The following is a 128,855-nucleotide window of genomic DNA, read 5'->3' as shown; positions in this document are numbered from 1 at the left end:
AGCTTTCAGTTTGTGTGATAAAGATCTGTAGGGGTGGAATGCAATTTGTGCTCATGGGCCCTATAACCTGATTTTGGGCATAAACATTCCTCTAGCAAAGGTAAACCAATAAGGTAAACACAAGACAATGGAAGTAGGTTTTCAATCTCAAATAAAAGCTCATGTTACAGCCTATCATGGTAATATGTTGTTCAAGTCAAGAACTTACCTTGCCGAAGCATGTGGTGTCGGGTCTTGCCTTCGAGCCGCAAATGCAACTTCCCAATGTGGGTGCAGTTGCATGCGTCTTCATTCTGTTGTCACACCAGAGCTCTCAATGCCTAGATGGGGTCAAGAAGAGACGATCCCTCGTGATGGTTCTTTCACAAAAGGTGAGGAAAGAAGCAGCTAATGAAAAAGAGAAACCTATAATCACACCTATTCAAATAAGCATTCATCAAGCATGTAATAATTCGCTCGATAACATGCAAACAATCAAGAAGAGGGAAGAAGGAGAGCTCACAAGCAAACTATTGCAAAGGAATGATTGTATCTTGCTTATTGTAAAAACTGATGCATATACAAATGACTAGTTTTCACACTCAAACAAAGAAATGGTCTAGTCTCTAAGGTCTTGGGCAGTTGGCAGTACAACTAGGTTGGTTGATTGTGTATTGCTCCCATGTCCTCTAGACTTCATGCTCCAATTTTCTCTAGCACATGCTAAGGTTCTTTGCTAGCTTGTAGTTTATGTGATGAAGCTTTGTAGGGGTGGAATGCAATTCGTGCTCATGGGCTCTATAACTTGATTTTGGGCTTAAACATTCATCTAGCACAGGTAGACCAATAAGGTAAACACAAGACAATGGAAGTAGGTTTTCAATCTCAAATAAAAACTCGTTTATAGCTTATCATGGTAATCTATTATTCAAGTAAAGAACTTACCTTAGCCTTGCCGAAGCATGTCATTGGGTCTTGCATTTGAGCCACAAATGCAACTTCCCAATGTGGGTGCACTAACTCGTCCATGCGTCTTGACTCTGTTGTTACACCGGAAGATGGTCCTTTTTTTTTTCGAGAAAAGATCCTTTCATTAGTTTAAAAAAAACCCGCCCACTGGGCTACAAAAAAACCTCTCTTGCTCGTAAGAAGGCAGAGCAGAGATCCAATCAAGGCAGCTGGGGAGACTCTCCCTAGGTGCAAAGAGGGTACAAAGATCAGTACAAAAAACTGAAAGCTATATCATACAATAGGAGGGGGGAAAAGCCAAACAGGTGGCCTGTAATGCCAGCGGGGGACTCCCGCATGTAGCTTTTAGAAGGGGCCGCTGCGCCAAGTGGTGTGGAAGGCCTGGCGCCGCAAGATCACCGCATCCGATGCGGTCATACTGTCCGCGCAGGGTCTGGATCAGCTCCTGCCAAATCCCCCGAACAGTCTCTACTGGTGGCTCCAGTCTCCCCTCAAAGGCCCTGAAACACCGGGCTCTCTAGGTGAACCAGATGGTGAGGCTACTGAGGAGCTCCCATCGTAGATCCCTCTCCTGTGTCCAGACGGCGGACGAGAAGTCCGGTGAAGGAACAAGGCGAGGCTGGCCCCTAATGAATCTGATAGCCTAGCTGTCCTGCTCCGTCTCGTATCCCAGAGCAGGCCCTGATGATGTCGACCAAGCAGCGACACCCCACGTATACATGCCCTCTGGAGAGAGGGAGACCAAAATGAGCAGCATCCTCAGCCAAATCTACGGCGCCTGTGTACAGTCCCATAGGCAGTGTCTCTGTGTCTCCAAAGGGTGGCCGCATCGGCCACAGGTCGCCGAAAGACCACTGTAGATAAGCCAGGTGCCACCGCAGAGCCCCTGCGGGCAACCAGCCACCACTAAAAAGTCGAGATCCTGCGTGCCTGTCGAGACTAGCCCAGAGCCTGGTCCAAAAATCCTCCAGGAACTCCTGTGAGAGTCCCTGCAGCCGCCAATGCTCCACTACTGCGGCTGGAGAGACCATCCTCCTCGCAATCAGAATATGCCTCCCCAACCGAACAGTGTACTGGAAAAAGGTAATCTCTGTGGCCTCAGGGGACGCATAAGGATTATGCCACTCGTACTCGCCAGGGTCCCACTGGAGTCGGGCCAAAGGGCACGCATCATATGCCCAAATGTGCCAATCAGAGTCCACATCTGCGAGGTCTGGAGGATCAATATGCCACTTCCGGGAAGCGGCGGCCACTACCCGTATCCTTTGAAAGATGCACTCTGCAACCAAAGGCGACTCCGCCTCCACTCTCTGAAGTCTGCCCTCATCCTGGATCTCATAGTAGAGGCATCTACCTTTCTCAGTGCAAGCTCTGACAGCAATCAGGATCTCCAACTGTGTAAAGGCTCCCATCCATCGTGGGGCCACTGGCTCGAAAGGCGTGAACCACTCCTCAGTGAGTGCCTCCTGAATGTCATCCCGCATAATCAGCCCCCCTCTGAAGTGACTCGCGGCCTCTCCACGTGGACCTCCTCTGGGAGACTGCAAAAGGCCTACCAATCTCCAAAACTGCATGCTGGGCCTGCCGCCAATGGTCCCCAGGCTAGACGAGGCCGAGAGCCGAGCATATGACCCTGCTCAGTGCGTATCGTGGGGCTCCATATGAGCGGCTGTCTGGCCCACTCCTCATCACAAGTAGGAGGCCTCTGAGAAAGCCCTGGTCTCAGCAGCTCCCAAGCTCGCAGGATGCTCAAGGCAAATCTGTCCTCCCATCCTCTACTGAGGCCTGTCCTGCTCATCTCTATGAAGATCCATCGTATCTCTGGTGCCCAAGTGCCCCCTGCTGGAGGAGCCCTAGTCTGCAGTCGTCTCGCCGCTGAAAAAGAAACTCCTTCCAAGGCTCAGTGCCTGGAAGCAGCCCCCGAACAATAAGCTTCCCCAATAAGGCTCTACTCTGATCAACTGGATCTATAATGCCCAAGCCTCCCTGGGCCAGTGGAAGAGCAATAACTGCCCAAGCAACCTTAGCCGAGCTGGCTGATTGTCCTGCCGCCCAGACCAAAGAAAGTTCCTGATGATCAGCCTCTGTACCTGGCTGATGCAAGAGCTTGAGAAGACCCAGCAAGACGTGATGTACCACATGGTCGCTAGGAGCACCTGATTTGTCACCACCACCCTCCCAGCCAAGGATAGCCGAGCTGTACTCCAATACAAAAGCTTCTTCCGAATACTCAGAAGAAGCGGGGCGATCTGCTGCTCAGGTCACAAATCAAGTCCAATCTGGCATCCCAAATACCGCAGTGGTGTGCCAGGAGGAATCCATCTAAAACCTGGGTCTGGGCTCCATGCCGGAGTGGGAGCGCTACTGATCCAAAAGGCCACTATCTTGCGCCAATTGATCAATGCTCCCGAAGCTATCCCAAAAACCTGCAGCGACTGCTCTGCCCTCTGAAGATTGGACTCCTGGCCATGCAAAAATAATCCCATGTCATTTCCCCGGACTGGGAGCTGGAGTCCTCTCAAACCAACCTCCTCTAGTGTCAGTAAATACTCATGGCCTCAGCAAAGAAGAGAAAAAGAAATGGGACGAGAGGGCATCCCTGGACGGACTGATCTAGTCAACTCAAAACTCGGCCCCTGTCCTCCTGCCATCAGCACTTGGCCTACGGGCTGTGGAATATAGAGCTGCCACCCCTCGAATCCAGACTCGCTCAAAACCCAGGCGAAGCATAGTGCCCTCTAGGAAACCCCAATCGACTCTATCGTATGCCTTCTCAAAGTCGAGAAGCATAACAACCAGGTCCTCGCCGAGAAATCTAGCTCGGGCCGTCGCCTCGATCCTCAAACTCAAGGCCTTGGCCAGGACCTTGTAGACAGTATTGAGGATCGTAATAGGTCTCCACTGCCGAATATCATCAGACACTCCCTCCCTCTTGGGGATAAGAAAGATCAAGCCCTCTGAAAAGCTCTGTGGCATCACCCCAGTGTCCAAAACATACTGAAAGCCCCTACGGAGGCTTGGCCCCAAAATGTCCCAATAACGCATAAAAAAGGCTGGCGTCAAACCGTCCTCCCCAAGGCAACTATGGCGCAGAAGGACCCTCAGAGCCTCAACTAGCTCATCCTCTGAAAGAGGCTCACCCAGAACTGTGCGCATACGATCTGTGACCCTCCTCTGTACATGGGCCCACACAGTCTGTCTGCAGGCATCACGTGCCTCCGTGGCTGGCTCCGCTGAGAGCCGGAAGATGGTCCTTTGCGATGGTTCTTTCACAAAAGACGAGGAAATGTCAATTTTTGGGTCAAGCATGGTATTATATTGGGGCACATTGTGTCTGAAAATGGCATCTCTACGAATGAAAGAAAAGTCAAGTTGATTCTCAAACTCCCACTATCCACAAATTTTAAGGGATACGTATGGGACATGTTGGGTACTATAGAAGGTCCATAGTATTCTATGCAAAGATTGCACATCCATTGTATAGACTACTTGTAGTCTTTGAATGGACCGAGCAATATCAACAAGCGTATAATGACCTTAAGAAGGCCTTGGCAAGTGCACCAACCTTAAGACCTAATCTTCTATATACATATTGATGCACCAAACTTTGCCATTGGGGGTGTGTGCTAGCACAATGAATTGGACTATCATGTTTGTTTTTCTAGTAGACAACTCAATGAGGCAAAAATAAATTACACCATCACAGAGAGGGAAGGGTTGGCCATAGTTTATGCCATGAAAAAGTACATCCACTATCTTTTGGCCAACAAATTTGTATTCTTCATGGATCATTAGGCCTTGTTATATCTTGTTAATAAGCCCTGCAATCTATGGGAAGGATTACAAGATGGTTGCTCCTACTCTTGGAGAGTTTAACTTCATGCGAGCATGCCATAGGAATCGACGGAATATGATCTCCTAAATGCATGCTTATTTAAGATCGACATGGTATACCGTAGTGGAGGGATGAAATGTCTCCATACCTTGCTTATGGTTTTTCGCAAGATCGACCTTTGAATAAAGATAAGATGCAGACGCTGATGGGATTTTTTGTGGCCAAGGGAATAAGCTCAATGGAGATGTTCACCTTGACACCAAGAAGAAAAAACAACAAATTGGATATGGTTAGGGACCTTAGGAAGTATATGATTGTTCCATGGATATTTGCATATTAGTAGACTAGCTATTATTTGTTGCTGTTAGGTGAAGCTAGAACTGTTGCATGGAGAATAGCTGACAAGATTGGGTAGAGTAGTTGAGAGTATGCATGGAGTAGAGCGTAATTGCAGAGGAGAAGGAGAGAAAGCTTGTATGTTTTTTTGGAGCATTGAGAGATTATTGTGTGTTGAAGAAGAGAGTGACAAGAGAGTTGTTTTTTTGTTGGAAGTTTATTGTGAAGTCTGTTGGATACAAGTTGGCTTGTTCTGAGAAGAAGGCAATGCAGGTGTAGTTAAAGGAGACTTACATCTATCCAGAGTAGGGATTGCAGAGGACACAAAGGGTTCTGTGTGGAAAGTGGTGTCCTAGAACCTCTCAGGTGGCAATACTGTTGGAACTTGGATAAGATTAAGGATTGCTCAAAGCACTCCAGTTGTGTTGGATTGTTGAAGCATACAAGAAGATCTTGGTTATTGATGATATTGTTAGAGTTGAGAATATAAATTTGGGTTCTGTTGATGTTATTTGTGTGAGAGTTCTCTTGATTTGTTGATGTGTACTATCATCTGCTCAATTCCCAAACTCTCAAGTTTTGTTGTGAGTTTGCCCAGTTTTCTTAAATTCACAGAAGGTCAAGTTGTGTGGAATTAGAGAGTTCTTCTATTTGACTTGGTTCAATTGGATGGGGTTTTATTGAACCTAAGGCTATGAGTGAAGAACTGACTCTAGTTGAGTCCGTGCTGGGTCAGTAAACTTGTGTTGGGGTTAACCACAATCAGCTATACATCAAATTTGTCAGCATGAGTAGGAACCTTAATCTAACTTGTATTAGTTGAGAGGAAGTGATTCTGTGTTTCTACTGACTATTGGAGGCCTGTCAGAGGATAGCTTTCAGTTGTTAGAAGGCTTTGTAGTTTGACAAGGTTTCTATGGCAACAGGGAGACTCTTGTTGTCAGCTGAGTGGTTCTAAGGTTGGATTCTGGTTTGGTTAAGGGGTTTTGAGGCTCTAGAGGTGTTAGCTGACAGAGAGGAGAGGATTCCTGCATCAGTTGTGTGAAATTAGTTGGTTGGTTGGGTACAATCATTTTGGAGGTAGTTGTGGGTCTCAACTCTACAGAGCAGAGATCTTGTAATGTGATATCTTGATCAATTTGGTGCATCATCTTGATGGTTTAGAGTTGTCAACGAATGTAGTGAAGAAGTTATTTGACACAGAGGTTGGTTTACTCTATTTCGAACAGTCACGTAGAGCAGTCAGAAAAGGGAGTTGGGGAAGTGCCAACAAAGGGTAATTGACTGGTTCAGAGAGCTTCTGAGACAAGGATTTGAGGCTAGCTGCCATAGGAGGATATTTTGGGAGGTTGGAGAACATGATTTTGTCTGGGAATAAGTAGAGGACTTCGAAGGCAAAATCTGATCAATTTTAAGTCAGTTGGAGTGGAATTTGGTCAACAAAGAGTCAGCTGAAGTTAAGAGGGGTTCTTAGCTGGAGTGGAATTTGGTCAATTGGGAGTCAGCTGAAGTCAGGAGGGGTTCTTAGTTGGAAAATTAAAGGTGTTGGAGGTGAGAGCTGACCTAAGAGTACAATTTAAGTAGGCAGTTGAACTGAATAGGGATGCTGGGAGGATGTCGAGGTTTTCTATTATCCTAATTGAGGATCAGGAGTTGTTAGTTGGGGGTTGGTGCCCTCTATTGTTGTTTCTATTGGGTTGTGGTGCTGTTGATTGTTTTCTCCCCATGGTGGTGTACTTCGGCGGATGGGGCTATAAAGGTAGTTCTCTTGGACACATCATTGTTTTGGTGCCTCTATAGAGGAGGGCTTCCAAGGCACCCTTTAGACTATTGGCAGAAGTCGAGAAGCGTCAGCTGTTGAGATGGCAGCAAATTGATAGTGATGTCCATGCTGTTGAAGGGGGATGCCAAAAGATGGTGCAACATTACAAAAAGGGTGAATCCCTAGATGCTATAGGGCAGGACATTCAAAAATTGAAGCATAGTTTATCTGATGTGTTTGATAAACTTATAGATCATTTTAAGGATCTGTGGGGAAGATGGGATGCTTCATTGGGAGCAGAGCACTCGCTTGTCCTCCTTAAAAAGGATATGTTCATTTAGTCCCTTCATGTTGATCTCTGAAAAAAGAGAAGGTAGAGTTAAAAAGACCAGGAACCTTTGATGAAGCCTTAAGGATTATAAGAGAGAAGGAAGGGAAGCTTCAGAGGTTGGCTCAGAAACAAAGGGAGGTTCTAGTTGAGAATAGACTTGCTATGACTGGAGAGAGAAGGATAGAGGAAGGGAGGACTACTCCAGTTCCAGTAGTTATTGATCAATTGATGCAAGGTATTAAAATCAGCTGACTCAACAAATGGAGAATTGGAATCTAAGCTTGATGCAAGGAGGCAGAAATGAGAGGCAGAGGTAGAGGAGGACCCAACATGAATGTCTAATGTTTCAATTGTATGGAAAGGGGTCATATCTCTTCTCAGTGTCCTTATCCCCCAGGAGAATGGGAGGAGATGTGTATCCTCTAGCACCTACAAAGGAGAATAGGCAATATGTCAGAAGGGAAGAGGAGATTCCAAATCCACCGAGACCTCAGGTTCAGCCCCACGGTCACACAATGGGCCTAGACAAAGTGAAGTTAATCTAATTGGTATGGATGAAGAAGCTAACATGTTAGCCAACAAAAGAAGTAGGGGTGCAGAGGGTGAAGATGAAGCACGACCATCCAGGAGGAGGAAGGGAAAGCAAGTGGAGGACCAATTTAAAGATGGTAAGAAGAAGAGTAGACCTAGAAGGTGTATTGGAATGTAAGATTTTCCCTTAGGAGCTGAGGAGGAAGAGTATGATCTAAAGAGGGATCTCCAGCACAAGGGACCCACTTTGACTTGGCCCCATCTGTTGTAGTTATGCCCTAAACTCAAGAGAACATGGAGCAAACTGGTCATCATAAGGATTTCCAAGAAGGAGAAGAAAGGAGGTCAGGTGAACATAGTATGTGTTAAAGGAGATAAGGATTATCTGCCTGTCTCATGGATGCCTAGGAGAACAAATTTAAAGTTCCCAAAGTATACATTGATGGTGGTGCCCAGGTTTGTGTAATGACCCAACAAACTATGGAGGCCTTAAGACCAAAGGTGAGTGCACCTTCCGAGTTTAGAGTTAGAATGGCCAATAATACAAAAGTCAGATATTTGGGAGTGGTAAAGAGGTTGCAGGAGACACTTTTTGGACAGGAAGTTGAGCTGGATGTTCGTGTCATGTCAGGCAAGGATAGAAGCTTATCCATTAATTTTGGGGAGACCATGGCTGATAGCAATGAGAGCAGGACAAGATTGGTGGAGAGGACACCTTATTTTGGGGCTGGATCAGCCTACCAAAAAACAAGTCAGATATGACATGGCCAAGGGGAGGGAATTTATTCCAGAAAGTTCCATAGAGGATGATAGCTCAGAGGATAATGAGGGGGAAGTTCAACTGATAGAGCTAGATTCTGATCTCATGTGCATGTCCTTACAAGTGTGTGTAGAGGAAGGGGAGAAGTAAAAAGATGAGGATGAAGTGTAGTCAGATAAGGAAGAAGTCTTACAGAAAATGCTTACCAAGGATCTGGCTATTGTGTTGAGAAGAAAGAGTATCTTACTATGTTATAATAGTTTCCATATCTCTTCATCTCCTCTTATACACAAGTTAGGGGGGTGTCAGCTGTGCAACATGAGATACAATTGAAGCTAGAAGCTAGAAGCTAAACCAGTTGGAGTTTAACTTTAAACCGAGCATGCATGAACCGAGCAGAGATAGAAACCGAGTATGCAAAGACCGAGCGGAGCAGTAAAAAAGAGCAACACGAAGAGAAGTGATAGAATTCAACCACTATTGAACCAAAATCACACCTCTTATCTACTCTACTTGTTTATTGAAAACTCTCAAACCTTACAACACCACGACTTGAAGCGATAAAAAAACACTCCATGCATGCTCAAATTTGATAATTAAACCATATGATAGAGATTAAAAGACCCGAGGTGATCAAATTTGAGAAACCAACCCATACAATACTCATAGTCTTAGCACAATAGTCATTGTCTTAACACAACACCAAAAGCTCAATACACTTCACACCCTCTCTTCTCCACACTCATCATCTACAAAACAACATCCCACTCTTCTCCCTTTATTGGTTTTTGTCTTGATTGTATCATAGGAGGCATCCTTGCTCATCTCCCTTGCAACTTCCTCCGCATAACATGGTAGTACACTACAATAAGAATTTTATAAACTGCATTTCATTAACATTTCAAAGCACATGGCAAAAACTCACACACAAAAGCATATCATCCTCCTAGAGTGCATATAATGTCCTAAATAAGTCAATAGTAGTAACCTTAACAAACCATGACAAAACATGTCAATAGTAGTAACCATACTAATCAAAAGGGCAGCCATATGCATCATCCCCACTGGGTCACTCTTTGAAATCTCCTCGTCTGAGCTGGATTGATCTCTAGTGCCTGCAGAAGGTCCCTCTACCAAAGGTTGTAGAATGCGACCAACAATGTCAGGGTCACTATCAAAAGAATAACAGGGGTGGCCAGATGCGATGCATGCACGCATCAAAGGGGCCGTACCACTACCCATCTCCAAAGCCAATCCTCCGGGAGGACAAAGAGCCTCTAGAAAGCATCGCACAAATCCGACACTCTGCTGCACATCTGATCTCAAATGTGCCTCCTCGCTAGCCTCCAATACCCTCGCAGTATCTAGCAAATAGTGATGAATGACATGCCGCGAGAATTGCACACCATGATCATGTCGTAATGTGGCACTCTCCTGAAGACGTAAAGAGGCCATGTAGCCTCGACGTCGTAGCATGTACAAGTAGAAGGCATCCATCTGTCGCACAATAATGACAAAAAATAGAGACATGTCACAAACTAATCAAGAACAACAAAGCACCAAGAAAACTAAGTGTACAATAACCATGTCAAATACCTCTACGGCAATACCCTCAATCGTAACCTCATCCATGAAGGCTAAGTCCTCAACTATGAATCTACGCACAATCTCCAGCTCACACCGCGGGGCATATTTCTCCACCCACGAGGGAGAGTCCCCTGATAGAAAGAAATACATTTTAAACATTGACAATTACCTAACAATCTTATTCACAAGTACCTAACAATCCTATTTACATATTTTTGATTGAAAGAATCACCTGAAATGGAGGCAAGATAAACAACCCATCCTGAGTCCGCCAAACAAGCTGTTGCCACTCCAAGCCCATGCTGAATATGATCCTCCGACACCTTGTTCCACAATGGAACACCGTCTCGTCCATGCGTAGAGTCCACAATGGAACACCGTCTCGTCCATGCGTAGAGTCCATGGGAAGATCCAAGAGCACAAAGTCAGCAGGCCATGCCACCATCTTTTTCTTTTTCTTATACTCCACCCCCAATTTATTGTTTTCAGAAAAAAATGTATGGATCTTTGCATAATCCTCATTCCTAATAGAGGATGCAAAATCCTTACCCATAGAAATATAATCTCCACATCCAAATGAAAAGATAGAGCGATCCAAAGAAGCCCCCCCTTGTATGGACAAGAGTGGCACATATTCTTTTTGGGATGGTGGTCTAGGACGTGAGGATGGACCTAAATAATCACAGCAAGTATAATGAATGAACAACAAGCATAACATACAAAACAATCGACTTGCGTATATCCATAAAAAGAAGTATACAACTATGAAAGCTACCTTGCATACCAACATCGAGTGGTGGTGAATTGTCATCAACAAAAATTTCACGATCTAAAACAAAACAAACAAAGAAACATAAATCTTTATTTTACAAGGAAGGTATATAAAGTATCCAACATAGATAGCTAGACATGAATCTGCAAAGTGAAATAAGCAAAAGTCACATGTACTCTGTGTCTCACTAATGTGAGCTTGCTTGCCCTTTTGAGCTTGCTTGCCTCTTTGAGCATGCTCACCCCTTTGCGCTTCCTTGCCCCTTATTTGATCACCTTCAAAACCACTTCTTTGTTAGAAAAGTAAAGCTTAAGGAAAGAGAGGAGACAGTTGTGGAAGCCACTTTACCTTGACTTAGACAGCCACCACTTGCACCCTTTCCCTTTGATTTTTGCCATTCCTCAAACTTAGCTTTCTCACTTGGCAATACATGGGGCGAGGGCATGTCAATCCACCAAGGGCATGTCTCAATCTCAAAAGGTGAGAGAGCAATCATATTCTCCCCATACATAGTGGACTCTTTGTTAGTGATATCCACCCATGTTTTACAAGCCTTGGGCAAATTAACAAGCAGCTTGAGGTCTCTCAAGTGCAAAAAATACCTAGAATATTCAAAGATAATTTATCCAAGCCAACACAAACTACACACTGCAATGTCAAACAAAAGGCATTAAAATAGAAAACCAACCGATAGAGCAACCGACAAGCGGCTGCATCAAGATGGGACTGAATAGGTTGACCCTCTTTTTTTTGGACTTTTCTTTAGCACCAGTTTTCTTAATGTTGCCAAAAATATATTTTCTACCCTCATATCGTATGGATGAAAAGTAAACATGAAGAGATGGCTCATCGGGCAAATTAATTGGATTCTCTGTGGTAGCTACTATTCTTATCTCTTGCTCCAAAGAACGAAGTGCATTCTTTTCTATCATGTCCAGCAACAGTTTCCTTGACAACCACCTACAATGATAGAAATAATGAAAGGCACGAAAACATGCAAAGCGAAGATAATTTTTTTCTATGAAGCATAGAGATAAAGCAAGAAAAGTGAAAAACTCTTACGCTCTGAACTCTGTGTTTGTTGATGGCATACCATGGGTATTGTGAACAGATCTTGAACTCTCAAGCAATCTCAACCAAGTTATCTTTTTCTCCGCACTGATAGAAGAGATTGCTATCAAATTCAACTTTTCAATACCCACAATGGTGTCCGTTCTATCAAATTGAAGAGAAAACAAAGTTTCTCTCCATTCCTTGCCAAGGGATGGATTAATAATATTCAAAACCTAATAAATACACCAAAACCATTTCATATTAGTAGGAGACAAACACAACAATAATAATTTTAAACAAATCAAACATTGCAATACTTTTTGCATACGATCAGTGTACTTTCGTCGCAACTCAGTGGAGATCTCCTTTTCTTTTAAAGCCCTCTCCTCCGCACTTAGACCTTTTGTCACTTCAACTACTTTGGTCCTTACTTCCTTTTGAAACTCAACCTACAAAATTTTGGGGAAATCATTGCATACCATACTTTCTAATCCTCTCATAACAAGAAAGAGCCCAAATATATATCTACCTGGTAAACAAGCTGGGCCAAATCCTCTCTAGCCAGCGGATACCATGGGAGTGAAGTCTTTGATTCAAGCTTCTTTTTGGCTTCCAAGTTTTTAGCCACATTAGCAGGTTGCTCTCGCAAATAGGATTTAATGTCACACTCACAAATATTTGCAGCATTGACCAATGTATCCTTTAAATTTGTGACTATGACTGCATGCTCATTCAAGCTTCCAAAAAAATAAAAATTTAATAGAAATGCATTTAATGATAAGGATCACATGCGCATTGTGTTTTGAGAGGAACTTACTCATTCATGCGAAGAAAGCCAGCAAGCAAGGAGACTTCACTGAGTCTAGTTGGATCAACAACAGTGCTAAAGACCCTCAAATGCCATTCTTTATCATCTTTATATTTCTCTGTAATGAGCTCCATCCAAGCCACTGTGCGATGGTTCCCCTCCCACACATAGAACATTTTATTGGAAAGAAAAGACAACCCCTTCTTGGTTCTCAACTCATTCTCAAACTCTTTATCTATAGCCTGCCAGTGGGCATCCCATGAAGCCCTCATCTCACTTGTCACCGGAATTGCAACACCACAAGGGGAGACAACAGAGACAATGAAAAGACCCTTCTCTAGACACTAAGTTTCACCTTCTAAGGCTATTTTGAGTAGCGAAGTGTCGCTTCTCAAACCTCGAACCCTAGGGTATGGAAACATCCTACAAAGGGGAATGGGTGGGCACCTTGAAACATCTAAAACCCTGCATTTAGCCAATACATCTCCACCTTTCATAATTTCCACCACCTCATTTTCCCCTTGCTCTTCTTTCTCACTACACATGGACTGCATAGTGCTGCTAGCGGGTACTTGTTCTTTATGTCTTCTTTTAGAAACCTAGGAAGACATTAATCAAACACAAAACAAACAACATTTGAAACACAGAACTTAGAAACTGGCAAACTCAATATAAGCAACATAAAATATTCCCTAGAAAAAGCATACAAACAAGAACCCGGATAGGAGAGAAATCATTGCCGCCACTCTTATCTGCTGTAGGACTAGATGCACACACTCCTTTCTCCTTGCTCGTTGGCTGAATTCCAAATCATTAGTTCACACGAACATATCAAGAAATCAAAGCTGCAACAATTGAATTTGAAATCTTACTGTAAGAGACCCGAACTCCCTATGTTTTTTTGCTTGTTGTCTTTCGTGGAGGCATGATTATTCCCTAACATTTCAGAAAATTAAGATCATGGCCACAAAATGGCCATGAGGTAATCAAGATCATGGTCATTGTGGCAAGCATCCTAAACTCCTCTACTCACTCCTAATAAATTTACCTATCATAAGATTAGGGGCTAAGGTCTCATTGTCTGTGGCCTTAGCAACTTGCCACCAAGGGCATGAAAGCCCATATGCCAGCCACCAAGGGCAAGAAAGCCCATACGCTGGCATATGGGCTTTCATGCCCTTGGTGGCAATAAGGAAACCATGCCCTTAGCATCCACCTTCTACTCTAATGTGGTGGAGGAGGGACCCGAGGGAGTGGATGGAGGCTAGGCTGCACATGCCTCAACATCTCTGAGTTGCTCTTGCAATGTGGGGATGGTAGCCTCGGTGAGTGATGCTTTTTGAAAGTCTAACTATGTGCGGAGAAGAGCATCCTCTGCAGCCTTCGGTGCATCTTGATGCAGGCCTTTGATGATAATGAACTCATGATGTGCTCATAATGAACTCATGATGGGCTTGGGTGACTTTATGGAGCACAGGGAAGGCAAGAAAGCCCATATGCTGGCGTATGGGCTTTCTTGCCCTTGTTTGGTGGGAAGGAGCTAAGATCCACGGACAAAACTGGACAGCCTTGTACTTCTCTAGCTTCACTAATCCCTCAATCAATATGATTAGCCGTGCAGATCGCTACGGGGCAGATCCAGGTCTTATCTCACCACCCAAGAGTGGAATCAGGGAGAGTAGAGTGCATTGTGAGGGGCAGACAGGAACTGTAGACTTTGTTCTACGGAGGCTGAGATGGAAGAGCATTACTGCCTTTGAGATCTAGGATGTATGGGTCTTAGCTCCTTCCCACCAAGGGCAAGAAAGCCCATACGCTAGCGTATGGGCTTTCTTGCCCTTGGTGGGAAGGAGCTAAGACCCACACATGCTATGCAAGCCCCGATTGCAACTAAAATACACGCAAACCCACATGTAACAGCCTTGTACTTCTCTAGCTTCACTAATCCCTCAGTCAATATGATTAGCCGTGCAGATTGCTACGGGGCAGATCCAGGTCTTATCTCACCACCCAAGAGTGGAGACGGGGAGAGTAGAGTGCATTGTGAGGGGCGGACAGGAACTGTAGACTTTGTTCTATGGAGGCCGAGATGGAAGAGCATTACTGCCTTTGAGATCTAGGATGTATGGGTCTTAGCTCCTTCCCACCAAGGGCAAGAAAGCCCATACGCTGGAACAAAATCTTATCTAAGACATCTTTGAAGCATTTGGCATCCAAGGCCAGATGTAGCCTATTTGGGACTATGCCAAATCTAATTGAAGGAGAATTGAAGCCATCTCTACAATATCTAGTCATCATCTCATGTGAATATAGGGATGTCGAGCACCATACCGTGGTTACTAATCCACCCCCACATGCTTGCAAAGTTTGGTCACAATTAGAGCATATTTGGGTTAGTAATTAGCGCCCAGTGCGGATTTTTCAAGTCTCTTGGTGCTTAAGAGGCCATGGAAAATCTAGGTCTTACCCATACCATTATACCCAAACATGCTCCAATGGGGACCAAACTTTGCGAGCATGTGGGGGTGACCCACCCCCACATGCTTGCAAAGTTTAGTCCCCATTGGAGCATATTTGGGTTAGTAATTAGCACCCAGTGTGAATTTTTCAAGTCTCTTGGTGCTTAAGAGGCCATGGAAAATCTTATCTAAGACATATTTAAGGCATTTGGCATCCAAGGCCAGATGTAGTCTATTTGGGAGTATGCCAAATCTAATTGAAGGAGAATCGAAGCCATCTCTAAAACATCTAGTCATCGTGAATATAACCATACCGTGGTTACTACTCCTATGTACAAACATGAGCTAGATATTGTCAATGCTTAGACAATATAATATAAGGGTGGAGCATTGCTATTCAACATTGTCCATCAATCCACCCAAAGATAAACTGCCTCTCTTGCCCGATGCAGAGTGGATGAAGATGTCACTCTATTTAGTCTCTACTAAGAGCTATGTTAGGATGTTTATACAATTCTATGTCATTGTTGGTAGACCATCTCGACCTCATTGAATGTGATGAGCTCTCATATAAAGTGTGAGGATGTCTATAAAATTCTCTATTTGGTCTCTATTAAGAGCATTTTTAGATCTCTATAAAATTCTCTATCATTGCAATAGACCATCTCGACCTCCTTAAACATGATGATCTCATGTACAAAGTGATACTAAATCTCTTTGAAACACATGAGTTTGAGAAATGGCCATATAACTCTAGTTATCACATTGTAGCATTATCTGTGCACCACCACATCCATATCTTATCCTCGTCAACCTCACATGATGTAAGTAGCTTGTAACCTAGTCTCTTTTAATGAGAGTGTAATAGTGGATTGTCTCTTATTGATCCAAGAAATGCATCCCAAACCAAGAGAAAAATAATATCCTACTATTGTGAGTGTATTTACTAAGTGCGTGTGATGTCTAAATCACCTACCCAATCTAAGTCATAGAAGCCACTAAGGTTCTTGCCCATAACATAGGTGATGTCTTACTCTTGAATACCTTCTAATTGTTCTTTGAAGGCTTGTTAAAAGCTAGCTAAAAACACTAATAGTAACATTGATGTTTCATCTAGCATTACATAATATAAAACAAGCTAAGACTACCGACCAACTTCCTATATAGGGTCTCATACACAAGGTCTCAAGTGTCTTCATCGAGATAGCTTCAGGTCAACATCCATCAACTGCCTTGCATTCGATCATGCTAAGTACCAAGTATCTCACTTGCATATTTCTATTGAGAGATGAAAATGTTATTTGGCTTCTACTAGTTCTCAATTTTAAGGGTTTCTTAAGAGACCAAAACTCATGAAATAAGCATCAATCTTTTGGGACCATGTAGATGGGGCATGTTTTAGCCCATAGGGTGCTTTTTGTAACTTACAAACTTTGATTTCAAAATTGGGAAACCACAAACCTGTAGCACATATACCTCCTCCTTGAGGTTCATAAAGTTGATTTTACATCCATTTGGAGAAGAATAAGCCACCCCCTTTGCGCTCCTAATGTAATGAATGTGGTTAACTTGGATATGGGAACAAAATCCTCCTAAGAGTCAAAACCTTCAACGTATGCAAAACCTTTGTCACTATTAGTTGAGCCTTGTGGGAGAAAAAGTCTCCAAAAAGTCAAAACCTTCAACAAAAACATTTGTCACTATGATCAACCGAGCCTCATGGGAGAAAAAGTCTCTTGAAAGTCAAAACTTTCAACCTAGCTACAGGAGTAAAAGTCTCCTAAAAGGCAAAACCTTGAACTTATGCAAAAACTTTATCACTATAAGCCAAGCCTTGTACTTTTCCAAAGTACCATCAAACCTGTATTTTGCTTTGTAAACCCACTTAGTGCCAATTACCTTGCATCTTGGAGGGTGATCCTAAGTGTGGATTTTGAGGATGGAGTCAGATTATACTTGCATAGCTTCCGTCCACCCCTTGTGCTTTAGTAAGGGTGGTAGGCTCCTGAATCTTATGTATGTTTAACATGAGAGCATAGTTCACAAGGTTCTCCTGAGCCTTATTTTTTCTCCTGTAACCTTCTAGATTTGTGTACATCTTGGGGAGCATCCTTGATGGGATGGAGGTTCTTCTCCATCCAAAAGTTTCCTATATCACTTTTACGGAACACCTTACCCATTATGGCATAGCATGCTGCTTTGGTTCTTCATCTTCAAAATTCAATTCCATAATAGGAAATGGAGCCAATGATCTAACCTTTGATCTCTACAAACATCTTATGAGGAGTCAAATGCTCTAAACTTTAAGATTTGTGAACATCTTAAGGAGCATCCTTAATGGTCAAAGGGTTTTCTCTATCCAAAAGTTACCTATACCACTTAGCAAACGACTTGTTCTTCATCTTCAATCTATAGGAAATGGCACAGGTTGCCGTCCATCGAAATGCAAGGAATTTCATACTGCATGTGGAGATTATTATTATGTTTCTATAGTGATTTCCTTGTTGTACAATGAAGAAGGAGGAAGCTCCTCCTCACTATGATCTCCTTTGCCTTAGGGTCATAGATACAATATTCTTTCAACTCCATGTTGTAACCTAACAAGATGCATTTCTAGATTTTTGTATCTGATTGGTTCTTTGAGCATCTAGAACATGTACATAAAGTTCACACCCAAAAACTTTTAATTTGGTTCTTTAAGCATTTGGAACATGTACATAACATTCACACCCAAAAGGTCTCAAGTGTGCAAGTGAAGGAACTTACCAGAGCAGGCCTGTAATGGAGTCATCCCTTTGATTGCCTTTGTTGCACTCCCATTGAGAATATACACAATTATGTTAACTGCCAGCCTTCAAGGATTTAAGAAGATTCTTGCCATTAAAAGCATGCCACTTGCCATCTCCATAATAACACAATTTGCAATGCCATTTTGTTATATGGAGGTGAGTTGTTGTTAGTAGTTGTGGAGGTCAGTTGTTGTTGAGAAATTGTGGAGGTGAGCAGTTTTGAGCTTGTGCTTTATGCCTCTTTTCTTGTAAAAACCTCAGACATCCTCAACCTATTCTGAACTACTTCAATTCTTATCTCAGTTTCAACCGATGCAAGCCATTTTAACAAGTGCTCTGAATCATTAAGAGATTTGTGGTCTCATACTAACTTTGCAATAAAGCCCACACTTCTATAGCCATAGAGATATGTTGAACCATGGTGAGCATGCTAGAGATGATGGTGCAGAGAGCACATATGCATCCCTTTGTTTGTAAGCTTGAACAAGGTCAGGCATTAGGTGGTACAAGGTTGCCATATGCATCCTTTCATTGGTGGGGATGTAGATCAATACCAATAACAATGTCACAAAGCTTTTAGGAGGATAGAATAGACTGGAGCTTGAACTTCAAGAGAGAATAGTTCGTGTAATTAAGCTTTCCACTAGTACTGAATGGTGGTGAGGTCTTGCGAAAGATGCCATTTCTTACACATCAAAGAGGTTTTATATTGAGCTAAAGCTCGAGCTGAAGCTCTAAGGATACATGTGTTGTGTATACAAGAGAACATGCACAACATTGGGTGTATACACGAGAACACTCACAAGAAGGATCTTTTACATCACAGAACTTAAAAGTCAAATTGCATAAAAATAGAGACATAGAAGAATACTGTATTATTGAAGTGATATAATAGTTGGCAAAGCCCCACAACCACGTATGCTCCTATGAAGGGAGCTTTTATGGTGGCTGATCCGGAATTGTTGAGACAAAGGTTGTATGCTAGTAGAAGTTAGTGGGTGAACTCACAGTGATGATTGATAAATTATGTAAAGAAGGGGTTGGAAATGTATCTATATAGGCCTATAGAGAAGGGGTTGCTATATAGGCCTATAGAGAAGGGGTTACTATATAAGCCTACATAGAGAAGGGGATACTATATAGGCCTATATAGAGAGAAGGGGATACTAGATAGGCCTATATAGAGAGGGAAACCGTGGCATGACCATGTAGGTATACATGCCTATAGAGAAGGGGTTACTATATAGGCCTATATAGAGAAGTACTATATAGGCCTATATAGAGGAGGGGCTACTATATAGGCATACATACCTACAGAAAAGGGGTTACTATATAGGCCTATATAGAGGAGGGGCTACTATATAGGCCTATATACATAGGGAAGCCATGGCATGACCGTGTAGGTCCATGGCCATAGTTGGTGTCACTATCCCAAATGTAGACTTGTTGACCCATAACGATGTATTAAAAGTTGCTATGTGGATACCCCACCTCACATAGCTATGTGGGCTCATCTTGGGTCCTATCTCGTAATGTGAGGATAGGGTGTCCAAGAGTAAAGTCTACCTACTTTATAAGTGGACCGATATGGGATGTATTATTAAGATCATGATCTTTTCACTTGATACTCCCCCTTTTTAACTTATTTTTAAATCGCTATAGGCAAGGCTCTTGACTTTCACTATGTCAAGTCTCTTTACACTAGGATCTTAACCCCTTATTTGTGAGACACTTTATACTAAAGTCTCTTTCTAAGGATGTAATACCATAGGGATTTTCAAAAGGAGAATCTTATCCCTCTTGTTTCATGTTGCCACACAAGGATTGAGACTCACCACATGCCATTTTTGTTGTGTTGATGAGTTATTTTTACTATGAAGGAGAAACTCGATGCCACCACACCCACAATTTACATAGAGGAGAGTGCTCATAGTATGCAATTGCGAAAGGCAATGGGAAATCAAACTCTCCTAAACCCTAAAGATTCTTGATCCTAATTAGTACTAATCTTACCCTAAGCAAATTTGATATCATATATGCAAAATCAAAGCTAGATTGGATTAAAGCAAATCACTTTCTTCATGGTTGAATGATAAAGATAATTAATATACTATTTGAAATAAAAGTACAATGATAATTAAATACTATTTAAAATAAAATCACAATGATAATTAAATACTATTTGAAATAAAATCACAATGGTAATTAATACTATTTGAAATAAAAGCACAATGATAACCATAAACCAAACCTCTGATCCATAGCAAATCTATGTGTGTGTGTGTGTGTGTTGTCTGTGTGTGTCTCAATGAGCACCCAAACACATTATTTTACAAAAGAGCACTCTCTTTCCATTTCCATTCCATTGGTTATTTCTTATATATATATATATATATATTGATGTGTCTCAAAACTTGAGCAATGACATGCAAAAGAGGCGTTGAAAGCGTGTAGATGAGGTGGATTTAGTGAAAAGAGACCTTATGAATTTAACAGAGAAGAGACCCTACGATGTCGTAGAGTTCTAAGTTTAATTGTTTCAGATAGTAGAATACTAAGAAAACACAAAGAAACTGCGTGGTAATGCATGGCATCTTGTTGTTTTAATTATATTAATCAATACCTTATAGTATATTGATGTGTCATGGAGTGATATCGAGTGTGTTCATGGTGATATGGATTTAACAGAAACAAGACGTTAGAATATAGTAAGGCTGTGTTCTAATGGCCTTTTAATTACAAATAGTAAAGGCTTTATAGTAGTATAGATCACTTGATATTAGATACCTTTGAAGGAAGTAAAGTTAAAGGAGGCATGAGGAGTAGGATAAAACTTGTGACTAATTTCTTACTGTAGTTGTGTATCACTTCCACCTATGGAAACATCATTTGTGTTTTTTCAAAAAGAAAGAGTGGAAAAGTATGATTAAGGATGAAATTTTTGATATTTGTACCAACAATGTCATTAGAGTGTTATGAGAGTTTTTTTTAGCAATATTGAATATTAGTATGTTTAAGGGAAATAAACTCCAATGGATATATCCAAAGGGAGTTCTCTTGGATTGATTAAGATCCAAAGATCTTAGTACCATTTAATCATGTGTTGAAATTGTGGTGATGGAGATTATGTGTTTGAGGGGGGTTATAGTTCGTGTATTTGGTGCATATACTCAAAGGCCTAAGGTGGTTTAGGGATTTGGTGAATGTAAGTTTGTAAGAAGATGTGAAAAGGGGTAAAGATTCCTAATAATGTCATGGATGATATATTTTGAATGATCCCATGGAGCCACGTGTGGTACAAGGGACATGGTAGGTGTCACTTGGAGATTGTGAATGGAGTGCTCTTGATCTATAAAATAATGTATTTGGGTGCTCTCATTGAGAGAGAGAGAGAGAGAGAGAGAGAGAGAGAGATTGTGCATGGGCCACATAGTGCCACGTGGTTCTTTCCATTTTCTTAGAATTAAAATTACAAGTTATCTATAATTAGATTTATATTTTAACAATAAAATATAGTTCGATTTATATTTTAACAATAAAGTAAGAAAGATATTAAAATGGAAAAGGTTGTGAGTGGAGGTGGGGAAATGGAAGGGTACGTATGCTCTTTCTTAAAAAAAATGAAAGGTAAAGGTATTTTTTTAAAATTTTAATGCGAAATTTTTACGTGTGTATGCTTGGGTAAGGTCTGGTGATCGAATCTTACTTCCAGCTCTCCTCATCCGTAAAGGTAAAGGTACTTCGCTTCCACCTCCCAAAGAGAGAGATCGCGATACTTCTGGGAAAAAAGGGAGGAGGAAAATGGTGATTTGCAAGGTAGCGCGTGGTGTTTTATGTCCAAAAAAAAATGCAAATCGACTGGCAGATTGATGGAATTGGAAGCTTGTATATGCTTAGCATAACATGATTCTTGGAAGGCCCCCCCTGCATGATGCAGACCGGGCTTGGAAGGGAACCGAAGCCCCATTTTTTGTACTAAACTCATGCAGCAGAGAAATAGCTCAGAGGGGCATCCTAGCTCCAAAGCTCACATCCTGCTCTAGAAAAATGACCAGTTTCTACTCACCCCCGTTGTGTAGCAGAGATCACAGGAAAGCTTTTATCACAATAGTGATCAGGGCTGCACAATCCAGAGGTGATTTCTCAAGGAAAAGAATCCTTTCAGCTGAACTTGTGCAAAGCAAGTTTGACAGAAGACCGCCCATTATGATGGATGGGTATGGTAGTGATGGCCCCAAGCCATATGGATATGGTAGCGATGACCCCAAGCCAGATGGTTATGGTAATGATGACTACCGTAAGGCAGTTGGGTATGGTGGTGATGACCCCAATCTAGATATCGATAACTGCAAGGCAGTTGGGTATGGTGGCGACGACCCCAATCTAGATAGCAAGCCGGATGGGTATGGTGGTGATGAGCCCAAGCCACATGTGTATGGTAGTGATGACTCCAAGCCACATGGGTATGGTAGTGATTATGGCAAGCTAGAGGACTATAGTAGTGATGGCCCCGAGCTGGGTGGTGGTAGAAAAGAAAATTATCAGACACATGAAAGCCCAGCCTCTTACACTAGATTGAAGTTGGGCATGAATGCACCCAACATGCATCAGACATCACAATCACGCAAAGCAGGCTTGGAGACTACACAGGTAGGTGAGTTTGAGAGGCTCATGGATGTGGGTGCAGCATTGTTGAAAGAAGGGGAGCAGGGTTTGGATGGTAGGTTGGAGGTGGGTGTCGCGGAGCGCATGCTTAAGGAGGCCGCAGCCCTGTTTGCCTCGGCCATGGCCATTGACCCATCAAGGTTGGCAGCCATTGACGCATGGGGAAACACCCTTCTTGTGCATGGGAAGTTGAAACTCTTACTGAGTGAGGAGCTGAGAGACATGCTTCTAGAGGCAAGAACACAACCACCTCGCAAGAACTCGAAACTTCGAGCCAAAGTGGCCACCATAGAGCGTGCCATTCCAAAAATATGCGAAGAATGTGAGGAGCTGCTGGTGGAGGCTGGCCGAAAGTATCATATGGTGCTTTCCATGGACAAAATGGATGACTGTGCTCTGTACAATTGGGGCCTGGCACTCTTTTACCGTGCCCAATTGATAGCAGCAGAAGGTCAAGAGGTACTCTTTTCACTTTTCCTCTTCACAAAAGAGAAGACACATTGTTTATGAAATTCCAGATTCTTTCAAATTCCAAATGGTCATTTTTCAACTCAAATACCTTGCCTCCATGTGTGAGACATAAGTGCATGTCTGCAACACATGTATGCACACATGTGTGTGTGTGAGAGAGAGAAAAAAAGAAAGAAAGGAAGAAATATGAAGGTCTTCAAAAGACCTAGAGGGTCTATGAGACCAAAAAAGTAGTGCAATGTATTCATGATGAATACTGAACCGTGAAAAGAAAAAACTGTACGAAACTAGCTACATAAGCTAAAGTATCCTTGTGATGCTACATAACGATGATCCGAGAGAGGTCTGCTGATGGCCAAAGTGGCCTATGGCAAAGTGATTGTGTGACATAGCTGCAATGTTTCCTTCTGTTTATGGCTAAATGTGTGTTTTTCTGGGGTATTGAAGAAGACTTCTTGCTGGACTGCACAGTCAGCGGAGAGGCAGGTGGATGGATGAGGTTTGAGGGGGAGCCCATTTTATATTACTGGTTGTTGTCCAGCCAGCATGGTCAGTCTGCAGTTGTTGAGGGGCAGTTTTGGGCTGACTAGGTTGTTAGGCTGCTGTTGCTGGTCTGGTACCCAGAGGCACCCTAACAGCCGTTTTGTTTGGCATATTGTGTTAACAGTCCTAGCGTGTCCAGTTTCCTACCCATGTACTAGTTTTCTACAACAATATGCCTCTGCCAATAGCCTTTCATCAGGCCCATTGCTCCATGTGGTTTGGTTGGTGTGGTGGATCCAGGCTGAACTGCTCAATTGGCTTCTGCCATAACAAGGGCCTTACAAAGGCTTCTCGTAGAGTGGGGCATTCCCATTCAATCTTTGCCCTGAGGAGGTGTGGTGCGCTTGAGTGGACGAACACGTGCTCCTAATGATCTATATGTAGAATTTTCATGAAGTTGTTTGCACAATTTGTCGTTAGAAAGTGTATACCTCAACTGCTATCCGATGTTTAATTGCTTGCATAGCCTTAATCCAATCATTTTCTCAAATGACCAATCCAGTCTTCAAATGTATTAGGAACCTTTTCTTTACGGAAGGCAAGGCAGATCATCAGGCACTTAAATGGCTGCAAACCATGCCTAGTGCCTTATGGAGTGACAGACAAGCCAGATGGAGTTAGATCTTCCAACAATTTGGAGGTATGATTGAATACATCCCTGGCAAGAATAACCCCATTGCCGCACAGAGAGAAAGAAAACAAATCTGCATAATGATAAAGAAGCAATGATACAAACAGCCTGTGCAAGGGGTGGTCCTCGTAAGTGAGGGCATGATGAGCAACTCCCCTGAGGGAGGACCCGGGCTTGGAAGCCCCTGTCAAGGTGTCTACAAGTGAGTAAGAGCTTGGCCTTATATAGCTCCTACTGGAGCTGGCCGACTTGCTCTAGAAAAAAGACCCACGACTCGACAAAATAAACATGTGAAAATGCCTACAACCAAGGGCCCTGAGTAGAGGGAAAAATATGGTGCTGCTCGGGATAAATCTGGGCACCCCTGATACACAACTTGGGCACACTACCAGGAGATGAATAATGCTAACAGCCCCTCTCAGATCCTGGGAGAGAAACCTGTCCAAGGAGCTGGAAAAGGAAACCTCCAAAGCAAGTCGAGAAGTCGATTTGCTCCCGCCTCTGCCACTTACTCCAAGAAACTGCTCCCGATCCAAAAGTCCAACAAAATCCAAAAAATGAACCACCAGATGTCCAATCTCCAATCCAATCTGTATCACACCAGTCCACACAATGTGCTCCCTCTTCAGCCCAAGAAAGGATGTCGTCTGACTCTCTACCTCCAAGAAAAAATATGCTCCTTAGAGAACACCGCCAAACTGTCTCCCTGTTGGCACCCCCCCTAGACACCCTAGATGTAACACGCAGAAGCTTTGGGAGTCTTCTTTCAGCCCTAAACACCACTTAGAACACGCTGATGCAAAAACGCAGATAGAAGAGAGAGTAGAGAGAGAGAGAGCTGGAAATTTAGTATATTCATATGGTACAAAAAGGTAGCCTACATCTACAGCCATAGGCAGCCTTCTTGAAAAGGTGTAGTACACCAAAACAGCCATAAGGGAGAGAATGATCTACTCAATGAGCACATGTGCCTTTTATAGGCCTCTTGGACACTTGGAATGCAACCTGGCCGACTAGTCTATAAAGCATAAGCATTTGATGCGCCTGCAGCCGACAGCATCCGTGGTACAGCCGACTCTCCTGTGTGCAGCCGACAGCTCCCATCTTGCAGCCGACAACTCCTTTGCTACAGCCGACAGGACATCCTTATCCCCTTCATGCACGACAACATCCTCTTCATGTCCTTCTCCTAATCCACTATTGCCACATCTACACTTTGTGCTCAAAATCCTAGCTCTAATTTATTTTTCTGGTTGCCCCTTCAGGATTAGTTCTAGGGTATGTCCATGGGCTAGCATGCACATGACATCCCCCTCTGCTAAACTTGATGACGGGATTCCAACCTGTCCTTGGACGATTGTCATCATCCCATTCTTTTCCCGAAGTCCCTCTGTCATCCATCCATATCCGGTCTCCAAAACCACTCTGACTCTGAATAAGATCTATGCATCTGTTCCATCCAGTCCCCAATCCGTTCTTGCCCCGACTCTGAACACTGTCTTGGTCTTCATTCCTGAGAAATGAGTCTGGCACTCTCTCTCCACCCCTTGGAAGGATAATCCTCCCTTGGGACCGTTGCCCGAGAACCTATTTGGCTCACAGGATTGCCATCCCCTCTGGCTTTGTGGAGCACCACCAACAAACCTCCTGGGAGCTCTTCCCGATCTTGTGTTCCTTGCCTTGGGCTTCGTACCCGTGCACTCTCATGTACCTTGGACCTATACACCATTATATGGGACTGAATCAGTGTTTAGCCTTGCTGAGCCTGATGCTTTGATACCAATGTAACACGCGGAAGCTCTGGGAGTCTTCTTTCAGCCCTAAACACCACTTAGAACATGCTGATGCAAAACAGATAGAAGGGAGAGTAGAGAGAGAGAGAAAACTGGAAATTCAGTATATTCATATGGTACAAAAAGGTACCCTACATCTACAGCCATAGGCTACCTTCTTGAAAAGGTGTAGTACACCAAAACAGTCCTAGTTCTTGACCCACTCCGTAAGGGAGAGAATGATCTACTCAATGAGCACATGTGCCTTTTATAGGCCTCTTGGACACTTGGAATGCAACAGTCGGCCAACCGATTGGTCTATAAAGCATAAGCATTTTATGCGCCTGCAGAGCCGATAGCATCCCTACAACTGACTCTCCTGCGTGCAGCCGATAGCTCTTGTCTTGCAGCCGATAGCTCTTGTCTTGCAGCCGACAGCCCCTTTGGTACAGCCGATAGGACATCCTTATCCCCTTCATGCACGACATCATCCTCTTCATGTGCTTCTCCTAATCCACTACTGCCACATCTGCACTTTGTGCTCAAAATCCTAGCTCTAATCTGTTTTTGTGGTTGCCCCTTCAGGATTAGTTCCAGGGTATGTCCATGGGCCTATCCATGGGCCAGCATGCACATGACACTAGAGGTCCACAATGTCTACATCAGCCTTGGTACTCAAGCCTTCAGCTCTGAGCTTGTTGAGCACCAATCTCTAGATACAAGGTTTTTGGATCTCCATGTATCCCTCGGTCCAAGAATGCCTCTCTGTCCTGCTAACACTCCAAGTGGAAGAAACATACCTCCAGCACTGTAGCTGGCACATGACCTTTAAAACGTGAATCCATAACTCGCCGTCGCGTGATGGGACTACTACTCACAGACCCTTATGAGTCACCCAATCACATGGCAACACCCTGTGAGCTCTTTGGTGTTAAGTATGGCACTGAGCTCAAGAAAGCTCTCTTGCCAAAACTTGACACCCCCAGCTGGCAAGCTCCCAACCAACTAGTCACGTGTCCATGTGGAACCAACCATCCACAACTCATCATCCCAAAGCACAATCTGATGTCAATCATCTGCTCCAAATTGCTGCTCCATTGGTACCTACCTGTACCCAATGAACTTGTACACCTGCCATGCATCCTGTTCCCATCCTGCACAACTGAGCAAGTACCTGTGAACCTCGACAACAGCTCTCATCACCAAATGACCTAGCTTGCCTCTGCATGAATGAAGATATCAACCTGTACACCAAGCTCCCAAATCAATGCTTGTCCTAGGGATGAAGACTCCCGTGCTTGTATCCTGTAATCTAGAAGGCCATCTGCCTGGGGAATAGGAGTGGCTCACCTTACCAAGTAACCACATCCCCCTCTCAAGGTGAACACCCTGAGAACCTAAAGGAAACACCTGTACACCACCAAAACTATGCTGAACTGGCACAAACTCATAGACCCCCTCTACTATCGAGAAAGGACTAACTATCTTCCACACACACCTCGAGGATGTGAATCCAAGTGTGCACCCATGAGTCTGAAAACTCTGACAAAGCAAAGATTGGCCGAGCAAGGGCTCAAGGTCATGTGGGAAGGCACCATTCCTGGAAAAGAACACCTGCCTCCACTGCCTCCAAAAACGCAGATGAGATAATGCAAAAAATGCTGCTGTAACCAGTCGGCAGCATGTGTACCAAGAAGAAGAGAGGGAAGAGAAAAACACAGCACCTTCAGCACTTCCTCTGGAGAAAAAATGCTGCTGTGCTGCCCAACACCCCTCTGGAGAAAAACGCTGCTGTGCTGCCCAGCACCTCCTCTGGAAAAAAACGCAGCCAGGCTGCCCACCTTCAGAAAAAAAACGCAGCCATACTGGCTACCCTCCACCTGCTCACAAGGGCAGAAAACGCAGCCAATAGGGTACCTACTCTGGCCGCCCCTGACCTGCAGAAAACGCAGCCAGTAGGGGCTGCCCTGTACCTCCTCCAGCAGCCCTAGACAAGACCAAAATGCTCCCTCCTCCTCTGCAACCAGCAGTGTCAAAAATGCAGAAATCCTTCTCTCTCAAAAAAAAAACCAGAACACCTTCTGTAGAAGAGCCTCAACCCGGTGCTCTGATACCATGTCAAAAATGCGCAACGGAAAGCGTGAGACATAGGCACAGAGAGACAGAAAACAAATCTGCATAATGATGAAGAAGCAATGATAAAAACAGCCCTGTGCAAGGGGTGGTCTCCGTAAGTGAGGGCATGATGAGCAACTCCCCTGAGGGAGGACCCGGGCCTGGAAGCCCTTGTCAAGGTGTCTACAAGTGAGTAAGAGCCTGGCCTTATATAGCCCCTACTGGAGCTGGCCTTATATAGCCCCTACTGGAGCTGGCCAACTTGCTCTAGAAAAAAGACCCAGGATTGGACAAAATAAACATGTGAAAATGGGGGACCAACCCTACAACCGAGGGCCCTGAGTAGAGGGGTGTTGCCTGGGATAAATGTGGGCACCCCTGATACACAACTTGGGCACACTACCAGGAGATGAATAATGCTAACATCCAGTCGCAAACAAAGACAGTTCTACATGAAGTTCAAGGACCGAGGCACTCATGAAGCCGTATGGCATAGTCACAAGGGACGGGGGACGGGGACGGGGGACGGGGACGGGACGGGGGACGGCCATAAGTAGGGAACGGGGACGAGGGAGGGAACGGCACTCAAAAAATACTTTTTTTTAATAATTTTTCTACTCTACACTTATTCTACTTTAGAAGTACATCAAAATGAGCACAAATTTACACTAAAATGGTAAGCTTTTGAGTCATATTAATAATTAAGTAGATACAAAATGAGTCATGACTCAAGAGTCAGGAGTCAGGACTAAGCCTTAAGGAGGCAGAATACATGGACGGACTCAAATGAGTCAATGACAAAAAAGTGCTGAAGACTAGAGGCTAGAGGCTAGAGCTAAGTAGTAAGGCCCATGAATCATGATCCATGGACCATGAATGATCATCCACGTGAAGTGCTCGCCTCGCTCGCCTCATGGTTATGGGTAGCTTGTGCCAAAGAAGCATCAAGCTCATCCTCAGTCTCATCCTCACTGGCATGCTGCTCCTGCACCTCATCCTCTTGTTGCTCTTCTTGTTGACTCATCTCCCACTCGGTGAAGGAATCTGCCTTCTTGGTCACGCTCTTGCAAAGCATTCGCAAGTTCACGCTGACGAAGACAAGGTCATTGGCACGCTCTACCCCGAGTCGGTTCCTCTTCCGAGAGGCAATGTGGCTGTAGGTACTCCAAAGTTGCTCCAAGCAAGAGGAGCTGACGGCCTGGCTAAGTATGCGGATGGCAAGCTGCTGCAGCTCCGGTCCATCTGAACCAAAGTCCTCCCACCATAGAGGAGCACCAACTTTGGAGCGGTCAACCTGTGCATCATGACAGCCATAGGAGCCACGAAATGACGTGTACATCGAAAGCTGGTTCCTGATCTTGCGCCTAACCGATGCATCAGGCACAAGACGATACAAGATGATCCTCCATCCAGCGCTCACCTCCCGGTCGCTCTCCTGCTTGTTGCCTTGGAATTCTGGGTCCACCACATAAGCGGCTGCATGCAATGGAGAGTAGTAGGAATTCCACCTTCCTAGACACAAGGCATGGATCTCCTCGTATCTGTCTTCGTCAGGCACGAAGTCTTTCAACTTCTCTATCATGCGATCCATGGCCTCGTAGACCTTGCCTATGCATGGTTGCATAGCGTCTACAATCCTCAATAGGTGGACTATGGGCCTCACCATAGCATCTGTGGTCTTCACACGCTCCCACCAAGAAGCGTCATCCACCTGTAGCCTACACTCTTGGCCAGTAATTGTATGGGACTCTTGCATGGCGACAAACTCGTCGCTAAGCAAAAGCCCCCTCAAAGCACCGCTACAATCCTTCAACCGGCCCAACATGAGAAAGATGTAGGCAAACCGGGTGTCGGAATATTTGAGGAGAGAGAGACAGGACCTCTTGTTGAAGTCATGCCGAAGTCTTTGGTGGTTGAGAACAAAGGAGACCATGGTGTTGGCCTCCTCAATGAGCGGGCTGATCCATGGTAATGCCCCGATGTCCTTGAGGAGGTTGTTTAGGCAATGAGCCATACAAAAGGACACCGTGACATGTCCATACATACCTTGGAGAATAGCTCCCGCCGCCCTATTGGAAGGCTCCCCATCCGCAACAAAGCCCACTACATGCTCGGGGCCAACGATCTCCATGGTGGTAGCCCACTCCGCCGCAAGCACATCCGCGCTCTTCCCAGTGCCGGATGCATCATGAGATGAGATGAAGTACATCTCTCCGCGGGAATATGCAACCATGCCGTGAATACTCCTCTTGCGGGTGTCACTCCATCCATCCACAATGAGGGAGACTCCGTTCCTCTCCCATTGGCGCTTTATGTTGTTGGCCGCTTGCTCTACAATGCGCTTCTCCTTCTCTACAATGTTGGCCGATCCACCACATGACTCCATTGTAGAGGCTTGAGTTCCTCTCTCCATCGTCGCGGGATCCACGGCCACTCGTGGTGTCCTTCTTGTCGCTTCGACCGCTTCGTAGATGCTAAGCTTGTCAAGAAGTTCCTGTCTCTTCTCGGGCGTGACATTCGTGCAAAACCTCACCTCATGCCCACTCTCATGCAAGAGGTGGGCTCGCACTTTGTCGGCACCACCCGTTCGCCGGTACGGGCAAAGCTTGCATACCCATGGCCGAGAACCGCCTCCATGAACGGATGTGGTGTAGTTAACCTCCTCGCACCATGTCCATCCCGTTGTCCTTCTACGAGAAGCCCCGGCACGTGAGGAGGATGCCATGGTTGAAGATGGCTTGTCTCTTGAGCCTTGAGGAATGAGAGAGAGAGAGAGAGAGAGAGAGAGAGAGAGAGAGAGAGCTTAGAGGCTAGAGCCTAGACTCTAGAGGCTTGGAAGTTGAAAGACTCAAGAGGCTTGAAAGTTGAGGGAGAGGTGAACCGTGAGAGAGAGAGAGAGAAAGAGGCCTAGAGCCTAGAGGCTTGGAAGTTGGAAGACTCAAGAGGCTTGAGAGAGAGAGAGAGAGAGAGAGAGAGAGAGAGAGTCTAGATTCTAGAATCTAGATAGTAGGGCGGCGGCCCGCGGGCCTTGTGTGAGAGGCTAGAGCCTAGAGGCTTGGAACTTGGAAGTTGGAAGCTAGAAGAAGCTTGAGCCTTGAAAGCTTGAGCCTTGAGAGTTGTGTGTGCGTGTAGCCTTGTAGAGGCTTGTTCTTATATAGATAGGCAAGAGAGAGAGAGAGGAAAGCCTCAAGGGCAAGAGAGAGAGAGAGGGCCAAGCCTCAAAGGCTCAAGGCTCAAGGGCCAAGGCCCAAGGCCAAGTTAACAGCCATAAATGGCTAGAAACGGCAAGCGCAACGGCCAAAAATGGCAAGCGCAACGGCCAAAAAACAGCCAGCAACAACGGCTCTCTGCCGTCCCCTCATAGTGCCGTCCCCGTCCCTGCGGCGTCCCCGTCGTTGTTCCGCCCGTCCCCGTCCCCGTCGCCGTCCCCGTCGCCGTCCCCGTCGCCGTCCCCTGTGAGAAACGCGCCGTGGGGGACGTCCGTCCGTCCCCGTCGTTGTTCCGTCCCGATTCGCCGTCCTTGCGTTCCAAGCAGCCGTCCCCTCCGTCCCCTGTGACTATGCCGTACAGATAGATGAAAAATTCTTCTAGGAGTAGATGAAAAATTCTTCTAGGACAGCCAGCAACAACGGCTCTCTGCCGTCCCCTCATAGTGCCGTCCCCGTCCCCGTCGCCGTCCCCTGTGAGAAACGCGCCGTGGGGGACGTCCGTCCGTCCCCGTCGTTGTTTCGTCCCGATTCGCCGTCCTTGCGTTCCAAGCAGCCGTCCCCTCCGTCCCCTGTGACTATGCCGTACAGATAGATGAAAAATTCTTCTAGGAGTAGCTGCAGTTATTGTCGGGTTACATGGAAGCACCGAGCTAAGCAGGAGGGAATGTCACATGCACCCTACACTGTGGTGCTATGTGACACACTAGGTCAGCATTTTATGTAACATCATACAACATTAATACCCTTTTAAAGATTATTTGTCGTATGCTATGCCCCATGGTGAGCACAGTCTGCTAGACATGTCAGGCACGAGCTGCATAGGTCATTTTCCTAGCCTTAGCCTTAGGACCTTAGGTGCCAGAGTCAGTCCCTTAACCCACTTGGAGAATAGAAGCATTTAAGTCATCTGAGGTTAGGGCATGTCAAAGTCAGTCTAGTAGTTGCATAACACAAGTATAAAAAAAACATATTAGAGCATGTGAAATGGGCCAGCCCATGGGACTTGCAAGGCATGATTTATGCCTTGTGTAGGGTGCCAAATAGCATTGGCAAGCCCTAAACTCCGAGTTGGCCACTAGGGGAACCATCTAGTACCAATCGGCCAGCATAGTTGTCACCAAACAGCATCGGCCACCAGCACATGTGTGAGGCGCAACATTAAATGCTGTGTAAATCAGGTCGTGGGCATAAAAAGCAGGCCGACAGCCCTTTATCATCATTGACCAGCAGGAGATTGTCATGTGCACAGTGTGTATCTATTGTGTGCTATACGCACACAAGACTAGCTTCGAGGTTTGGGGAAGCTTCGAGCTAGGCAGGCTGATTGGCGAGCTGAGTTAGGGATAGACTAACGGGCGGGCACTCAAGTATGGACGGGCGGGCACCCAAGTGTGGACGCCTGATGACCGGCCAAGAGCCTATAAAAGGGTGGCCAAGGTTAGTCATTAGTCATATAGAGTCTCGCGTGATTTGTGAGAGCTCTATGGTCTGGAGCCTGGATCTAGTGCAGACGTGCACCTGCTTTATGCAGCCGAGGCCGGCAGCAATCTCGAGACTCGCGAGGGTAGCGTTGTGGCGGTATGGGACGTCGCGAGGTGGAGATTGGTCGGTACGTCAACCTAGTTAGCTCAGCTCGTGGCTCGGTGGGGACAGCCAAGACTGTGGGCTTGCCCACGGTTGTCGTGGTTGGGAGGTGAGTCAGGCCTGCGCCCCCCTTGTTGTTTGTTTGTTTGCAGGTTTCGAGTCTCGTACTAGGAGCGTGCCATGAGGAGATTTGGTGGGGATTTGACAGTGGTATCAGAGCGTGCCTCATGAACGAGCAAGTCGGTAGGTAGAGAAGATGAGGTCGAAGAAGAGGTACGAGTTCGAGAAGCTTGCTGTTTTTTCTATGCATGCTGTTATTTTTTCAGTTAGTATGTGCTTTTTCATCAAAGAAACCCGTGATGAGGGTGTAGGTAGATGGTAGAGTTGTTTTGCTTTGCAAGAAGAAGGCTGAAGATTCGTGTTTGTGCAATTGCATGAACTGTTGAGAGAAAACAGAAAAAAAAAGCATGTTCGTTTTTTTTTGTTGAACGTGAGAGAGAGAGCGTGCGAGAGGTGTGAAAGTTGGCGGGCGTTGGCGTACTGGACGTGGGCCACCGGAAGTCACAGGCGGTTAGAAAGGCGGGTGCCTAGGCCTACGTAGCCAGGCGGCCAGGTGCCTAGGCCTATGCAGCCAGGTGGCCAGGCTGGCGGGCGCCTGGGCCTATGCAGCCAGACGGCCAAGCCTAGGCACAGGCCGCCTTGGACGCCTGAGCATAGGCATTGGCTGGAACGCGTGGATGGCAGCGAGGTGGCCGACGACAGCAAAGCAGGCGCCTGTAGCTCGGTCGGTGACGGCAGTAGCGCAGGTGGCGAAAGCAGCAGGCCAACGGCGCTAATTCCAAGGGGGGAAAAAAAACCAGAGAAAGCATTTGACGATTTGGGTGCTTTTGTTTTTTTAAAGAGTTTAAAGGCCCCTCTAAGGTTTAAAGGTGTTTTTTTTTAAAGACAGCAGAATATATATATATAAACACAAAAGCAAAAGCTCAAGTTGCTTTTGGGGAAGGTTATATAAACCCCTTAAGTGGGCTTCTTGCCATACATCTCTCAAGTTTTCAAGCTCTCAAGCTCTCAAGTTCCCTCGCACTTTTATTGTGCAAAGATCGAATTTTCTCTCCACTTGCCCTCTTCACGATGTCGACCCAAGAATCGGAGTTGGAGCCCCTTGTTGAACGTGAAGGCTTGCTGGCTACGGAAGATACCGATGCTGATCTTTTTGACGATTGTGTCAAAATCAGATTTCCAAGAGTTTAAAGTTGCTCTTGAAGCTTCTTCTTCGGAACGTCAGGCACAAATCGCCACCCAGATGCAAGCTTTGCAGAACTCCATCTCTCTCTTGACCACTACCCTATCTACTCTTTCGGGTATGGATACCTTGGCCTCTGCTTTAGCCCCCAACATTACTCCGGAACAGTTCGGGGGCGAGCAAAAGCAGCGTACCAAGGAGATCGTGGACACATGGCTACATAAGTGGCAGGTCCATTTTTAGTTTCATCCATATGATGATGGAAAAAAGATCCAGTTAGTAGCAGGTTTCCTCTCAAGCAAAGCTTTGCTTTGGTGGAAGGAACTCAACCCTAAGCCAACAACTTGGGCACAATTCGAAGACGTCCTCAAGAAGGAATTTCTCAAGAAAGAGGATGATAATGATGTTGTTGCTCGGTTTACAGCTTTGACCATGACCTCGCAGCACCTCACTTATGAGGTCTATCTCCAGAAGTTTAGGGACTTGCAAATGAAAGCTACAAAGATGGATCCCACTACTCTTTTGGGGTTCTTCGTAGCTGGTTTACCAGGCTCATACCGTTTATAAGTAAAAAATAACAAATGCAAAACATTGGACGAGGCCATCTATTCAGCTCGTATCTATGATGATACAATGGTCTCTTCCAAGTCTAAACCCGTTACCGAGCAGGGGAATAAGCATAAAAGAAAGTTCTCCGCACCTATGGCTAACACGACTGAAGGAAAGTCTTCGGACCAACCTTCGAAGAATTCAAGTTCGACACCAGCGAAGAAGAAACGACTCCTTAAGGCTTTAAAGCTCAAGAAGGAGGGACGTTGTTTTATCTGCGAAGAAAAAGGACACATGCGTAACGAGTGCGCGAAGCAAAAGGGTGCAAAGACCAACGCAGGACCCAAGCCAAAGGCAGCTAATCAGTTGTCTTTGATAGGTACGTCAGTTACTGTACTTTCTCGTCCTAGTACATGTTCTGATTGTCTGTTCAGCTCTAAAGTATTTGGCTTGCATGATCTTCTCTGAGTTTATGGAGAAGTGAATGGCCATAGAATTCACATTCTTCTAGACCCTGGCAGCTCACACAATTTTGTTAACTACAAACTTGTGCAGAAATTGAGTCTTGATACGACACCCAAGCGATCATACCTATGAGGTACGTCTACGTACGGGAAGGCAAGTATGGGATCGAAAGGTGAAGATGCTTCCTATCCAGATTCAGGACTACAAAGATACTCTGGAATGCTATGTTATGCACTTAGAAAATGTAGACTTCTTATTAGGGATTGCGTGGTTTAAGACTCTTCAAGTCCAGATAGATTGGTCTAGTCATATTTTTTCTTTTCAGTATTTTAAGTGATTGTATACATCCCTCTCAGGGACCTCTTGTAAATACAGTTGATTTTGGAAATATAATGGATTCTTCTTTGTATACCGCTTTCCATTGTGTATTGATTCCACTTTCTTCATTTCTCATCCCTTCCATGGAAGTTAATGAATTAGGTGTGTTTGAAAGCAAAGAATTACAGAAGATACTTGATTCGTTTCACGATATATTTCCTAAGGAATTGCCATCGGGTTTACCACCTGAACGGGCAGTAGATCATCGTATTGATTTGATCCCTAGTGCCCATCCTGTCAGTATTCCACCTTACAGGATGAGCCAAGCTGAGGAAGATGAGTTGGCTAAACAACTCGAAGATTATTTGAGGATGGGCCAGATCCGTCCAAGTAAATCACCTTGGGGTGCACCTGTGTTGCTTAGGAGAAAGAAGGACAACACCTGGAGAATGTGTGTAGATTACAAGAGATTGAATAAGCTGACAATTAAGAACCGTTATCCTCTCCTTAGATTAGATGACCTGATTGACCGGTTAGCAAGAGCGAAATATTTCACGAAGATAGATTTACGTACTGGCTATCACCAGATACGTATTCACGAAAGGCATGTCGAAAGAACCGCCTTTCGGACTAGGTATGGCCATTACGAGTTTCTCGTATTACCTTTTGGGTTAACCAATGCTCCAGCCACTTTCCAGCAAATGATGAACGATCTTTTTCGTGAACATTTGGGAAAATTTGTGGTGGTGTTCCTAGATGATATTTTGATATATAGTCGTACTCTTGAGGATCATGTTAGACACCTCACGATTGTCTTATCTATTTTAAGACAGAATCAATTATATGCTAAGTTAAGTAAATGTGAGTTTTTATGATAGACATCATTTACTTGGGACACAAGATCACTAGAGATGGATTGAGCATTGACTATGACCGAGTTCAGAAGGTTCTGGACTGGCCTATACCGCGAACAGTGAAGCAACTTCGTTCTTTTCTCGGTTTTGTTGTTTTTCTTCGGAAATCTGTGCAGGAGTACTCTGAGCTCACACTACCGATGACCGACTTATTGAAAGGTCGTGGACGTAAGTCAAATCAGCCTATCACTTGGAGTAATGATTTGGATATGGCCTTCAGACTTTTGAAAGATAAAGTCAAGGAAGCACCTATCTTAGCATTACCCGATCCTAGTCGGCCTTATGTTCTTGAAACTGATGCCAGTGACTATGCAATCGGGGCTCTATTTCAAGATGATAGACCGGTTGCTTTTGAAAGTAAAAAGCTAGACGACACTCAATCTCGTTGGCCAACCCTTGAGAAGGAGCTTTATGCTGTGATTCATGCTCTCAAGGTTTGGAGACATTATTTATATGGCTCTAAGTTTGTGGTATTGACTGATCATCAGTCAATCAAGTATGTGTGTGATGCGGATGATTTGAGAGGAAGGAAAAAGCTCGTTGGACTGAGTTAATGTAAGATTTTGATTTTGAGATCCGTTATCGGAAAGGGTCCATGAATAGTGTTGCAGATGCGCTTAGTCGAATTAGAGAGGTGAATACTTTGTCGTTCATCGAGATTTCTATTGACTTATTTCAGTCATTGAGAGGGCTTTGCAGGACTGATAGTTATTTTGGTCCATTTTGGTAGAAGATCCAGGACGGGAGCTCATTGATTGACCAAGACTCAATGATTGAGCAGTCTACCATTCAGGCTGCAGGAGGCTAGTGGATGATTCGGAATGGTTTACTATTCCGTAATGACAAAATTTTTGTACCACAGATCCCGAACATTAGGTCCAAGATTCTTAAGGAGTGTCACGACGCCCCTTCTGCTGGACGCCCTGGGGTACATAGGACACTAGCGTTAGTGAAACACACTTTTTATTGGCCAAAGATGAAAGGGTATGTAGAAGATTATGTTCTCAAGTGTCAAATTTGTCAGGCAAATAAAGCTGAACGCTTTAGACAGGCTGGGTTGTTGCATCCTTTGCAAATCCTAGGTAATAAATGGGTCCATGGATTTTATTACCGGATTGCCAAGAACACATCAAGGCCATGATTTTGTTTGGGTTGTGGTAGATCGCTTGCCAAAAATGGCTAGATTTTTACTGACCCGGAAGACTATTACAGCTACGTAATTAGCAAGGCAGTTTATCGAGCAATTGTTTAGACTGTACGGGTTACCGGCAGGACATAGTCAGTGATAGGGACTCTAAGTTTACGAGTGATTTTTGGAAACTTGTGTTTGAGAAGTTGGAAACAACTTTGAATTTGAGTTCCTCAGAGCATTCTCAGTCTGATGGCCAGATTGAAAGAGTGAATCAGATTTTGGAGGATATGCTTCGAGCATATGTATCCAAAAGACAGAGTTTATGGGAGGATTATCTTCCTATGTTAAAATTTGCATATAACAGTACTAAGCATACGAGTACAGGTTTTAATCCTTTCATGCTTATGTATGGTTTTCAACCTAGATCACCTGTTACAGTAGGATTCTCAGGACTTCAGCATGATGCAGCACGTAATTTTTTGCAAGATATGCAAGAAATGTTACAAGTTGCGAAAGAATCTATTAGAAGTGCTAAAGACCGATACAGATTTTATTCTAATAGACATCGTTCACCCAGAGAGTTCTCTGAAGGAACAATGGTGTATTTGCGAGTTCCGAAAGATTCCGAGACTTTACGGACAGGTCGATCTCTGAAATTATCCCCTAGATACTGTGGACCATTTCGTATTACACGAAGGATTGGTTCAGTTGCATATAAATTGGATTTGCCTTCTCATGTGAAAGTTCATCCTGTATTTCATGTCAGTAGACTTAAGGAAGTATTGGGTGGAACAGACCAGTTAGTTACTCCTCAAGAAATTATAGATGTCGAGGACATGACATTTGTTCCGCACGAAGCTGAAAAGATTCTTGGATTTCGTGAAAGAAGATTGCGTCATACGCTTATCACGGAATACAAGATCAAGTGGAAGGATCGTGTTGAGGAGGACACTACATAGGAGACATTGACTTCTCTTCAGAGAGATTACCCTGGCTTTTTAGTGAGCTCAGGAGTGAGCTCTTAGAGGAAGGGGAGTATGTCATGTGCATAGTGTGTATCTATCGTGTGCTATACGCACACAAGACTAGCTTCGAGGTTTGGGGAAGCTTGGAGCTAGGCAGGCTAATTGGCGAGCTGAGTTAGGGATAGACTAACGGGCGGCACCCAAGTATGGACGGGCGGGCACCCAAGTGTGGACGCCTGATGACCGGCCAAGAGCCTATAAAAGGGTGCCCGAGGTTAGTCATTAGTCATATAGAGTCTCGTGTGATTTGTGAGAGCTCTATGCTCTGGAGCCTGGATCTAGTGCAGACGTGCACCTGCTTTATGCAGCCGAGGTCGGCAGCAATCTCGAGACCCGCGAGGGTAGCTTCGTGGCGGTATGGGACGTCGTGAGGTGGAGATTGGTCGGTACGTCAACCTAGTTAGCTCAGCTCGTGGCTCGGTGGAGACAGCCAAGACTGTGGGCTTGCCCACGGCTGTTGTGGTTGGGAGGTGAGTCAGTCCTGCACCCCCCTTGTTGTTTGTTTGTTTGCAGGTTTCGAGTCTCGTACCAGGAGCGTTCCACGAGGAGATCCGGTGGGGATTTGACAGAAATAGTCCCTATTTAAGTAGCTCCTACATAAATCACATCATTCACGAGAGTTCAACAAAGCAGATAAAGAGAACATGTGTGCTTGAGATCCCCGAGGGATCTTGGAGCACTACAATCAGCCTCAAGCACTCCGTGCTTCAGTCCAAGGTAGCATAGAAGATCCTCACATCTTCTGTCATGACCCTGTGTTTTTCTCTGGACAAGATGCAGGTGTGCACGGGGACATGGTGGACAGTGTGAATGGCATCAGGTTGGAGTCAAAAAGGGAGCCCATGTGTGGACAACCCCATGTGTGAAAGGGGGCAAAGAGATTTTAGCTTGGAAGGTTTAAAAACCTTTAAAATCATTTTTAATGCTTTTTATAAAGAGAAACGTGGCCCTTATGCTATTTTGGGGCCACGTGTGAGCTTTTTGGTAAAAAGGGGGACTGGCAGACAAAAGAGGCGCCTATCCTTTGATGAGGCGCATGTGTTTTTTGGGAGAAGAGAGGAGATGCTGGCTGGATTGCGCTGGCTTTTCTATCTCTCCCTCTCCTTCTCTTGCATACCAGCAAGCTAGACTGTGTGGCTACGCAGGTCTGCAGGGATAGGCCGGCGGCTGCAGGATTGGAGGCAGCGCATGTGCAGGTACAGTCCACGTGGCAGGTCAGGCTGCTGGCGAGGAGAGCTAATCTGAAAAAGAGGCGCATACAGGCTGCAGGGCTGCGTTTCTTTCAGGGGCTGCAGGGCTGCGCTTCTCTTATGCTTACCTTCTGAAGTGGACTGCATGCTGGCTGCGCACAGGGGAATACCTACAGATCTGTACGACTGTACGGACAGGACAGAAGTTGGCGCTTATTGAATCCCTCTTTCCCCTTTGCTTTTGGCATGAATCTGGATGGCTGCGCTGCTGTCCATACAGGCAGAGTTGGACACAAAGGCGTGGACTGCAGGACAAGAAGGCAGGACACAACGGGGCTTTTCCTCGTGTCTTTTTCTGTTTTGTGGAAAGCGACATAAAGACTGTAAGTCTCTCTTTCTTTGTGAGCAAGTGGGACTGCAGGTGATGTCTTTCGGAGTCTCTCTTTTCACTGGCTCAAGACTGTTACAGAGTGGTTATCTCTAGCCCTTTGTGAGAGGAAGGGTTTGGCAGTTCAGAGGGTGGAAACAGGACAGTTTATGGGCTGTTTTTGTTTGGTTGCAAATTCAGCAACGTACTTGGGTTTTGGGCTGCAAGTACAGGTCATTTGGTTATGTTTCTTGGCATGGGAGTGATGCAAGCTCGCATAGCTGCGTGCTCATGGAGCGGATTGTTTTCTTCCTGCTAGAAAGGAACAGTGGGACCTACAGTTATGGGCATCTCTATGTTGCCAGATGTTTCATGAGGGAACAGGTAACTAGATGTGTGGAAACAGGACAGAAGTTTCAAAGGGAAACAGGCCTAAGGGTTTCATGTGGAAACAGGTCGTAGGTTTTCTCGAAGAGACATGTTTTTGGGTTTCTCCAGGAGATAGGTCACATGCAGGCAAAGGGTACAGGAATGGACATATGTTTGGTACAGCCTTGCTACTGATTGGACAGGGGACAAGGAATCCATGACAGAGATGGATATACCCTTGAAAGGTAGAGAGGGTTGGTACAGGTGTGTCGACTGTATGGTATGCTGTGTTGTGATACGAGTTCTCTTTTGAGAGAGTTTGGGAGTCTGTGTTGTGATGCAGAAGCACTGGATGTGTCAGGGTGTGATGCTGTTCATAGTGTGAGAGGCTATGGATGGTTGTGGCAGCCTTGATCATGGGAGAAAGCTTCTGTATGCAGACTCAATGTGAGAGAGTCTTTCGATGTGAACAATGGCTGGACTTGTTTGTGGATGCCGTGTGGACTAGAAGCCAGATGCAGGTTCTTTGCAGGCTTCAGGAGTTCTACTGGGACGGCTAAGTTACCAGCCTTATATTGTAATCAAAGCTCTTATAATCAATTAAAGAAATACCGCAAGGGGCGCCATTGCGTTTTGGGGCCAATCGGTGTCCGTGTACTGTTTGCAGGAGCACTCTAGCTCCCCTTGTTTGTTTTCCTTGTCTAGGTCCTCAATGGTGTTGAAGTGTTCTATGTGCAAATGTTTGTTCCACCGCCCTTTGCTTTCTGAAGGCCGGTTTACAAGGTTCCGTTGCCGGGACACATCGTCGACTTTCTCAAGGAGGCGAGTCCGTGGTTGCTTTGGTTGGGACAATCGCCAACTTTCCCAAGGGGGCGAGCTCGTGGTTGTCTCATGAGAGTCACATTAAAAGCTTCAACATGAGGAAAGTGAAAAGGAAGTGCAGGACACAGTACAGGATTTTGTGTCTTTGCCTATATGAGGTGAAGAGCAAGAGCTGAAGATGAAGCTCAGGAGAAAAGACACCAAGGACAAGAAGTAGTCGGCCAGGAACAAGAAGCAGTTGAAGTGTTATGGTGCAAGAGATGCGTTGAAGGCTATGGCTTTCGACAGTTTGTCACCGGTGGTATCTTCATGGAGGCTTCATGGGTTCGGAAGACAGTTTCTTTCTATGTTTAGCAGTGGTGATCTACTATGCTTCATCGGGACTTGTGCTTATCACTTGGGTGGAGTGCAAGCAGGTTTTGGGTGCCTGAGGATGTATCAGATGAGGCTCAGATGGAAGTGGAGGAACTTGACGAGGTTCTTATTCTTGAGCATATACTGGCACATAAGGAAAGAAAGGTCCAGGGTAAAGTTTCCCGTCGCTATCCTGTGAAGTTCAATAGCTGTTCACTGATGGATACGAACTGGATGAAGGAGGTTCACTGATGGATGCGAAGTGGATGGAGGAGGGTGACTTAGCAGATTCACCTCAGGATTTGCAGCTTTATCTTGATGCCTATGAGTTGGAGTCGACTCTTGTTACGGCTCATTCAGGTTCAGCAGAGCATAGGTCTGGAGCATTGCCTGATGCTCAAGAGGGGGGTAGCACCTCTGCTCCCTTGTTACAGACAGGCTCATTTGTTATCTAGGAGTCGCTTGGTGACATCTTTGTATTCACCCGAAGGTACTGAGGCTGACAGTACATTTGCTTATGGGACTTCTATGATCTTGTGTTCTAGACACATGAGATGATGGTTGAGTATGGTTCACAGTCGCGGGCACCTGGAACTCTAACTGCAACTATGGATAACTCTATGGAGGGCATAAGTCTTGCGAGCAGTCCTAGAGTTGGTTTGGTTGATGGAAATATGGATCGAACTCTGTTTGTGCATGTATGCATTCACTTTTAGAGGTAGAGGTATTTTTGTATTCTGGTGCCATTGGATCCTAGTATCATTGAGAATACATTGGGAAATACTCTGCATTGTGTCATGTGCTGCATGTATGTTGGTATGATACATCAAGTGCTTTATTATGTTCATGGATGCACCATTGGGTGTAACTCCTGCGGGATGGCCATGAGACATATGTGGGAAAGTACTTAGTGGATGTAGTGTTTGGATGCATTGAGTGCTTTCATATGCTCATGTTTTACCTTCAGTCGTGGGTCCTGTGGGATGCCCATGGGCGTAAGGCTTGCGAGCAGCCCTTAGACTGTTACTTTGGAGTAGGTAGAGCATTTTGAGGAGCATATTGTTTGCGAATGCATATGTGTGTCATGCATATGTGTGCCATATGTAGAATGATGCATGGTTTTGTTTTTGGCTAACACAGTTAACGTGTTTCCATTTGGTTTTAGACTTTTGGTGTAGGTTCTGAAGGAACAAGCAAGAGGACAGTGTGGCTTATTGTGCAGGATGATTGTTTTTATCATCCAGATGCATTGGAAGGCCATTGTTTTTGCCATATGGGGTGTCATTGCTCATAGGATGCCTTACTGTGCCATTGAGTGCAATCGAGGACGCTTGCCATTTTTCAAGAGGGGGGTATGTTATGACCCTGTGTTTTTTCTCTGGACAAGATGCAGGTGTGCAAGGGGACATGGTGGACAGTGTGAATGGCATCAGGTTGGAGTCAAAAAGGGAGCCCATGTGTGGACAACCCCATGTGTGAAAGGGGGCAAAGAGATTTTAGCTTAAAAGGTTTAAAAACCTTTAAAATCATTTTTAATGCTTTTTATAAAGAAAAACGTGGCCCTTATGCTATTTTGGGGCCACGTGTGAGCTTTTTGGTAAAAAGGGGGGCTGGCAGACAAAAGAGGCGCCTATCCTTTGATGAGGCGCATGTGTTTTTTGGGAGAGGAGAAGAGATGCTGGCTGGATTGCGTTGGCTTTTCTATCTCTCCCTCTCCTTCTCTTGCATACCGGCAGGCTAGAGTGTGTGGCTACGCAGGTCTGCAGGGATAGGCCGGCGGCTGCAGGATTGGAGGCGGCGCATGTGCAGGTACAGTCCACGTGGCAGGTCAGGCTGCTGGTGAGGAGAGCTAATCTGAAAAAGAGGCGCATACAGGCTGCAGGGCTGCGTTTCTTTCAGGGGCTGCAGGGCTGCGCTTCTCTTATGCTTACCTTCTGAAGTGGATTGCATGCTGGCTGCGCACAGGGGAATACCTACAGATCTGTACGACTGTACGGACAGGACAGAAGTTGGCGCTTATTGAATCCCTCTTTCCCCTTTGCTTTTGGCATGAATCTGGATGGCTGCGCTGCTGTCCATACAGGCAGAGTTGGACACAAAGGCGTGGACTGCAGGACAAGAAGGCAGGACACAACGGGGCTTTTCCTCGTGTCTTTTTCTGTTTTGTGGAAAGCGACATAAAGACTGTAAGTCTCTCTTTCTTTGTGAGCAAGTGGGACTGCAGGTGATGTCTTTCGGAGTCTCTCTTTTCACTGGCTCAAGACTGTTACAGAGTGGTTATCTCTAGCCCTTTGTGAGAGGAAGGGTTTGGCAGTTCAGAGGGTGGAAACAGGACAGTTTATGGGCTGTTTTTGTTTGGTTGCAAATTCAGCAACGTACTTGGGTTTTGGGCTGCAAGTACAGGTCATTTGGTTATGTTTCTTGGCATGGGAGTGATGCAAGCTCGCATAGCTGCGTGCTCATGGAGCGGATTGTTTTCTTCCTGCTAGAAAGGAACAGTGGGACCTACAGTTATGGGCATCTCTATGTTGCCAGATGTTTCATGAGGGAACAGGTAACTAGATGTGTGGAAACAGGACAGAAGTTTCAAAGGGAAACAGGCCTAAGGGTTTCATGTGGAAACATGTCGTAGGTTTTCTCGAAGAGACATGTTTTTGGGTTTCTCGAGGAGATAGGTCACATGCAGGCAAAGGGTACAGGAATGGACATATGTTTGGTACAGCCTTGCTACTGATTGGACAGGGGACAAGGAATCCATGACAGAGATGGATATACCCTTGAAAGGTAGAGAGGGTTGGTACAGGTGTGTCGACTGTATGGTATGCTGTGCTGTGATACGAGTTCTCTTTTGAGAGACAGTTTGGGAGTCTGTGTTGTGATGCAGAAGCACTGGATGTGTCAGGGTGTGATGCTGTTCATAGTGTGAGAGGCTATGGATGGTTGTGGCAGCCTTGATCATGGGAGAAAGCTTCTGTATGGAGACTCAATGTGAGAGTCTTTCGATGTGAACAATGGCTGGACTTGTTTGTGGATGCCGTGTGGACTAGAAGCCAGATGCAGGTTCTTTGCAGGCTTCAGGAGTTCTACTGGGACGGCTAAGTTACCAGCCTTATATTGTAATCAAAGCTCTTATAATCAATTGAAGAAATACCGCAAGGGGCGCCACTGCGTTTTGGGGCCAATCGGTGTCCGTGTACTGTTTGCAGGAGCACTCTAGCTTCCCTTGTTTGTTTTCCTTTTCTAGGTCCTCAATGGTGTTGAAGTGTTTTATGTGCAAATGTTTGTTCCACCGCCCTTTGCTTTCTGAAGGCCGGTTTACATCTTCAGCTAGCATATGTGCATTTCCTCAGCAGTTCTGGATTTGCATAAGTGGCTTCATAGAGGCCTTGCCTGAGATCCAAAACATCATACAAAGATCTCCACTGGCCTTGCTTGAGATCTAGGACATCCAATGATATCCACCGGGCAGTGCGTGAGATCAAAACATCTTGAGGATCTCCTTCTTGTCGTGCTCGAAATCCAAAACATCCCTTGGACTCCATATGGGCCTTGCCCATATGATCCATACGCATGCATAGGATTAACATGACCTGCATGTCCAAGAAATTAGGGGTTCGTGACACCAATGCTTTGGGTATTGTTATTCTTGTCATACGCACGCATCTATGCCGTTTCTTCTGGTTATTCTGCTCACGTAATTAGGGCTCAAAACGACCTATTCCTCCACCAGACCGTAACCTTGTAGTACCTTATGGTTATGGTTTATGTCTGTGAATCTTTTGGAGCTGATGCATGTAATAATCAATGCATTCCTAGGTGTCCTAAGCATGGATCATTATTATAGTTAGGCTGTCACGTGCATCCCGCACTTGGATGCCACGTAGACATTTCTCTACAGAAGGTGCATTGATGTCTATACATGTCAACGCTAGTGATAAAGCAATTGACTTATTGTTTAGTGAAGATGATGACCCGGTCTGCAGTTCCTTGACCTAAATGGCTGTTGCCCTTGGGGTAAGTTGTTTCTTACTTTCTTGTATGGAGGCTCCAAGCCGGTTTGGATATGGTCTTTGGGGGTTTTGGTCTCTTGTAAAGGAGACTAGGCCTTTGTGGTATAGAGTCATATTGCAGGAGTTCATGCAAGGTTATGACTTTTAGAATTAAGCATATGCCAAAGTCTAATTAGATTTTTTTTTTTTGATAATAAATGGTTCAAGAAACTTAAGGATTCCAATTTTTGCTAATGTATGTTTTATGGGCTAAATTTGGAACAGGATGCAGCTGAAGATGCAGACAAAATTTACTTGGCAGCTATAGACAAGTTTGAAGCCACATTGGCATTAAGCAAAAAGTATGCTCTGGGTGGTGAGTGTGATGGCTATGGCATCAAACATTCAGTTATAGGAAATAAAAATAATTTATTGTATAGGTGACATTTACTTTTATTCATGATGTTAATGTTGTAACTTATGTCATGCTCATGGGTGAAATGGAAGTAATGGTATAAGTGGTAACCTTGGATGGGCCTGGTGGTGGCTTTTAGAGCTTTTGAGGGTGAAAGAGAGGGGGTGAGTGTTCAGCTCCTAGCATGAGTGGGGGAGATGAAAATCAGGTGTCTTAGTGATCAAGGTTGGGAACCCAATGAGGTATTTCACAATGCTATTGTCACATGCAGAAGCTTTGGGAGTCTTCTTTCAGCCCTAAACACCTGTCCTGGAACAACTTGATGCAAAATTCAAGCAAGAGATGGAGAGAAGAGAGAAAGAAAGAAAGAAGAAGAAAGATATATTAACGTCTACGAGAGGCCAAAGTCGGCCTATGAGACAAAATAATACAACTGTGTTCTTCTGGTCATCGGAAGAAAAGAAAGAAAAGAAAAAGTGTGCATGTGTCTGGATACAACTGTGAATCATCATGGATCGGTGGAGCCCATATACAAACAATATAAGGGGGGGTGGGGATGTGGATGGAGTGCTAAGGCAAGATGCATCTGTATATGCTGAAGGGGTAGTACAAGCATGCTATGCAGGTCTATGTCTAACTCCATCCAGTGCCATAAGAGGGATATAAGATATCATACATCGCCGATGCTGAGGCTGTGAATGGCGTGAACATGTACCCTGAGTCTGAATGAAATCGAGCTAGCCTCTCTTGTGTCTCCATCTGGTGTCTAATTCGGATAGCTGCTATCTCTCGGTGACGGAGTCGGGGTGCTCTATGTCCAGTTTGTCTAGGTCTCCTCCTGGCTCTCAATTCCTCTGCTCTTTGTGCAGTCACCCCACGTGGTACATCAGCTGGCATTGGCATAGCTCTCTGGAAGAAATCTGTGAGCTGGGACTGTCTCCCACCCCTAGTGGGAGCGGGTGTCTGGAGGAGTCTCTCTCGAGAACTATGAAACTCTAGTAGTAGTCTGCCAAGCTGTCGCTGGTCCGAGGCCTCCATCAACTGATGTAGTGAAGAGTGCTCCTCAAACAATCCTGCATATCTATCTCTGACCCCCTGGTGGGCTCTACATCTACATACAAAGTGATCCTCAGTCTCCACCTCCTCGCGGCACAATCTGCATATCCGCTCAGCTCTGGGAACCCGTGCCGCTCTCCCAGCCTCTATCTCTAGCTGATGTGATGAGACTCGTAGCTGTCCAATAGCAACGCGAGAGCTGTGTGGCATGTATACATCCATGTACCACGGTCGATGTATAAACCCATCCCCTGAGATGCTCATAAAGTGGTCTCTGTAATACAGCATCTTCGGTGGTAGTGGGCTCTCTGGTGCTGTCCATGTCTCCTGTATGTAGTGCTGCCATATGTCCTGTCTCATCACTCTGTTCCTCTCATTGAGAGAGAGGTAACCCCGTGGAGCAGACTGATCATATTGAAAAGGTGGCAACCGCTCAATGTTTATCCCATGATGTGAGAACCACTGTAGCATCTGTGCATACCAAGATCCAGTGTGTCCAACCTCGGCCAGCTGTCTGGATGCCTCAAAAGCTCGGCGGGATAATCTCTCCGTGGGCATCTCCCTCATCCTGTATATAAAGGAGATCGTCTGGAACAATGCGTCCACTACGATAGGTGGTGCAGCAAACTCAGCTCGAACAATGTCGTGCGGGACGGATGGTTTGCTGCGTATCATCCTCGAGAGCATCAAGATCTGTGGTCTCTCTAGCTGTACCCATGTGGAGGCTGCAAGCCCTGGTGCCCAAACCGCTGCTGCATACATCAAGGCTGGTGTCACTAATGTATCAAAGAGCCACCCCTTCGTGGGGGGTTCCTGAAAATGTGCCTGATGACACTGACGCTCAAGGCCAGCAAGAGCTGCATACCCCCGGGTCACTCTGTCTCGGACTGCCTGAGCCATGGAGAAGCGTCCAGCAGTAAATGTGATGCCAAGGTAAACATAAGAGCTCACCACCTCAACCTGCCCTCTTGCTAATGTGAGAGTAGTGTGGCTCCTGACTGCGGGTGAAGTGTGGAAGATCATAACCTTGGTTTTCCCAAAGTTCATTGTGAGCCCCTGCTGTGCGCAGAAGTCATCAAGAGCCACAAGGTGTCTTTGAAGCCCAACCTGCGTGTCGGATACCAAGACGATGTCATCAGCATAAAGCATAACATGGACAGTAATACCTGATAGCTCAACCCCAGACCTCCTCCTTGTGTGATGTAATCGACCACCTCATCAATATAGAGCCCAAAGAGCGTGGGGGAGAGCGGGCACCCCTGCTTCACACCAATGGTGCTAGCAACTGTGTCGGACAAGCCTCCTGGGCATCGGACTCTCCCAAAGACCTGCTCATATAGCCTGTATATGCCCCACATCATGTCTGAAGGTATGCCTAGTGTCTGTAGTCGCCGAAAGAGGCGCTCTCTGGGCATAGTATCAAATGCCTTGCGGAAATCCACAAAGCAACAATAGAGCCGTTGCCTCCGTGCCTTGGCCTGATCAATCAGGCACCTCAATGTAAAAATGTGGTTGACGGTCGAGAGAGCTGATTTTCAGTATATTCATAATGTACAAAAAAGGTAGTACAAGTCTTGGCGAGCCCTAGGCTGCCCCTTGAAAAGGATTCTTGACTCCTAGAAGTCATAGTCTAATGAAGGACTGAATGATCACAATGAGCCCAGCCAATGGCTATTTATAAGCCCTTGAAGCACTTCTGGACTGGCCGACCTGCTGTTGGCCAGGTCCTTGGACAAACACCCTCCACTTGCTGCAGCAAACACAGGAAATCCTTTTTAATTACGGCTAACAGTATCTTGGTCTTTCTAGTGTCTTCCCTGCCCATGCTTAGCTGCTGTAGCTCCATAATCAAGTCTTTTTATCTATTTCCCTTTAGGGATTAGCAAGGAGGTTAGCATGTCCATGTCATGCACGTGACATCCCCTTCTGCTAAACTTGATGACGAGATTCCAACTTTTGACCCTGGATGATTGTCATCATCCCCTTGTCTCCTCATGGACTCCCCAACTTGTCATCCTTACCTTCTTGGCAACCTTTTCACTGAAAACCTTGCCTGGTATTCAAATCCACTCCAAATTTGATGAAGATCTGTGCATCCATTCCACTTTGTCTCCTTTCCTTCTTGCGCTATCCCTGAACACTTTCTTTGGTCTTCTTTTTCTGAGTATTGAGTCTGGCACTCTCACTCCACTCCTTGGAGGATCATCCTCCCTTGGAACCGTTGCCTAAAAGCCATTCTTGGTATGCCCCAAGTGGCATCCGACTTGCAAGTTTGCCTTTCCCCTTGGGTCTTGTGGAACACCACCAACCTGTTGGAAATCTTTGGACAAGTACAAAGCCCACCTTGTCGCTTGAGGATATGCTCAAAAGGCAGGTGAAGACTTTGATGAGACATTTGCTCCTACAGCCAGGTATACCACCATCAGGATTGTTTTGGCTTTGGCTGCACACTTTACATGGCCCATGTTCCAGATGGATGTCAAATCTACTTTTCTGAATGGACATTTAGAAGAGGAAGTTTATGTTGAGCAGCCTCCTGGTTTTGTGATTTAGGGGGAGGACACCCATGTGTATCTTCTGCAAAAGGCTCTTTATGGTCTCAAATAGGCACCCCGTGCCTAGTATCAGAAGATTGGATTATATATCATCTCCAAAGGGTCTACTGCATCATTTCATGCTTGTACTGGCCATTTATGAGGCCCCACATATGCATATTTATTTAGGCATTTTTTTCCATTTTTTATGCCTTTTATAGCATTTTTATGCTATTATGGAGCTGTCAGCCTACTACAGCTGGCCAACCAGCTCTCATGAGGAGTATAAAAGGGTGGCTCCCCTTTCCCCTCATTTCATCTCGTTCTTTTGCATCCTCTTGAGGTCATTAGCAGCTGCTTCTGCTTCTTATCATTGTACAGCACCTATGGGCTTTCCTCGTGCTCAGTTTTCAGCAATAAACATCAGTTTCCAGCATTTACACCTCTTGTACCTGGGCCTATGTTTGTGTTTTCTATTTGCTTCACTTTCTTTTAGGTATCTTTTAGGTACCATGTGATTTCCAACATGGTATTAGAGCCACCGCCTCCACCTTGATCCACATCACCATGGTCTAATCGCTTTCATTTGCTGTCCATTATCATCATTAGCTCTATCACTATTTTGGGCATCTCCAGAATTCATGTGTGTGGATGGGCTTTGGATGCCCAAAAGATCAAGAATGTACAATGTGGGATTATCAAGTACAAAGGACCAAGTGTTCGTAGCATGGTCCAGGCACTCGAGATGGTTTCTTGGATACAGAGATGGGCTTTGGAGCTCAAGTGTCAAGTGGAAAGTATGTATATGGCGAACTCTTGAGGATTTGGGAGAGATTGAGCAATGAAACAGGTTTCTACGTGGTGCTTACATGTATTTCTCATGTGGTGGAACACAAAGAGATCATCTCCTAAATTTTAGGGAAGTTGCTATTTTTAGCAATCTCCGATGGAATTTCCGTTCGTGTCATTACCTTTGGAATTCGACAAAGATCGAGTATTGCCACAGTGCCATTGTGAAATGAGCTATCATCTGGGATATTTTTAGAGCTGATTTTTTTGCTTATTTGAACATGAGAGTTATTTCTTGGGCGAGCCGCAAGTTTGAGCTTCAAGTAGGTTTTTGGAGGTTGAAAACTCTGATTTTTCTCCATTTCTCTTCATTTCTAAGCCCACCTTAGCCATATCAAGCTTGGGGAAGATGATTTTCACTACTCTACCATCTTGCACACCCCGGATGGCTGTTTTTCAGCAAAATAGTCCTAAAGCTTGCTGAAATTTTTGGTTTTATGCGATATACAGGATGTAAGACTAGTTTATGCGCCCATGGATGAGCCACATGGGCTGGTTTACAGGTTTTGGCGCTCATGGATGTGACATACAGGCTATTATACAGGTTTATGAGTTCATGGATGAGCCACATGGGCTGGTTTACAGGTTTATGAGCGCATGAATGAGCCACATGGGCTGGTTTACAGGTTTATGTGCTCGTGGAAGAAAAGTACATTGACTACTCTCATGAATTGTACTCAGCAACTGCCCATTACAAAGGTCGCCAAAGTTATGCAAGTTTCGAGGTGTTTCTTGTACATTGCAAAAAATAGTGTGTAGTCTCGGATAAATGATGGTGACCACTTATTCTCATTGAAAGCCTGCTCGAGGCTTCCATGTTGCAGTGCCATAAGAGATGAAATCAAAGAACTTGTTTACTTCTTTTGGGAATCTGAAACACGTGTCTCTCCCAACAAGAAAGATGTCTGCAGAAAAAGAATCAGACGACACTGTTACATCAAGTATCCGGTTCATCTACTCGATTAGCCTCAAGTACATGAACCTTGTTTACTGGTTACACGTGCTAACTATCATAGTACATTCACTGTCGATAAATGGCATACTTGCATACTAGTTATTCATTCTAACTACGACACCTGCCTGCGAGTTAGGACACTCGCTAATTATACTAATTAACATGCATGCGTGCTAGCTAGAACAGTAAATAATGCTAAGTAACATACTTGCATGCTTGTTAGCACAGTTAGATGGTACAAACGGAAGAAGTTAATCTTTCTCTGCTCGACCCATTAATGCTAACTAGCATACATGTATGCTCGTTAGCACACTCATCAATGCTGACCAGCATACTTGACTGCTTGTTAGAACACTAAATCATGTTAACTAGCATACCTTCATGCTAACTACTGTACTTGCATGCTAACTAGCATAACTGCATGCTAGCTAGCATACCTACATACTTGTTAGAACACTAAATCATGCTAACTAGCATACCTGCATGATAACTACCATACTTGCATGCTAACGAGCATAATTGCATATTAGTTAGCATACCTGCATGCTTGTTAGAACACTAAATCATGCTAACTACCATACATACATGCTAATTAGCACATTCATAATTCTAACTAGCATACCTACATGTTAATTAGCATACCTGCATGCTTGTTAGAACACTAAATCATGCTAACTACCATACTTGCATGCTAATTAGCACATTCGGCATTCTAACTAGCATAATTGCATGTTAGTTAGTATACTTACATACTAGTTAGCATGTTGCATGCTTGTTAGAACACTTAATTATGCTAACTACCATACTTGCATGCTAATTAGCACATTCATAATGCTAACTAGCATAACTGCATGGTAACTAGCATACCTACATTCAAGTTAGAACAATAAATCATGCTATTTATGTTGGGTGTTGGACTCACACACTCACACACAAACCTGCACATTAGGGTTAGGTGCAGGGTAGAATAGATCACACACAGAAACTAGAGAGAGAGAGAAATGAAAATGAAATGAAATGTTATATTAACGTCTTCAAAAGGCCATAATGACCTATGAGACCAAAAGTTACATCATGGTGGATCTGATACAATGTCTGGATAAAAAAACCCAGAAAAATGAAAAATAAAGATGATACTACTGGTACCTAGAAAATGAAACTGGAACTGGAATATAGCGAGAGAGAGAGAGAGAGCCAAAAGTGTGGTATCCACAAAATGCAAGTCAACCCTTGCATGTATGCCACATCCATATAATATAGAAGTACAAAATATTATATATTAGAGTGTCCTTTCACACTTGATGTCCAAGGGAAAAAACCACATGGAAAAAAGTGCCCTTGGTTAAGCCCTGTTCACACACAGCACTACCATAAGTGAGCATATCCTACAAATCCCCCCTGTAGTGGAAGTGTGAACATGTACAAGGTAGCAGATCACTCTCTGTATGAGAGTAAGCCCAAAGCTTTGCGGAAAGCTTCAAACTTTTCTTGAGGTAAAGCCTTTGTGAATAGATCTGCAACATTATCCTGTGTAGGGCAATAAGACAAACTGATCTCTCCTGCATGTAGCCTCTCTCTGACATAGTGATAATGAATCTCAATGTGCTTGGTACATGCATGAAATATTGGATTTTGTGCCACGGCCATAGCAGTCTGGCTATCAGTGAGAATGGTGGTGGGTGTCTGCTGACACTCACGAAGATCAGCCAATAGTCTCCTCAACCATACACAATCTACTGTAGTTGTAAAGACTGCCTTGTACTCAGCCTCACAAGTAGATGTAGCAACAGTGGGTTGCTTTTTACTCAACCAAGATATGCATGAACTGCCAAGAAAAAAACAATTCCCACTGGTGGATTGCCTGGTATCATAATCACCAGCCCAATCTGAATCACTGTATGCATAAAGCTGCAAGCTGCCCCCCCTGGGATAGAACAAACCAAGATCCAGGGTACCCTTAAGATAATGAAAAATGCGTTTGACTGCTTGCCAATGCTTGGTGCCTGGGCTGTGCATGAATTTGCTCAACAAAGACACCCCAAAAGATATGTCTGGCCTCGTGTTACACAAGTAAATGAGGCATCCCATTGCTTGGCTGTAAATGCCGGCCTCAAAAGGCTCTCCAATATCATGCATAGTAAGCCGTACACCTGGTTCTACCGGAGTAGAAATGGGCTTACATTCATCCATGTGAAACCTTTTTAGCAAACTTTTTATGTACTTAGTTTGCTGCATAACAATGCCATCATCTGTATGCATAAACTGTATGCCGAGATAGTAGTGTAAAGGCCCCAAATCTGACATATCAAATTCAGCTTTCAAATCAGCTTTGAAATCTGAAATTTGTGCTTTGCTAGTACCTGTAATGAGCATGTCATCTATATACAAGATGACTATGAGAATATCGGCATCGGTTTTCTTCACATACAATGTGCTTTCAGCTGGACTATTCTCATAACCTTGGCTGGTTAGATGAGCATGTATCTTATCATACCAAGCTCTTGGAGCTTGCTTTAACCCATACAATGCTTTGTGCAACCTGCATACTTTATGTTCCTCACCAAGAACTACAAAACCAATGGGCTGATTTACATATACTTCCTCCTGTAAATCCCCATTTAAGAATGCAGTTTTGATATCCAATTGATGCACTTTCCATCCTTTATGGGCAGCCAATGCAATCACTGATCTTATTGTGGTCATTCTCGAAGTAGGAGCAAAAGTCTCTTCATAATCTATTCCCTTTTTCTGGGAGTAGCCTTTAGCCACAAGTCTTGCTTTGTACCTGTCAATAGTACCATCAGACTTTCTTTTGACTTTGTACACCCACTTTGTTCCTATTACATGCTTGCCTTTAGGCAATTCCACAAGATCCCATGTATTGTTCTTCATGATAGAAGAAATTTCAGCTTGCATAGCTTGCAACCAATGCTCATTCTCATGTGCTTCTTCATAAGAAGAAGGTTCTTCTGAATCAAAGAGACTGCCCATTGCTAATGCAGACTCCCCACAATGTGTATTCAAAGCATGGCTAGAACTAGCCCTTGTTCTACCTGTGAGTGGAACTGCAAGTTTGCTTTCTTGCAAAGTTTTCAGCAACCATCTTGGCACTGACTTGGCTGTGTCTATGGCTGTTTGCTCTTCCCTGACAAGATCTTCCACTTCTTCCATAGAAGGGGGCTGAATGGCTGGCTGTTCCACATGTTCTACATGAGGATATTCTTGTGTAGGGGCTGGCTGATCTGAATCCCCCCTAATTGCAATGGGTAAAAGTCCATCAAACATGTCTTGTATGCCTGTATCATTGTTTTTATACAAGTTGTACATGGGCTGTTCTGAATTTTCAGCAAATACCACATCTCTACTGACAAAAATCCTTCGTGTAGTTGGATTATAAAGACGGTATCCTTTGCTCTCATTGCTGTAGCCCACAAAAATGCATTTAATTGCTTTGTCATCTAGCTCAAAGCTTTTGTTGGAGACCTGTTCAACACATGAGTTGCACACATTATAGCTTCCATCCAAAATTTGTGAGGCAAATTTTGTGCTTTCACCATGCACCTTGCCATCTCCATGAGAGATCTATTTTTCCTTTCAGCTACACCATTTTGCTGCGGTGTATAAGGCACAGTACATTGGTGTTTGATGCCCTTTTGAAGCATATAATCCTTGAATGGTGTTTGGACTTTACATCCACACTTATTTTCAGCCGTTGCTACAAAGTGTCGAAAGCATGTAAACACATCTGCTTTCGCTTTCAAAGGGTAAGCCCAAGCAAACCTGGAGTAGTCATCAATGAATGTGACGAAGTAAAGATGTCCCCCTATGGATGGTGTCCGCATTGGACCACATACATCACTATGTATGAGCTGTAATTTACTTTCAGCTCTAACAGCTCCATCTTTGGGGAATGGTTTTCGTTGCATCTTTCCCAAAATACACCCCTCACATACATGTCTTGGTGGAGACTCAAGAGGCGGCATATTATCAACCATATGATGCTTCTGCAAAAGCATCAAACTCTGAAAATTTACATGCCCAAAACGAGCATGCCATAGCTCTGCATCATGCATAGCAGGAGTGTGGGCAGCCACTGTATTTGCATCATAAGTGCGCTTGTCATAGCTGTCCAGCTTATACAAGCCTTTGTATCGTGTTCCAGAAGTGACTATTTCATAACCCTTTGATGGGTCTTTTACCAAACACTTCCCGTCTTCAAATTCAACCTTTAAACCTTGGTCGTTTATGGCTGAGACGGAGAGCAGATTTTTCTTTATCCCTGGAACATACAATACATTTTTCATACATATATTGGCACCATTGGTTGCAATAAGTATGACATTACCAATTCCCTTTACTGGATATGTGGTATGATCTGCACATGATACAGTGCGGCCATTTGAAGCATAAACCAATGAAATATATCTTTGCATGAAGTGATGTGGCTCGAAGCACCACTATCAAAATACCATGATGCATTCCGTCTGTCAGATGCAATGCAAGACATATCAGTGTCTGAAGCACTTGGTGTGTCACTAGTGCATGTGACCAAAAAAGTGTACTCTTCCTGGATTACATTAGCTGATTGCTGTGCTTTGTCATCAGAAGAGTCTGCTACTGCATTGCCTGCTTCTTTCCTTTTCTCTTTTGCAATCCGCTTCCTACATTCACTGATGTAGTGTCCAGGCTTATGGCAGTAGTGACATTTGCCCTTCTTTTTGGGCTTGTTCGCATCCCCTTTGTCAGACTTTTCACCACCAGAAGAGGGCTGTCCATGACCAGCCTTGCTAGGCTGTTGTCCCCCATGCCTAAAGCTCTTTGCTTTACCTTTATCCTTGGCTGTAAATGCCTTGTCTCCACCACGGTTGCTCGATAAGTTTGCTCTTGTTTGCTCTTCCTGCAAGAGTAAACCCACCAGCTCTTCAAAAGTGACGGGATCACCACCTCCTCTCATTGAGAGGTTGAGAGAGGTGTGAAAGCCCAAGTAGGAAGGCCGTAAAGAATGAAGAGTGTTGGTGACCATCTGTCTGTCTGGGATAACCTCATCAATGTTGAGCAATTGTTCGTGCAAATCTTTCACTTTGGTGAGATGATCTGCCATGGAGTCACCCTCATCCATAGAAAGAAGATCCAATTGCCTCTTCAAGTAGGCAACTCTTGCCTCGTTGCGTACCTTATACATTGCTTCCAATGTGTCCCATGCAAGCTTCGATGTCTTGCATGAACGAATGTGCGGAATAATAGTCCTTTTCACTGAAAGGGCTATCAATGACATGGCCTGTGCATCTCTAGAGTCCCATCTCTTCTGCTCTTGTGTGGGAGTAGGTTCTACATCAGGAGCTCTTTGAGCACCTCCCCTTTGAGGCGTGGCTGGTTGTATGGTTAGTGGGTGTGTGTCATCACCACACATGATGCCCCAAAGCCCTTTGGCTACCAGCAAATTACGGATCATGAAACTCCAGAGGGAGTAGTCAGATCCATCTAGCTTGTCCTCCTGGGTGAGCACACCAAATACATCTGTAGCATTCTGTGCCATGTCAACAAAATATATCTGCAAGCAAACCAAGCACCAATGTGCACTACCAGGCAACCAAATGTCCTGTGCAAATGTATGCCTGCAAACCAAAGCAAGTGTAAACCTGCACCAAATTGTCCAATTACACACAATGTGTATACATACGCGACAAATCGCAAGTGTAATGCCGAATTACATGCTCCAATCTGAAAATCCCCAATTTTTATGCACTCCAATCGCTTCAATGTGCATCTAATTGGCCAATTTTCACAAAAGCCCCAAATTTCTGCAAGTGAAAGAGGTTCAATTTGCTGATTTTGACCTCAATTTTGAAAACCCCCAAATTGCAATTTTCAATTTTGCCACAAATTGAGAAATCCTCCAATTTGCACCTGCAATTTTTTCTTTGAATTTGACTTGCACAGAAGTGTCTGCAAAATCTGCATATGACCTGCACTGGAAGGGCTGCAAAATCTGTATTTGTATTCGACCAAAAATGTGTACAGAGAAATACCTTCAGGCAGCACGTGTGAGGAAGCAGGTGCTAGGCTTGGAGCAGACAAGGGGCCAGCAGCCAGTCGTTCAGATGTTGTGGAGGAGGAGCATAGAGCACGGCGGGCCGTGGAGCTGGAGCGCACAGAGCTGCTTACGTGGCCTAGGTACGAGGCAAAGTGGAGGCGGGCCCAGGTGCAAGTGTCGGGCCCCAGTCAGAGGCGGGCGAACAGCAGACGGAAGCGAGCTGGAGTTGGCAAGTCGAGCAGGCGGGAGCCAGTAACGGCAAGTGTTGGAGTCGCTGGCGGCGAACAAAGGCGACGAGGCAGTCGTGGGCTAGCACGGAGGGCGCAGGGAGCGCTGGGCGTGAACAGAGGCACAGGGGGCCTGGAGTCGTCGGCGCAGGACGGACGGCGGTCGGAGCAGGAATGGCGACGGCGGGTCGAGACGGAGCAGAGACGGCCTGAACAGAGGAGCGACGGGAGTCGACGGAGTCCACGGCCGGAGCGGAGGGGCGACGCCGGATGGCAGGCGCAACGGAGGAGCGACGGACGGAACGGCGACGCGGACGGCAGGCGCCTCGAGGCGGCGACGGAAGTGGGCACCGGCTAGAGATGGAAGAGCTGCTCCCGAGCTGGGCGGCGACGATGGGCTCTCCACTAGTGCCGCCCATTTCTGGCGGCCGGACGGTGGAGCAACGATAGAACGGTCAGATGGAATCCACGGACGGACGGCGACGGAAAAACACAGCGTCGACGGAATTTCGCAGGTTTCTTCCAGCAGCAGAATTACAAGGCCAGCTCCCAGCTCCGAGCTCTGATACCAATTGTTGGGTGTTGGACTCACACTCACACACAAACCTGCACATTAGGGTTAGGTGCAGGGTAGAATAGCTCACACACAGAAATGAGAGAGAGAGAGAGAGAGAGAGAGAGAGAGAGAGAGAGAGAGAGAGAGAGAGAGAGAGCCAAAAGTGTGGTATCCACAAAATGCAAGTCAACCCTTGCATGTGTGCCACATCCATATAGTATAGAAGTACAAAATATTACGAGTGTCCTTTCACACTTGATGTCCAAGGGGAAAAACCACATGGAAAAAAGTTCCCTTGGTTAAGCCCTGTTCACACATAGCACTACCATAAGTGAGCATATGCCTACAATTTAATATACCTGTATGCTTGTTAGCACACTCAGGTATGCTAACTAGCATACCTGCATGCTAATTAGAATAGTAAATCATGGGAGCAGGAGCTGTGGTAAAGAGAACGTTGACACATGAGCAACTGAAGGCTGATGGGGCGACCTTAAAGTGTGCTATAGATGTAGTTGAGTAGTTTAGGGCCAACTTTTTAGAGGGGACTGAAGCTTGCTATCCTTTTGCATAGAGGCTCTGTGCACGAGTCTTTTGGGAGGGTAAAGAAGGGGATGTTAATAGGGAGGTAAAATGGAATTGTGGGCCCATTCCAAAGACTCATTCTGTGAATGCTTTTCGTGGCCATAATCGTCGAGACCCTACAAGACTTGCCACCAAACATCTCTCATGCTTTTGTGACGCATGTATGCATCACAAACGGAATAGATGTGTGAATAAAGCCCATGTACCAGCGTGGGATTATCACGCATTGGAGCCCTTGCCTGATTCTGCATTGCCTACCGATGAGGAAGATGCATATGATGAGGCTACGTATGAGGGACATCATGATGTATTGAGTAGTGCTTTGCAAGTTGGTGACACGTTTGTAGTGAAACTAGACTGTGCAACCGATATAGAGTTAGCTGGCGCGTATACTGCAGAAAAGAAATAAGTTCAAAATTACTCCAAAAACCTATGAGGCTATCTACAATAGCATGCCCTATGAGTGTTTCCAAGATTAACACTTTTCTTGTCATTGACATGTATTTGTAACAACTTACCCGGGATCCAAGAAAAAATGAGCCAACTCCCATAGTCGGCCTATCACATCTGTCACCTCCAGATCGCTCACATGGTGAGAAAACTCAACTGCCTGAGTCTTCAAAGTGCTAAGAGCGAGCTCCAGAGTCCACTCCCGGTTGCATGGGCCACAGAGAGGGAACGAGAAGGCCACCGCTGAATCAAGTGCCTCCTCCCCGCGGGCTGGAGGTATCACATGTACTCTGATGGGTGCTGGCTCATGGGGGCCCTCTGCTCCAAAAAGCCGTGTGAAGGAGTAATCAAAAGCCTCCGAGCGCTGTCTAGTGCCGAGGCGACTCAGCTGACTGCGGATAGATGATATCCGTGAAGCCCGAATCGGCATGGTAAGTCTCCTCTGCGGTGCTCGAGCAAGGTCGGTGCTCAAAGCCCTCCGGACTACAGGTGAACGCCAGGGGACTGCCAGGGCCTCCCGGGGAGTTGAGGCGGGCGGGGGGGGGGGGGGGGAGGAGGGGGGGGCGAGGGGGGTGGAGGAGGAGCCGCCGCCGAAACCCGAGGGGGGACGGGAGGAGGCGAGGGTGGAAGCGAGGCGGTAGGGGGGGTGAAGGAGGGGGTGTTGGCATCTCCTGGTCCTCAGTCATCGCAGGGGTCTCCTCCTGGAGGGAAGCAAAGCTGTTTCTCACGGGAACCCAGTGATGTTGAGTCTGAGGCTGCTGCTGCATCGGTCTCTGGGCGTGCTGCTGTGGCTGTCTCCCTCGACGGCGCCTTTGTCCAGGCTGCCACTCCGAGGTCTCTGTGGCCTGAGCAGGTGTCCCGGAGGTTGCCTGCCGAGCCGCATCTGTGGGCCGGCCATCAGGGGCCTGCTGCTGCGGTGAAGGTCGGGGTCTCTTGCGAGGGCAGGCCTTGGCCAGATGGCCGACCTGCCTGCAAATAAAGCACTGGTTCGGGAGCCCCGAGAACTCCATTCTCTGATCAATCCATCCCCCCCCTATCCTAGGTAGCTGAATGACCTTCGGAAGGGAGGAGATGTCAGGAACCACAACCCTGACCGAAGGTAGCCCAGCTGCTCTGGCCATCACTGAAGCTGCTGTGGGGCCAGTCTCTAGCACTGAACCCACCAATGCTCCTAGCCTAGAAAGGAGTGGAAGGTACTCACGGCGGAGTCCAGGGAAGCAAACTGTAACATGGAAAAGGCGCTCTCCCTGCTTGGCCGCTGCTGGGTCAAAGCCATGCTGCCAAGGTCTGAAGAATGCCCGAGCACCCCTGATGTCAAGGGGACTCGTGGCGAGGACCTTGGCCACGCTTTGGGCTGTCTCGAACTCGATCTGGTAGTGTCCACGGCCCAGTAGCTGAACGTCCAGGATCTTGCGCACATCTGCAAGAAGGCGGGCCTGGAGAAGATCCCGGATCTCCCCTCTGCTGGGGCGAGTGCCGACTATACGGCAGATGGTCGAATGTGCCTGGAGGCGTTCCACCTCTGCGGCGAGGCTCGCTTTCTCTTCTGGTGAAAGAGAAAGCCTGATGGGGGTATCCTCAGGGGCGGGCGAGGGGCTGCGGAAGAGTCCCTCTGAGGTGGGGCGGGAGGAGCCTCCATCAGTGTCTGAAGCAATGTCGAAGGCGGAGCGAATGCGGAGAGTCCTGCAAGAACTGAGCTGCACCCAAAGGACGGAGGGAGAAGGCGGAAGGCAAAAAAGAAAGCCCCAGGGAAGGGAAGGCAAAAAAAGAAAAAAAAGAAAAAAAGGGGGGGGGGGGGGGTAAAGGCGGCGAAGACAAAAAAACCCCTAGGGGGGAGGCGGAAACAACGCGAAAAAGGGGGCGGGGGGGAAGATGAGGCGACGGCGGCGAAAAGGGGGGGCGGGGCACTGAAGAAGGACGGGAGGGCGCGAAGGGGAATAAGCAGGAGCAGGGGACGGCGGGCGCTATAGCACTGGGACGCGCAGGACAGCCAGGCGGGGTAGAGGGGCAGATGCGAGGGCAGGCGCGGGGGGGGGGGGGGGGGGGGGGGGGGGGGAGGAGCAGACGCGAGGGCGGGAATGGGTGAGCGTGCAGTTAGTGCGAGCAGGGGGGGGGGAGCGAGAGCTTCAGCGAGCGGGTTGGATTACCAAAAATTGATCTTAACTTGGAGGTAGCTTTAAGTGCATAGACACCTCATTAATCTTCTTCTGGATGGGAAAAGGTCTGAAGCTCTTGAAAGACAACTTTGGGCACCACTTGCCCACCTGTTTCAACCTTTGCTTCATAATCCGAAGATAAACCCAATCCTCTTCCGAAAACTTCATATCCCTTCGGTCTTTATTGGCCTGCCAAGTGTAGGCCTCTTGTGCTTTAGCCAACCTGTCACTGACTCTAAAATTTCCTGGTAAGACTCTGTCACTCTGTTCGCTTCAGGTACTGAAGACGAGGTCCTGGTTAACAACGATTGGAAAGGTCTTCCAAACGTTGCCTTATATGGAGTCCTGCCAATAGCTGAAGAAAAAGAATCATTCAAAACAGCTTGAACTAAAGGCAAATGAGATTCCCACTTACCTTGCTGATCGTGGATATAACACTTCAGCACATCAAAAGCCAACTGGTTGTATATCTCTGTCTGGCCGTCCGTCTGTGGGTGGAATGTACTAGAAAAATTCAATTTAGTACCAAAGTTATCAAACAATGCCCTCCAAAAATGACTGGTAAACTTGGCATCTCGGTCTGACACTATGGTCCTAGGAATCCCGCTAATTGGGTACCAATGCCGAATGAACAACTGGGCAACATCGTCGGCGGTCACATTGGCCCTGCAAGGAATAAGCATAACAAATTTGCTAAATCTATCAACAATAGTTAAGCACTGTGTATTACGCTTACTCGGACTGGGAGACAGATTCATGACAAAGTCCATTGAAATATCTTGGAAAGGATCCTCAGGAGTTGGCAAGGGCTGTAACAACCTGAACTTCTTTCCCCACGAGGAGCTTTCACCTTTTGACAAATATCACAGCGTTGTACAGATGTAAACACATCTCGCCTCATCATTGGCCAATAATATTGCCGTTCCAATTTTTTTTGAGTCGAATTCATGTCCCTATGACCACCACATGGGCATCATGGAGAAGAGTTGTCCTGAACGACTTCATGACACATAGTCGGCCTTTGTAGAAAAGCCAACCATCGCGTATCACAAAGTGGCATGGTCCTATGGCATCCAATGCCTGTTCCCACTGTGTACCGAATTTCTTGGAATCTGCGTATGTGTGCTTCATGTCATCTAGTCATGTACCAACAAGATCGAGTCTACTAGTGGTTTGAATCAAAGTCACTTGTCCCTTCCTGCTCAAAGCATTGGCCACTAGATTGGCCTTTCTTGGAAGGTACTCAATCATACCATTGAATTGCTGGATTATTTGGCTCCAGCAGTGTTGTCGGTCACTCCACTGTGCACTTGGCATTGTCTCAATCTGTGCACTTGGCATTGTCTAAATCCAGCGTAATACCGGATGGTCAGTGCGAACCTCAAAGTCACGGCCATAAAGAAAATGTTTTCAATGTTTCAAGGCCTGTCCCCCTTCTTTTTGGGGTCTCCTTTGCCACGCTTGCTAGATTCTTTTGTTTGCTCAAAGGAACTCGCGCTCAGAGAACAATAGAACTCGCTTTCAACATGCTAGATTCTAGTGCTTGTTTAGAATAAACTTATACAATTTGATTGAGAATCCAGCAATGTGAAGAGAGTAGAGTGTTTGATTTCTTACAATTCAAAGTATGTACTCACATTACGGCTTTAGCATGTAATCAAGCTTTCTCCAAGGCTTGCAATAGTCATCCAACCAAAGAGAAACGAACAATGCTCTCACCAAGGCATAACCAATGCAAGAAGCATTAGTGATTAACTGTTGGATTTTTTGCATGTATAGAGTAAAACTGATTAGAAAAATGTGTGGGAATTTATAAAGTGTTTTTAATGTTGCTTTTTGCAATTTTGAAAAAAAGCGATTCACCTCTTTAAAAAAAAAGGCGAAGGGTGGCCATGTGATGGAGAGGTGGTCACCATGTGGTCTACAGCGAGTGTCGGGTGCTGTGTGTAAGGGCTATAGCTGAGCGCTGTTGCTGCATGGTCTACAGGCGGCGGGTGCCGTAGCACTTGGGCTACAGGGCGGTTGCTGCTTCGCATGGGCTGTAGGCTGTTGCACACAGGGAGGCCAGGCAGCTGTCTGCTGCACTCATGGGCTACCGGCTGCTGTGCGCATGGACTATAGGCGGCTGCAACGCACATGGCCACAGGGTTGCTGCGCATGGGCTACAGGGTGCAAGTGCTGCGCATGGGCTTCAGGTAGGGCTGTTGCGCACATGGCTACAGGGTGCTGTTGCGCGCATGGGCTACAGGCAGGCGGGCTACAATTAGCAAACGGGTGCTAGGTGGGCTACAGCTAGTCAGGGCAGCCAGGCATGTATCTGGTGGAGGCTCTCTACGCCAGGTGGTTGCACGTATGGGCTTCAGCTAGCAACGGGCGCAAGGCAGGAGCAAGGTAGGATCAAAACGTACGTACGGATCCAATCCGTACCGTACGGGGATCCGTACGTACGGATCGATCCGTACGTTCCCCCCCCCCCCCCTCCCCCCTTCCTTCTGTGCGGCGTGCCCGCGTCTTGTGTTTGCATCTTGCATCTAGACTCTGGAGGCCATACGACCTCAACCTTCCGGTAAGGGCCAGCCGCCATGCTCTCTCTCCTCTACAGTCGCACTCTCTCTCTCTTCGCTACTGTCGCAACTCGCCGCCGCCTTCTCCCTGGGCCGCCCCCTGCTCACCGCTGCCTCAGTTCGCCTGTGCCCTCACCGCCCCTGTTCGGCCACTCGCGCCCAGTACGGCTGGCAATATGCTGGCCTGGGCCCCTTTCCCCACCCACCCTTGCTCGGGCCCCCAAGGCAGCAACATAACTCTCTCTCTCTCTCTCTCTCTCTCTCTCTCTCTCTCAGCCTTAGCCCACCATCTGTGGGGACGACTCACTTGTGACAATGTGACTTGTCTTAAGTAATAAGTATTAAGTACGATTAACTTATTAAGTATGATTGATGACTTGTGATTCTAATTTCTCACTTTTGAATTAGTAGGTTTGTGACCTTGTTGTGTCTCTATTTCGAAAGTTTTATATGTCAATGTGGACATGGACTGAAATTTTATGTAGGTGGCTGAAATTTCTGAGATTTTATGTATTTTTACCAATGGTGTACGTATTTTTACGTACCTTAAATTTTTTTTTTCTGTACCAAACAACGTACAGTACGTACGGATCTGTACAGTACATAACGTTTGGTACCACCTTGGGCAGGAGACTATCTACAGCCAGGCGGGCACCCAGAAGGTCTGCAGGCAGCCACGGAGGCGCAAGGGCTTAACTGCACGCTTGACTCTCTCTCTCTTGGAAGGAGGTGAGCTGAAGGAGGCACCGAGGGGCTAACAGCCGAGGGTTTCTCTCTCTCTCTCTCTCTCTCTCTCTCTCTCTCTCTTTGCAAGCAGGTTTTGTTTACGAGATTAGTATGGAGAGGATCAAGCTACATATGCACAGGATGATGTTCTTGGAAGAGATGTGTTGTTGCTCTTCATCTTGGACTTATGTGTATTCAGGGATTGCTTGACACGTCCTCTATCTTTCTCTCTCTGGGTTTTTGGCACCGTGATTGGATGGTGCATATTGTGGTTTATCTGTCATGGAAACAGGACATTGGTTTTCGAGAAGAAACAGGACTTTGGTATCGAGGAAACAGGCCTATGGTTATGGGATACAGGTCTATGGTTTATCAGATACAAGCCTTTGGTTTCATGTGGAAAACACGTCTTTGGAATTCATGTGAACAGGTTCTAGTTTTCTTGAGGTTATATGCAAGTTGTGACTATAGGAAGGACATGTGGTTTGGTACAGCCCTACTGCTGTTTGGGAAAGGGTTTGTGGAATCCATGGTAGAGATGGAGAAGACCTTTTCAAGCAGGGAGGTGTCATACAGGTGTGACTTCTCTATGGAATGCTTTGCTGTAATAACGAGAGTTCGTATTTGGAAGTCCTGGGTGAAACTACAAGGGATCCTATTGGTATTGGATTCTACGAGTTGTACTTTGTACTCATATTTGATCAAGTAAAGAAATACCGCAAGGGGTGCCACTGCGTTTTGGGGCCAATCGGTGTCCTTGTACTATTTGTAGGAGCACTTTTCGGAAGTACAGGTGGCAGTGCAGATTGTGAGTCTTTGCCTATATGAGGTAAAGAGCAAAAGCTAAAGATGAAGCTCAGGAGAAAAGACACCAAGGATAGGAAATAGTGGCTAGGAACAAGAAGCAGTTGAAGTGTTATGGTGAAAAATATGGGTTGAAGGCTATGGCTTTCGACATTTTGTCACCAGTGGTATCTTCACGGAGGCTCCATGGGATTCGGAAGGCAGCTTCTTTCTATGTTTGGCAGTGGTGATCTACTATGCTTCATTTGGGACTTGTGCTTACCACTTGGGTAGAGTTAAGCAGGTTTTGGGTGCCTGTGGATGTATTAGATGAGGCTCAGCCAGAAGTGGAGGAACTTGATGAGGTTCTTATTCCCGAGTAGATACTGGCACACAAGGAAAGAAAGGTTCAAGGTAAAGTTTCCTGTCGCTAACTTGTGAAGTTTAAAGAACTATTCCCTGATAGATGCGAAGTGGATGGAGGAGGGTGACTTAGCAGATTCACCTAAGGTATTGCAGCTTTATCTTGATGCCTTTGAGTTGGGGCTGACTCTTGCGACGGCTCATTCAAGTTCAGCATAGCATGGGTCTGGAGCATTGCCTGATGCTCAAGAGGGGGGTAGCACCTCTGCTCCCTTGTTATAGACAGGCTCAGTTTTTCATCTAGGAGTCGCTTGGTGACATCTTAGTATTCACCCGAAGGTACTGGAGGCTGACAATATATCTGCTTATGGGACTTCTATGATATTGTGTACTAGTCACATGAGATGATGCTATTTCTGGAGTTGGTCTCCTTTGGAATGGCATGGTTTGGTAAAACTCAAAGTTTGCAAGAATATGCATATATGTGTCATGCATATGTTTGTCATATGTAGAATGATGCATGGTTTTGTTTTTGGCTAACACAGGTTACGTGTTTCCACTTGGTTTTAGACTTTTGCTGTGCAGGTTCTGAAGGAACAAGCAAGAGTTGTTTGTCACTTCGATGTGACAGTGTGGCCTTATTGTTCAGTATGATTGTTTCATCACCCAGATGCACTGGAGGGGCATTGCTTTGGCCATATGGGGACTCTTTTTTCATTGGATGCTTACTGTGTTATTGAGTGCAATCGAGGACGCTTGCTATTTTTCAAGAGGGGGGTATGTCACGACCCTGTGTTTTTCCCTCTGGACAACAAGCAGGTGGGCACGGGCACGGGCACTAGATGGATAGTGTGAATAGGCATAAGTGGGATATGAAAAGGAAAACTGATAAGTGTGGCCAGCCCAAGTGTGAAGGACAAAAGGGAGTTTTTGAGTTTATAAGGTTTTTTAAACCTTTGATGACTTAAAACATTATTATTATTGGAGTCGTGCGTTTTTAATGTTGCTTTTGGCGTTTTTGAAAAAAAGCGAATCACCTCTTTAAAAAAAAAGGCGAAGGGTGGCCATGTGATGGAGAGGTGGTCGCCATGTGGTCTACAGCGAGTGCCGGGTGCTGTGTGCAAGGGCTACAACTGAGCACTGCTGCTGCATGGTCTATAGGCGGCGGGTGCTGCAGCGCTTGGGCTACAGGCGGCTGGCCCTGCTTCGCATGGTCTACAGGTGGCGGCTGCTGCTGTGCACAAGGGTGACCAGGGTGGCTGTTGCTGTGCACGAGGGTGACCAGGGCGGCTGCTGCTGCGCATGGGCTGCAGGCTGTTGCACACAGGGAGGCTAGGCGGCTGCTGCACTCATGGGCTACCGGCTGCTGTGCGCATAGACTACAGGTGGCTGCAGCGCACATGGCCACAGGGCTGCTGTACATGGGCTACAGGGCGCAAGTGCTGCGCATGGGCTTCAGGCAGGGCTGCTGCGCACATGGCCACAGGGTGTTGCTGCGTGCATGGGCTACAGGCAGGCGGGCTACAGTCAGCAAACAGGCGCTAGGTGGGCTACAGCCAGTCAGGGCAGCCAGGCATGTATCAGGTGGAGGCTCTCTACGCCAGGTGGTTGCACGTATGGGCTTCAGCCAGCAACGGGCGCAAGGTGAGAGACTCTCTACAGCCAGTCGGGCACCCAGAAGGACTGCAGGCAGCCACAGAGGCGCAAGGGCTTAACAGCACGCTTGACTCTATCTCTCTTGGAAGGAGATGAGCCGAAGGAGGCACTGAGGGGCTAACAGCCGAGGGGTTTCTCTCTCTCTGCCCCCTCCAGTTCGCCACTTCTCCCCCAGTTCGCTGGTCCCCTTTTCCAGTTCGCTGCTCGCTGCCCCCTTCCCCAGTTCGCCACTTTTCCCCCAGTTTGCTGGTCCCCTTTTCCCACAGTTTGCTGGTCCCCTTTTCCCAGTTCGCCACTTTGCCCCCTCCAGTTCGCCACTTTTCCCCCAGTTTGCTGGTCCCCTTTTCCAGTTCGCCAGTTTGCTGGTCCCCCTTCCCCAGTTCGCCAGTTCGCTGCCCCCTTCCCCAGTTCGCCACTTTGCCCGCCTCTCTGCCCCCTCCAGTTCGCCACTTCTCCCCCAGTTCGCTGGTCCCCTTTTCCAGTTCGCTGCTCGCTGCCCCCTTCCCCAGTTCGCCACTTTTCCCCCAGTTTGCTGGTCCCCTTTTCCCACCCATCCTTGCTCAGGCCCCCAAGGCAGCAACATAACTCTCTCTCTCTCTCTCTCTCTCCTCCCTGCCTGTGGGAAGGACTGCAGAGTGATTTGGAGGAATGGCCCCGAGTCTCCAAGAGAAACTCGAGGCCCTAGAGATGGCAATGAAGGCATTAATCAAGGAGAACAAGAAGACATCCGATTCCAACCTCAATGAGGTGGAAAACAAACTACACAAGCACATCATAGCTCTCGAAGCACGGGTCACGAACCTCGAACAAGAGAACACGGCACTCAAGGAGGAGGTGAGTGCATTGAAAGTGGAAATGGTAGCCATCAAGAATGCTGAGAAGGAAGAAGGGGAGATCAATGACAACACTCTCACGGCCATCAAAGAAGAGATCTCCAAGGAGATCACAAAGGACATGGAGGGAAAGCTCGAAGCCAAGCAGTCAGGATGGGTCGAGGTGGTGAAGAAGAACATCCGTAAAGAAGTGAGGGAGGAGACTCAAAGGGAAGAAAACCAAATCATTCACACCACCATTGAGGAGGAGAAGATGAGGCATGCCCGCCGCCTCAACATTCGAGTCACAGGTATAGCCGAGACACCCGACTCCACTCCCGAGAAAGATGGACAGCTTCTATGCATGAAGCTCGGCTACAAGGAAGAGCACCCTCTCCCCTTCACCAAAGCATGGAGAGCCGGGAAAGACTCAACACGCAAGCGAGCCCTCATCCTACAGTTTGCAGGAGAGACGGAGAGGGTCACCTTCATGAGGAAGAGGGTCATACTACGGGGTTTAGAGGGAGCTCCTATTTTCTTGGATGATGATCTCACGAGGATGCAACTTGAGCATAGGAGAACTTGCATGCCACGAGTCTTACACGCGAGGAGAGAAGGCAAGAAGGCCTTCTATCGAGATGGTCGGGTCATCATTGATGGCCGGCCCATGGATTAGCGGTTTGGGGCCTATGAGACACAGACCAGGCCACTGACAGAGATACACATAGCAGTATGGAACTGTAATGGTTCACTATGGGTGCAGCCTGGACGACTGGAGCATGTTATGGTGGGGAGAGACATCATACTTCTGACAGAGACACATCAGAGCCCAGAGAGAGGGCTACCTCGAGTAGAGGGATTCCAGTGGGAGTCAGCATACAGGAGGACCACACGCCAGGGTACCTCGAGAGGGTCGGGGGGAGTAGCAGTCCTATTCAGACGGGAGCTACAGGGGAGACTGAGAGTGGTAGCACAGGATCCAGAGGCCAGATACATGTGGATCAGCTTACAGCTCTCACAGGACAGGGTTATATACATAGCTCTATGTTACTTTTCTCCATCAGGATCCTCCTACGTCATTACAGAGGACATGCCACAGGAGGAGGAGATAGGAGCCTCGCCATACACTTGTCTGTCAGAGGAGATTATGCATTATTCTACACTAGGGGAAGTATTTCTTACGGGCGACTTCAATGCCCACACACAGAGCAGACAGTGTGAGGTGTATGACTATGATGACATGGAGATCCTCCACCCTGTGGATCCAGAGGAGATAGGGGCTAGTCGGGCATCAGAGGACACTGGACCAGACAGAGGGCATTATGGGGACCACTTACTAGAGTTGGGAGCCAGGCATCGTCTCGTTATTTATAACGGGATGCTACAGTGGCCGGGATCAGGAGGGCTGACATGCTTCCCACATGGGGGTCATACACGGACCGGAGGCACGGTGGTAGACTACATTATGGGGTCTTTGGAGGCATCACAGCTTGTCACATCATTCTCCATTCCACCTCGTCCTATTGGGGCAGATCATACATACTTGGCATTTTCACTAGCCGGATCACCAGTATCACCAGCCCCCCATATACCGACGCCACACACTACCATCTACTTCACACATGACATGGCAGACATATACACTGGCAGAGTAGAGGATGGGCTCCTACTCATGGATCCCCTGGCATCTATGGATACCATTACAGCCCAGCTCGCATCACTCCTACACACGGCTGCATTACAGAGCTTCCCACATCGTGTACACTCAGGAGAGCCTGCGAGACCTGGGACTATGCCCCAGAACAGATGGTATGATGACGAGTGCAGAGCCCTATACTCACGACTCCACATACAGAGAGCCTTGGGAGCCATCACAGAGCAGGAGTCGAGGAGAGAGATGAGGAGACTTACTCGCCGCAAAAGGCGGGCCTTTGCAGAGATACAGGAGCTAGAGATCTTTCATTTCTTCATGAGTAGAGATAGCCCTGTCTCATGGCGGCACTTCAGAGAGCCCCGGACCCCGACACCTATTGCAGACCCACAGACATGGCACACATATGCAGAGGGTCTATACCATGCCCCACAGCAGCCACCTATACCTCAGCCACAGGAGCCTCGACCTACCACAGCTAGCTTCTTTACCCACTCGATGGTACAGGAAGCTATCCGCCGCCTACAGCATGGACGGGCCGCCGACCATATGGGCCTGCAGGGTGAGCATCTCATATATGCAGTAGATTCTTTAGCTCCTTTTCTTGCACACCTGTTTAACAGGGCACTAGCAGAGGGTTTGCCTGCGGAGTGGACGATGCACACCATTGTGCCGATTCACAAAACAGGGGATATGCTCGATCCGAGCAACTACAGGACGGTTATGGTTGGCCACGTGCTAGCCAAACTCTATGGTGCAGTGCTGGAGCAGGAGCTTAGCTTATATGCTGAGCGAGCAGGTTTACGCTCATCAGGGCAGGCAGGCTTCAGGAGAGCTTTCTCTACCACTGACCATGTATTCACTTTGAGATGTATGATTGATCAGGCCAGAGTGAGGAAGAGAAAGCTCTATTGCTGCTTTGTGGATTTCCGCAAGGCATTTGACACAGTACCACGAGAGAGGCTCTTTCAGCGCCTACAGTCTCTTGGCATACCAGCAGATATGACATGGGGCATCTATGCATTATATGAGCAGGTTTTTGGGCGAGTCAGATGTCCAGGAGGTATGTCCGAGACTATTGCTAGCACCATTGGTGTGAAGCAAGGATGCCCACTTTCCCCCACGCTATTTGGGTTATACATTGATGAGGTGGCTGACTTCATTACACGGGGAGGCGGAGATGGAGTTGATTTAGCAGGTACCTCAGTACATATTATGCTCTATGCTGATGATATTGTATTGGTGTCTGAGTCCCCAGGTGGTCTACAGCAGCATCTACATGCACTCCATGATTTCTGCACACAGAGAGGTCTTACTGTGAACCTTGGGAAAACCAAGGTTATGGTCTTTCATACATCGAGACAGGGCAGGAGTCAGCTGACATTCACTCTCGCAGGATGCCAGGTGGAGGTGGTGACATCATACGTGTACCTAGGGGTTACCTTCTCTGCAGCAGCCACACGCTTTACCATGGGTTCAGCAGCCAGAGCTAGATTGACACGGGGATATGCAGCATTGGCTATGCTAGAGAGACAGTGCCACCAGGCGCATTTTCAGGAGCCCCGGACGAAGGGGGGGCTATTTGACACATTAGTCACACCGGCATTGATGTATGGAGCAGCAGTATGGGCGCCAGGCCTTGCTACTCATTGGTGGACACAGATAGAGAGACCACAGGCCCTCATGATGGCACGCATGATACGCAGCAAACCGTCAGTACCTCATGACATTATCCGAGCAGAGTTTGCTGCGCCTCCTATGATGGTAGAGGCCATATTTCAGACTATATGCTTGCTAGACAGATTCAGAGAGATGCCACAGGACAGATTATCATACAGAGCTTTTCAGGCATCTAGACAGTTGGCTGAGGCAGGAGACAGAGGATCATGGTATGCACAGGTCACACATTGGTTCTCACAGCATGGCCTAGACATGGATCATCTACCACCATTCCAGTATGACAGGGATGCACCACATATCCGTCTCTCTCATAGTGAGAGGAACAGAGTATTGAGACAGGATCTATGGCAGCTCTATACACGAGAGACATGGATATCGCCTACACAGCCTCTTCCACCGAAGATGCTATACTACAGAGATCACTTCATGAGTATCACTGATGATGGATTTATAGAGAGGCCTAGATACATGGAGGGCTTTTTACCACACGGCTCCCGAGTGGCTATTGGTCAGCTCAGAGTTTCATCACACCGATTGGAGATTGAGACTGGCAGAGCAGCACGGATCCCCCGAGAGGAGAGGGTATGCAGATTGTGCAGAGAGGAGGTGGAGAGTGAGGAGCATTATGTATGCAGATGCAGAGCATATACAGCCATCAGAGAGAGATATCCCATTTTATTCAGAGAGCCACATTCCCTACGCCAGATCTTTGAGACAGCAGACCAGCGCATACTGGGGAGATACATTCTAGACATACAGCGCCACAGAGAGACATTATTACAGGCTCAGACAGCTCCAGAGGGGGGGCGACAGACACAGATTACTACATTTTTTCAGAGATCCATACCCCTCCCAGCCCCTACACGGCAGGGAATTACTCTCCAGAGAGCAGAGACACTTAGAGCCCGCAGGAGACAGAGGACACCTGGCTTTCGGACACCACGCCTATACCAGAGAGAGATGACAGAGATCAGAGCTCAGTTTCACAGAGAGGGTGCGGAGCGACTGGGTCGCTTCAGAGCACACCCAGGTATGTTCTTCAGGGAGCTGTGGACACCCCCTTCACTGATGTATACCATTTTATACCCCCAGTATGGTACAGGATGGAGCTAGCTAGGTTGCATATCATGATTGTATACTCCATGCATATAGCTTTGCATTCTCCTAGTAATAGAGCTCCATCCCCTGCACACCCAGATTCAGCTTTTTTATTTAGTACTTTTTCATTTTGTTGGGATGACAGAGGATACCCCATACAGGTCCTCCGATTTGTCTCATAGGCCGAGTTCGGTCTTTTGGAAGACGTTAATAAAATCTTTCTTTCTTTCTTTCTTTCTCTCTCTCTCTCTCTCTCTTCGCAAGTAGGTTTTGTTTACGAGATTAGGATGCAGAGGATCAAGCTACATATGCACAGGATGATGTTCTTGGAAGAGATGTGTTGTTGCTCTTCATCTTGGACTTATGTGTATTCAGGGATCGCTTGACACGTCCTCTATCTTTCTCTCTCTGGGTTTTTGGCACCGTGATTGGATGGTGCATATGTGGTTTATCTGTCATGGAAATAGGACATTGGTTTTCGAGAAGAAACAAGACTTTGGTATCGAGGAAATAGGCCTATGGTTATGGGATACAGGTCTATGGTTTATCAGATACAGGTCTTTGGTTTCATGTGGAAAACATGTCTTTGGAATTCATGTGAACAGGTTCTAGTTTTCTCGAGGTTACATGCAAGTTGTGACTATAGGAAGGACATGTGGTTTGGTACAGCCTTACTGCTGTTTGGGAAAGGGTTTGTGGGATCCATGGTAGAGATGGAGAAGACCTTTTCAAGCAGGGAGGTGTCATACAGGTGTGATTTCTCTATGGAATGCTTTGCTGTAATAACGAGAGTTCTTATTTGGAAGTCCTGGGTGAAACTATAAGGGATCCTGTTGGTATTGGATTCTACGAGTTGTACTTTGTACTCATATTTGATCAAGTAAAGAAATACCGCAAGGGGCGCCACTGCGTTTTGGGGCCAATCGGTGTCCTTGCACTATTTGCAAGAGCACTCTAGCTCCCCTGTTTGGTTTACTTTTCCAGGTTCCCATGGGTGATGAAGTGTTTTGTGTCCGAGTGTTTGTTTCACCGCTTGTTAGAAGGCCGGTTTCACAGGTGGCCAGAGCTTAGGGGCTGCCCAAACAGCCTGGACAACAGCCCAGCTAGGCGGCCAGGGCTGTAGGTGTGAAAATGGGCTTTATTAGCATTTAATGCTACTTTAGCAGGTCGTGGGTCTATTTTCAGCAAACCGACCTGGATAAACCAGCCGACCAGCATCTTTAGGGGGTGTAAATACCCAAGGCATAATTCAGTCCAGCCTATCTCATATTTCACCAAGTGCTGAAGTCACTCAAGGGGCCAAGACAGCCAAGGAGAAGGTAACGCAAGGGTGGATTTTGCAGGTCAAGGGCAGAGGATTATCCTCAGCCAAGAAGGTTGAGGTTCAGTCTTTTATTTCAGATTTTACATCATTCTAATAAAAGCAAATACACCATTCTTGGTGGGGGCCGTACCCAATACTGTGTCCTCTTCTCCCTCTCTCTCTCTATTTTTCTGCACATCTATTTCAGTTTTGTGTGTTAATCTCGTTGTGAAATGTGTGCTGATTTCTGAGTATTGAAGTTTCCGATCTCCCTCGAAGCTTCCGCATGTTACATTGACACAATAGACACCACCTCTCTCTCTCTCTCTATGAAGCGCGCTCATACACACACGACTCCCTCTCACACATTCATGAGCCTCACGTGCCCAGAGATGTCTCTGTGTGGACACTTTCGTCCTCTCTTAGTAGCTTCCCAGGTTTCCCATGTTACTCTTGATCTCTAGATCTTTAGATCTTTAGATCTTTTCACTTTTTTGTGTTACACACCACTGACATTTGTACTATAGATTGCACCCATTGACACTCACAGGATCTAACACAGTCTTATTTGAGTATGTAGAAGCCTCCAACTTCTTTGACTCATCATCCAAAGCACGTTGACTATTTGAGCTCTTCAAAGATTCTACCAGATTGCACACGATGACTATCTGAGCTCTTCAAAGATTCTACCAGATTGCACACGATGACACTTGCAGGATCCAACATAGTCTTATTTGAGTATGTAGAAGCCTCTAGCTTCTTTGTCTCATCATCCAAAGCACGTTGACCATCTCTAGTCGAAGGTTCGAATAGATCGAACACATTGACACTCGCAAGATCCAACGCACCCTTATTTGAGTATGTAGAAGACTCCATCTTCTTTGACTCGGGATCCAAAGCATGTTGACTATCTCCAGCAGAGTAAATATTGGCTTTTTCTCCAATCCTACTTGGAACTCCCCAACAGCAGAGGAATGCTTGTCTTCACCTCCCTTTTGACTATACGTTTGAGTACTGTAGTGCTGTTGAGCTGGGTTTCTTGTAAACAAAGATGTGGGATATTTTTTTCTGGATGAGGTACCCCTTGAGGCCTCTGCAACACAGAGAGAAGAAACACAGATTACCTATGCTAGATACCATAATATATGCTAATTAGCATATAGTTATCATTGTTTTACATGTTACTTAAACATCCATATGCTTACAAGCATAGTTCTATGCTAACAAAAATACTAACTGTACTAGTTAACACAGACTATGTTCCCTCTTTCCAGTTGCTAGCGGGAGCTCTTGCAGGTGGGCAGCTACCAAGGCGGAGAAGGGCAAGAGAGCATGCAAAACTACAACTGGTCCAAGTTCAAACATCTACTTAATTTTGATAGTGGTCCTTATATGAAACCAAATTTTAAAATTTTGGAAAAAAAAAAGACTTTGTTATCTAGAACAGTCATATGCTAACATATTCTAATTACCATAGTTGTATGCTAACAAAAAAATTGACTATACTAGTTAGCATAGTCTATGTTAACTATATGCTAACTAGCATAGAATATGCTTAGTAACATATAGTTACCATAGTCTTCTATGATAATTAGAATAGCCATATGCTAACAAGCATACTCATATGCTAATTAGCATAGTTATATGCTAATAAAAAACTGATTAGATACTAGTTAACACAGGATAATTGTGTGCTAACTAGCTTAGTATATGCTTGTTAGCATATAGTTAGTATAGTCTTCTATGCTAACTAAAATAGCTATATGCTAACCAGAAGAGTCATATGCTAACTACAATAGCATAGATATGCTAACGAGAAGACTCATATGCTAATTAGCATAGTTGTATGCTAAGTCTTATTTGCTAGCTGAAAAAGCTTATGCTAACTAGAAGGGTCATATGCTAATTAGCATAGTTGTATGCTAAGTAAAAGCTATGCACACCTCTTAACATAGACTGTGCTAGGTAGCATTGTTATATGCTAATTAGCATAGTTGTATGCTAATTAGTATATGATAAAAAAGGATTGTTAATTAACAGCTTAACGATGGTAAAAAACATATAACCAAAATAACATATGTTGATTAGCAAGTGACTAACACAAACGATGCTTTTTTTTTTTTCCGAGAAAAGATCCTTTCATTAGTTATATAAAAACGCCCGTAGGGCTACAAAAGATCTCTCCTGCTCATAAGAAAGACAGAGCAGTGAATACAGCATGGCAGCCCGGGAGACTCTCCCTAGGTGCTGCAAAATACAAGCATCAGTACAAAGAACTGAGAGGCTAAATCATACAATAGGGGGGGGGAAGAGCCAAACAGGTGGCCTGTAGTGCCAACGGGGGGATCCCGTGTGTAAGGTGTAGAAAGGGCCACAGCGCCAAGTGGTGTGGAAGGCCTGGCGCCGTAAGATCGCCTCATCCGAGTCTCCCCGGATGCGGTCGTACTGTCCTCGCAGGGTGTGGATCAACTCCTGCCAAATCCCCCGTACAGTCTCTGCTGGTGGCTCCAATCTCCCCTCAAAGGCCGTAAAGCACCGGGCCCTCCAGGTGAACCAGATGGTGAGGCTGCTGAGGAGCTCCCATCGTAAATCCCTCTCCTGTGTCCAGCTGGCGGACGAGAAATCCGGTGCCGGAACCAGGCGAGGCTGGCCCCTAATAAATCTGATGGCCTGACTGCCCTGCTCCATCTCATAGCCCATAGCAGGCCCTGACGAAGTCGACCAAGCAGCGGCACCCCACGTAAACATACCCTCTGGAGAGAGGGGGGCCAGAATACGCAGCATCCGCAGCCAAATCTGCTATGCCTGAGGGCAATCCCAAAGGCAATGTCTCTGTGTCTCCATAGGGTGGCCGCATCGGATGCAGGCCGCCGGAAGACCGCTGTAAACAAGCCAAGTACCAACTGCTGAGTCCCTGTGGGCGACCAGCGCCACTGAAAAGTCGAGATCCTGCGGGCCTGTCGACTAGCCCAGAGCCGAGCCCAAAAATCCTCCAGGAACTCCTGTGAGAGTCCCTGTAGTCGCCAATGCCCCGCTGCCGCTGGAGAAACCGTCCTCCTCACCGTCAAAATATGCCGACCTAGCCGAACAGTATACTGGAAAAAGGTGATCTCTGTGGCCTCAAGGGATGCATAAGGATCATGCCACTCGTACTCCCTGGGGTCCCACTGTAGCCGGGCCAAGGGGCGCGCTGCATATGCCCATATGCGCCAATCCGGGAGCACATCAGCAGGGTCGGGGTCAATATGCCACTTCCGAGAAGCGGCGGCCACTACCCGAATCCTCTGAAAGGTGCACTCTGCAACCAAAGGCGACTCCACCTCCACTCTCTGGAGTCTGCCCTCATCCTGAATCTCATAGTAGAGGCATCTGCCATCCTCAGTGCAAGCTCTGACAGCAATCAGGATCTCCAACTGTGTAAAGGCTCCCATCCACCGTGGGGCCACTGGCTCGAGAGGCGTGAACCACTCCTCTGTGAGTGCCTCCTGAATATCATCCCTCATAATCAACCCCCCTCTGAAGTGACTCAGCCTCTCCACCTGGATCTCCTCTGGTAGACTGCAGAAAGCCTGCCAGTCTCCAAAACTACGAGCTGGGCCTGCCGCTAAAGGTCCCCAGGCTAGACGAGGCCGAGAACCGAGCATATGACCCTGCTCCGTGCGAACCGCTGGGCTCCAGATGAGCGGCTGTCTGGCCCGCTCAACATAAGAAGGAGGTCGCTGAGAGAGCCCCGGTCTCAGCAGCTCCCAAGCTCTCAGGATACTCAAAGCAAATCTGTCCTCCCATCCTCTACTGAGGCCTGTCCTCCTCATCTCAATGAAGATCCAGCGAATCTCTGGTGCCCAAGTTGTCACATGCACTCTGCACTAAGTGCATGGTGACAAGATGGCTCATCATCAGAAGTGCAGCATTTGTACAGTTTTAGAACCCAATAGGATGATTTTTGTCGTACGCCGTGACCCCATTGTACATCCTCAGTCCAGGATAAGTCAGGCACGAGCTACGTAGGTCATTCCTCAGCCTTAGTGGGTCAGTCAGTCAGTCAAGTCCCTTAACCCACTTGGAGAGAATCATTCATGCATGTAGAGTCAGTAGAAGCCTTAGGGTTTGCATCAGAAAGCACTCTGCATCTTGCATAATATGCATACATATGCCTGTGCATTATTTAGAACATCCCCAAAGCCTTAGGGAATTTACTGGGATTTATCTGGTATTTTTCCCATATTTATTAGTATTTATTTATCATTATTTGCATTATTGGGCATTTATAAATATTAATTTTATTAAATGACCAACCTCCAGTTAGTATAAATAGGCTTGCCTAGAGCCTCTTTTGCTCATTCAGTCTTCATTGTGCTAAGAGCTCTCCTCTCTCTCTTGCTCTCAGCATAAGACTAATCCATGCCCTAGTGCCCATAAGCTTTCTTCTCCAGCCCTTGAGAACCATAGCTTCAGTCCAGCCCTAGGTGTTTGTCCTCAGCCTCTAATCGGCCTGAATTCAGCATCAGTTCATGCCCATAGTTCAGCCCCATCCTCAGCTCAGTTCCACGCCTGAAAACCAGTAGCAAACAGCCTGTATACCTGCGTTTTCTGGTCCAGCACAGCAGCAGTGCTGCGTTTTGCTCCAGCCGTACAGTTTCCAGCCCTACAGTCATCTGTTGCTGCTGCGTTTCAGTCCACAGTCTTCTCCAGCCATCAGCGTTTCTGTCCACAGCAGAATCCAGCCTTGAAGCAACAGTTTACAACAGTTTCCAGCATTGAAACAGTTGTTTGCATCAGTGTCCAGCCTTCTCTGCATCATCAACACATTCAGCAGTCATCTGGTGAAGGTAACTCAGCATTCATATGTGTTTTCAGCATTCTAACAGTGTGTAGAACAGTCCACCTTCTTCTTCTTTGAGCCTCAGGTGTGCAGCCCTTCCTCATGCCCTTGGGAGGAGTGCATAGGCTCGAGATCAAGTCATCGAAGTGTTTCTACAGCAGTGTACAGATCAGCCATACTCCGATCCTCCGAGATCTTGCGTTTGGCTTATCTACAGTCCAAAGTCATTCTCTCTAAAGTAATAAAGCAAATACTATCTCGTTATCGGGATAGGGGGCCCTTCAGTGGGTAATTCGGGACCCAATCTGGTGTACAGTGTTCATATCTCTCTCTCATCTCTTTAAAGTTTGAAGTAAATGAAATGGATTGCTAAACTCACGAAACTCAGGATACAGAAGACGGTGTGAGCATATTGTGTGACAGGATCAACCAATACAAAGACTTCTGCTGCATATCACATTGGTATCAGATTCAGATAGTCCACACACACCGTATCCTAGCGTGGGGGCATCCTCGGATGGTTAGATTGCGTTCCGGCACGACCACCGACTTCAGCATCATGTCTACAGGAGCGAGTACTCATCAGCCGGAAGACGTCTCCCCCGAAGGAGACCTTGCTCTTCCGCCTACAGCAGACACCATAGCTCTTCTAAGAGCTCATAACCAGCTACTCATGGAGCGTCTCCAACTCTTGGAGGCAGCACAGCAGCACGTCCTTCTACACCTCCAGCAGCACCCGACTACATCTCCCTCTTCTTTCAGATGGAACAACAAAGGAGAGAGGATGAGGCCCGAAGGAGAAGAGAAAAAGAAGAAAGACGGGACTATGAGGAAGCCCAACGCAGGATCGACGAAGACCGGCGTCAGGCTGAACTCGCCGCTCGGGAACACCAACGTGAGCTTGATCGAGAACGTATGTTGCTCGAACACCAACGGGAAAAGGAGGCCATACACTTGAGGTATCAGCAGCTCTCCTCAGTCTCCCCAGTCATAGGTGTCACCAGCCAGCAGCCCGCATCAGCAACCACCATCATTCGCAGTCAACCGAATTTCAGCAAGTATGATGGTAAGTGTGATCATTCTTCAGTTAATCAATTTGTTCATCAATTTAATGCTCATTTTCCATTAGCTAGGATCACAGACCCACAAGACAAAGTCCACTTAGCGGCTCCCCATCTCACTGGTGAGGCAGTCACTTGGTGGCAGCATTGGTCTAGTATTCATACTGACCAGGCCACAGGTGTCACAGCCTTTGACTGGGACATCTTTGTCCATGACCTGAAGACCAGATTTCTCCCGCCCCAGTACATGACCGGTCTGAAAGACGAGTTCTATGGACTCCGACAGAACGGTTCCCCAGTGCTTCAGTTTTCCGGTAAGGTTATTACTTTAGCACAGCAGTTAGGGTTATCTGAGCAGGCCAAGATGGAGCAATTCATTCGTGGATTGGACTCCAACATTCGGTTCACAGTTCGTAACTTTGAACCAAGTACATATGACCGGGCTCTGACTCTCGCTCAGAATGAAGAAATGAAGCTCAACGGGGGCAAGCCCAAGCAGACATCTCAGTCCAGTACCAAACCCCAGCAGCAGCAATCAGCTGCACAGTCAGGGAAAGGTAACGCATCTTCTAAAGATGCTAAGAAGGACAGCAGTAATAGCTCTAGTTCAGGGGGTAAAAAGGATAAGGAACCTAAGAAAACCCTTGATGAAAAGGCTAAAGCAGGCATTACTGGAGGTTATCTTCCTCCAGAGGAGCAAAAGAAGTACCAGTCAGAAAATAGATGTTTTTTCTGTCATATTATAGGACATGGTAAGAAGGATTGCCACAAATGGCAAGCGGCACAAGCTGCCAAAGCTCCTTCTGCCACAGTTGCCACAGCCTCCCCAGCTCCTCCAGCCCCGCCTACTACCTCAAATGCAGTTCAACTTTTACCTTCCATGCATCCTATACCATCCGTGGTATTTGATGCTAAGCAGGAGGGTGAGAGCGATGCTGCTCAGAAGAGCCTTATCCGAGCTTATGGCTCTGCCCAGGGCTGACAGTTTGTAGCCCTTTTCGATATGGATAGTTCTGAAGACGCCATCTCTCCCCAGTTGGCTAATAAATTGAACTGCACTTTAGTCCCATATCATCTGGATGTGGACGGGTTTACACCTGGTCTTCGCACCCACATTTCCCAGAAGGCACAGCAGCTTGCCTTTGAAGTTCAGAAGGCCTCATTTCAACGAGATTTCATCGTCTCCCCTCTGTTAGGGTGTGACATGATTTTAGGAATTCAGTGGTTCCGTCAGTATGAGCCTATTCCCGATTGGGGGCAGGACACTTTTACTATTTGTAAAGGTTTTCCTGAGCCTGTCATGATTCGTGGGGATAGAAGCATTCTTGGCATTCCATTGATTTCGCATCTCCAGGCCCGACGAGCTATCCGCAAGGGAGCAGAAGGAGCACTCCTTTATATTCGTGCTCAAGCAGACCCTCCCTCATTAGTAGCATCCCTTACATCTTCAGTCCCTCAGTTAGCAGACCTCCTATCCAGACACCAGGACATTATGCTTAGGGACGATCTCCCACCCAGTCTCCCACCCTCTCGCCTTGAGGACCATCACATTGATTTGGTCCCTGGATCAGACCCTCCTAGCAGGTTTCCCTATCGTCTTTCCAAGACTTTAGAGGGCGAGTTGGAAAAGCAGTTATCTGAGCTTCTCTGAGCCGGATTCATTCGGCCTTCTTCCTCCCCATTTGCTGCACCTATCCTATTTGTCCAAAAGAAGGACAAGTCTGCACGCCTTTGTGTAGACTACAGGGCATTAAACAAACTCACTATCAAGAACAAGTTTCCTATGCCCAGGATAGAGTACATTTTGGAGCGTTTAGACGGTGCTAAGTTTTTCACTAAGATCGACCTCAAGAGTGGTTACCATCAGGTCCGCATTTTTGAAGCTGACATTCCAAAAACAGCTTTCAGGACAGAGCGTGGTCACTACGAGTTCGTAGTCATGCCTTTTGGGCTTACAAATGCACCCGCAACGTTCAATAAGGTGATGTCTAGGATTTTCGCAGTCCACATTGGGAAGTGTGTCTTCATATTCCTTGATGACATACTAGTCTTCTCAACCACTGCGGAGCAGCATGAGAAAGATGTGGAGAAAGTCTTGCAACTTTTGCGAGATAATCAGCTCTACATAAACGCCAAAAAGTCTATCTTTGGTGTTAAGGAAGTTCAGTATTTGGGCTACATCATCGGTTCCGATGGGATTAGACTGGACCCCTCAAAGGTTCAAGAGATCTTAGATTGGGATATTCCTAAGACCGCCCAAGAAATCCGGTCATTCGTAGGTCTTTGTCAGGCCTATAGTACCCATGTCCATCAGTTTTCCAACCTTGCAGCACCTCTTACCGACTTGCTCAAGGGGGTGAAGACTCGTAAGCAGAAAGTCTCCGTTACAGGTAAGGCACTTGATGCATTCCGTGCACTCCAGAAAGCTGCCTCAGAAGCACCTGTATTAAAGTTAGCATCATGGGACGAACCTTTCGAGGTCATCACCGATGCCAGCAATGTAGCCATAGGTGCAGTCCTCCAGCAGGACAATAGACCCGTGGCTTATTACAGCAGAAAGTTGGATGTCGCCGAAAAGAATTATTCGGTATATGACAAAGAGCTTTTGGGTGTGATCACAGAGCTCAAACATTGGAAGCCTTTTCTTTATGGACAGGCTTTCACAGTGAAAACAGACCACCAAGCACTTAAAGTGGCTTCAGACTATGCCAAGTGCCCAGTGGAGTGATCGACAGGCCAGGTGGAGTCAAATCTTCCAACAGTTTGGAGGTATGATTGAATACATCCCTGGTAAGCATAACCCAGTAGCAGATGCTCTCAGTCGAAAGTCCAGCATCCAGGCAGTCCAAGAAGCTACCATTCTCGAAATCACGGGGAAGGACTTGGATAGTATGAAAGACCAATATGTCGACTCCCCTGAGTTTGGTACTCAGTATAGTTTGGCCCTCACTTCTGAGCCTGGCCACTATTCAGTACAGAACGGTTGGTTGTTCTACAAGAACCGTCTCTGTGTTACTCGAGAAAAGCGTTCCGCTCTTCTCCACGATGCCCATGACTCCTTAGTTGGAGGACATAGGGGTATCAACAGTACCCTCGAGAAATTAGAACGGTCCTTTTATTGGCCAAAGATGAGGCGTGATGTCTATGCACATGTACAAGCCTGTAAGATTTGTCAAAAAGTCAAGGTTCCCCATACAAAGAAGGCAGGTTTACTTCAACCTTTGCCTATCCCCGACGGACCTTTTATCGACATATCTATGGACTTTGTAGGGCCTCTACCAGCATCCACTGGATCCCGTAACACTCAGTGTTTTACCATTGTGGATCGCTTTAGTAAGTTCTGCATGCTCATCCCATGCAAGCATACGGCCACAGCCGAGGACGTAGCCCGTCTGTTTCTCAAGCATTGGTATCCAATTTGTGGTTTGCCTAGCACCATAACATCAGACAGAGATTCCAAGTTTACCTCGCATTTCTGGAGGGCATTATTTGAAAACTTTGGAACTAAGTTGCAGTTGTCCAGTGCATTCCATCCCCAGACAGATGGCCAGACAGAAATTTATAATCAGTTGGCCTTCGATGTCCTCAAGTCATACTGTCATGACCAGCAGTCCAAATGGGAGCACTATCTTCCGTTGGTCCAAGCTATCTTGAACGACACTCATTCATCCAGCGTCGGACGGACTCCATATGAAGCAGCCTTTGGTCGCCGTTTTTCTTCTCTTTTGACGAGAATGGTGTCTCCATCTTTAGAGGCTAATAAAACCACGGAAGCATTTTCCGAGATTATTGAGTCAGTCAAAGACCGCTTGACCAAAGCTCAGGAAGCATATAGCAGACAGGCAAATAAATCTAGACGAGATGTCCACTTCAAGGAAGGGGATTGGGTCTATTTGCGTATCATGAAGCAGAGATTGAAACAAGTGGGCAAACGTTGTCCCAAGCTTTCTTTCCGTAGTTTTGGCCCTTTTCCAATAGTTAAGAAGATAAGTGATGTCTCAATGAAGTTAAAATTGCCTGCCAGTTGGACAATGCATGATGTTTTCCATGTTTCTTGGCTAAAACCATATGTCGGTCCAGAAGTGTTTGATGTTTCAGATGAACAGCAGCCAGACGTGGTAGACGAGGCAGAAGTTATTGAGCCTGAGCAGATCCTTCTTCATCGATGGAAGCATGGTTCCGGTCGACGGATTCGTCAGTTCTATACGAAGTTCCGAGATCGAGGCACCCACGAAGCCGTATGGCTCGACGACGAGTTCTTCCAGGAGTACCCCCAGTTATTGGCGGACTACTTGGAAGCCATGAACCTGCCGCCAAGCTAATCAGGAGGGAATGTCACATGCACTCTGCACTAAGTGCATGGTGACAAGATGGCTCATCATCAGAAGTGCAGCATTTGTACAGTTTTAGAACCCAATAGGATGATTTTTGTCGTACGCCGTGACCCCATTGTACATCCTCAGTCCAGGATAAGTCAGGCACGAGCTACGTAGGTCATTCCTCAGCCTTAGTGGGTCAGTCAGTCAGTCAAGTCCCTTAACCCACTTGGAGAGAATCATTCATGCATGTAGAGTCAGTAGAAGCCTTAGGGTTTGCATCAGAAAGCACTCTGCATCTTGCATAATATGCATACATATGCCTGTGCATTATTTAGAACATCCCCAAAGCCTTAGGGAATTTACTGGGATTTATCTGGTATTTTTCCCATATTTATTAGTATTTATTTATCATTATTTGCATTATTGGGCATTTATAAATATTAATTTTATTAAATGACCAACCTCCAGTTAGTATAAATAGGCTTGCCTAGAGCCTCTTTTGCTCATTCAGTCTTCATTGTGCTAAGAGCTCTCCTCTCTCTCTTGCTCTCAGCATAAGACTAATCCATGCCCTAGTGCCCATAAGCTTTCTTCTCCAGCCCTTGAGAACCATAGCTTCAGTCCAGCCCTAGGTGTTTGTCCTCAGCCTCTAATCGGCCTGAATTCAGCATCAGTTCATGCCCATAGTTCAGCCCCATCCTCAGCTCAGTTCCACGCCTGAAAACCAGTAGCAAACAGCCTGTATACCTGCGTTTTCTGGTCCAGCACAGCAGCAGTGCTGCGTTTTGCTCCAGCCGTACAGTTTCCAGCCCTACAGTCATCTGTTGCTGCTGCGTTTCAGTCCACAGTCTTCTCCAGCCATCAGCGTTTCTGTCCACAGCAGAATCCAGCCTTGAAGCAACAGTTTACAACAGTTTCCAGCATTGAAACAGTTGTTTGCATCAGTGTCCAGCCTTCTCTGCATCATCAACACATTCAGCAGTCATCTGGTGAAGGTAACTCAGCATTCATATGTGTTTTCAGCATTCTAACAGTGTGTAGAACAGTCCACCTTCTTCTTCTTTGAGCCTCAGGTGTGCAGCCCTTCCTCATGCCCTTGGGAGGAGTGCATAGGCTCGAGATCAAGTCATCGAAGTGTTTCTACAGCAGTGTACAGATCAGCCATACTCCGATCCTCCGAGATCTTGCGTTTGGCTTATCTACAGTCCAAAGTCATTCTCTCTAAAGTAATAAAGCAAATACTATCTCGTTATCGGGATAGGGGGCCCTTCAGTGGGTAATTCGGGACCCAATCTGGTGTACAGTGTTCATATCTCTCTCTCATCTCTTTAAAGTTTGAAGTAAATGAAATGGATTGCTAAACTCACGAAACTCAGGATACAGAAGACGGTGTGAGCATATTGTGTGACAGGATCAACCAATACAAAGACTTCCACTGCATATCACACAAGTACCCCCTGCTGGGGGCGCCCGAGCCTGCAGCCGCTGCAAGAGGAGCTCTTTCCAAGGCTCAGCGCCTGGAAGCAACCCTCGAACAATAAGCTTCCCCAATAAGGCTCTACTCTGATCGACTGGATCTATAATGCCCAAACCTCCCTGAGCCAGCGGAAGTGTAATAATTGCCCATGCAACCTTTGCCCGAGCTGGCTGACCGTCCTGCCCAGACCGCAGAAAGTTCCTGATCAGCCTCTGTACCTGGCTGATGCAAGAGCTCGAGAAAATCCAGCAAGACGTAATGTACCACATGGTCGCTAACAACACCTGATTTGCCACCACCACCCTCCCAGCCAAGGATAGTCGAGCTGTACTCCAATACAATAGCTTCTTCCGAATGCTCAGAAGAAGCGGGGCAATCTGCTGCTCAGGTGACAAATCTAGGCCAATCTGGCATCCCAAATACCGCACTGCTGTGCCTGGAGGAATCCATCTAAAACCGGGGTCCGGGCTCCATGCCGGAGTGGGAGCACTACTGATCCAAAAGGCCACTGTCTTGCGCCAATTGATCAATGCTCCTGAAGCTGCACTAAAAACCTGGAGACTGAGCGACTGCTCAGCCCGAATAAGATTGGCCTCTTGGCCATGCAAAAATAAGCCCGTGTCATCTGCAAACTCAGCATCAAGCAGGTCCTCCCCCCGGACTGGGAGCTGAAGTCCTCTCAAACCAACCTCCTCTGCCGTCAAATACATATGTGCCCAAGTCGCTGGTTTAGGGTTGAGTTCTTTCCACCAAAGCAAAGCTTTGCCAAGGAGGAAACCTGCTGCTAATTGGATCTTTTTGCCATCGTCATATGGATGAAACTGAAAATGGACCTGCCAGCCAAGTGTCCACTATCTCCTTGGTACGTTGCTTTTGCTCGCCCCCAAACTGTTCCGGAGTAATATTGGGGCCTAAAGCAGATGCCAAAGTATCCATACCCGAAAGAGTAGATAGGATAGTGGTCAACAAAGAGATGGGAGTTTTGTAAAGCCTGCATCTGTGCGGCGATTTGTGCTTGATGTTCCGAGGAAGAAGCTTCGAGAGCAACTTTAAACTCTTTGAAATCTGATTTTGAAACAAAATCATCAAAAAGATCACCATCGGTGGCTTTCGTAGCCGGCAAGTCTTCATGTTCAGGAATGGGCTCCAACTCGGATTCTTGGGTCAACTTGAAGAGGGTAAGGTGAGAGAAAAGTTTGATCTTCCACAAGAAAGAGTGCAAGAGAGCTTGAGAGCTTGAGAGATGTGTGGCAAGAAGCCCGCTTAAGGAAAATTTATAGGCTTCCCCAAAAGCTTACTTAGCTTTTGCTTTTGTGTTTTTTTTTTTTGGGTTTAAAATATATATATATATATTCTGCTTTTCTTTATTTATTTATTTTTTAAAAAACAATTCTAAGCAAAGCATGGGTTTTTAAAACCCCTCTTTCTAAAGTGTGGGTTTAATAAAACCCTTAGGCGCAGGTGAAAACGCTGAAAGCACACGGTAGTGTTTTTTTTTAATTAAAAAAAACAAAAGCTAAAAAAAACATTCAGCGACCACGATTTTCGCGTTTTTCTGCAGCACGTAGCGCCGCCTACATGCCACCCGTCCGTCCGCTTGCCAGCGCTACTGCCTGTGCGTGTGTACCCGGCCTGGGCCTTGGCATACAGCCCGACTGTGAGACATGTACCACCTGGCTGCGATACCCGCCTGCCCACGTGCGCCAGCCTGCCTACAATGCACCACCTGTGCCTGGCTGTGCATAGCAGCCCACGTGTGCAAGATGACTTGCCTGGCTGCATATACAAGCTTCTTCACACATAAGGGCAGCGCTACAACCACCCACGCGTTACTCTCTCTCTCTCTCTCTCTCTCTCTCTCACTCTCTCTCTCTCTCTTACAAAAACAGCCGACTGGCTTCTACTTTTTCTCTCTCATAACTGTTCGTACAGTTCAAACACCTACAGCCCTTCTTCTTGCAAAGCAAACAACCCATACAAGACCACACCTTCACCACGGATTCCTACGATGCAAAAGCAACATGCTGAATTTGAAAAAGCAGCAGTATACACAGAAAAACAGCAAGCTTCTCGAACTCATACCTTTTCTTAGACCTCATCTTCTCTACCTACCAACTTCCTCGTTCTCAAGGCTTGCTCTGATACCACTGTCAAATCCCCATAGGATCACCTCGTAGAACGCTCCTGGTACAAGACTCGAAACCTGCAAACAAAACCAAGCAAATGTGAAGGGGGTGCAGGCTTGACTCGCCTCCCAACCTTGACAGCCGTGGGCCAGCCCACAAGTCTTGGTTGTCCCCACCGAGCCACGAGCTGAGCTAACTAGATGGACGTACCGACCAATCTCTACCTCGTGACGTCCCATACCGCCATGAAGCTACCCTCGCGGGCCTCGAGACTGCTATCGGCCTCGGCTGCATAAAGCACGTGCACGTTTGCACTAAATCCAGGCTCCTGACCATAGAGCTCTCACAAAGACACACGAGACTCTATGAACTAATGACTAACCTTGGCCACCCTTTTATAGGCTCTTGGCCGGTCACCGGGCGTCCACACTTGGGCGCCCGCCCGTCCATACTTGGGTGCCCGCCCATTAGTCTATCCCTAACTCAGCTCGCCAATCAGCCTGCCTAGCTCCAAGCTTCCCCAAACCTCGAAGCTAGTCTTGTGTGCGTGTTGCACACGGTAGATACACACTGTGCACATGACACGGCAGGATGGAGATCATTCCCGATGGCAAAAGGGAGAAGCATTCCTCTCGTGTTCTTTATGTCTTCGCACTTGGTTTTCATCTATTGTAAGTGCATGAGGTTTGCAAGATTGGATTCCGAGTGGAGTTTGAGGAGTATTATGTTGCTCTTCTTTTCCGAAGCCGGCTTCTAGGTGGGCTTCGAAACCTTTGGAGTTGGTACACATTGACTTGTGTGGACCTATGCAGACCCCATCCTTGGGAGGTTCGTTGTACTTTATGCTGCTTGTTGATGATTGTAGCAGATTCACATGGGTTTATTTCCCTTCCCGGAAGGACCAAGCTTTTGCTCGGTTCAAGGAGTGGCATGTTATAGTGGAGAAGGAGTCTGGATTGTAGATAAAGACTCTTCGGGCTAACAAAGGAGGAAAGTTCTCTTCTAATGCGTTTGTGCGGTTTTGTGTGGAACATGGCATCAAGCGGGAGCTGGCTAATACAAGTTCACCTTCAAAGAATGGAGTGGTTGAGCGAAAGAACCGGACCGTGGTGGGGATGGAGTGGTTGAGCGACAGAACCGGACTGTGGTGGGGATGGAGAGAACGATGCTGGAGCATCATGATCTTCCTCGTCCACTTTGGGGAGAGGCTGTGGCTACGGCTGTCCATATCCTCAACCGATCTCCAACAATTTCAGTACCAAAGATGACTCCATTTGAGGCTTATTTTGGCAGGAAACAAGATGTCTCCCATTTCCTCGTATTTGGGAGTGATGCCTATGTTCACATTCCAAAGAAGCAGAGGGGAAAGCTTGACTCAAAGTACCAGAAGCTTGTATTTGTGGGATATAACTCTCTTTCCAAAGGCTACAGGTTGTATGACCCGGAGCAGAACGAGGTTGTTGTCAGCAGAGATGTTGTCTTTGATGATCATGTTCCAGCTTCCATTGTTGATGAGCCGCCACTTCTTGGAGACCGAGATGAGTCTGAGGATGATTCCTAGTCTATTTTTCCAGCTAGACAGCCTCAATAAATTGAAGAGGTTGAGCCCGTAGCTGGAGATGAGCCCCAGCAGCAACAGGAGGCTCCGCGTTCTATTCGAGTACCAAGGAGGTTGTTAGACACCCCTCGGGAGTCAAGTGTTACGAAGCTTCCCTCCGAGTGGACCACAGAGGACGGACCTCCAAGATCACACAGAGTTCGTGAACAAAAGCCATTCAGCAAAGCTCTTACAGGTAAACTATGCTTTGATGTCTCGTATCATGCGGGACCATAGTTGTTTCTCATACCAGTACGAACCCATTCATACCATACGGTTTGTATAGTACGGTACGGTACCGTATGATATCGTACGGTACGAGCCCCCCCTCTCCCCCCCCCCCCCCCCCCCACAAACTTTGAGAAAAAATATCCAAATACTAAAAAAAATTATAGAAACCCTGCTTAACGAAGATCCCAAATGCCCACAATACTTCGCAACTTTCATGTCCACTCAGTATTCCATATGGGGTTGTTGAGAGACCTAAAAAATCTGGCAAGGTAGACTCGTAGTGTACACTTGATTGGTAGGATGAGAGAATCTTGCTACATCACTTGGAGATCCCTAGTATAGGTAGGCTAGACAGTCAGATTCTCAAGTTATGTATGAGGGAGAAGATTTGGACATGGCCATTTTGATCTAGAGAAGAGTCCCTAAACCTATCGCCCTAGATGCACTTTTTGTATTTGTGCAAGGACGGTCCCTTAGTCATAAACGCTACACTGGGAGACCTTTGGTATTGCATTACCCATCCAGGTTCTTTTTTGGAGACAATGGGGAGATCCAACTGGGAGACACACATATCCATGTTCTAGTTCCTCAAGCATTGTAGACTCCTCCCCCCAAAACCTTCCCTCACATTCAAGCTTGAAACTCCATAGGTTATAAGTGTGTTAAAAAAAAAAACCATATTTTATCGTATGGTATCCAGAAAATTTATATCGTACCAAAAATTCCCGTACGGTATCGTATTTTCGTACCATGACAACTATGTGCGGGACAAAGAGCCCACTTCCATGCAAGAAGCTCTTTCTCAGGAGACTTGGAGGAAAGCCATGCAAGTGGAACTGGATGCCATAGAGAAGGATAAAACTTGGGAGTTGGTTCCGAGGCCGGCAAAACGGTCAGTCATTGGTGTTAAGTGGGTCTTTAAGACCAAGTATACATCCGATGGGTCGGTGGACAAGCACAAAGCTAGACTTGTGGCTAAGCTTTGCTTGGGCCGTCTTCGCTGAGGAACACAACACCCACTTCATGCGTTGGAAGTTGACCAATGGAGTTGGTAACGTCCATGCTAACATTGGACAGGAGGTGAAGAAGCTGGCTAGCCCTCAGTCAAGAGCACAGCCTGGTCATAGTAGCAAGTGTGACATTTTCTTATGATGATTATGTGTTGGCACAAAACGACATAAAGAACCTCAATTCATTGATTGAAGGCATCAATGAAAGACTGCAAATTTCAAAGGAGGAATATTTGGGTTTGCAACAGAAATTGGAGGATGCAAAGCTGAAACAGATGACTGTAGAGAGAGTAGGTACTTTCTTGTCAGCATTGAGATTGGAGATTCAAGATGCAGAAGAGAAGATGGCGTCCTTGCCTTCGAAAGATTCAATTGAGAAATCCAACCTTGTAGTGAAAATAGCAACACAACGAGGCACTTTGGAGATGCTTGGAGGGGGGTCAGTTGAACTGGAGAACATCTCTGTGATAAGAGATAAATAGTCTTCTATTTTTGTTTATACATGATTTGTTTGTCTATAGATTCACACTGGTACATTGCTCACACAACTATGTTTGCAGACTGAGTTGGAGGTGCATCATGAAGTCGAGAAGAAGCTAGCAGGGCAGCATGCCCTGCTTCAAGACATGCTAAACAAAGTACAGGCACGCAGCAAGGCTTGCCTATTTCCTAATGCGCCATCCCAGGGAAGTAAGAGTGTGGAAAACCTTACTCTCCAAACTCCCAGGTTATTGTGCAGGTTGTGTATATTTTGATGTTGATAAAACTCACACTGGTCTCACTACCGTACAACCATGTATACCATGCCATGTGTTTTGCAACTATGTGCACCTTAGAAGGTGCACAATGTAGAGAAGAAAACTGTGATTTCGTGATTCCACAAAGTGTTGTTACAAATGTTGTTTGGATATCAGATACCCCCTTGTACTTTTTGAGTGACATTAGCTCATGGTTTATGTTTAGTAGTACATATGTGCCTTGGCTACTGTGATGATCTCAGCAGCTTCAGTGGTAGCCAGAGCAGCTGGGCTACCTTCGGTCAGAGTGTTGGTGTCTGACATCTCCTCCCTTCCTAAGGTCATTCAGCTACCTAGGATAGGGGGGGGTGGATAGATCAGAGAGTGGAGTTCTCGGGGCTCCCGAACCAGTGCTTCATTTGCAGGCAGGTCGGTCATCTGGCCAGGGCCTGTCCTCGCAGGAGACCCCGACCCTCACCACAGTAGCAGGCTACTGATGGCCCGCCCACAGATTCGGCTCGGCAGGCTGCCTCCGGGACACCTGCTCAGGCCACAGAGACCGCGGAGTGGCAGCCTGGACAGGGGCGCCGCCGAGGGAGACAGCCACAGCAGCACGCCCAGAGACCGCTGCAGCAGCAGCCACAGTCTCAGCCTCACTGGGTCCCCGTGAGGAACAGCTTTTCTCCCCTCCAGGAGGAGACCCCCGCGGCGACGACTGAGGACCAGGAGATGCCAGCACCCCCACCTTCACCCCCCCCACCCCCGTCCCCTCCCACCGCCTCGTTTCCACCATCGCCTCCTCCCGTCTCCGCTCCGGTTTCGGCAGCGGCTCCCTCTCCACCTCCCTCGCCTCCCCCTCCTCCCCCTCCGCCCGCCTCACCTTCCCGGGATTCACCTGCAGTCCGGAGAGCGCTGAGCACTGACCTCGCTCGAGCATCACAGAGGAGACCTATGCCGATTAGGGCTTCACGGATTTCATCTATCCGCAGTCGGCTGAGTCGCCTTGGCATTAGACAGCGCTCGGAGGCTTTTGATTATACCTTCACACGGCTTTTTGGAGCAAAGGGCCCCCATGAGCCAGCACCCATCCGAGTTCATGTAGTGATACCTCCGGCCCGCGGGGAGGAGGCACTAGACTCAGCGGTGGCCTTCTCGTTCCCTCTATGTGGCCCTTGCGACCGGGAGTGGACTCTAGAGCTCGCTCTCAGCACTTTGAAGACTCAAGCAGTTGAGTTTTCTCATCACATGAGCGATCTGGAGGTGACAGATGTGATAGGCCGACTTTGGGAGTTGGCTCATTTTTTCTTGGATCCCGGGAGTGTGGATACCTCAGGGATTCGGCATTTGGTCGTGCGCATAGTGGCAGACTTAGCACGCGACCCTGGATATGTGTGTATACACGAGGTTGCTCTGTCAGAGCGGGAGGCAGTCGCCATGGGCCACAACCACTGGCGCCTGATCCGGGATTCTTGCAGTACACCGGGTGGGCAGATTCGCAGCCGTTTGGATGGGGACTACTCTCCATCCAAGCCGCTTGCGAAGGCCCGCCGTACGGCTGAGACAGCATCCACCTCAGCAGGGCATCCATGAGGATCATCTCATGGAATGTACAGGGCCTTGGCGGAGCACACTTTATACGCTATCGTGGTTGCTTGAGGCAGGAGCTTCAGAGATGCCTGGTTGGTGGCAGCATTGATATTTTGATGATGCAGGAGCACCACTTGGGTGAGAGCAGGATCCGGAGATATGGTTCGGTGATGCCTGGTAGATGGGACACTTTTTGGTCTGCAGGGTTTGGTCCTTTGGGTGGACAGGGAGGAGTATGCATGGTCATTGCAGATGTATGGCGGCAGGCCATTGTGGATCGAGGGATCATTGTGCCTGGTAGAGCACAGTATGTCATTCTGAGGATGCATGATGAGCTATTGGGTGTGCTCAACATCTATGCGCCCAATCATGCTAGTGCCAGAGCAGAGTTCTGGACTCAGGTTACAGATGCATTGCCAGAGGCCGCACATTGGTGTGTTGGGGGAGACTTCAACATGCTTGAGGACCCGGCAGATAGAGTGGGAGGCAGTCATGTTACAGTGCACGGCACGGAGCTCCGGTTTTGCATGTCACTGAGGATCACCGATGCATGGCAGCATGGGGCTTTCTCCCGGTCTCAGGACAGTCTTAGTTTCTCTCGGTCGGATCGCCGGCAGGGAGGGACAAATCTATCACGGATTGATCGCTTTTATGTGGGCGACTGGTTAGGGGAGCGAGGGGGCTCCGTCGGCATTCTCGCTGGCACCTCATTTTCAGATCATGCGCCAGTTATATTGACATTGGAGGAGGGGACACGGGAGCCCACCTTGCAGTTGAGGATCCCAGAGAGGGTACTTACAGATCCCAGTCTCGCTGAGGACATTGAGAGGATCTGGCATGATAGTCAGTGCTCTGACCAGGATGCAGCGGGCCAGTGTGCCCAGGGACTCATCGATCTTAGCTCTTTTCTACACGCTGTAGCTTTGACACCACTGGGAGAGATTCGCGAGCGGGAGCAACGGCTGAGACGCAGCCTTGCTTCGCTACAGCGCCTTCTGGAGCAGCAGCCTGCATGTGAGTGGGTGGCGTCCCAGCTGAGCCAGGCACGCCAGGAGGTTAGAGAGGTAGAGGAGCAGAGACATGAGTTTTACTATCGTCGTCAGGCCTCTCAGTGGACGCAGCTTGGTGATAGAGTGACTGGAGAGTTTTTTGAGATCACTGGACCCCGTCATGCGCGAGCAGGAGTCCGCCAGGTTTGGTAGACCGGATGGATCGGTAGCTACTGAGCTCGGGGAGATCAGAGCCATTGCCACTGCATTTTATAGTGACCTGCTTTCAGCGGAGCCAGCCACTGAGGATCGAGATGTTTGCAGACAGACTGTGTGGGCCCATGTGCAGAGGAGGGTCACAGACCATATGCGTACAGTTCTAGGTGCGCCTCTGTCAGAGATTGAGCTTGCCGAGGCCTTGAGGGTCCTGCCGCGACATAGTTGCCCAGAGGAGGACGGACTGACGCCGGCCTTTTTTATGCGCTATTGGGACCTTTTGGGGCCAGGCCTCCGCAGGGGCTTTCAACATGTTTTGGACACTGGGGTGATGCCGCAGAGCTTTTCAGAGGGCTTGATCTATCTTATCCCCAAGGGGGAGGGAGTATCAGATGATATTCGGCATTGGAGGCCTATTACGATCCTCAATACTGTCTACAAGGTCTTAGCAAAGGCCTTCAGTTTGAGGATCCAGCCCTTCCTGGGGGAGTTGATTCATGCTACTCAGACAGGATTTGTCAAGGAGCGCAGTATCCTTGACAACATCTTTACTTTCTGGGAGACGACGGCCCGAGCTAGATTTCTTGGCGAGGACTTGGTCGTGATGCTTCTCGATTTTGAGAAGGCATACGATAGAGTTGATTGGGGCTTCTTAGAGGGCACTATGCTTCGCCTGGGCTTTGAGCCAGGATGGATCAGAGGGGTGGCAGCTCTGTATTCCACAGCTCGCAGCCAGGTGCTGATTGCAGGAGGACGGGGGCCGAGTTTTGAGCTGACCAGATCAGTCCGTCAGGGGTGTCCTCTCGCCCCTTTGTTCGAAGAAGTCTTCAAGAAAGAATTCCTCAAGAAAGAGGATGACTATGATGTTGTTGCCCGGTTTGCTACTTTGACCATGACCTCGCAGATTTTGGGTTTCTTTGTAGTCGGTTTACCCGACTCATATCGTTTATAGGTTAAAAACAACAAATGCAAAACTTTGGACGAGGCCATTCATTCCGCTCGCATCTATGATGATACAATGGTCTCTTCCAAGTCTAAATCCGTTACCGAGCAGGGGAACAAGCACAAAAGGAAGTTCTCCGCAAGCACCGATGGCGAGCACGACAGAAGGAAAGTCTTCGGACCAACCTTCGAAGAATTCTACTTCGACCCCAATAAAGAAAAAACGTCTCCTTAAGGCTTTGAAGCTCAAGAAGGAGGAACGTTGCTTCATCTGCGAAGAAAAAAGACATATGCGTAACGAGTGCCTGAAGCAAAAGAGTGCAAAGACCAATGTAGGACCCAAGCTAAAGACAGCTAATCAGTTGTCTTTGACAGGTACGTCAGTTACTGTACTTTCTCGTCCTAGTTCATGTTCTGATTGTCTGTGCTATTTTATACACCTAGAGCATGTAGACTTGTTATTAGGGATTGAGTGGTTTAAGACTCTTCAAGTCCAGATAGACTGGTCTAGTCATATTTTTTTTTTGAACATAGGAACATCGAATATAGTATCTTAGGTGATTGTATACATCCCTCTCAAGGACCTCTTGTACATATAGTTGATTTTGGTAATATAATGGATCCTTCTTTGTATATTGCTTTTCATTGTGTCTTGATTCCACTTTCTTCATTTCTCATACCTACTATGGATGTCAATGAATTAAGTGTGTTTGAAAGCAAAGAATTAAAGAAGATACTTGATTTGTTTCAAGATGTATTTCCTAAGGAACTGCCATCAGGCTTACCACCCGAAAGGGCAGTAGATCATCGTATTGACCTGGTCCCTGGTGCTCACCCTGTTAGTATTTCACCTCACAAGATGAGCCATGCTGAGGAAGATGAGTTGGCCAAACAACTCGAAGATTATTTGAGGATGGGCCAGATCCATCCAAGTAAATCACCTTGGGATGCACCTGTGTTGCTTAGGAGAAAGAAGGACAACACCTGGAAAATGTGTAGAGATTACAAGAAATTGAACAAGCTGACAATTAAGAACCGTTATCCTCTCCCTAGATCAGATGACTTAATTGACCGGTTAGCGGGAGCAAAATATTTCACAAAGATAGATTTACGTACTGGCTATCACCAGATACGTATTCATGAAAGGCATGTTGAAAGAACTGCCTTTCGGACTAGGTATGGCCATTACGAGTTTCTCGTATTACCTTTTGGGTTAACCAATGCTTTAGCCACTTTCCCCAGCAACTGATAAACGATCTTTTTTGTGAACATTTGGAAAAATTTGTAGTTGTGTTCCTGGATGATATTTTGATATATAGTCGTACTCTTGAGGATCACGTTAGACACCTCACGATTGTCTTAACTATTTTAAGACAGAATCAACTATATGCTAAATTAAGTAAATGTGAATTTTTCATGACAGACATCATTTACTTAGGACACAAGATCACTAGAGATGGATTGAGCATTGACTATGACCGAGTTCAGAAGGTTCTGGCCTAGCCTATACCGCAGACAGTGAAACAACTTCGTTCTTTTCTCGATTTTGTTGTTTTTCTTCGGAAATCTATGTGGAAGTACTCTCAGCTCACACTATTGATGACCGACTTGTTGAAAGGTTGTGGACGTAAGTCGAAGCAGCCTATCACTTGGAGTAACGATCTGTATATGGCCTTCAGACCTTTGAAAGATAAAGTCAAGGAAGCACCTATCTTAGCATTACCCGATCCTAGTCGACCTTATGTTCTTGAAACTGATGCCAGTGACTATGCAATCGGGGCTGCTCTAAAGCAGCTTTATGCTGTGATTCAAGCTCTCAAGGTTTGGAGACATTATTTATATGGCTCCTAGTTTGTGGTGGTATTGAGTGATCATCAGTCAATCAAGTATGTGTGTGATGCAGATGATTTGAGAGGAAGGAAAGCTCGATGGATTGAATTAATGCAAGATTTTGATTTTGAGATTCGTTTATCGAAAGGGGTCCATGAATACTGTCGCAGATGTGCTTAGTGGGATTAGAGAGGTGAATACTTTGTCGTTCACCGAGATTTCTATTGACTTATTTGAGTCATTGAGAGGGCTTTGCAGGACTGATAGTTATTTTGGTCCATTTTGGCAGAAGATCCAGGACGGAAGCTCATTGATTGACCAAGACTCAATGACTGAGCAGCCTACCATTTAGGCTGCAGGAGGTCAGTGGATGATTCAGAATGGTTTACTATTCTGTAATGACAAAATTTGTGTACCACATATCCCGAACATTAGGTCCAAGATTCTTAAGGAGTGTCACGATGCCCCTTCTGCTAGACACCCTGGGGTACACAGGACATTATCGTTAGTGAAACACACTTTTTACTGGCCAAAGATGAAAGGGTATGTAGACGGATAGGTGGATCTCCAAAATGATCCCCTAGATACTGTGGCCCATTTCGTATTACACGATGAATTGGTTCAGTCGCCTTCTCATGTGAAAGTTCATCCTCATGTCAGTAGACTTAAGGAAGTACTAGGTGGAATAGACCAGTTAGTTACTCCTCAAGAAATCATAGATGTCGAGGGCATGGCATTTATTCCACAGAATCTGAGAAGATTCTTGGATTTCGTGAAAGAAGATTAATACGCTTATCATGGAATACAAGATCAAGTGGAAGGATCGTGTTGAGGAGGACGCTACATGGGAGACATTGACTACCCTTTAGAGAGATTACCCTGGCTTTTTAGTGAGCTCAAGAGTGAGCTCTTAGAGGAAGGGGAGTATATCATGTGCACAATGTGTATCTACCGTGTGCTACACGCACACAAGACTAGCTTCAAGGTTTGGGGAATCTTGGAGCTAGGCAGGCTGATTGGCGAGCTGAGTTAGGGATAGACTAACGGGCGGGCACCCAAGTATGGACGGGCGGGCATCCAAGTGTGGACGCCCGGTGACCGGCCAAGAGCCTATAAAAGGGTGGCCAAGGTTAGTCATTAGTTCATAGAGTCTCGCGTGTCTTTGTGAGAGCTCTATGGTCAGGAGCTTGGATATAGTGCAGACGTGCACCTGCTTTATGCAGCCGAGGCCGACAGCAGTCTTGAGGCCCGCGAGGCTAGCTTCGTGGTGGTATGTGACGTCATGAGGTAGAGATTGGTCGGTACATCCATCTAGTTAGCTCAGCTTGTGGCTCGGTAGGGACAACCAAGAATTGTGTGTTTGCCCACGGCTGTCAAGGTTGGGAGGTGAGTCAGGCCTGCACCCTCTTCACGTTTGCTTGGTTTTGTTTGCAGGTTTCGAGTCTTGTACAAGGAGCGTTCTACGAGGTGATCCTATGGGGATTTGACATGCCATCACTGTGAATCGCTATAGTGGAATTGTCGCCAATGAAAATGTGACTTGACTTCCGTTTAAGATCCTGTAAAAACTCTCGGGAAGGAGTCATGTGCTTGGAAGCACCACTGTTGCTCTCGAGTATCCTTGGCGATGAAACCAACTGCCTTCCTGCTCGAAGAAGATGGAGCATCTGTGTCCAAAATCTCCAAGTGCACAAAGGCAGGAGTCTCTGTAGCTGAAGTTGAAGAATTAGCACTCTTTGCAGTACTCCGCTTAGGACATTTTGTCCAATAGTAGCCTTTCTCGCTACAATCGTTACAGGTCCGCTCGATCTTCAATTTATTACGGTCTGAGTCGGGCTTCTTCTCAGAACACTTCCTTTGCCCTTATTGTTGTTGTTGTTATGGCCTTTCGACCGTTGGCCAGTCAAGGCCTCAGAACCTCGGCCTTGTGGAGGATTTGTAAAACGCTCTTCCTGGTCCGAGACCATAGGTACAAGCTCCTCTCATGTGATGGTGCTGAGCCTGCCCCACTAGTGATCAAAGAGGAGTAAAATGTTGAGTATTGAGAGGGAAAATGAGACAACAAAGTGATGGCCATGTCCTTTGAAGATATCTCCTTCCCAGCTTGAAGAACCTTTTGTTGAAGAGCCTGCAACTTGTTGATGTACTCCTCCATCGTCGAAGACTTTGCATGATTCAGCACCCGCATCTGCACTTCTAAGGAGATCCGCTTCATGGGTGATACCCCACGGGCATTGACATGATCCCACAACTGTGCCTGAGCCTCCCGTTCTTTCCTAGTAGAGGGCAAAAGCTCCCCGTCCAACTCCGGCCATGGAACACCAACCACAATGAAATCAGCCAAGTCATAAGACTCCAAGACAGACTCCATCATTACCTTTCATATCCCGTAGTTGTTCTCGTCCAACTGTTGATCCACCGGGAATGTGGGGAGAGTAGGGATCTTCATGTGCTTCTTAGCCATCTCAAGCAAGTCTACCATCTCAAGGGTTCACAAGGTCTTGTGAAGGGAGAGTGGGTGGGAAAAAAAATGAAGAAGAGGCTGCAAATAGTATGCAAGGTGGCTGTCCAACGGTGATGGCCAAGTCCCGAACAGCCCAAGCAATCTCCAATCAGCACCACAAATTAATAAACCCTCAAGCTCCCACTGTCTCTAAGCTTCAAGCCACTTGGGGCTCTGATACCATGTTAGAATGCATAGCGGAAATGAAAGACAACTGCTGTAGAGAGCAAAACACAGAATAGAGAGAGAGAGAGAAGCTGTATAAACTCTGCTATATACATTAGATCCGATACAATGATACGAAAGGTGTGGGGGCAAGGCCATCTATATATATGGCCCTAGGCTGCTGGTTGGCCAGCCAAAACAGGCCGACAGCAGCCCCAACTGCTCATGACTAGAAAAAACACCAGTCGGCCAGGTCATTACACAGTCGGCCAGACCAGAAAATAGGCGGCCAGCATACTACTGCCCCACAACCACAAAAAAGAGGGGAAAATACAAGGAAAAATGGAGAGACACCTAAAGGGCGGGCACACCCACAACAGAGGCCCTAGTGTGTAGTGTACAGACAGGAGATGACTGCTAACAGTTTTCTCACCACTTCTATCCATTCTTTCTCTACTTCTTGCTTAACCACTGCGGCCCACCCTTTCTCCATCTCCTTCTTTGTGGCTACTAAACCTTCATGCAGTTTGTTTTTTAGGTTTTCAACCTCCAAGGCAAGGGAGGGATTATTCTTCTTTCATTTGTGCTTTGCATACATGTAGCTCCTCCTTGAGGTCTTCAACCTGTGCCTTCCACTTTTCCACTTCGGTTGCATGGGCTTCCTTGAGCTCTTTAATTTCCCTATCTTGTGTATCTTCCTGGCATATTAGGATGTCCCTTATAACTTTCAGCCCATGTTTTGCCCATCCGCCTAAGGGGTGCTTCTTTGGCTTTTCCAAATTCCCCAAGGGTCTATGAGACCATGAGTGATACAATGATACCGTGGGTATACTGAGCCATGGAAAAAGTAATTAAAAGAAAATGAAAAATAACTATCACCAATATGTGTGTGATATCAACATATAACCCTATGTATGAGGTAAACTAGCCATGATGAACTAATGGTAATGCCTGCCTTTGCCAATACCGATCTGATGGCCAAGAGAATATCGGGCCTCTATAATGTGAGAAAGAAAGAAAGAAACTTTTATTAACGTCTTCAAAAGACCACTAGGGTCTATGAGACAAAAAAGGTGTTACAAAGTATCCAAGTGTTACATTGATCCTGGTAAAACAAAAAAATAAAACACTGGAAAAAGACTACTAGCTACAAATACAAGTAACATCCTTAGGAATACAATAGCAAGTTGACCCAAGGTCCAAGGAACATCGAGCTAGGGTGGCTGGTGGAGAGGTCTCATCATCATCCTCAGGAACTCTGCAAAGGGCATCAATGTCCACATGTCCTGTGTGGGCATCTCTGTATCGCTGGAGCATCTCCTAGACTTGGAGCTGATGGGCAGAGTGCCTATGCGGCCCAATAGGTCTTAGGCGCCTAACTCGCTGCGTCTGAACCATGGTAACCCTGAGGAAATGGAGAGGCTCTTGTGTGCACTGTCTGACTCATCTGAGAGGTGGGCGGTTCTGGGTGGGTTCCTCTCTCAGGCAGTGGCGAGAGGCTTCTTGGATGTGGGAGAAAAAGCTCATGATCCGAGGCTGTGAGGAACATAGTGCTCCTTAGTCTCCACCTCAAGGGAACAAAGTGTGCATATGCGGTCCACTCTATCAATATCCTCAGCTCTCCCCTTCTCCACTCTCAGCCTGTGTAAAGAGGCCTGGATCTGCCCAATAGCTATCCTCACGGCATGTGACATATGTCGGAATAGGTACCCAGGTTTCTGAAGCCATCAGTTGTGAGCCGTAGGAAAACCTCTCTGTAGAGTTGCATCTTGGTCCCAAGATGCTTGGGTGCGTGCCATGTGATATGGGTAACCTCCTGACGTGTGAGAGGCAGAAGGGGGGCATCCAAGCTATAGTTGAAGGGTGGATGGTGGTCAATATGGAAACCATGTATTTTGAACCATCTCGACACCCTAGCATACCATGAAGTGGGCTGACCATCTGTTGCGAGTCTCCGTGATGATTCAAGTTCTAAGCGTGGGATTCTATCATGGCCCAGGGTATAGATCCGCTGTATATATGTCACTGTCTGGAAGAGAGCCTCCACTACCAAGGGGAAAGCTCCAAACTCTGCTATGACAACCTGGTGTGGCACTTATGGTTTGCTTCTGATCATCCTCGAGTACATCATGACCTGCAGCCTCTCCACCTCATCCGCCCAAGATCTGGTCCCCACAATGCTGCTCCATACATAGCTGCCGATGTCACCAGAGTGACAAAGAGCCACCCTTTCGTTCTGGGCTCCTAGAAATGGGCCTGAAAACTCTCTCTAGGCGGGCTAGGGCTGCATATCCCCTTGTGAGGCGGGCCGAGGCAGCTGGTTTCATGCTGAAAATGGGTCCCGTGAATGATAAACATACGAGTCCACAATCTCCACTGTGTCACCCCCATAAACAAAACTCCTGGCACTTCTCATAGCTTTCACTCTGGGCCTGGATGTGTTAAAAACCATAACCTTGGTCTTCCCAGATTCACTGTGAGATCCCGTTGCTCACAAAAGGCCTGCAAAGCCTCTCGATGGCACTGCAATCCAGCCACCGAATCTGAAATCAGCACCATTTCGTCGGCAGATAAGAGGAGAGTATCACTGTACCATATAATGTGGCTCCCAGCCCCCCTAATCTGTCTATAATATCACTGAAGTCATCAGTGTACAATCCAAATAGAGTGGGTTAGAGAGGCCACCCCTGTTTCACCCCGATAGTGCTTGTCACCATGTCGGACAGCCTTCCTAGTACTGTCACTCTCCCTGTTACTAAAGTGTCATGACTCCCCAAATCATCTCCTTTGGCAAGCGGAGCTCTTGGAGCCTGTGAAAGTGGTGGGCCCTTGGTATAGTGTCGAACGCCTTGCGGAAATCCACAAAGCAACAGTAAATCTTGCGCCCCCCCTACTTGGGCCTCCTCAATAATAGCCCTTAGAGTGAAGATGTGATCAAGTCTAGAGTATGTTCTCCGAAAACCAGCCTGTCCCTTGGCTCTATACCCTTGTCTCTCTGCCAATAAGCTAATCTCTGCCTCCAGTACCGCCCCATAGAGCTTGGCGAGGGTGTGACCGATCATGATGTGCGGTAATTGTTAGGGTCAAACGGGTCCGGGGCCTTGTGGATTGGGATAATGGTGTTGGTGGTCCAAGAGTGTGGGAAGCCTTGGCAAAGGGCTAGGTTAAAGAGATAAGGCAAGGAAAGGGGCAAGGCATGGGAGATGTACTCAGCTAGGAGGTCTTCATGGTCCATGGCTTTGGTTACGTTTTGGATGGTGAACAAGGTGGCTGAGGTAGGGCAAGGAACATGAGATAGATTTGGTAGAGTGGTGTTGGGAATTTGGTATAGGCTTTGAGCATGCCTATGCCAAACAGTTGGGTCTTTGATGGGAGGAGGTTGGCGCTCAAGAAGTTTCTTCCAAGCCTCCTCACTATCCTTGCTAAGAAGCAAGCGATAGAACTCATCCTCTCATTGGATGAGAAAAGCCCTCCTCTTCCCTCAAGTGAAGCATTGGAACCTCCTCTGCGCTTGACGGGGGGTGATGTGGCCCAATGCTGTGTTGGAGGCGGCTCTTTCGTACTGCCCAGCATTCCTCTTCATACCAGCGATGGTGTGGAGGGGGCTTTGAGGAAGAATGATGGCTGGTGGGAAAAGAGTTACTGGCAGCATCATGTAGAAGGTCAGAAAGCTTAGTAATAATAGAGAGGGGGGCTGAGAGATCAATAGTTGAGAGGTATGAATCAAGGTTGGATTGGTAGACTCCATCAAGGGCATGATCAAAGTGTACCTTGGTGAATGATGAACCGGGGGTAAGGGCTGGCTGCTTGGGGACAGAAATGGCTATGGAGAAGGTGAGGAATGCATGATCGGCAAGAAGGGGTGGCGGGGAGAGATGGAAACTATGAATGTAACGTGTCAAGGCCTGGGCGCCCATGAGATAATCCACCGTACTGGAACCTCCTTTATAGGTAAAGCTTGAACCACATGCAGTGTGCCTGCTGGTCTTTGCGAGCCACTGAAATGATGCTGCGGAGGTGTGGCTTAAAGAGGACAGCCACCCCTTCCGAACCTTGAACTCCTCCACATGTTTGTCTCCCCACAGTAAGTGGACTCCCACACATATCCGGAGATCTCCGGTAGCCCCCTCTCAGGACGCTGGTGAGCCTCAGTGTAGAAGACCATGTCCCTTCCTGTGTAAGTGTCTGAGAAACCTCCTGGGTTAGCGTGCCATTGCAATCCCATACAGCCATATGTATGCCATGTATGGTCCCACCAGACCCCACCTCCCTATTTGGGCCATGAGTCTAAGATGATGGAGCAGCCTCTCCATATTGCCCATTTGCCCGCCTTGCAAGCTTCTAGAATGGCTGGCATGGCTTCCCTTCTTTGTTCGAGTTGAAGTGGTGTGAGATCATCCCCAAGGATCACTCGGGGTGTAATAACTTTGAGCTTCCCCCAGTGTTTAAGGAAGTCATTCTTGGTTTGCATGTCCTTGGAACTTCAAGAGAAGAGGCTGCTCCTTGTTGGGGTCCTTAACGACCAGCCATGCATCAATGACAGCATGTCACACAAACTAGCTCCATCCTCTTTGGGAGAGGATCCTTTCTTCAATCCGGTGACTCACACATTGAAGGCTTTGGCCTGCCTCTTCTTCTCCTCTTCTAAGGTGTCAATCATGGCTTTGGTGTTGTCCATGGGTTTATGCTTTTGTACCACCTCTACCCATGAAGAGGCTTCTTCTAGCCTCTCTTGAATTGCAGCACTTGCTCGGTTTATCTCTGACTTGGTGGCAGCCACTTCTTCTTTTGTGGCTGCTACCTCTTGTGTGGCATTCTCCATGGCATGCTTGGCTGTTTGTAGCTCTGTGTGGTGTTCATTGGCTGCCTTGAGCCCGGTAAGCTCGTTCTTTAGCTCCTTGGAGAGAGAGAGAGAGAGAGAGAGAGAGAACAAAAAAACAAAGGGTCTATGAAACCAAAAGTGTTACAATGTGTCCATGAAGTGACAAAATCATGGGAAAAAAGCATGATAAAAAATAACCCCAATTAGAGCTGACTCGCTGAGAGAAGAAACAACAGCCCTGTAAATGCCACTGCTACAATGCTACAATGATACAATGTGAGGGGATCCAAGTGGGTTCTTGACATCTATGACTGCATAGAGGCTCTCCACATTCACTGCCTGTGGAGGGGCAATCCTGTATCTCTGGAGGATCTCTCGGATTTGAAGCTGTGGGGTGATATAGGGTTTTTGGTAAATTAATATAATCTAACAAATCAGTGAAGATAGTAATTATTTCAATGTTTGTTCTGACAGCTTTGTTAAACTGGGGTCTAGCCCTTAGAGATCGATCTTGGTTGCGTCCAATGGGCAGTAATGAAAGAATCAAACTTATGGAGCAAGCAAGGCGGACATTGGAAGACGCACTTCAAGCATATCCGAATTACATCGAGGCCAAATTGGCAGTGGCTGCCTGCATCGAGGAACTAGAGCAGCTACAAAACTATGATAAAACTGGTGGAAAACCTCAAAAAAGTGGAAAGTCAGAAGACTGGTGGGGTTGGAATTGAGGTGGCAAGCCTTTACAACATGAAGCCCAGAAAGGAGTTTGGATTTGCAAGCCTCCTTAATCTGATATTCTGCCTCCTGATGAGGTACCCATCATACCTTTCCAATTGCATGTATATGGAATACTCCAAGTCAATACATCCATGGAAGGCCTGGCTTTTGGTTATGTTACTTGTCACATAGCTTCAGCTGATATGTAAACATCAAATCTATCTATCAGATAAATCAAAAGAGACGTTTACCAAACCTAGCACCAATGCACCGTACTGCTTGGCTAGATTTGCTGCCCGGTTCAGGACTTCAGTTCAGCATAGGTTCTGCTCTAAAAGGCATGATAGAAATGACCAAAAAATGGTTGAATCAAACCTTCCCGTTCCCACCATATGTACTAACTCCTCTCCTGCATTTGTGGGGTAAAATTATTGTTAATGCATCTTACCTAACTGAGAGCATTCATAAAATATGTCATCACCATCTGCTAGCTTCATTTCTTCCTCTGGTTTACACATTGTTCTAGTGTATCGCTAAAGACATTCGTCTCCAAATCAATCTCAGATTGCATTGTGTTTGAAAGCCTTGAATTTGATTGAACTCCAAACAAATCATGCAACTCATTTGTTGTTCTTTTGATTATCTATATTTATCATATATGGTGAAGCAGGACCAAATTTTCTGCAAGTACATTTGTAACATCTCCACGAGTCAAACACTGGTAGAGATTGAGTACTATTGCAAAAGCCTGCAGTGGGGCATCATGGTTAGGTAAAGGTAGATTTGTTGGGTACAGCATGGCGTAACTATTAGAAGCCACAAGAACGGAGGTTTGGATTTGTTGTTATTGGATATGGGTTATTTAAAGGGAATCGGATGCAGGTTATGCATGGTGCTTGGAAACAACCTTTATAATACATGTGTGTTTATCGATGAGTTTAAGATTACTACTAGCTTTGGGCAGGTTCGAGATTACTTAACACTTACTATCTTTGGGAAGTATTACATCAAAACAATCAGTGTTTCTCTTTGTACTTCTTAACTCTTGCACAATTAGTACCTTATTACATCTTGCAGAGGATAAGACATTGAATTCAATATTGAACTAAGACACACTAAGATACAAGTATATAATGTCATGCTTTACCAAAGCATACAACCTAAATGCACCAATGTTTCCTTCTTCACATGTGAGAAGCATAGCTATCTTTCCTGCATAGCCATCTTTCCTTTGTTAAACGACAAGAAAAAGAGTCATTAGAAACTTACAGATCTTTCATCACAGCTTGGACGAAACGGCCAGATGGCCACCATGCTTTACAATATATGAGACCATTTGACTCCTTTTGTGAGGCAAGGGATGTTTTGAAGGTCCATGAAGTATTTGGCTTTGGTTGTTGCGGGTGTAGATCACGTGCTCTTCGTCATTGGGACAAGGGATTGCAAAAATGTAACACATGGCACAAAATGCACAGACTAATTAAGCAATTTTGTCAGTTATAGAGCAAATCAACAACAATAACTATGCCCTTATACAAACTCATATAGTGTGACCCAAATCATTAAAAGGAATGCCTACATAAAGATATATAGACTTGTATACTCCATTTTGAAAATGTTTTAAAGAGAGATCCTTGTATTAGTTAAAAAGAGATTTGCCTAGAAAGAAGAGTACACAAACTGCTACAGCATTGAAGAAACACAACATAGAGGGGCTCTTCCTCCATGTCTGGCTGCTCTCGGAGGAAAAGGCAAGGCTACATCGCTAATACAGAGGTAGAAAGCCACACTAGGCCTTAGAAGGCCGCTCTGGGAGGAGAAGGCAAGGCTACATTGCTAATACAAAGGTAGAAAGCAAGGCTACATTGCTAATCTAATACAAAGGTAGAAAGCCACGCTAGGACCTAGAAAGGCTACATTGCTAATCTAATACAAAGGTAGAAAGCCACACTAGGACCTAGAAAGACACACTAGGTGCCTACTCTGAGTGTTTACACCTGCGGCCTAGTCGCCATGGATGGTGGGGGAAAGGACCCCTATGGCATTTCTAGGATCAACAAAGGTCGTCTCATGTGTCACCTAGTGAACCTCAACGGGGGCCACTACTTGAGGTTGGGTCGTCGGAGCAGGCCCTGGGAGCTGGAGCATCTATCTCAGCTGAGCCCTCAACGACCGTGTCTGTCTTGGGGGGCCTGACTGCCCTGGCCCTGGCCTTGGTCATGCGGCGGGAAAGGAGGTCGATGGCGAGGTAAGGGTGGCGGTGGGGTGTGAGCAACATATTTGAGCATCTTCAAATTGAAGTAGTAGGGAGCATGCCACTTAATCAAATGTTTGATAATTTATGGGTCCATTCTATTTTCTTGTTGAAGGGAAGATGTAAAGTTTATAGGTCCCATGCCTTGATCACGAGCCAAAAATGGATGTAATAAACATTTGTGATTATGTTTGTAGGGAGTAGAAATGTGCTCTTGTGATAATCAATAATGAGCAAGCATATAAATCCATGGCTTCCACTTGCTATATCCTATTTCTCCTACTTGGTGTATAAGCGTGTCCCATTGTCCATCAAGGTGATCAAGTTCCGATGAAGGTCACGATTGGGAACACCTGGAGTATCATGGATCCATCACCAAGGTATAGGGTTGAAATTGTGGTGAATGACACTCTATGTTTGAAAGGGAGCATAGTCCTTGTATCTTTTCTTGTAATTATGGTGATGGGGACACTCTATGTTTGAGAGGGAGCATAGTCCTTGTATCTTTTCTTGTATTTGGTTGAATATCTGCAAAGGTCTAAAAGGCCTAAGGTTATTTAAAGATTTGGAGAGTCTAAGTTGCTAAGTAGAGATTCTCGATATGATATATAAGAATTAGCATTCCTCCGAAGTCAATCTAATGTTGCAAATGAATGCTTCACCTTCGTCATGATTCATTGTGCAAGTATGGGCTAGCTCTATAGGGTAAGACCTCCATTTATGAGGAAAAGCTACTTTGTGGTAGAGTAGCATGGATGTCTGATGTCTGATGGAGCCCGGTTTGGACATTTCGTTGAGGTTGTATGTGATCGGATGGTTAAGAGTCCACTTAGGTAGGCTTGGCATCATGCCAAGTACACTACACGTAAGGTGCATGATGATATATCTATATTAGACCGCATGAAGTGTAGAGGGATATCCTCTTGGGACACACTATCCTTGGATATCTTCTTAGGACACACTATCCTTGGATTATGGGCCCAAATGAGCACCCAGCTGAATTATGCCAAGTAGATGGGTTTGAAAGCTATGCCAAGTAGGTATCTTGTTTAGTCTATTAATGCCCTACTCAAGTATGATGTGGTCGGTTGACTCTAATTGGACTCAACATAGGATGGCTGAAATGGGTTGGCCTAGCATACAATTGCACTCGGGAACTATATACACACATGTTCCATAGCTTCCATCATATTTAGATTATTAGTTTGAGATTTTCCTTCATTGATATATGCATCCTTCTTTCACAATGCATACAGTCCTCCATCTTAGTGCCTTTTCAGATCGTTATTTAAGTTCCCTCATAGGAGCACATTGTTTTTTTTTAAGAGAAAAGGTAATTTTATTTTTAATATCGATTAGTTACAAAAAAGAGGTAAAGTGTTGCTTGTGATCAACAGGCTAAAGAGCTGATGAGTAACCACTTGGTCGAGTCCAGTAGCTCCGACTTGAAAGGGGCATTGAGAATTTTTAATTCAGCTACTAACACCTCTTCCTTCCATTCAGGGCACTGCATATGGGGGCACCGTCGCGAAAGACAATTTGATTTCGGGTGAGCCAAATCTGTTGCAACGTTGCATATCGGATCCAGGGCCAGATATTAGCTAAGGCTGGGTTAAGCATTGCTGGGTTAAGCATTGGGATGTCCCCCAGAAGCGCGTGCATCCAAGTAGACTGATGATGTGTGCCCCTGTTGTCCAGCCACTTCTTTGTGCCTCTCAATAGAGCTTGGGTTGTTGGGCATGTTGAGAAAATATGGAATGGGTCCTCATTATGGGTGTGGCCGAATGAGCACATTGGCGAGACTAGTGTCATGTGCATAGAGTGTATCTATTGTGTGCAACACGCACACAAGACTAGCTTTGAGGCTTGGGGAAGCTTGGAGCTAGCAGGCTAATTTGCGAGCTAGACTGACGGCTAATTTGCGAGCTAGACTGACGGGAAGGCACCCAAGTGTGGACAGGCAAGCGCCCAAGTGTGGATGCTCGGTGACCAGCCCCAAGAGCCTATAAAAGGGTGGCCAAGGTCAGTTAGTTGGTCAGAGAGTCTCGCGAGTGGTTGCGAGAGCTCTACCGTCAGGACCGCTGTTTTTTTTTTCCCCCCCCAAAATTCAGCTTATGAATTTTGTTTGCATTGTTGGAACCCGAGTTCATTGAAAAAGGGTCCACTTGGATAGTTTGGGAAGAGCTTCCTGCAGTCGGCTGTGAAGCAGCGAAATAGAGATGGACAGAAAGCGTTTCGGCTGGGAATTAGCAAGAGAAAGAGAGAGAGCGAGAAAACGGCTGTCGGCTGTGCGTGAGCAACAGACAGCCAGGTCTGCCGTGCGAGCAGTCGGGTGTTTTTTCGAATCTCCTGTTTGCGGGTGACAGAGGGGGCAGCTAAAAAAACACTCATGTAGCGTGCGTAAAAAAAAAAACAAACCAACAGCAGCGTGTTTTTTTGTTCAAGCCTCCTAACATGGTTTTTTTAAAAAAAACTTTTTGACTTTGTCTGGATTTTAAAAGCCTTACGCGTGGCTTTTACAAAAGCCATCCTGCATGTTTTTTTTAAAATAGAAAAAACAAAAACACAAAAGCAACATTAAAAAAAACACTTTTCGGGGCCTTATAAAATACCTCTAGAGTGGGCTTCTAACCACATGCCCCTTATAAAATACCTCTAGAGTGGGCTTCTAACCACACATCTTCTCGACTCATCTAGCACCATCTCTTTCTTGTAGAGAAGTGAATGGCCATAGAATCCACATTCTTTTGGACCTCGGAAGCTCACACAACTTTGTTAATTACAAACTTGTGCAGAAATTGGGTCTGGACACGACGCCTAGCGAGATCATACCTATGAGGTACGCCTACCTGCAGGTCAACAATTGTGGGATCAAAAGGTGGAGAAACTACTGATCCGGATTTAGGACTATAGAGATATTATGAAGTGCTATGTTATGCATCTAGAGCATGTAGACTTGCTATTAGGGATTGAGTGGTTTAAGACCCTTAAGGTCCAAATAGATTGGTCTAGTCATACTTTTTCTTTTGAAGATAGGAATACCCAATATTGTATCCAACGTGATTCTATACATCCCTCTCAAGGATTTCTTGTAAATATCGTTGATTTTAGATATATAGTGGATTCTTCATTGTATATTGCTTTCCACTATGTTTTGATTCTACTTTCTTTATTTCTCATTTCTACTATGCATGTCAATGAATTAAGTGTGTTTGAAATGAAAGAAGTTACTTGACTCATTTCAAGATGTATTTCCTAAGGAGGAGGAGCTGGCATCGGGCTTACTACCCAAAAGGACAGTGAATCATCGTATTGGTCTAGTCCCTGGTGCTCAACCTGTTAGCATTCCGCGCCTTACAGGATGAGCCAGGCTGAGGAAGATGAGTTGGTTAAACAACTCATAGATTATTTGAAGATGGGCCAGATCTGTTTAAGTAAATCACCTTGGGGTGCGCTTGTGTCACTTTAGGAGAAAGAAGGACAACACCTGGCGAATGTGTGTAGATTACAAGAGACCGAACAAAGTGACAATCAAGAACCGCTATCCTCTCCCTAGATCAGATGACCTGATTGACCGTTTAGTGGGATCGAAGTATTTTCACAAAGATAGATTTACGTACTGACTACCACCAGATACGTATTTATGAAAGGCACATTGAAAGAACCGTCTTTCGGACTAGGTATGGCCATTACGAGTTTCTTGTATTACCTTTTGGATTGTCCAGCCACTTTCCAGAATGATATTTATCGTGAACATTTGGGGAAGTTCGTGGTTGTGTTCCTAGACGATATTTTAATATATAGTCATACTCTTGAGGAAAATGTTAGACACCTCATGATTGTCTTGACTATTTTAAGACAGGATTGCTTGTATGCTAAATTAAGAAAATGTGAGTTTTTTTATAACGGAAATCATTTACTTGGGACACAAGATCACACGAGATGGGTTGAGCATTGACTATGACAGAGTCCAGAAGGTTTTGGGTTGACTGATACCGCAAGCAGTGAGACAACTTCGTTCTTTTCTCGGTTTTGTTGTTTTTCTTCGAAAATCTATGCGGGAGTAATCTCAGCTCACACTACCACGATGACCAACTTGTTGAAAGGCCGTGGACGTAAGTCACATCAGCCTATCCCTTAGAATAACGACTTGGATATGGCCTCTAGAATTTTGAAAGATAAAGTCAAGGAAGCCCCTATCTTAGCACTACTCGGCCTTATGTTCTTGAGACCGACGCGAGTGACTATGCGATCGGGGCTGCTCTATTCCAAGATGGTAGACCTGTTGCTTTCGAGAGTCTAAAGCTAGACGACACTCAATCTCGTTGGCCAACCCTTGATAAGGAGCTTTATGCTATCATTTACGCTCTCAAGGTTTGGAGACATTATTTATATGGATCCAAGTTTGTGGTATGACTGATCAAATCAGTCAATCAAGTATGTGCGTGATGGCGGATGATTCGAGAGGACGAAAAGCTAGATGGGCAGAATTAATGCAAGATTTTGATTTGAAATACGCTATCGAAAGGGGTCCATGAATGGTGTAGCAGATACACTTAGTCAAATCAAAGAGGTGAATACTGTGTCATTCACCAAGATTTCCATTGACTTATTTCAGTCATTGAGAGGGCTTTGCAGGACTGATAGTTATTTTGGTCCATATTGGCAAAGGATCCAGGACGGGATCTCATTGATTGACCAAGACTCAGTGAGACTGAAGAACCTACCATTCAGGCTACAGGAGGCCAGTGAATGATTCAAAATGGTTTACTATTCCGTAATGACAAACTTAGGTCCCGGATATTAGGTCCCAGATTCTTAAGGAGTGTCATGACACCCCTTTTGCTGGTGGACACCCCGGGGTACACAGGACATTAGCTTTAGTGAAACACACTTTTTCTTAGCAAAAAATGAAAGGGTATGTAGAAGATTATGTTCTCAAGTGTCACATTTGTTAAGCAAATAAAGCTGAACGCTTTAGACAGGCTGGGATGTTGCATCATTTGTAAATCCCAGGTAATAAGTGGGAAAGTATTTCCATGGATTTTATTACCAAATTGCCAAGAACTCGTCAAGGCCACGATTCTGTTTGGATTGTGGTAGACCGCTTGACAAAGATGGCTAGATTTCTACCTATACGGAATACTGTTTACAGCTACGCAATTAGTAAGGCAGTTTATCGAGCAATTGTTTAGACTGTACGGTTTATCGCATGACATAGTCAGTGATATGGACTCTAAGTTTACAAGTGACTTTTGGAGGCTTGTTTTTGAGAAGTTGGAAACAACTTTGAATCTGAGTTCCATAGATCATCCTCAATTTGATGGCCAGACTACTGAAAGGGTGAATCAGACTTTGAAGGACATGCTTCGTGCATATGTCTCCAAAAGACAGGATTCATGGGAGGATTATCTTCCTATGTTAGAATTTGCATATAACAACAGTTGGTCATAGAGTCTTGCGAGTCTTTGTTGCGAGAGCTCTACGTTTAGGACCCTAGATCTAGTGCAAACGTGCACCTACTTCATGCAAGTGAGGCTGGTAGCAGTCTCAAGGACCACAAGGGTATCTCCATGTGGTGGTATGGGATGTCACGAGGTAGAGATTGGTTGGTGCATCTTGCTAGTTAGCTCAGCTCGTGGCTCGATGGGGTCAGCCAAGACTTGTGGGTTTTTCCCACGGCTATTATGGTTGGGTGGTGAGTCAGGCCTACACCCCCTTCACATTGTTTGGCTTAGTTTTGCAGGTTTTGAGTTGTGTTTTAGGATTCCTCTATGAGGAGATCCATGGGGAATCGACAACTGGGGCCCACATAGAGAGTCTATCTCTTATAGAGAGCTTGAGATGGAGGAGTCTCCAGAGAAAGACATTAACCCGCAGAGATGGCGTTGCTGACCATACAACCACCGTATGTTGGGACCAGGTTCCTATGGAGCTCGGGCATTTCCATCGATGAGAAAGGTTGCTAAACCAATGCGCCTGTGGCATGTATAATTCAGCTCCTTTTAGTTCAGGCAATGGTTTTTCCTTGTTGGTGGCCAAGTTAGCGAGCTAGTTTTTAGCTTTGAGGAATAGTGTAGTTGGCCAAGGGAACAAGAGCGCCTCCGTAGCAGCTTGTAGGGTAGCGAGAGTAGGAGGGGCAAGGCCAAACTGATGGGCTATAAGATTCCATTCCATTCATTAGGTAGTTCTGCTGTCCCATAGATCATTCCATGTATGTACTCCCTTTTTGTGCAGTTTTCGAGCGTGATTGACATCCTGCAATGCTTGTGGCTTGCCATTTTCCATGTTGCACATCGACCACCACCAGATGCTTTCACCCAATGCTCCGTTGCCGGTAAGGGGCCATTTGTCCTTTCCACTGTAGCCTAGTGAAGAGCTCCCACCACCTAGCCACAAATCCGTTCACTAGCGTTGATTGTTTGACTGTGCACTTGCCTCTTGAGGCAATCCTATGTTTCCAAGACAAGTTTGGCCATCGCCCAAGGAGGCCTAAGGCGTTCTAAATAAAATATCTGGTAATTACTTCCCATGGGAACATTGTTTCAATCATGTGTAGCCATTTGAGCGTGAGGGTTTGAGAGCTCACTTGAAGATTAGTGATTCCCAACCCTCCTTTCTAAAGAGAATGTGGGGGAGAGAGCTTCAAACCCTAGCAAGCAAACACACACACACACACAAGAGAGAGCAAGACACAGGAGAATGTGGGGGAGAGAGCTTCAAACCCTAGCAAGCAAACACACACACACACACAAGAGAGAGCAAGACACAGGAGAGAGATGGATAGCTGAATTTTCTTCTATCTTCTTCTTCTTTACTCAACCAACATAACATAAAGATAAGAGTACACACTATATGGGTTAGTACTCAACTACTACAATATACAAGGGTCAGTCCATAATGTGAACCCGACTAAATGTGCTGGCGCTATAACTACGCCAGTCTAGTAATAAGTCTGCGCATAGCCCTTGGCAACCAATCTTGCCTTGTACCTGCCTACTGAACCATCAGCATTGTGCTTGACTTTATACACACACTTACATACAATTGCCTTCTTTTCCTTAGGCAAAGGCACTAACTCCCATGTTGTATTTGCATCTAATGCTGCCATCTCCTCATCCATGGCATCTTCCCATTTCTTATTTCCAATTGCCTGCTCAAAGCAAGTGGGCTCAACCTCATGTATTGCTTTTACCATCATGTAAGCATCATGATGGGCTGTATATCAATCATATCTCAACCTGTCAATAGGGTATCTAACCCTCGTAGACGTGCGTACACTTGGATCACTGCCAGGTGTCCTCAAAACAGCCTGGTTCTTCTTACACTAGGAGTAACCACAGACGGAATGCCAAACTCCTCATTAAGGCTCTACTCAGAGCCACTAGAGTCACCATCCACATATGAGTGACCTACTCACAGATTAGGCACAAAAGGTTGATCTACGTTTTCCTTCCCTTTCCGTGATACATGTATACCTACATCATTCCTCAACCTACCTGACCATAGGCTAACATTGGATGGACTCCCCAGGTCCACTCAGCACCTGTGATTGTTGCTCTACATGTGCAACATCAGCACTTCTTACATCTGCATCTTCTGTTGCCTTCACTACTGGTGCATACCAGCTACTCATCTCATCGAAGACAACATCTTTGTTTACTCGCATCTCACGAGTGGTAGGGTTATAGCATCTATAACCTTTTTCCTCCATAGCATAACCAATGAAGATGCGTTTCTTTGTCTTTGGATAAAACTTTGTTCTCACTTCATCAAGAACATGTACATATGCAATACACCCAAACACTTTCAAGTGAGACACATCCGGTCCTATGCCTGTAAACTTCTGTTTTTAGGAGTCATACCATGAACAGCTGCAATGGGTGTCCTGTTCATAATGTACACAACAATTGCTACTACTTCTACCCAAAAGTAGTGTGGCATATTCTTTTCAGCCATCAAGGCACGTGCCACTTCTGCAATGTGCCTGTTTTTCCTTTCTGCAACACCATTCTGTTGTTGCGGAGTATACCTACACATAAACTGCTTCTTGATTCCCTGCTTTCTCAGGCAATCACTGAACTCATTGGAGAAATATTCTCCTCCACCATCTGATCTTAGGCATCTTATTTGCATGCCTTTTTCCTTCTTGACCAAGGCTTTAAATCTCTGAAAGTGAGCAAACACCTCACTTTTCTCCTTAAACCCACACTTTCCTAGTGTGGTCATCAATGAATGTAACATAGTACTTGCAACCTGTAATTGTTGTAGTCTTGATTGGTCCCCATACATCTGAATGTATAATAGCCAATTGCCTTGCACTGACATGCTTTTCATGTGGGAAAGCATGTTTGACCTGCTTATTACCAAGTTGGCCTGGTTCACATACCTTATGCATACCATCAACCTTAAACTTTGGCAAACCTGCAACAATATTTTGGGCCTGCATAAACTTCAGTTACTATACATTCACATGATCAATGCGCTTGTGCCATATGTCAATATTTGCAATGACACCTGTTTCATGCGCAAACATGGCTGCCTGTATCTCAGGCATGTTCACATCCAAAGTAAACATCTTGCCATTTTTGTTAGCCTTTACAACCAAGTAACACTTATTTTTGAAGTCTTCCACAAAACATCCTTGAGGATTAAACCTCACTTGTAGACCCTGCTCAACAATTTGTCCAATAGAAACCAGGTTCTTTGTAATATTCAGAACATGAAGTACATCAGCCAAGTACTTTATTTTGCCATCCTACATAGACAATGACACTTTACCAACATGCGCAATGGGATGCGCAGTATCATCACCTGTTTCTACTACATAACCTAGTTTTTCTATTTTTTGCATCTCTAAACCACTTAGCATGACTGGTCACGTGGTTTGAGGCGCCAGAATCCACATACCATATATCTTGAGATTCTGACACATCCCCTGTTATGGAACTAAGCATGTGCTGCATCACAAACAACTGCTCACTTCTGTCTCATCACCTCCATGCTTGCTAGATGATGTATAGTTGCCTTGCTGCATCACAAACAACTGCTCACTTCTGTCTCATCACCTCCTTGCTAGATGATGCATAGTTGCCTTGCTGCAAATTTTCACTTTTAATGTCATTCTGCTTTTTTGTCATCAAGCCCGACAATTGGCAAAATTCATCCACTACCGACAGGAAAGCATCAATATTAGATTCTTCATACACTAGAATGGAACTATTGTCATCAGCAGAGCGAAGAATTGGGTGGTCATCTATGATCCCGTTCTGGGAGTGAGAGACCTTTGATTAGGCCTCTCTCCTGAAAGTAGCGAACATTAGCTAGCAGTATCTTAGTAACCATGGCAAAAAGGAGGGGGGTAAGAGGCAACCTTTCCTGACAGATCTCTGCAATGCATACTCCCCAACTTCCATCCCATTGATTATGACTTTTGCATTGGCATTCATAAGCAAGGCACGGACCATCCCAAACATGGCTCGTCTAAATCCCATCTTCTCCAAAACCGCCAACATGAAATCCCATCTGACTCTATCATATGCTTTATCCCATCTGACTCTATCATATGCTTTATCCAGATCAAGATTGAGGAGCATGTTGGTTGGTTGAGAGAGAATGCATAGTCAATTCCACATTAAACATGAAGTACTGCCTCATGAATTTGCCAACCATGTGCACAAATCCCAAATTGGTTACGGTCAACCATCCTAGAGGTAGTAGGAATTTTATCCTGAGGGCAATAGCTTTGGCGAACACCTTCTATGAAGTGTTCAGTATGGTGATTGACCGCTAGTCCCCTACTGTTAGCCTCTGAGCTCTCTTCGGGATGAGTTTAATGTGCCCTCAATTGACCTGAGGGGAGAGCTCCTCCCTTCAGTATGCTTCATTAATCATAGCACATAAGTTAATCTTAATAAGATGCCAAAAGTGCCAATAGAATTCTATGGGTAGTCAGTTTAGACTCAGAGTCTTTTCTTTGCCCATTTTACTGGCAGCATACCTTAACTCATCCTCTCTGAACAACCTATTCAACACTATTAGAGAGAGACACCAATAGGAAAAAATAAGTAGACTAAAGAAGCCAAACGGATCCCTCATTGAAGATGGGAAAGAGATAGCCTCCCTCTTTACTACTCACTTGTCAGCCCATTAGTGGAGCCACACCCGTTCTTGAGAATGGATACCTGGAGCGATCGGATAATTTCCTGTCAAGAATATCTACCTCAATTAATCGATCATTTCTTATAGGAGCACATTGTTGCAATCACTGCTTGCAACCAGAATTTAAATTATTCTCCATCTCTATCTTGTTGAGCTTTTGTTCTTTGTAAGGTCTCGTTGTTTGTTTTAATGCATAAATTGTATTTTCTTACATGGTATCATAACTCAAAACAATCTATATTTTACATTCAAAATAGCGAGAAAGATGCAAAAAAATCCCATCACTTTGGTGAATTAGGGTTTTTAAATTTATAACCCCACATAGAGAATTAATACATAGATATAAACGAAGCTTCTTTCTTTACTCCACACACTTCTCACTATTAATAATGTACAATATTGTCATATATACTTACTTTTTCTTCTGAGCTAGTCTAAAACACATATGACCCACATGAGGACCAAATAACTTGGACGTGTGATGTTGAGACATTATATACCATTGCTCATGTGTGATAAATGTAAGCATTTCTATGACTTGATATGTTAATACCATCCTTTCTAGTATGTATACCCTCACAAACATGCCCAAACATGTGAAATAATATGCTCACACATGGTACAAATGATGCTAATGCCAAATACTAACACCTCATTAGCATTTATCCAAACATGTGAAATAATATGCTCACACATGGTACAAATGATGCTAATGCCAAATAGTAACACCTCATTAGCATTTATCCATATGTTTCATATTAAATGGCCATAAAAATGGCCTACCAAATGTGAACATGACTCATGCATGCAAACCACCCCAATAAATTGCTTTAGATGCTCTAAACCGATAAACATCCATGTGTATTCACATGGATGTTCACATCTTTAGATGGTCTAAACTAATGAGCTTCTCTATGTGTATGCACATCATGCAACATTCTAGAGTCAAAATTCATGACCTCATGGAACAACCATCTATTTTCCTTGAATGCATGCCAAACTATGCATATCCTAGCTAAATGCTTTAAATTATTGAAAAATTCTTAAAGAAAATTGAGATGTGCATGGAACAAATGATGCCATATCCATAATGTGACATGTTGGGCTGAAACTAAACATTGAGAATTACCTAATTGTGCCATCACTTTCTATGTCTAATCATATGGTCACATCCAGACTTCCTATTAAATTTGATGGATTTTGGCTTACTTTTACAACACTCTCCCTAAGCCTAAATCCATTTGTAAAACACCAAAATCTCTCTTCAAACATATTGTTTTAAAGATATTATTATCAAGGAAATACTACTAACATGAGATATAAGTTGAAAGAAAACATCAAGTGTTAAAAAGGTTTTATAAAGATAGTCCTCCATGGTCGTTAATTAGGCACTTTTTGAAAAAAAAAAGTAAAATTTACATTAAAAATACCTTAAATAATTATTTAAGTTCACTACAAATGCATTACAAAATTATTCTATATGTATTTAGGCCATTGACTCTAATGAACTAAAGAAACTTTTTTATACATGTCTCATTGAAGTTTAATACTAAGTTTTATGCTATTTATAGTAAATTTAAAAATCATAAGTTTATGAGCCACATTATTTTCTTTCAAAAAATTACCATAGGTAGATGTATGTTGACCAATTATTCTAAGTATGTTTATAGAATTTTTATTTGATTTATCTTTTCATTGCTTTAAATTTTATAAACCATCTTAAGCCACTTTTATGGCTCAGTTTTAAAAGACTAGTTTTTAATTTGATCTTGGGTAATGATTTGGTGGTGGTGTCCACCTCTTTGTATGCACATAACATAGTAATTTGACCTTCTATAGGATGTCCCCCTACTCTCCCACAAGATTATCCGGGCATATCATTTCACACATCATCGGAATACACTACCACATTAGTGCCACATCATCATCATGTGTTGATGTGCCAACACATGATTCACACCATGCATCGATGCATGAATACGCCATGTCACCATATCATGCATGAATATATGCATATGTGCCTTGATAGATGAAAAGAATATGCCACATTATTTTTGGGCAAAAGAAGTAGCAACTACTATTTACATTATGAATAGGACACCCACTATAGCTATTCATGGTATAATGCCTAAATAGAAGTTTACACTCATAAGGCTGTGTGTCTCACTTGAAAGCGTTTGGGTGTATTTCATATGTGCATGTTCTTGATGAAGTAAGAACAAAGTTGGATCCAAAGGCAGAGAAATGCATCTTTATTGGTTATGCTAGAGAAAAAAGGTTATAGATTACACACGCTTATTGTCCTTAATAATGAGTAGAAGGAACCAACTCAAAACCCTAGAAACTAGGCAGATTTGTGTCGTTTGCAAGAGATTGGTTTTCATCTTCATATATGGTGACTTGTGCATATTTTACTTTGAGCTTTGAGTTGAAGGCTCCTTGTAAGGTGAGGAACAAGCCTTCAAAAGGGCTTATGCCAATTTGAAGCATACATGACGAATGGTGAAAAAAACCAATCAGCAATTAGTAGAGGGTGCTATTCTTGGGGGTTGGGCTCATTGGGTGCTTGCCTCCTCCTCTGGTGTGAAGATAATTTTGAAGAAGGCCACAATTTTTGTTGAGATATCGAGCTCAACTAGTGCTGAGGACATTAATGATGACCGGCCTAGGTAATAGTTTCCGCACTTATGTCACTAGGCACGATTGGTGAGATTATGGTTAATATGCCGCCAGTGGAGGACAAGTAGTGTACAAACCATATTTGGATTACTAGAGTATGTCATAAAAGTCTCCTTCAATGCTTGCACACACATGCTCAATTTGATCCACCAAGTTTTTCTATTACTAATCATTGTTTTCAACCTTAAACACCATCATTAAGGGGTTACTAATAGAAATTGGTTTAATTGAAGATTAAAATTGGGTTCTTTGGGTCATATTAACCTTGTCTAAGCATCAAAATTTATCATTTATCATTTGGCATTTGTATTATAGGCTGGAAGCAATTGATCACATTTCACCACACTTTGACTGCCAAATTGTATGCAACTAGAAAAACAATTGGTAAGACCTTTGTAAATGGCATCCACAAACATTTCATCAATTGAGAAGTTCATTGGGGAAGGGTTTCATACCTGGGCCACACAAATAAATTATCTTCTCATGCATAAGAAGCTATGGAAATTAATTAAGGAAAATGAACTTGCTAATGCAACTGAGGATTGGACTGAAAAAGATGAACATGCACTGCCATTAATTAGATTGCACTAGACATGAACCTTATTCATCACATTGATTCCAAAACCATGACAAAACAATCATGGAATGAGTTAAATTTAATATTTGTTTCTAAGGCCAAAAATCAAGAAATCCATTTGAAAATAGAATTTTATGGCTTAAAGATGGAATTTCATGAGTCACTAGCACAATTCATAAGCAAAATGAAAAGTATCATGACCCAGTTGGATGGCATTGATACAAAGATAGGTGAAAAGAATGCACTCTCCATACTTATAAAAAGCATGCTAGAGGAATATGGTGCACTAGTGACCACTTTAAAGAATTTACTTGAACCAACATTTGAGGGTTATATTTCATTACTACTTGAAGAAAATAAGGGGCTAAAGAATGGAACACAAAGTATAATAAGGGAACAAGCATTCTACACCACCCATTAGGAACTCAATGGAGTCTTTTTGGGCCCTTTAATTTGCCATTGCCTAATGGAGGTGATTAAGAAATAGACAAATAGGGAGATTACATGTGGACTGAAACCAATGGTTTGTAAGAGCCTAGAAGGTAGTGGTCAAACTTAGAATAATAGGCTAAATAGGCTCTTTTTAAATTTTCAAAATCAACTAAAACTCAAAAATTTAAAACGTATATGCATTTTTCCCCTATTTTATATAGAAAAGGATAGCTGCAGCCTGCCAGCAGCCTGCAGCCATCATTAACTAAGGCCTCCAAAGTGATAGAGGCCCAAAAACGAGTTCCCATGCATTCAATGCACATTCCCCTTCACTTTCCACTATCCCTCTCTCCCACGTTCCCTCCAAAACGCTCTCTCTTCCCCCTTTCTCATAGCAAGGCGTTTTTCACTCTCTAGACTACTTCTTTTAGCTATCTACCTCTTGATCTACCTCTCTCTTCACTCAGAAACCTAGATCTATAGCTATGGAAGCTTGATCTGCAACCTCCTCTTAGAAGCTATGGAAGCTTGATCCTCACTTACATTTCCTTCCTTCATCCTTCTTCCTTGTCCAACCTCCTTTTACAGAGTGTAACAGCAGAGCTTAGCTATGGAAGCTTGATCTGCAACCTCCTCTCAGAGGCTATAGAAGTTTGATCCTCACTTACATTTCCTTACTTCATCCATCTTCCTTGTCCAACCTCCTTTTACAGAGTGTAACAGCAGAGCTTAGCTATGGAAGCTTGATCTACAACCTCCTCTCAGAAGCTAGGGAAGTTTGATCCTCACTTACATCCTTCTACCTTGTCCAACCTCCTTTTACAGAGTGTAACAGTGGAGCCAAGCTATGGAAGCTTGAGTTGCAAATGCTTTGGCTCTCATAATCTTACTCATTGTCTCCTCTCATCCCCTCCAATATCCTCTTTCAAAGTGCAGTAATAGCACAGCCAAGCCCTTGGAACTTGCTCTACAACTCCTTCTCTTTTTTACATCTCCCTAGTCTAAGTTTTTTTCTCACCATTCTATTTTTCTTTGCCATCAAGGTTTATAATCTCTCTAATATATACATCTGATGTCTTCTTCTAGAGCTCGAAGGCCTCCGATCAGTATTCAATCTCTCTCTTGTAGCAGTGGTCAAGATGAGGATGGGCACTGGAACATCAAACAGTACGAGAAGTGGAATTGGATTACGATGCAGCCTAGTACAAGAGGAAGCCACAAGGTGTCAAAGCGATACATTGATATACAAAGTCACCATTGGAAAGGGCGGATATTGGAGCTCAAACAAGATCGTGATGGAAAAAAGCTAGCCAAGGTCCAACATGTTTACAAGGCAACAGAGCTGAAACTAGCAGACCATGACCAACGTCAACGATTTCCTGCAAATTGTAAGTTATTTCACCACTTTATATTCTTGTTTTTAAATCAATTGTGTGCTAATAATGGTATACTGAGCACTGCTTCGATTGTTCTTGGGTTCCTATGCGTAGATATTTTTCCCTCAAACTATAGTGAATGGGAGCCTATGGAGGCAATTTCAGGAACCTTTGAAGCATACCATGTGGAGCTTGGTAGTTTAATCTTTGGAGGGTGTCCAGCTGCACAACTTCTTGCACGAAACATCTTCTTCTATGAGGATACATATGTGGTTCCCACGACAGCAAATAGTACTGGAAAATTAGTTCCAAAACCTACGCCAACTCTCACATCTATTGAATGGCCAATTCCAGACAATGCTTCAGTGGCCATGGCTTGTTTGCAGATCGAAAGCAAGGTGCAAAATGCTATGAAGTGCACATATGGATCTCACAAAGCAACCATAACCTGCTTCATACCTCTACACCTCTTTGTGTACCTGTTCCGTACAAGTGACACACATCGTACCCCAACTTTATGGATTGCAAAGGGGGAGAGAGCTATGACTTGTTTCTTATCACCTGCATGGGATAAAAAAGTTGTTCAACATAATGGAGACACCATCAGATGCGGAGTAATTGTTGAGAAGGTTGTGATGCGCTATCATATTGCCAAGCAACAATTGTCCATTGCGTTTCCTTACAGGCGATGGAAGCTTACAAATGGAGAATGGGAGGCGTTAGACTCCGACACAACCTCTACAGAACAGGGTGTGCTACATATATCCATACAAGGTGGGGATGTAGAAGATGTTACTGTGAATGATGACTGGTCCCTTGCCAACTTACGTGACTACTTAGTTCTTCGATTCTCACTCAGTGGTGATTTTGCTTTGATAATCAATGGTAGAGTAGTGCGCAAAAGGCAGGAACGATCTTTTCTTTGTAGAGAAATTACTTTCCCTGGCTGTGTAGCTATCAGATAACCACTGGATATGTAATCTTGAATTGAAGTAAATACAATTTCAATTTTTTTGCCTCACTGTCTTATTAAGGTTTTTCAATTGTCTTGTGCAGTTTTATTTTTTTGTGATAGTGTAAGGTTGGTCACAGAAGCATCTGTGGCGTGAGCCACTAGTAAATTGGAAATGACCTTGCGATGGAAGGATACGTTCTTGCTTTCGCATACCATTTTTTAAATTTTTTTTGGTACTTACAAATTTTAAAAGTTTTTAAAAATTTTATAACAAGGTCGCCCATTTATAAACGATACTTTACTCATTTACGTCAATTGACAATTATCATTCTCTCCTAACACTTGCTCTCAATTTCGCACACCTTTCTGTATCACACACTCTCTATTTCCTCCAATCACTCATAGCATGGCACCTCTACTTGACGCACTTATTGCACAGCTAGGAAAGCTTGAGTTACTTCATAGGGTTGATGAGATCGTCCCTATGTTTGAGGGAGCAATTGATGTACGTGCAACAATGCATCTACACGCGGATGCTTTTACAGATGTCATTCAGTATATGGATGAACACATCAGCACGTACTCCATCATGTTTGAGGGTGATGAGGGCTTATGGGTTCCAGTTGACCTCATCAAGTACATATTCAGGGAAGAGAAGAATTTTAGATTTCGCCTATCCAGGTTTTTAAAATCCCTAACAGAAAAGGACTACAGAAATGAGGAGGAAGACTTACTCCTGGATCTACAAATGGGCAACATCGGCACTTCTTTCCTAAGCTGGGACATGGTTTTGGTCCTTCTGTTACAAGAGGGTGTGGCGAAAGAAAGTGGCAAGGAAAAAGAAAAGGGCAAAGTAAAGCTAATGGAGCAGGTCCAAGAGGCCCATGCTGAGGAAGAGAATGTTACAGAACAATGGGAGGCCTCAATGGCATTGGTGGCTCTACAAGATAATGTCCCCGAGGAGGTTCCGGACCTAGTTCTAGAGGGCGATGAAGTACTCGAGGAGGTCCCAGACCTTGTTATCATGTCTTTGCATCCAATCATTATTGATGGGAAAGAGTTTTTGTTTTTGGATGACATTGCCAAGACACTCGGGTTTCGTGAGGATGAGGCACTTTCTATTATTGCCGTGAATGCTGGGGGTCAAGACAAAGGAAAAGTGAAAATTTCTTTTGAAGATGACAACCTCACAAAAGCGCTTGCATATGATATTGGTAGCAGTACCTTGGAAGTTGTAGTGGCCAAAGCGCTCGTTGAAATAAAGCAAGAAGTGCAATTCTATGAGAGCGTAGCTGCCTTTGAACCACACATGCCCTTGGTTGCTGGCGATGCTCAAGACCAAGGAACCATAAACCTGACGAATGAGCAACTAGTTGCAAGTGACGATGCAACTGAGGTATGTCCTTACTTCTTAGTTGTAAAGCAAATTATTTTTTGTATCATTTCACGCTTCCTAACTTCTATATTGACATGTTGACAGACTGCTTTTGAAGTGGACAAGTTTGCTATGCGCGTAGGAGGAACGCGGCCAAAGTCAGAGGGTCGAGATGCATCCCTTTGGCACTACATACCTGCCCTCAGGGCCGAAATAGTGCGGGTTTTTCATTTAGAATATGCAGAGATCGCCTATGCCGAGCTCCTAAAATGTAAAGCACTTAGTGCAGTCTTGTCAGAGAACCCCTTAGCCTCGAACATAAATAAATGTATTTTGGTAGCTAGGGAAGCTGCCTTGTATTGCTTCACGGGCAACCATCCCGGCTCAGTTTTAGGCCATTGTGCCCTTTCTCAGGCTCAAGGAATCAATGAGCCGAGTGATGTATTCCAAAGCTTAGGCCAGAAACCAGCCTCTAGAACTCTCTCTCCTGAGCTCTTCCAAGAGCTTATTAAAAAGATGTAATGCAAACTTCTCTTCCAAGTTTAATAAAAAATTTTTGTTGTGCATTGTAAGTTGTGATTTTTCCTGGCGTACTTGTGATATACCATTTCAAGCCTCGCAATTTTAAGATTTTGTTCATGTGTTCATAGAAAAAATTGTTTAGGATTTATTTTAATTGAGATCGTGATTAAAAAAAGTAATGGAGATTGGGTTAGAGCGGTATGAAAAAATATTATATTTATAGATGTAAACACACTCACATATATGTATATATATATGTACATATATGTATATATATACATATATATATGGGTGTGTGTGTGTACCTATATATATATAAGATTCTGGGGCTATTGAATGATATATATATACATATATATACATATATATATATAAAAGATGTATAGGATATATATATATATAAGACATAAGATATTATAAGATTTTAAGGCTATTATCAGATATATATACATATATATAATATTTTATATAAATATATAAGATTTTAGGGCTGTTAGGGCACCTAAAGGGTCTTATGAGCCTCACCAAACCAAAGATATCAAAAAAAATACCATGTGCGCTACGGCGCGTAAATCGACATTTTAACCTGGTCAAAGTGCCGATTAACGCGCCGTAGCGCACATGGCAATTTTTTTTATTTTTTTTTATTTTTTTGGCCTTGAGGCTCATAAGGCACTCTATAAGGGTCTCTAGGTGCATTTATAGGATCTACCTTTTTTGTATATATAAATAAACATATATATATATGTGTATATGTATATATATTTGCATATGTATATATATGTGTGTATATATGTTTGTGTGTGTATATATATATATGTGTGTGTGTGTGTGCACCTATATATATATATATATAAGATTCTGGGGCTATTGAAAGATATATATATATAATATATATATATATATATAAAAGATATATAGGATATATATACATAAGACATAAGATATTATAAGATTTTAAGGCTATTATAAGATATATATATAAATATAAATAATATCTTATATAAATATGTAAGATTTGGGGCTGTTAGGGCACCTAAATGGTCTTATGAGCCTCACCAGACCAAAGATATCAAAAAAAAATAAAAAAAATACCATGTGCGCTACGGCGCGTAAATCTCCATTTTGACCTGGTCAAACTAGAGATTAACGCGCCGTAGCGCACATGGCATTTTTTTTATTTTTTTTATTTTTTTTGCCTTGAGGCTCATAAGGCACTCTATAAGTTTCTCTAGTTGACTTTATAGGATCTACATTTTTTGTATATATAAATATTCATATATATGTGTGTGTGTGTGTGTGTACATATATATATATATATGTGCATATGTATATATATTTGTATATGTATATATATGTGTGTGTATATATGTTTGTGTGTGTATATATATATATATGTGTGTGTGTGTGTGTGTGTGTGTTTGTGTGTGTTTTTTCCTGTGTGTATAGTGCTTTTATAATTTTTAAATGAAATGTTCATTGGCACTGAGCATACAAAAAAAATGGACTCAACAAAGAATGTAACACAACTCACAAAGTTTTCATTAATGTGTGAAAAAGCTACAAAGGAATTTGGGAACATTACAAAATTTTGTAGGGAGAATTACAAAATGGGTTAGCCTATTGAGGTAGAAGGCTACGCTCTAAACGTAGACGTAGGGCTAGGGACATATCTACAGGCTTCAAAGTAACTCTCTTGGCATGTACCATAGCCAGCACTGAGTCTTCAAAAACAGAAACTACAATATCTTCAGCAGCTTCTTCAAGAGCTGTGCTCTGTATGCGGTCAACCCTGTCAGAATATTTTTCCATTGTTTCTCTCACCAATCGAGAGAATGGTGCCTTGGGGATGAGAAGATCTGTGCTTTTCTGATATTTCCTAATCTCTCGTAGCGCGACTGTCCCTGGCCTCCATTTTCTCTTCTTCTTTGTAACTGGTGGAGGCGGTGGTGGTCTTTGATTCTCCCACGGTGGTCATTCAGACCTGAACTTCTTTTTCTTTTGTGCACGCTCTTCCTCTTCTTGTTGGTCCCGAAACTTGCCCTCCATTCTTTTACCACACTTCTTGACTGGCCGCCTGGATGTTGTGGCTGCCTGTGGCTGTGCTTGGCTTGCCCTCCTTGCATCCTCTTTGGGCTGCTGTCTCTTTTGCATTTCTGTCTCCCAAGCTGCCCTCACAAGAGCAAACTCTTTGTCAATGGTATCTTTTGTGATGCCGTAGGACAAGAGCTCGACCTCCCTGTTCTGTAAGATAACCTCTAGCTGTTCTAGGGTGTCAGCCTCAATAACAATCTCCGGTGGCTGCCCTTGACCTTCCTCGACTTCTTTTCGACGCCGCTCTTCTTCTGCTTCTCTACTAGGCCCTGCTTCTTCAGCTTCCTTCCTGCGTTGTGCTGCTTCGGCCTCCTTCCTGCGCTCTTCTTCTCTCATCTCCTTTGCCTCTTGCTCTGTTACGATAGGTAGACTTGTCCTTTTTGCTGTAGTAGGTAGTGGGCCGAGTTGATCGAAAAACCGCAAGTCTTGCTCCTGTTCTTCTGGCATGGCCTAGGTATGTACGAGTGCAAGAGATAGTGGGAGGGCAAGAGAGAGTAGAGCACAAAGAAGAAATTGAAATGTGGTGGCTATAAATGAAAAATGACTTAAATATGTCTATAAATATAATTTTTTAAAACTTTTAGAAAATTTAAAAACACAAAAAGATTATAATCAGAGAGTTTAAGCCCATGAGGAACCACACCGACGCTTGCTTGCTACCCACTGCCGTAGTCTCTCCCTAGCATTTGATCTGTTGTATCCTTCAGTTCTTCTTGCATTAACAGTTTTCATTATTTGACGCCTAAGAGACAAATTACCGCGACTTTTCTGCCTTTTCTTGCCAACCAGAACGCGATAGAACCAGTTGAACATTTCATGGAGTGCATTACTCTTGACTTTGCCACCACCATGGCGAGTGCCCTTAAAATACATGGCCTTTGCTTGGTAATGTGATTTCTCCATGCCTTGATTGCTCCAAAGTGCTAAAGAGCCATATCTATCGAGAAAGTATGGCCCATGTGCATACAATATATGCTGCATAGAAAATTACAGAAAGTCAACAAACAGTATGAAGAACATACTACAAGGACACAATAAATACAACATTACCATGTAGTGAGTAATGTGTGTTTCTCCCCATGCCTCGACCATTTCTTCTGTGAATCTACAAGTGGCTTGTTTAAGTGC

At 45.5% G+C, this 128,855-nt stretch overlaps 1 protein-coding gene across 2 annotated transcripts; it reads left to right on the top strand.

Moving 5' to 3' along the window:
• The first annotated feature begins 21,667 nt into the window (after window positions 1-21,667).
• On the top strand, window positions 21,668-105,884 carry LOC147627182 (uncharacterized). 2 transcript variants are annotated; one of them, XM_086815808.1, is made up of 3 exons: window positions 21,668-23,095; window positions 45,984-46,060; window positions 105,060-105,225. In XM_086815808.1, exons 1-3 carry the CDS (start codon window positions 21,875-21,877, stop codon window positions 105,085-105,087), a joined length of 1,326 nt encoding a protein of 441 aa, XP_086671934.1. In that variant the 5' UTR covers window positions 21,668-21,874; the 3' UTR covers window positions 105,088-105,225. The 2 variants fall into 2 exon arrangements, with proteins under 2 accessions (XP_086671934.1, XP_086671933.1); XM_086815807.1 differs by having other exon boundaries at window positions 21,670-23,095; window positions 45,984-46,074; window positions 105,060-105,884.
• Window positions 105,885-128,855: the final 22,971 nt, after the last annotated feature.

Source organism: Cibotium barometz, chromosome 21 (assembly GCF_041138505.1).
Source record: "Cibotium barometz isolate CiBa-2024 chromosome 21, ASM4113850v1, whole genome shotgun sequence".
Taxonomy (NCBI): domain Eukaryota; kingdom Viridiplantae; phylum Streptophyta; class Polypodiopsida; order Cyatheales; family Cibotiaceae; genus Cibotium; species Cibotium barometz.
The sequence above is the reverse complement of the archived record's forward strand: the minus strand, read 5'-3'. Positions and strand labels throughout refer to the sequence as shown.

What these genes read in the sequence shown, in the direction of transcription:
- LOC147627182 (XM_086815807.1), top strand. Translation starts at nt 21,875, where the DNA reads ATGATTCTTGGAAGGCCCCCCCTGCATGATGCAGACCGGGCTTGGAAG. An exon ending in TAGCAGCAGAAGGTCAAGAG is followed by an intron (nt 23,096 to 45,983) that starts GTACTCTTTTCA and finishes AATTTGGAACAG; the next exon opens with GATGCAGCTGAAGATGCAGA. An exon ending in CAAAAAGTATGCTCTGGGTG is followed by an intron (nt 46,075 to 105,059) that starts GTGAGTGTGATG and finishes TTGTTCTGACAG; the next exon opens with CTTTGTTAAACTGGGGTCTA.